Consider the following 144,179-nt stretch of genomic DNA (forward strand, 5'->3'; position numbering starts at 1 on the left):
TCCCTTGTGAAGGCAGGCCATGATTTTCATCTTCTTCATGCTTGTCATTAGTAGCTCTTTGCTGACCCTGCACATCTTTAACATGCAAGAATGCAGTTACTAGCAGTTTCTGGATCACTGTTGTAAGGATTTATGATGATCTCCATAGCCTGTTGAGTTAAAAAAAAAAAAAATTTTTCCCAGAGGACCAGAAGCACAATATGACACCAGTTTCCATATTTAGCATATGTCCCAGGGTAAATTTAATGTACTGATGACAACTTTAAAATAGACTTTTCTCTCACTTAAGAAATATATACTTCTTTTAATTAAGAGTATTCTGTCTCCTCTAATGAGAAAGATAAACAAATGGCAAACCAGGAAGGAAAAAAAATACCGAAAGAAAATAAAACTTCACATAAGTAGGAAATGGGTAATTGTCTCTACATATAGTTAATTCAACTATTAAGTTAACTTTATGTGCTAATGATGATGGTGCATTAGGGTGATGGTTATCTATGATTCAGGTTTGTTCTTGCAAGAGTTAAAAATCTGACGCATACAGACTAATCACTCATTATTTTTCCTCTCTCTCCTACTCACTTTATTATTGAGTTTTAAAGCTTAAGAATGTTATATCTGACCACATGCTATTAAAATATTTCAGCCATTTGATAACTGGTTCAATAGTTTACAAATACATTTCAGCAATTTTTATGGTCACATATAACCTTTGTTGACAAAAGTCATAACGGATATTGTAATGAAAAAAACCATCCTGTTAAATGGGAACTGATTTCTAGGGAAATCATATCTGGGATTTTGGGTTGGTTTTTATTCCCGTCATGCCTATAGACCTAAGTGACAAAATGTCCCAAATAAAAACAGAAATGACAAGGTTATGGTATGGATAAAAATGTTATTTTGAGGACAAAAGAGTCATAAGAATCTTATCATGAAAGATAAGAAGATATAAAAACAAGTACAGTAGTCTTTCTACTGTTATGCATGAACTCCTACCTGCTGTTCTCTATCCAGCAGGGTTTTAAAATATAAATTAGGTCATACTACTCCCTTGCCCCAAATCCTCTAGCAGATTCTCATGAGCAATAACTCTTAGAATAAATTCTGAAATCCTAGTCAAGGCCGAACTTCCCCACATGACATAGCTAGCCTCTTAGTACTTCAACTTTGTTTCTCCAGCTCCAACAAAGCTCATCATCTACATTAAGCACCCTGGCTTCATTGCTGTTGTTGAGCAAACCAAACATGTTCCCTTCTCAAGGACCTATGCTCCACTTTTTGCCTAGAACATTTTTCATCCGTGTCTTCATTTGGCTCTTCGACATTTCATTCAGAGAAGTTTGTCTGACACCTTAATTGAAGTATTCTTCTAATCATATATTTATCTTTCTTTCCTTTCCCATTTAACAGTTATCATGATCTATTTTATACTTACTTACTGCTTCTTTTTAAATATAATTTAAACTCAATGAGTGAATAGAATTCACTGCTTGACTTACCTGTCATTTTTCCATTATTAGTTTACCCTTTGTTTTGCTAAAGTCTATTTTTGAGTAAATTTCTAAAAAGTGGCTATAAGAGGTAATTATTTGAAGGCTTCAGTGTCAGGAAATTTCTTAAATCTATCACCCACCCATCCTTGGAGCAGTAACAAAGGTACTGTTTTATAAGATTAAGTGTATTTTAAGGAAATGATATCATTTTTCCCTTTTATGTTTGTGTGAATTTTTTTTTCATATCCTTATTTCTGGACACTCTTAAGATCTTTTTTCCTATTTTGGTGGTTTCTTTCATTCTAGACACTGGAATCCTTGCTTTTAGGGAAACTATTTTCTACTATTTTGTAGACAATTTCCTCTCTCAGTTATCCTTTTTTTTATTTGAAATGTTGATAATTTTGGATTGATAGTCCAAATTATTAATTATATCTATATTTTCCAACTGATTGTTTTTAATTTTTCCTACATTTGAAGAGATTTTATTTAATTTATCTCCTCAACATTCTGAGAGGATAGAAATATGGAGAAATTACTTTTATAATTTGTAAGGGTTTCCTTGTCCTCTGAATTTCTGATTTATAACATATCATTCTTTACGTTTATATGCAACATTTTGCTTATCTTCAAAATAAATTTTTGAAGTTTTCTTTTGGACTCTGTTTTTTAGGTGTTTCTTTGTTGTTTGTTTTGGTCTCTCATTTTTTGTAGTGCTTTTCCCTATGTTGTTGGAGATCCCTAACTGCCCCTCCCTAATCTCTGACTGCTTTGACAGAGCTGGCCACCTTGATGGTGTTTAAATGTCAATCTTTCATCTTCAGTGGGAGACTGACAACTATTAGTATTTGAAATCCCTTTCCTTAGAATTATTTATTTTGTCAAGATAGTTTTCTAAACCTTGGTGGAGGTATACAATTGAGGTAGATCATATGAACTTGACTCCTAATTTTGGGGGAATCAGGGAAAGATAAGGGCCCCACAGTTTTATATGTAGTGATTCATGTAATCCCTCTTCTTCCTATTTTCTACAGTTCTTGGTACTTCAAATCCAGTCTGTTCTCCTGCAGGGGACACGTACGTGAGGATGTGAGACATGAAAATCAAAATGTTTTTAAACATATTTTCAACCAATCTCATTTTTTTTTTTTAAAGCTCACTGTATATACCTTGTTTCTCAGCATGTCTCCATAAATACTGAAATGTTTAGGGATTCTGCAGGATTGATTGTCTTCCCTTTTACATTATCATTGATGATTGATCAACATCAATGTGTCTTTCAGCACAAACCTACATGGTGGCTTCATTGACTAGACTAAATCAGTTACCACTGTATTTGGGTTGGTTTTCCAAAGCAGATCCTGAAGTGAGGAATTTTTAGAAAGTGGTTTATTGGGCAGTGTTCCCAGGGAAAACCAATAGACAGTTGAGGCAGTGGAATGGGAAGGAATGGAAGTGAACCAAGGGTGTTGAGTCAAGCAAAATCCCAAGAGAATTTTTTAGTTTAATCCCACCTTGGAGCTCAGGAGACCCAGTGTTGATACAAGAAGGGGGCAGGGAAGTTGGTGTATCTAGATTCTCACACCTACCAATCATTGGATCAGGGCTACCTACTGCTCTCTGGTGTACACGGGATATGTAGTAAGTTCTCACAGCCTAGGAAACAGAACTCTGACAGAGATGCTAGTACTGGAAATGGGCACAAAGTGTCAGACAGAACCATTGTGCATGAAAAGCAGATCAGAGGGAATATGAGTGTAGTACTGATAGCAACTAGTAAGCTATTTTCTATCTATAATCTTACTTTCAAAAATCTGTTAAAATTTTGCTGCCTTTCTTTCCTTTCAGTAATTTTTGTCATTACATATTTTGCTTTATTTTAGCCATGATATCAATCTTATACATTTATTAGAATTTACTAGAAATCCTGTTTCTTTTATTAATATATTCTACATTTTTAAGAAAGAAAATATCATGCAATGGAAATAAACAGAAAATAATATGGATGATTTTAAGAAGAAAGAATAAAAATTATTTGTCAATTACTAAATATATGTATCAGGGCACCTGGGTGGCTCAGTCAGTTAAGCATTTGTCTCCTTTTTTTTTTTTTTTTTTTAAAGATTTTATTTATTTATTTGACAGAGATCACAAGTAGGCAGAGAGAGAGGAGAAAGCAGGCTCCCCACTGAGCAGGGAGCCAGATGTGGGGCTCAATCCCAGGACCCTGGGATCATGACCTGAGCCAAAACCAGAGGCTTTAACCCACTGAGCCACCCAGACGCCCCAAGCATCTGACTCTTGATTTTGGTTCAGATCATGATCTCAGAGTCACAAGATCACGTTGCAAGTGGGGCTCTGCTCTGTCCTTGAAGCCTGTTTAAGATTCTTTATCTCTCCCTCTGCCCCTCCCCTTGCCATTTGTGTAATCTCTCTCTCTAAAATATAAGAAAACAAATACATAAATACATGGTAAATAAATACGTGTATCATATTGGTCAAAATACAGTTGTAATTTTTTTATTTTATTTTATTTTATTTTATTTTTTTGTCTTAGATCAGTCAATCTGATCAAAAGTAACTGGGGAAAAAGACACAAAATAGGTGAAGGATAAAAGCTGGCAGAAAAATTGAATTAACAGAATTGGAAATAATGTTTTTTAAAGATCTATAAAACTAGATACAAAATAATTTTAATGAAAAGACAATTATAGTCGAATTACAGAAATTTGATCTATATATGTTATTGGAATTAGAAATGCCATCACTTACTGGCTAACCATTGATTTGAGAATTTTTGTATGTTTAAAAATACCTTTGGTATTTCTATTTTTTTTTTAAAGTATTTATTTATTTATTTATTTGACAAAGAGAGAGATCACAAGTAAGCAGAGAGGCAGGCTGAGAGAGAGGGGGAAGCAAATTCCCTGCTGAGCAGAGAGCCCAATGTGGGTTTCATCCCAGGAATCCTGAGATCATGACCTGAGCCAAAGGCAGAGGCTTAACACACTGAGATACCCAGGCGCCCCCCTTTGGTATTTCTTTCCATCTAGTTGTCTGAAAATGTGTTGAGGAAAGCAAAAAGTTAATTACAATTTATTTCAGAGGAACTCAAATGTATTCCCAGTGAATGTAATAAATTGCATAACTGATTTTTCAAAGGAGTGGCAAGTTCTGTGAAGATCTCCAATTTTATCTTCCCCTAACCCAAGTAAACTGCCCCAAGAAGTTTAAATGTCTGTGGTTTTAAGGTAAGCAAATGAGAATAGGCCCATTTCTTTCTATTACCAGTGGCTAACCATTCACAGAGAAAAATGTGTTTATATATATATATATACACACACACATATATTATATATACACACATATATATTATACACACACACACATATACACATACATATATATACACACACACATATGCGTGTATATATATATATATATATAAAATCTAATATATGTAATCTGAGGTTCTAAATATTTTGAAGAGACAAAAACAAAACTTGATAATGTAATAAACCTTGACTATTACATAGCTTCCTGACTGCTTAATTATATTCTGTTTATCTGATAGATCCACATACTACTACATGTTCTCCACAAATTTTTTTCTAGACAATCTATTGTGTTGTCTTAAAAATTGCCTACAGTATTTAGGAAGGTGCTGAACACATAATAGATAATCATTAAATTGGTATTGTCCGGCAATTAAAGAAACATGGCAATGTTTAAAATTTGAAAGTCAAATTGCTCAGGAGCAGAAAAATATCAAGCAATTTTATAATTTTATATCACAAAATATATGAAACAGGAAATACCTAAAAAGACACTATAGTAAATAATCATTCAATTTATTTCAAACTAATTTTTCTAGGTAATATAGTTCTGAAGAAAATGAAACTATATTCGGTTGATCTACAACTGCTGTGGTTTTCTAGCACTTTAGGGAAGTTGCTGACTAGTTAAAAATATGATGAAGAAAATTCAAAACCACAGAATGGGTATTGTTTTCTCATTTATACAACTTAAAAATGCTACCATAATATATTTCCAAAACACATATCTAAGGAAACTTCAAAATTGTGAAGTCCACAAAATTGAATTTAGTAATTTATGTATATTGGATTGGCTTTTTTTTTTTTAATTAACTTTCAACAAAAGATACATTACCAGGAGTCTTCCTAATCAATTAGATATTACCTGAGAACTGGAAATAATTCAGTGGCTATGTCTCTGATTAATGCCTAAATAATGCTTCTGTTTCTTTGCAAATTAAATACGAGCACTTCTATGAGCCAGCTATTGCTTAAGCACTATTCTTGTCCTAATTTTATAAACAGGGAAGCTGAGGCACATAACCAAATTGTGAAGATCATGAGATAACAACTGGTCAAACCAGGTGAATCACATGATCTGGCTCCAATATCTATGCTCTTACTTCTTCCTGAAGAGCATTTCTTATGGCAATGAAAGAGATGAGCGAACATTAATCACCAGGAATATTTTAGTGGGAATTCAGTCAGCAGTAATGTTTCTTTTTTAGAGTAACATAATTTTTCTCCAACTAAGAAGATAAACATGAGGATAGACAAGGAAATGGAGACAGTAGTTAGATGCCTCTTGAAGGCAATGGCCAGAGGTAACCAGCCAGTGTGGTCTATGGGTGTTTAAATTTGAAATGTAAAGAATAGAAAAGACTGAGAATATACAAGATAGGAACACTGATGGATAAATTTTTAAATATTCAGAATGTTTTTGAGAGAGCAACCCTTAAGAATAAGGAAGAAAGGGAGAAAATGTAGAGTTACTTGAATTAACAGAAATGGAAATACATCATTTTTTAATTTTCTTTTCAGAGATTCATGAGTCTATATGACTTCAAATAAAGCACTATATAGTTTTTTGAGGTTCTAGTTCATCCAGAACCATCTATGGGCTTTATGCCATAGGAGAGTCAAAATTTCTCATGGAATCCAATTTAGATTTTTAGATAGTTTCTGATATGAATATGATGGCAAGATCAAGAAGCTTCACTTTGCAAGGATCTTTTAGACTGAGAAATTTGGCAGCTCAACACCATGGTCCAACCAAATCGCTAACCAAGGCTATCTTTGCAGATATCAAAGTCATACGCATTTTCATCAAAGGGAAGAGTGAAACCATTCAAGTGCTATTTGATGAATTACTTGTGAAAATATTCTTTGGAATGCTAAGTGTTTTGGGTTTTGTTGTTGTTGTTGTTGTTTTTGTTTCTGATAAGACTTAGCAAAACCTTTAACCCAAGCTGAAAATACAAATATCTAAAAAAGACTTCCTGTATTTTCCCCCAAATCAAAATAAAATACTTAGGGAGTACTCATATCCTTATATTCAGATTTTTTCTGTTTTTGTGGTCATATTTCTTATTATTTACATTAGTTATTACCTAAGAGTATCACCATCAGAGTTAGTGATTCTTAAGTCAATCGCAGTGTATTTTGTAGCCCAAAGGCATATGCAAACATTCAATGTGAAAGATGAGTCGGGGATCAACATGGCCAAAGACTGGGAAAAAACATGTGTGTACTGTTAGCTTAAATGGAAGAGAGCATGCCTGTGCAGAATAAATAGTCATTCATCCCTTGACACAAAGAATCTGAATGGGTATGTTTCCTTTTTTCTAAAATGAAACACTGGTTTATGAATTACCTAATCCTTTAATCCAGATCTAAATCTTTTAATCCTGCTGAGTATAGCCCAAAATGGGAGTTAAGAAAGGTATTTCAAATGCATTCATAATTATGCCAATGGAAGTGTAGTCCTTGTCCAGGCTGATTCTGTTTTCCATTGCTTTTTAGACTTTCATCTGTTTCAGATAAACAAATAAACACAAACAGATTAGCAGAGAGGAACTGAAAGAATGGAGAAAGTAAATTTTTGTTTGCATCAATATTGAATGCATAACCTAAAATATTATTTTATTCTTTTTATTTAGAGATAAGTTTAGGATTGTAACAGTGTTTTGTTGGATAAAACTGTTTATTGTAATTACTGGCAATATTGATGTTAATAATATTAATAATAATAAATATTTAAAAATCGGAATATAGAGTTTGAATGATTTTAAAATATTGACTAGAAAATATCTTACTGGACAATAGAATTAACTCTAACTATAATAATTGGTCTGAAAAGTGCTTCGTAACTTTTGTGATTTTCATCATTCATAAATTTTTTAATGTTCTTCGGTTTCTCTTTGAAAAACAGGTATCAAGAAATGTACAGTCTTGTGTGACCAAGAAAGTAAAATACATGTTTTTGTATTTGAGTTGAAGAAAGCGTGTTATTAAATGATGGTTACCTAAAAGGAGATTCATAAATATCTGTTAAGTGATTAACTATTTCATCCTGATCACACTGAATCATTGGGCTAGTAGAGTTCTTCCTATGATTCAATATGATTTTTTATTTTGCAGCCAGCCTAGAGGTCACCTTCAGTCAGAATTTTCAATTCATTTCATAGAGGTATTTGCCATTTTGTAACATTTCTCCCCTCACCAACCATGAGGAGTCTAGGAAAGATATCTGAAATATGTAACATATGAAATTACCTTCATCGTTACCTTAGTTAAAATCGAGCCTTTTGATATCCAACACAGAGGACTTTCTTAGTCCTAATACTATTAGGGAATAAGAATTAAGGGTTAACAATTTGTTCAAAAGTACTTATTGTGGGGTTAGTAACTAGTGTCATTCATTGGTTCATCCCTTAAGAAGACATTCCAACTAATAAGTCACACACCCAGGAAATAATGAATACACCAGGAAGAACAAATAGCAGCAACCACAAAAACACACCTAGTGTACCATATTCAAAATTGCCAGAAACCAAGCACAAAGAGAAAAAAAATGGGAAAAAGCCAGGGATTGAGGGTATATCTTATCTATAAAGAAGCAAGGTAAGAGTTATAGAGGACTTTTCATCACAAACCATGCAAGCAAGAAGAAAATGAAGTGAAATATTTAAAGTGTTGAAAGAAAAAACAGCTACTAACCTAAAATTTGCACCAAGCAAAATTATCCTTCTAAAGGAAGGAGAAACAAAGACTGCTTCCACAATTAAAATGTGAAGAAATGTATTATTATTCCTGTAATAAATATCAAAAATATTATAAGCATAAAGAAATTCACATTAGCTAGACTTGGATCAACAGAAGGAAAGGAAGAAAGAGAAGGGATGAATGGAGATTTTTTTTTCTCTTTCTCTCTCTAAACTGCCCTAAAAGATCTCAAGTAATAATAGTACTGCCAGTTTGATATATAGATTCAACACAATTAAAATGCAATGAAAACCCAGCAAACTATTTTGTGGTTATAAAGAAAATGATTCTAAAATTTATATGGAAAGGCAGAAGACATAGAATAACCCATACAATACTAGGAACAAAGTTGGAGGCATCACACTACCCAATTTCAGTAAGTATAAAACTACAGTAATCAAATTAGTGTAGTATTGGTTAAAATAAAGACACTGCAATTATCATATGGTTTCACTTACTTGAGGAGCATAAGGAATAACGCAGAGGACATTGAGAGAGGAAGAGAAGTGAGATGGGGGAAATCGGAGGGGAAGACAAACCATGAGAGACTGTGGACTCTGAGAAACAAACTGAGGGTTTTGGAGGGGAAAGGGGTGGGGAGTTGGGTGAGCCTGGTGGTAGGTATTAAGGAAAACACATATTGCATGGAGCCCTGGGTATGGAGCATAAGCAATGAATTTTGGAACACTGAAAAAAATTAAAAAAGAAAAATAAAGACACTAGACTTATAAATAAAATATAAACAGAGAACAACAAATAAAATATAGAACACAGACTATAAAATATAGACATTGCCACTAAAATATAAGTCAATGAAACAAAATAGAAGTCCAGAAATGACCCATGGAAATACAGTCAACTGGTTTTTAACAGGGGTAAAGACAGTTCGAGGGAGAAAGGATTGTCTTTTCAGCAAATGTTGTTGGTACAACTGGATATCCATACACACATATACACACATGCACACATGTGAACCTAGACACATACCTTACATATTTTCTAACAATCACGTGAAGTCTATCATTAACTTAAGTGTAAAATTCAAAACCGTATATTTTCTAGAAAAAAAAGTAGGGGAATTTTTTTCTTTAATTCTATTTATTTGAGCAAAAGCATGTGCAAGAGAGAGAGCAAAAACATGGTGAGGGGCAGAGGGAGAAGCAGACTCTCTGCTGAACAGGGAGCCCAGCATGGGGCTTGATCCCAGGACTCCGGGATCATGACCTGAACTGGAAGCAGACACCTAACCAACTGAGCCACACAGGCACGCCAGGAGAAATTTTTATATGACCTCCAGTTTGGTGATTAATTTGTAAACTCAACAACACCAAAAGCAAAAACATGAAAGAAAAATAGGTAAGCTTTATCAAAATGAAAACGTTTTTCTGTGAGATATTGGTAAGAGAATCAAAATGTCTCTGCAGATGGGGAAAAATATATTCCATACATTTATCTGATAAAAACACATAGCTGATAAATAATTTATATTTGAAATATGCAAAGAAATCTTAAAATCAATAAAAGGAAAATAAACCACCCTACTAAAACTAGGCAAAAGACTTATTTCACTTAGTATAATAACCTCTTGGTCCAGCTGTGTTTTCACAAAGGGCAAGACCTTATTCTTTTTATGGCTAAGTAATATTCCATTGTGTGTGTATATGTCTACATATAAACATCTCATATCTTCTTTATCCATTCAGCTATTGATGTACACTTGGGTTGTTTCCATGTCTTGGCTATTGCAGACAATGCTGCAATAAATGCAAGGGCACATATATCTTTTCAACTTAGTGTTTTTATTATCTTTCTGTAAATAACTGATATTGGAATTATTGGATCATATGGTATGTCTATTTTCATTTTTCAAGGAACCCCCCATATTGTTTTCTACAGTGGCTGTACCAATATGCATTTCTATCAACAGTGCACAATGGTTCCCTTCTCTTCACATCCTCACCAACACTGATTTCTTGTCTTTTTGATTCTAGCCATTCTGACAGGTATAAGGTGATATTTCATTGTGGTTTGGTGTGCATTTCCCTGTTGATTAGTGAAGTTGAGCATCTTTTCATGTGTCTGTTTGGCAAATAAGATATCATTTATTATGTGTGGAATCTAAAAAATAAAATAAACAAAAAGCAGAAAGAGTTCCATAAATACAGGGAACAAACTGATGTTGTCCAGAGGGGAAGTGATGGGAGGATGGGCAAAATGGGTGAAGGGGAATGGGAAATACAGTCTTCCAGGTATGGAAGGAAATAAGTCATGGAGGTAAAAGGTACAACATAAGGAAGATAGTCAATGGTATTGTAATAACATTGTCTGGTGACAGATGGTCAGACAAGTGACAGACAACCACACTTGTGGTGATCTGTATATAAAATGTATAGACTTATTAAATAACTATGTTGTACACCTGAAGCTAATGTAACCTTATGTGTCAACTATATTTCAATACAAAAATAAAAGTAAAAATAAATTAAAAATAGGCGAAAGATCTGAACAGATACCTTACCAAAGAAAATACACAGATGACAAGCATATGAAGATATGTTCAGAGAACCTGGGTGACTCAGTCAGTTAAGCATCTGCCTTCAGCTCAGGTTATGCTCTCAGGGTGCTGGGACCGAGCCCCTCATTGGGTTCTCTGCTCAGCAGGGAGTTTGCTTCTTCCTCTCGATCTGTTTCCTCACTCTCTCTTGCTCTCCTTCAAATAAATAAATATTTTAAGAAAATATGTTCACTATCATTTCACACTAGGGAAATACAAATTAAAGCAATGAAATGCCACAGCATCTATAATAGAAGTGCACAAATCAAAACAAAACAAAATTTCAATAATACTATTTGCTGCTAAAGATGCTAAGGGGCATGTGGCTGGTTCAGTTAGTAGAGAGAATCCAACTGTTGATCTCAGAGTCATGAGTTCAAGCCCCACTTTGGGTGTAGAGATTACTTAAAATAAATACATTTCTCTAAAAAAAAAAAGTTGCTGAGCATTAAAATCCATCATGATGGGAGGGCATAATGTTGCAGCTATTTTTAAAGACACTTTGACAGTTTATCCAAAGTTAAACATAATCCTAGTATATGATCCAGAAATCATACTCCCAGGTGTTAACCCAACTGATTTGAAAACATTTCTACACAGGAGTGTGTACTTGAATGTTTATAGCAGGTTTATTCATCATTACTAAAATTAAAAACAATCAAGATGTCCATCAGAAATGACTGCATATGGGCGATTGGGTGGCTCATTTGGTTAAGCATCTGCCTTTGGCTCAGGTCATGATCCCAAAGTCCTGGGATGGAGTCCTGTGTCAGGTTCTCTGCTTGCTTCTCCCTCTCCTTCTGCCCCTCCCCCTGCCTGTGCTCTTTCTCTCTCTCTCAAATAAATAATAAATAAAATCTAACAAAAACAAAGAAATGACTAGATAAACAAATAGTGGTACATCCATACAATGGAATGTTATTGAGCAATAAAAAGGAATGAACTAGTGCAAAAGCATGGATGAATACTAAAGGTATATTGTCAAATGAAAATAATGAATCTGAAAAGGCTGTATGCCTTAAGCTTACAACTTTCTGGCATCCTAGAAAAGGAAAATTATAGATATGATAAGCAGTTCTGTGATTGCCAGGGTTTTGGGGTAAAGGCAATTAAACAGGTGAAGAACAAGGGATAAGTTAGGGTAATAAAATTATTCTGCATGAAACTATAAAGTTGTATAAATAACACTATACATTAGTCAAAGCCCATAGAACTTTACAATACAAAGAGTAAATCTTAATGTATGAAATTTCCAAAAATCGCTTAGGGATATGGGGAACACAGGAGGGAATGCAGACTGTGTGAAGAATTTATTACAGATATATGAAACATTCTTACTGAATAGGATGGGAAAAATCTATGCTGCCCCAAGAAATAGCAGAAGATAAGACTAAAGTAGGGGGGCTGTGTAAAAACTATAGAATTTCCCACTCAAGTATCACTTGTGGCAGAGTGATTTCCTTATGATAAAGTACTTAATGTGAAGTAGGGGGAAACAGTAACTTTACAGCTACTGACAGACACTACTTCAGCTGCAAGATCAGATTTAACATTCACAGTGATGACATTTTCATAGTATGTACATACACTTGATACCGTGTTATAAGAATATCACTTGACTTCTGGTCTTTCACCAAAAAACTCTAAGTTTAATCATAAGAAGAACAGCAGACACATTCCAATGTAGGGTCAGTTTAAAAAACTGACTATTAATTTTCTAAACTGCCAAGGTCATTAAACAAGGAGTATATGAGAAACTGTCACAACAAAGAGGAACTTAAGGAAACATGATAACTAAATGTAATATGATATCCTGGATAAGATCCTGTATAGAAAAAACATCAGGCAAAAACCAAGGAAATTTTAAAAAGGTATAGAATTATTTACTAATAATATATTGTTATTAATTAATTGTGACAAATGTACTACACTAATATATTAATATAGAGAATACTGGGTGTAGTGTATAGGGGAATTTCTATATTATCTTTGAGGTTTTCTGTAAATCTGAAGCTATTTCAAAATGACAAGGATATTAAAAAAAGGAGAGAATAAAAACTTCTTTTAGGCATACTGAAGCTAGAATGAGAAAATCAGAAAAAAGAAGTAAGAAATATTAAAGGACTCCTACAGAGAGAAAACAATATTCCCAGATGGAAAACTGGATCCAGCCAATTGAATAAAAATAAATTTAAATAAAGTAAATATGTAGGCAAATATAAAATCTATTTTTCTAATCTTTAAAATATAATTTGATGTCTTTATCAACAATAATAAAGTGTTTTGTGAGGCTTAAGAAAAGCTTAGAAGTAAAATGTATGACAGCAACAGGAAAAGATGAGGGTAAAATGGTATGCTGATGTAAGGTTCTTAGAATTTACATGGTGGTATAATATTTAAAGATCCATTGTGATCAGTTGAAGGTGTGCAATATAAACCCTAACTAACCACCAAACAAAACAAAAAGTGACAGCTAATAAGCCAAAATGAAATGATTTATAAAAAACAAAAACAAAAACCTCTTTCTTCAGAATGCAGAAAAATAGGAAGATGAAGAGGACAAAGGGACATTTGGAAAATAGAAAACAGTAAGATGGCTGATTTATATCCAACTATGTCAATAATCACATTAGATTAAATGGTAAATACCTTAATTAAAAGGTAGAAATTATCAAATTAGAAAAATCTATATCTATATATTAAATACAACAAAACCAATTAAATATAAAGGTATAAAGCAAAAAGATGAAAAAATATATCACACAAATAATTATCAAACAAAAAATTATCATATGGATAAGACTTTATGGCTAAGACTTTCATTTCGTAAGTACATCAAAAGGAAAACCAATCCTAAAGATTTATGAATGCAATAACAAGATTGAAAATACAGGAAGCAAAAACTGATAAAACTGCAAAAAGAAATAGACAAATTCACAATTACAGTTGGAGACATCAACAGTCCTCTCTTAATAATTTAGAGAAAATGATGACATAAAGTCAGTGAAAATATGAAAGATTTGAATATCTTATCAATATATTTGACTTAATTGATCTAGGAAACATTCTACACAATAGTATAGAATGCATATTATTTTTTGAATGCATATTATTTTTAAGGTAATGAACTCTTATCAGGATACACCAAATTCTGAGCAATAAAATTACCCTCAATACATATGAAAGGGCTCAATTTGAAAAGTATGTTCTCTAGTTATTATAGAATTAAGTTAAAAATGAATAGCAGAAGACTTTGAGGATTTCCAAATATATGGATATAAATAACACATTTATCAGCAACCCATCACAAAAGAAAAGGAAATTAGAAATTATTTTGACTAGAATGGAAATGAATGCACAACATGTCAAAATTTATGGGAGGCAGTTAAAATAGGGCTTAGAGGAAAATTTATAGCACTCAAGGCATATTTTTTAAAAAAGAAGAAATATCTCATATTAATGACCTAGTATTCTACTTAACAAAGCAAAAAATAAAAAAAGAAAAAGAAAAGAAAAAAAAGAAGAAGAAGTAATCAAGCCCAACATCAGAAGAGTTTTTTCTTAGAAGAAAGAAAATAACAATGATAAACCACAATTAATAATATAGGAAACAAAAACAATGGAGAAAATCAATAAAATAAAAATTGGTTACATATGGAGATTAATAAATTTAATCTACTTCTAGCCAAGTTGATGAGGCAAAGAATGAAGATGACAAAATTATCAATACCAAGATTGAGAGAGAGAATATCCCTACAAATCAGATAAAATAAGGGAGAAATTTAAATAACTTTATGGTAGTTTTGAAATATTTCCATAATTCCTTATTGATCCTCTCCATTTAAAAAATAGAGACTAATTGTCCTTTCCTACAATTGTTAGCTAGATTCAATAATTTGCTTCTAATGAATAGTGTAAACTGGAAATGATGGTGTGTAAATGCAGAGGCTAGATCATGAAAGGCACTGTGGCTTCCTCTTCTCTCACTCTCTTAGAGCATTTGTTCTGTGAGAAATTTCCATTGTGGGAGGACACTTAAGTACTTAGGCAGCTTATGAAGAAGCCCATGTGGTAAGGAAGTAAAGCATCCTGCCAACAGTTATGAGGGAACTGACGTCTTCTTCTGACAGCCATGAGAGTGATCCATCTTGGAATCGCATACTCTATCAAGTCTTCAGATGACTGCCACCAAAGGCAACACCTTGAACCCGAATCATCCGGATAAGTGCTTCTGAATTTCTGACCCAGGAGAACTGGGTATAATAAATATTTGGTGTTTTAGGTATTACATATTGAGGGAATTTGTTACATGCAATAGGTAATAATAACATTATACCAACCATTGGGAAACTTGGATTAAATGAACCAATTCCATGAAAAATGGAAAATACTGACACTCAAGGAGAAATAAATAACGTGAAGAGCTTCAAATCTATTAAAGAAATTGAATTTGTAGTTTAAGCTTTCCCACAAAGAAAATCTCAAGCACAGATGTCTTCACTGGTGGTTTCTATCAAACAATAAAGAAAAACTAAAGACAATTCTATAAAAACTCTTCTAGAAAATTGAAGAGGAGGAAACAAATATCCATTTTTATTCGATAAAGTCATCATTATAACCCTTTCACCAAAAACAGGCCATTGGGGGGGAAAAAATCTATCTCTTCGTAAATTTCTTTCATTTAGATTAAAAATTCTTATGCAATTTTAGTATGTTTAACCCAACAATATATAAAAAAATAGTATTTTATGACAGTGAGTTTATTCTGGGAATACAAGATTGTTTTACATCTGAAAATCAATGAAGATAATTTGCCGTATCAACAGAATAGAGAAACCACATGAGCATCCCAATACACAGAAAAAAATTCTGACAAAATTCAATATCCATTCATGATAGAAAATTTCAGTGAACAAGGAATAGAAAATTACTTCAATTTCTGAAAGGGCATCTACCATAAACCTACATCTAATGAAATATTGAATGGTGAAAGGCTGAACATTTTCTCCGTAACCTCTGGAAAATAGCAAGGGTGTCTAGCCTAACAACTGCTCTTCAAACATTTTCCTGTAGGTCCAATCTAGGACAACAGATCAAAGAAAAGAAAGCAATGGCATACAGATTAAGAAGGAAAATACAAAGCTGTTTCTCTTTGCATCAACATAATTACTCATGTATATTCCGCATATTTAAAAAAAAAAAAAAAAAAGGAACTCCTAATTTGTTCCTGTTCCCAAGCAACCTTGTGGGCTTGGTTTTCCTTTCTTTCTTAAGGGCAGCAGCTCCTACTGCCAGATTGCCTAAATCAGAAACTTCCTGTTCACACTGAATAACATTATCTTAATTACTTCCTTTATTCTATCACCAAGACCAGTCAAGTTCCCCTTCTAATATCTAACTTACCCATCTCCTGCTTTCTATTTCCCATTCTGCTGCTTTTGTTCTGACACTCAATTTTTGCTTAGGATAAAGCAATAGAAACTTTCTGATCTCTGTTTCCAATTAAGTTCTTTTTCAGTCTTCCTACACCTGCTGACCAAGAGACCCCTTTAAACACAACCCTAATTACAATGTACCCTTATTTTAAAAAGGATTTCAACACTTCCCAAAGATTTCAGATAATATCCAACTAATTTAACTTTGTCCACGTTGTATTCTACCTCATGAGCCCTCAACATTTCACCCAGTCATAAACAGTAACTGCAGCTTCTCCGTTTGCATGATACCACTTAACCCTAGCATGGCTATTAACATTATTTGGAATATAAGCTCTTTCTAAACCCAATATCCAATATGTGCCCAAATAGCTCCAACTCCTCCTTAGAGACTAAACTTTCATTTGCTCATAGAAATTTCCCTTGATCCTCAGCTCTTATCCTCAAGATTTCTAATGTAAGTGCTTCTACCTTGTGATCCAATAATCCTCCTCATATAGATCTGTCATAACTTGGATTATAATAAATTGTCATATTTAATATACTTGTTTTACTCCAGATACTAGCTGTAACATTGCTGAGGACTGAAACTGTGTTTAAGTAGTTCTTAGAATCCTAATGTCAAAGATGATTCTGCAATTTCAAAGTTTCCTAATAAATGCTTGTCTGATAATATAATAATCAAATTATTAAAGATATCTTAAAAGTAAAGCGTTAATATGACATAGATGGTATTACATTTCCTTTTTTCTTCGTAACTGAAATGCCAGTGCACACATAAGAAAACCCAACAATTTACTAGAGATAAAAAATAAATGATATGAAGTGTAGTAACATATTTTATTGTTCATGTATTTTTCTAAGTATATAGTCCTAATTTATCACTCTTTAAAGAACTAAACTACAACTTCAAAGATTTGTCAAGGACCAGGAAATAACATTAATCCCAGTGTTTGCAAATGTCTGATTCTCTAGTTTCCTCATCTTGCCTTTTTAAATTTAGAGTTTCTCTTGAAATTACATATAGTTATACAAAAACTCAGAAAGCTCCAGTTCATTAATTTCCCCTAGATTTTGATTCTTCCTCAGAGATTTAAAAACACTCCACTGGAAAGAGATTCATGACTGAAAGTAGTGCACTGCCAGTTTAAATGAGAAGTATAAACATTGGTTTCACACCAGTGAAAAGAAGCCCTTCAGGCAAGACGACTCTGAAGGAGGAGTAGGAGATATGGATAGAAGAAATAACAATATAGCCTGTAGGTTCTTGCAGCTACAAACACTGAGGCTTATGCATATGCATATATTCGCTAGAACAATGGATTCTCAGCTTGAAGGCAAAAGAGGCATCAACATGCAAGGCTAGACAAATTCAAGTGTCTTAGCTCTGAAAAAATGCAACAGTTCACACACCTTATACTCTTCTTTTTTGAAATTGACAATAGTAGAACATCCTGTCCCCCAAATAGTTTACCCCAGTTAAGTATATGAGTAGTTTACAACACCTAGATACCTCATTACTGCACTGCAAGACTTAAAGCAGTACATTTCAATTAAAAAAAAATAAGTCACCGTATTTTAGGTTTACATCTTATTGGCACTATAATACATTTTTATATAAGCATTTATTTTTTCTTTTACTACTTTTAAAATGAATTGTGTTTTACTACTGGTTGCTGGAAAACAGATACAGAGCAAAGACTTTTAGCTTCCAGAAGACTACTAGCTTAAAGTAGAGTGCAATTCCAAAGAGCAGGAGTTGAGGGCAAAGGGGATTGGGACAGGGAAGAAAAGTCAGTTCAAGGATCAATTCCTGGTATCAAGTGTGACCAGTTGTTCAGTCTTGCTTGATCATCTTCTAAAAGGCATGCACGCTACTTTTTCTTTGGACAGACTATGGAATTTGGGGAAGAACTCACATAATTGAGCACAATAGCCATATGTGGGATGTAGGAAGTGACAGGAGTCCCAGAGACAAAAGATAACATGACAGATATAGGGCATTGAGGTGATCTGATGTAACACTAAAGGTATCTGATATAAAATATCACTTGAAATATCTTAGATCCAGATTCTTGTTTCTAGAACTAAAGTCAATATTCTGCTCCTTTCTAATTACTGCTTTCAAGTTCATAACTACTTACACAGTACATGGCTGTTTGCAAAATTGTAAGATAAAGCATGGTTGATGTGATTGTTTTAGCCCTCTCTGTGGACAGTCCAATATGTTCTATTGGTGTCAGGATTGTTTTAGTCACTTAGTTCAAGGATTGGTTTTTCTCGTTTATAAAACTTCGAGAAAAGTAAGGAAATTGCCCATTGTTTTCCTTTGTCACTCATTGCATCAATTAAAGAAAAATGCAGATTGTAAAAGATCTCCAAACTACAGGTAAAATTTTATCGATATATAGCTATATATATATAGATATCGATATATAGCTATATATATCGATATATAGCTATATATATCGATATCTAGATATATAAAATATAGGTAAAATTTTATATATATAGCTATATATCGATATCTAGATATATAAAATTTTACCTATATCGATATCGATATAGCTATATATATATTCGAAAGAGGAATGGAACAGGCTCATTTCAACATTGAGAAGATTACATGGGAGCCTAAGAGTTGGTAGTTAATATAAAAGAATGCATTTGCTACCCTGTACTTGGCCAGATGTGTGACTATTACTGTTTTCTATACTTAAGAGTAAATGAATGTGGCACAGAATCTGACCTATTTATCATGTGCTTAGTATAAACTGAAAAGTAGGAGGTCATTAGAAGTATAAAGAAACTCCTTTTTGTACAATACATGAGAAGGAGAGATATTTAGCTCCTGGGGTCTTGTCTTTGGAGATATGTAGGTATACTCTTTCTTTGAAAATACCATCTCTGTTTTATCGTTTCTGGTGGCATATCCTCTACTCTACCTTCACACGCTTTACTTATCTCCAGCTGTCTGTGTCACAGACTACAAATTATTTTGTCAGTCTTTCTCTTGAGCTCAGCTGAATTTTAAGATCAATGAACTTACTTGCCAATTTGACAGGGCTATCAGTTGTTCTAGCAATTAATTAAGCCTTACAAATTATTTTAACCCACGACTAGCAGTCTCTACACTCCTTAATTGCCACTCAATCACACAGCTAAATTTGCCTGAAATCAACACCGTGTTCCACAAGGGAGACAATTTCAACCAGTCCGTCCAGTTGCTAATTTTCTGAATATTTCCTTAGGCATAGCTTTGAAAAAAAAATATTAAAGCTTCAACAGAGGAATCTTAATTTTCTGAAAGCATTTGAAAATGATCTTTTCTCCTTCAAAGACTAATCTGAGGTCAAGCAAAGTGATGATGTGAAAGCATTTTTCTGTCTTTGTTATATTTAGCACTAATTTAGGGGAAATAAAGTTACTGGAGAACAGATTATAGAAGGAAAGGGTAAAGAAGGCAAACACATGCAAACATGCGTATCCACAGTTTCACTTATCTGGCTCATTGATTTTGTCTTGTGAAATGATAGCCAAGAAAGAGAAACTGGTAATGTGAACAAATTCACAGCTGATCTTCGCACTTAAATATCATTCATCATGACAAGCTGACTTGGAAACTAACAATCTATCCACCTGTAAAAATATATATTTAGATCTGCTTAGTGCTAGCAAGCATTCTTCACTGGCATGGATCTAGCAGATACACTGTCTTTGTAACTGAATGGCAAAATGGCAGTATTAGGGTTTTTAAAATCACTCTTTGTGCCTGGATTTTTAGTTCAAGCTGTATAATGCATGCAATATTATGATCTGCCTTTGAGAGAGCTGTTTAAAAATGACATGATTTCCTTTTCTAAGCACATAAATATACATGTTAATCAGTGCCCAGCAGGAGAGCTACCTCTTCATTCTTTGCTCATGTGAAAGAGAGGGTTGTCATGAGATGGCAGGGGGTAGGAGTCAGGGGGTGGAGGTTTCTGGCCGGGGGGGGGGGGGGGGGGGGGGGGGGGGGATTATGTTATAGAGAAGAACCATCATCCTTATAGAATTGGAGACTAACTTTCCAGAGGTGAGGACCTGGTGAAGGGAATCTACCTAATAAGGGCCTAATAGATTTCTGTCACAAGATACTAGTTGCTTTAGGGCGCCTGGGTGGCTCAGTGGGTTAAGCCGCTGCCTTCGGCTCAGGTCATGATCTCAGGGTCCTGGGATCGAGTCCCACATCGGGCTCTCTGCTTAGCAGGAGCCTGCTTCCTCCTCTCTCTCTCTGCCTGCCTCTCTGCCTACTCGTGATCTCTCTTTGTCAAATAAATAAATAAAATCTAAAAAAAAAAAAAAAAAAAAAGATACTAGTTGCTTTATATACATATTCTCTAATCTTCATAACAAATTTGAAATGTAGTCACTATTATCCTTTTCAATTTTTAGATGAGTAAGATAGACTCAGAATAGTCATACAATTTAATAAGGCCTTATAATTGATACAGGGAGTAATCTCTTCAACACCTTTGCCTCTTCCAAACCATTTGTCACACTTCCAATGAAGTCATATGATCATACCACATCCCTGCCTAAAATCCTCCCATTATTCCCTGCTGCCTAAGTCACCGAGTTCAAAGCAAGATTCAATCTTTACCTCTCTCTCCAGCAGGTACATTGCACTAAATTACATCAATAGTTCATTGTGGTCTCAGAAAAAACTCTGACCCAGAATTGCTCTAAGCTTTGGCATATCCTTCACCTTTAAAAGACCTGGTGCCTGCGTCTTAGCCGTGTCTTTCTGACTCCGTGTAATTATATACTTCTCCTGACTAATTCCACATAGCCTTCAAAATTGATAGCAGCCTTTACTTTCTTTTTGATCCTGTTGAGAACCTGGCCTTTCTTCAGTTTCTTTCCCCAATGTTTCCTTAGCCACTTGTGTTTGCATCTTCCCTTGTGCTTGTCTTATTATATATCAGTGTATTTGCCGCACAGTAGACCTTGGATCTTTGAAAGAAAGCCGTGAAATTTGGCTCTAGAACTAGCACATTACCTGGCACTGCATTGATCCCCACTACAATTTGATGAAACAAATGAATTGAATCAGGCTAAAGTAGGTGTAAAGACAGCCAAGAATGCTGGGTTTGGGGAAAAAAAAAAAAATGTTTTCCATCAAGGAGAAATTATCCCAAAGAAATGAGCATGTGTGGATGGGGAGGGGACCTTTTAAACTTGATTTTAGGAAGAGTATTAAGGAAGTGAAGATTTCTCAGTTATACTAGTTTCAGTTTTCCTTATGCAACATTCACTACATTTTAGAGTGATAAGAACAGCAATTTTGCTCAAATCTATTATTTTTTTTATTGTTTTGTCCTCAGGATAAATATGTAGACCAAATCATACCAAGCAGGCAATCTGCTAGAAGGATTTGTGAGCTGATTGTAGGGTGGTGGTGGGTGAGAGGAAGGAAGAGCGATGGAGAAGGGAGAGAAGAATGACACGAGTTTCTTCAAACGAGTCTCCATTAATACGTTTATAACTTGAATCTCTTAGTAAATTCTCTCTAATAGTTTGGAATTTATTGCTTACAGTTTTATAGTATTTTGGTAATCAACCAGATTCTATTTTTAAAATAAAGGTTAAGACATTTTTCTTCTTTTTTGTTTTCAATAAACTCCTTTATGTCAGAAGAAACAAAGTTTTTACACATATTTTATTGAACATTGTATTTGCCCAATGCACTTTAGAATTTCAGCAGATAATATCTGTTCTTGAATATTTTCTTTATTTGCTAGTTTAGAAGTTTATAAAGAGTTATAATGGCTTCTGTGTGTACTCTTGGCTCCTAGAAAATTAGTTCTGATTTTTTTTTTTTTTTTATTTGTCAGAGAGAGAGCGAGCGAGAGCTAGCACAGGCAGACAGAGTGGAAGGCAGAGTCAGAGGGAGAAGCAGGCTCCCCGCGGAGCAAGGAGCCCGATGCGGGACTCGATCCCAGGACGCTGGGATCATGACCTGAGCCGAAGGCAGCTGCTTAACCAACTGAGCCACCCAGGCGTCCCATAGTTCTGATTTTTGAATGAATTGCTGATATTTCATTCCTGATTTCCCTTCTAAAAACTACGAAAAAAGAACTCATCCCATTTTCTTAGCTAAATCTCATTACATTGGGATTAAAGAACCCTATGTTTTCCTTCTAAAATCCAATTGATGTTTTCCAAACTTTTCATTATAATTTACTTAATAGATATTTATTTATACTCCTGTCCTAGTAAACTGATAATGATGTCATAAAGCATATAGCTAGAGAGGTTTTTGGTTGCTGGGAGTCCAAACACTTGAAGTTTAGTAAACTTGCAAGAAAATAAACTACCCTGAGTGGGGGAAATTTGATTTAAAGAGAATGGAAAGAACCTAGATGTCCATCAACAGATGAATGGATAAAGAAGATGTGGTATATGCACACAATAGAATATTATGCAGCCATCAAAAGAAATGAAATCTTGCCATTTGCGACGATGTGGATGGAACTAGAGGGTATCATGCTTAGTGAAATAAGTCAAGCGGAGAAAGACAACTATCATATGTTCTCCCTGATATGAGGAAGTGGTGATGCAACATGAGGGGTTAAGGCGGGTAGGAGAAGAATAAATGAAACAAGATGGGGTTGGGAGGGAGACAAACCATAAATGACTCTTAATCTCACAAAACAAACTGAGGGTTGCTGGTAGGAGGGTCAGGAGAGGGCGGTGGGGTTATGAACACTGGGGAGGGTATGTGCTATGGTGAGTACTGTGAAGTGTGTAAACCTGGCGATTCACAGACCTGTACCCCTGGGGGTACAAAAAATATATGTTTATAAAAAATAAAAAATTAAAAAAAAAAAGAGAGAGAATGGGCCACAGTGTTTCTGAGAACAGCACAGCATACGCTTTTTTTTTTTTTAAGATTTTATTTATTTATTTGACAGAGAGAGATCACAAGCAGGCAGAGCAGCAGGCAGAGAGAGAGAGGGAAGCTGGCTCCCTGCTGAGCAGAGAGCCTGATGCCCATGCCAGCTGGATCCCAGGACTCTGAGGTCATGACCTCAGCCGAAGGCAGAGGCTTAACCCACTGACCTACCCAGGCATCCCCAGCATATGCTTCTTAAATCCAGCATATGCTTCTTAAACTGTCAGCCAGTCCCATTGGAACAGTCTGTACACAGGGGGCACCTGGGTGGCTCAGCTGTTAAGCATCGATCGAGCCCCTCATCAGGCTTCCTAAGGACTGCTTCTCCCTCTCCCACCTCCCCTGCTTGTGTTCCCTCTCTCGTTCTGCATCTATCTGTCAAATAAATCTTTTTTTAAAAAAAAGTCTCTACGTGGAACCTGGAAGCTCAATGTTAAAGGAAAATCTGATACAGATACTTTGTTATTCCTCATTATTAATATTTTAACTCATGTTCAGCCCATCCTTGCCCTAAGTGTGGAATTGGGGAGAAAATGCATTTTTTAAAAACTCCACAAAAACAGAATGTTTTAATAAATAGGCATTATTTAGAAAAACATTGCTTTCATTTACATAACAGCAAAGTTGAACGTTAGCTCCAGATGTTTAAGTAAGTACACTTAAAATAATTTTGGAGCTAGTATTAAAATATTTTTAAACTGACAAATATTAAGTGGTCTTAATCAATGTTTATTGTGTTGTTACTTTTTTTCCCAAGGAACATAACCTGCATATCGGAAATTATATGATAAATACAATAAGGGTTGGCAGAATTTTGAGATGCATCTCCCAAAACTCACACTCTGCTTCTGTCTCTCTCACACACAGGAATTCACATTCTTCATTAGGCAAGAACTGTGGGTTAGCCAGCATTTGGCAATATCATGTAGATGTACTACAGTTGTCCCCTTTCTTCTCTTTTTGGAAACCTATTCAAATGTTTAACAACTATTGCCCACCAGGGAAATCTTACAGTGGTTAATTTAAATCACTCTTCTTGTAATCTAGAGCCATTTACAATTTTGCCCTCAGTCCTCCTTAGAAGGAGAACTGATAGAAGATAACCACTAAATTATCTCCCTTTCACCTTCTGGGTTTGTTGTTGTTGTTGTTTGTTTGTTTTTTCCTTTATACAAAGCTTACTAGTGTACAGTTTTTACAAATATTTGAATTCGGGCATTTGCTAAACAAAGTTAGAAATTACAGAAAAAAGAAAAAAAAAAAAGAAAAGAAATTGGGGCCTTGACAGAACTTCAGGGGAACAGAAAGAGATTCTTAAGTTAGACCTTGTCAATCAGGAACTAAAAATAAAAACTCAGTCTCCATTGGCTTGTAATATTTTTTTCTTTATGTTGAAAACTCCCTGCACCAAAGTTGCCCATTACTATTTCTATGGAAGCCTTAAATTGCTTCATACATTTCTAGCTTCTTTGGATTCTTTTAATTCCATTTTTAAATACCATGTTTCTTTTAATGAGCATAACATTAATTTGTACTGAACATTTGAGTCTGTCGTTTTAATTTACCAAAAATTAATAATCTTTTTAGCAAGCAAAGATACATGATATATTGGTTATTGTTTAATAAAGGTGATCAATTTTATTATGTATAAGTCATCTTCTACTATCTATTAATCAACAGGATTATTTTTTAAAAGCTATTTTTTTTTGTAGATTGTCTTCTAAGAGTTTAGTTTGACATGTGGATTTCAAACTTTTGAAAGTTACTATGGTTTTAAATATGAAAATAAATTCATTTTCAAAAATTCATTTAGAGCTCACATTAATATAGTTTTAATAAAAGTTTCATGAAATATAAAGCATTAAAAAATCCAATGGTATTACTGCCATCTGATGCTATTCATGCAAGAAAAATTTAAAACAAACTACACTTGTGCCACAGTTCGAGTTTCACTGGGAAGCAGAATCTGAGGCAAAGATTACTTATTATTCAACATGTTTAGAGAAGGAGGGCCATTTGAATCACTACTATAGGAAAGAAAAGAAAAAATGCAGGATTGGACCAACAGCCTCAGCTTACCACATGGGAAAGTTTGAGTTAACCTAGCCATCAGGGACCTTCAGTACTGAGCTGACTGAAACAGTTGGGTCTTTACACTTCCTCTTGATCAAGCATTTGATATACCCTGGAAGAGCACAGCTTTGGGTGAGGTGAATCTCTAAAACTTAAGTGATTCCCTGGAGGGTATAATGGCTGAAAGTTGGCCTTGAATAGCTCTCTCAGAAGGGGGGTCAACAACTTCTTCCTTGAAGGGGAAACTGAGCAGTATATATCCAAATACACCAACATTTATATTGTTGTGTGCCAAACATTATTCTAAGTTTTACATGTATATTAACTAATATAAAACAACAACCATAAGAAAATTACTCATATGATACTAATTTTGCAAATATAGAAGATGAAGTTCATAGAATTCAAGCGACTTTCTCAAGGTTGCAAAACTAGTAAATAGTAGAGTTGGGGAATTCAAGAAGTCTGATTCTAGAGTCTACCGATTACCATTATGTACTGCCTCTCAGAGCCACTAATTCGAAGGATACCAAAGATGTTTCAACTGACAAAGCTAAGTGTTCAAGTTTTCAATTCTTTCTTTGTGTTATTTATCTTTCTGAACTGGCTGGTATGGTTTAACTTGTTTTACTTCTTAAGATTCATTCCTAGGTTAATTCATGTCCCTTTGTTGATTTTCACACCCAGTTTTCTGAGATCTTTCTGGTAACTCCTCTTCATTTATCTACTTCTTATATGTTGATGTTCTTTAAGTATTCATTTATGTTCTCCACTCTCTACTCATTTCTGTTCTCCACACATTTTAAGTGTACTTCAAGCATATTTCATCCAGGCTACCACTAAGTCTTGCTATATTACAAAAGGCTGAGCCATGAGGTTGTATTAAGAATGAAAGGGGTAAGACTAGAGAAGATAGAGCTAGAATTCCTCCATGCAAAGGCAGATGAGAAAAAAGAAAATGAGCAACACTTTCAGTCTTTGGCCCCTGGGAAAGTTCCAGAGTTAATATCCGAAGGACACCTCTTATAAGGGATGAACGTAAAACATGATCTAGGAATTACAGAAACAATAGCAAAAGGAGTAGTAGCACTTAGGGAGGCAATTAGATGAAAACTGGGTGATGTCAGATTTTGAATTAAAGATCAGGAGGTGACAGTGCAGGAAACTAAAAATTAAATAATTCACCCTACAATTACTCAGTGGGGGCATGAAATTGATCTTCAGGAGTCCAACATCAGAAATAGAATTTGAATGTGGAAGAAAGAGTCTGATAGGAACAATTTGAATTTCAAGATAAAATAATAATAAGACTAGGCCATTTTCTTTTCTTTTTTTTTTTTAATTTAATGTTTTTCTTGAGAGAGATAGAGAGAGAGCACACAGAGGGAGAGGGAGTAGGAGAAGCAGACTCCTCGCTGAGCAGAAAGTCCAATGGTGGGCTTGATCCCAGGAAACTGAGATCATGATCTGAGCTGAAGGCAGATGCTTAAACAACTGAATTACCCAGAAGCACCAAGGCTAAGATAATTTTCAACCGTGTATTATTAGCCTGCTCATTTAATGGAAACATATGCAGGACTTCATTTGTATTTGAAATATGAGTTGAGAGATTCTTTTATTAACTTAAATTCTATAGTGTTGATTTGTTAAAGGAAATGTGGTTATATTCTTAAACTACATTAGTGATTTTCTAATATATCCAGAATTATATGTAAAAATATATTAAATATATAATTAAATTAATATATATATTAAATATATATAAATAAAAAATTCACATGCCAGGGTGCCTGGGTGGCTCAGTGGGTTAAAGCCTCTGCCTTCGGCTCAGGTCATGATCCCAGGGTCCTGGGATCAAGCCCCACATCGGGTTCTTTGCTCAGTGGGGAGCCTGCTTCCTCCTCTCTCTCTGCCTGCCTCTCTGCCTACTTATGATCTCTCTGTCTTTAAAATAAATAAATAAAAAATCTTAAAAAAATTCACATGCCATGAAGATTACTTAATTATTGATAGTAAAACAAAAAGAAAAACACATGAAGAGTTAGACCTCACTGCTTTAATACTATAGATTTGCTTGAACATATAAGAATTATATGTATTTCTAATTTAAAGTATTCTTAATTATCTCACTTAAATATGCCCTAAATCAATTCTTCCTTGAGCTTTGTAGTGTTTTGTTTATTGCATCATCTATACTAATATATTTTTTTTAAGATTATTTATTTGAGAGAGAAAGAGAGAGAAAGCATGAGTGGGAGAGGCAAAGGGAAAAAGAGAGAGAATCCCAAGCAGATGCACACCTGAGCACAAAGCTTGACATAGGATTTGATCCCAGGACCCTGAGATTAAGACCTAACCTGAAACCAAGAGTCGGATGCTTAACTGACTGTGGCACCCAGGCATCCCTCATCTATATTAATACGAGGAAAAGTTTTGGTGTGTACATTATTTTTCATTATCCTTTATAGTCTGACAAATTTGTTTCTCAAAAATTTAGATGACCCTTTTAAGTCAACAAATGCAGAGCAACAATTTTCAGATGATTAAAATATTAATGTGAACAAACATTCTGATTTTTTTTTCTTTATTTTTATTTTTTTATTTTTTTATTTTTTTTTTAATATTTAATTTATTTTTTTTTATTTTATTTTTTTTTATTTCCAGCATAACAGTATTCATTATTTTTACAAACATTCTGATTTTATGTAAAACATTTGGTGAGGTATCCCTTTTCTTTCTTTGCCATTGTATCTCTGACAAATGTGTTCATTAAAGTTAGGAATAAGTTCTATAAAGTATCACTAAGACATAGAATAGTAACTCTGTAAGATGGCAAAAATTCTTGAATTTACTCATTATACTGCATGAAGGAAAAAGACTAAACCTGAGTCATTCGTGTTACCAAGGAAATATAGTGCTCATTGCTTAAAAACTTGGACTTGTTCATGGAATTAGGGTGTGATGAATGAAGAAGGGATGTTTTGACAGACATGGAGGGGGAGTGGATGCTAGGTGACAAATAGTAGATCTCCATTGTAGTTAATCTGTATGTATTAGGACTATGACTTAGAAATATATGGCAATGGGGTGCCTGGGTGGCTCAGTCAGTTAAGCACGTGCCTTCAGGTCAGGTCATGATCTCAGGGTCCTATGATGAAGTGCCATGTCAGGCTCTCTGCTCACCAGGGAATCTGCTTCTCCCTGTCCCCCTGGCTCTTCCCCCATGTTTGTGCTCTCTCTCTCTCTCAAATAAATAAATATTTTTTAAAAAGAAGTATGTGACATTTACATAATAAAATAATTCAATATTATATTTAATGCTTTACACAGAAAAATAGTATTACATTTTGTACTTAAAATACATTAGAATTTACTTATTTGTTGTTTCAATTAAACAAGCCATAAATTGACTTCTTCCACTTACAACATGTCAGAAAAAAAATCAATGATAAAAAATATTATGCTTTTTAGTCTAAAATATGATTTAACTCTTGGAAAGTAAACCAAATGCTCCTGAATCACCTGGAAAACTTACAGGTGCTTCAAAAGAGAGAAGCATTTTTCAGTTCATGATTTATATGTGTTTCCCTCATTATTGTAGGGTTCTATGGTAAAATTGCCAGGGTTGTCAAAATTTCAATTCCATAGAAGTGGTGAGTTGTCAGTTTCAAAGCGGAAATATATTGCCATAGCTACTCACTGTTACCATGTATATAGTCTGAAACAAGTTAATATATTCAATCTTTCACTTATTTCTATTTTTTTAAGAAGCACTTATTTAGCATCCTTATTTTCTAAGCAACTTTCTAGATGGTCACAATGTAAAGATGAAGAAGACAAAATGAATGGCATGAACAAAAATATGAGTTTAGATAACATATGGTATATTGGGGAACTATATTAAGTGTGCTGAGAGTAAGGGGAGATTATATTGGGACCAAAGTTTGAAGGATCTCTCATGTCATGCTAAGGAGTTTAGAATGTATCTGTTATAGCGAAGGTTTAATGAAGCTTTTTAAGTTGTGAAATAACATGACCAGATCTATATCTTCCACCGGAATTGATTAGAGAAGGGGAAAACAGGAGAAAGGAATTGAAAACCCATGGCAGGAGCTGGGGATATAAATATTAATAAGGCATGATTTCAGCCCTTAAGTAATTTAGGATTGTGAAGAAAACACACTTATAAAAATGCAGATTTAACAATGTCTTCACTAAAGGAATAAACACTGAAGGGGAGTGCCTAACTGCTTATCTGTGGGTATGTCCTAGTAGGGGTCCTAGTAGGGAGGAAGGTTCATGAAGGTAGAGGATCGTCAGGGCAGATACCCAAAAGTGATACATGAATTGGGATTTGAAAGAAGACATAAAAGATTCATAAAGGAATAAGAATTAAGATTACAATCTTTTTTAGCAGAGGTAATCATATATGTAAAAACAACAAATTATGAGATGGGTAGTGCACTTGGAAATATCAAATAGGGAGGGATTACTCAATTAAAGCAAAGTTGTAGAGAAAACAGTGGCAAGCTATGCTAGAAAAGCCTACAGGGGCTAGACCAGAAAATGTTGCTATCCTAGAAGCATTATTCATTCCATCAGAATCATTATCTTTTCTTTTTTCATTATAAAAGGCTTTATCAAGCATATATACTTCTGAATAAAAATTATATATATTTGACGTATACTATACACACACCCTCCACACACATATAGCGAAATGATTACTATAGTCAAGCTAATTATTGTTTCCATCTCTTATATGAGTTTTTACACTAGGAAACAAGAAACCTTTGTAAGATTTTATGTGGAAAAATAAATATTGTAGGATTATATATATCTTGACAGAAGTAGACAAAGATTAGAGGCAGAATATAGTAAGAAAAATACTATGAGGGATGAGAACTAGCACTATATGGATGAGGAAGAAAGAATGGGAAAGGATATATAAATTTAAGGATATTTAAAGGATAGAAATTATTTGGCGATCGCTTGGACAGGAAGTTTTAAGAGAGAGAGGATTTCTGATGGAGCCAAAATGTGGAAGTTAGCAGACGCTTATTACAAAGGCAAGTGACAGAAGGAAAAGGGTGGGGAAGATTATTCATTACTTTAGACATAATGAAGTTTTGGTGCCAATGTGACATAGCCAGGATATGCCACAGAAAAGTAAAAACTATGAAGCATGGTAAGAAATAGGGGTTGGTTCAATTCTGGATTAAAATCTGAGTTCCTGACTTATCTAAGCCTATTAGCACGTCCCTCAGCCCTAGCTGACTTGAGTGATAATTAATACAGCCTGGGCTTAAGGACAAATTTTAGTCAATGAACAAAGGCCTAAAAATAGGAGTAGAATCGACTCCCCATTAACAGGTAGGATTTGGACATGTTTTAGATTCCAGCTGCCATAACCCCAAAGGTGTGAAGATGACTGAAACATTATTTTCCTTCCTGGATCTTCTTCCTTGATCATCATGGTCAGTATTATTGCCAACTTCCTGTCACAGCTAATGTGGTTGATAAATGTCTGTTGGAAATACTCGAGGGGAAGATAATACACACAACGTTATGATTTACAGGTAATCTAAATCTAGCTTTCTAGGCTTAAAAAATACAGCTACTTGAAATTCTCTAAAGTCACAATTGATGCCATTATACTCCATCTCAGGTATCCCTGGGTGCATGCCTGCATACATATTTACCTGCATAGGAAATTATGTTAAATTCTAGTAAAATCCTGCTGTAGGTCTTACCAAAAATGTAGACATAATACAAAATTAAAATATTAATATAGAATTCACTTAGATATATTTTTAAATTATTAATTTCAGAATAAAAATGCTTAATCTTTTTCATTAGTTCCCTTCAAAATCATCTTCTCTGTGTGAAATAAGTTTCTTTCAGAAATAGCTTTTTAATATGTTTTGTAAAGTTAGGTAATGTGTTTTTTAAATTAGACTAATATCAACTATCAGTCTGGTGCTCTGAATTTTAAGTACATATTATTAAGATACCAAAAATCTTAGGTAAAAAAATAAATGAAATGAAATCTGCTGTGGGACACTTCCTAAAGGCATCTAAATATAAGAGGAGACAAGAAGGCTGCAGATGCCCAAACTAAAAACCTACATCCATGAATTTCTATCTCTGGGTAGAAAAAGAAAAACAAAAAATGAAAAAAAAACCCAAAAACATAAACAAGCTAGTCCATTCATCTATTAGCATTCTCATGTAAAGCATAACTACCTTTTAATGCCTTAAAGACTGCTATATGGCATTTTTATATCATTCTAAAGTGTTACAACTATAATAGTGGGTCGGTTATACGGAGTTCCAGCAACATAAACTGGACAGTCAACCTTAGGAGATGTTAAATCCCAAAGGTGGACAGCCACATGATATAGATATTCTGGATAAGATTTTAATAAGTGGTTGAGTTTGAGTAACTTTTTTTATCTTCCTCTTAGACTAACTTATTAATAATATATAATGCTATGAATTATTGTCCTTATTGCTATATTTATTTGACAATATCTGAAACAAACTTTCTGAGTTTGTGGTAAGAAATAATGTTGTGGGTAGGAGAAAAGGAAGAGGAGTCTAATCTATAAAATATCAATAATATAGTATAATAGTATAAGTTGATCTTAACTAGTTAATAATAAGAGTCCAAAAAATGCCAGAAGCCATATTCTTTTTTTTTTAAGATTTTTATTTATTTATTTGACAGAGATGACAAGCAGGCAGAGAGGCAGGTAGAGAGGGGGGGGGAAGCAGGCTCCCTGCTGAGCAGAGAGCCCGATGTGGGGCTCGATCCCAGGACCCTGGGCTCATGATCTGAGCTGAAGGCAGAGGCTTTAACCCACTGAGCCACCCAGACGCCCCAACCATATTCTTTTTCACAAAGAGGTGAATTTCCTCCTCAGCAAGCAAGCGCAGGTGAAAACAAGTCATTATGCCTTATAAAAAGGTTAAAAAACAAAACTGAAACATAAACCCTTACCTAAGTCACATCTAAGACAGATGCCCACAGAGCCAATCATTTTTAATTATTTTAATTTATTTATAATTTCAGAGTAATTAACTTTTAACAGTTCTATACATTACTCAATTCTCACTGTAATGAGTGTGCTCTAAATCTTCACCTAATTCACCCATCCCCAACCCACCTTCCTTCTGGTAACCTTCTGTTCTCTATAGTTAAAAGTCTTGTTCGTTTTCTCTGTCTCTCTCTCTTTTAATTTGTTCATTTGTTTTATTTCTTAAGTTCCACATAAGAGTGAAATCATACGGTATTTGTCTTTCTCATACAGAGCTAGTCTTTAGAATCTATTCTCTTAGCCATTCAGCTATTTTTCCTTGGGGAAAATGAAATTTTTAGGATTTTTTCTTTGGAAAACATTTTGCTTATTTGAAAAAAAAAAAATCTTACCAAAAAAAAAAAAATCCCAAAACAAAATTCTCACCTGGAATCTTATATACAAAATGTAGTCCTCCATGTTCACTATAACAGCTTTGTGATGAATGGCAAACTCAATTCCACATGGCAATTTCATACAATAGAATTTAGCAAAAGCAAAAGATAGAACATTAGAGAGGATCTTGGAGAAGATATTGCATGGAACTATCCACTTTTTATCTAAGTACACAATATTCTGCTAATCTACTTCAATCTAAAGGAAGAATTTAGAGCTGAATTGCTGGTCTTTTAAACTATCCTAAGGAGCACAGTCTCAGACCCTCTTTTGATAGAGCATGACAGTTCATTCAAGAATATACCCTGTGAATTTTTCAAGTGTGTTCTGTGTTGCTGAAGGAAGACTAATCTATATTGTCTATAAAACAGAAATTGGAAATGAGGTCAAAGTTGTACTATATGACCACTAACATTTTTTGGCAAGTATATTTGCAAGTAAATATTGGCAAATAAATTAGCAAGAGGTTACTTTCTTGAAGTCATTTTATATATAACACATGTGTAAATAATCTATTCTCCAAAGAAAGGGTAGAGAAAGTGGTACATGATTTTAAAGGGAGATCATAACAAAAATATCTTGCCAGACACTTTAATTTACCATCATAACATTTAGCTCATTTATCTTAGAGATAGTTGTCAATAGTTACTCATCTTAGACTAGACCGATTTAATCTAGTTGCACTCATTCTTACTCTTACATCTGCAATCTTCTAGATGGTATATGCTCTAGCTTCTTTGGCTTCCTTCCTTCCTGAGAGTGCACCTGATCTTTGCCTCCTTAAGATATGGGAACCAAGCCATTAACTTAATTATTGTACTTCTTCTATCTCTATGTGAGTTTTTTCAAGTCTGGAAAGGTGTTGACTTCTGGTAAGGTCTGATCAAAACTGAAATTAATCTTAAAAGTAAGGTAATGACACTACTTACTTTCTGGTTTTAACCATCGTAGTGGCCATATATTTGCTCAACTTCACACAGAGCCTAATATTCATTAAACACATTACAGCCTTAGCTTTCTAGGGCTTAAAACAAAAATGAAACAACAGCAACAACAACAAAGAAGATAAAACTTACAAAATATTATGCCTGAATCACTGGGGGAGAATTCATTAGCGATGAAACATACAAGCTCCACTGTCCCCTGCCTACCTCCAGTTCTTTGGGCATTTGCCTATTTTCCCTCTCACTGAATTCTTCTCTGCCTCTTAAGTTTTCCAAGGTAGATATGAGAATCCTTATACAACAAAGACAATACTAAACAATTTACAATTCTATCCAAAATATTTGTAAGGAAATATTTTATGGAATGTCATTTTATAATACAGTTATAATGACAGAATTGACCCAAAAGAGTTGTTTTTGTTGTGTTGGTTGTTTATTTATTTAATTTTTTACACAATGTAATCGAGCATAGTAAGTTATAAGGAGTCATTTGTATTTATTTAATTTTTTTACTAGAACTTGGAAAAGTTTAACAGTAACCTCATACTATGACCATCTCCAGCTGATCTTTTTGTAAGAATTCACCATACATCATCATTTTGTAGGGAAAAGTTTCTGGAAAAAGGCACTTATGCTACCCCACAATTACCTTCTTCAATTTATCACAGAGAGATTGCCTTTATTCAGTAGGCACTGTTTGAAAAGCTAGTCTTTGCCCCATTTTTCTTCCACTGAACTCTTTATAATGATTACAGAATGTGAGCTAGTTCTATTTTTCTATCAACATTTTATCGTTTAGTTCCTGTGGAAACGATTCCCACTTTCCTAAGCACACTCACAGTCTGATATGTTTTGTACTAAAGTACTTCTAAGTATCAGGCACATAGGCACACAAGGGCACATAGTTATCAAATACTGCTGTTCACTGACTAACCCAGAATGCAAAGTAAAATCTAACATTTAAAGAAATGGGCATAAGAATAGATATTCAATAACCATTTCTAAAATGTATTGAATTTCTGTTGTTCCTTTCTAAAATTGTTTTCCCTTCTCATTCTAAATATACAACTTGGTAACTTGAACCACACAGGGATTATTCTGAATTTGAGATTGTCTTGAGTAGTGTTGGTGTACTGAGTTAGAAATAAAATTAGTATCTTTCATATATATTACCCTTTGTAGTTACAAAGCACTTTTAGTTATGACATCACATTTGATCCTGTTACAATTCAACCTAGAAAATTCTTTCAAAACAGATCTCCTATTGTAGGCTATATTTTAAGTAGCGAGGAGGATGCGGTAAGGGCAGTGTTTAGGAGGAAGTGGAAATAAAGGGGCCTGAATGTAGATATTTTGAGAAAGGTTCTCCAGTGTTTCTGCTGTAGATTTTTAAGCTAGTTGTAAATCAATGGCCCATAGTAGTAGTTCTTGAAATATGGCCCCCATGTCAGACTCACATCACCAGACAGGATTTATTAGAAATGCAAATCTCCAGGCTCCATCCAAATGTATTGACACGGAGAGCCTGGGACAGTGTGATAATCTGTGTTTTAACAAGCTCTGCAGGAGAACCTGACATATGCCAAAGTTTAAGAACCACTGGTCCATAGCTGTGGTTCACAACCTTTTGTGGTGATCAGAGTGCCTGCATGAATGCCTGGATTTCTTCCAGGCCTACCAAATCAGCCTCTCCCTAAAACAGGGAGAAATTTTTGCAAATTATTTTGGAAAAAAAAAAAAAGGTGAATCTAATGCATAGTAAAGTTTGAGAAATACTAACATGTTCCACTTTCTGAAGTTTGTTTGCAGTGAACTACAAATTCTTTATTTTATGGCATTCAGTATATTCTTCCTGACATTTCTACCACTCTTTCTCTCATTCCTACATTTTAAAGTCCAGTTAAAACATACGTAACTACACAACATTCCCTACTAGACATGAGATGTAAAGCCACATTACCTTTAAGCCCCTGGTCCTCTAACAATCCTCATTCATCCTTCCTGTCCTTGATGAAATGCTGTCTTCATCGTGAAGAATCATTTCAAAATTACTTAAAATACAGTCCCTTCACATGTCTTCATTGTCTTTATCTCTACCTTAATATCTTCTATATAATTGTATTAGACTTGATTGTTAAATGTTGTTCTCTGCAATTAGTCTGAGTCCCTTAAAAACATGGGCTTTTAAAAATCTTACTATGACCCATTTAACTCAAGACTCCATGATTAAGATTATAAGTAAAAATAGTATGAGCTGATACTTATGTATGTTCCAAGCACTGTCTTCAGTGCTTCACACACATTATCTATTTTTAAGTATGTTTAAATTAATTTTATGACAGAGGTGCTATGATAATCCATGTTTCATGAAGGCAAAAATGGAAGTTAAGAAATTTACCCAAAGTCATACATGAAAAAAACAGGATTCAACCCCGGGTAGTCTGGGTCCAAAGCCTAGCCTCTTTGCCATTACAGTAATGTACAAAATACAATAATATCTCCAAGTCTATTCATTTTTTTCTTTCTAACTTCATATTTTCTGCTTGCAGAGACAGTGCACCACTGCTTTGCCTGCTGTGGAGATCATATGTCCCCACCACTTTGCCCAGCTCCCAGAATCCTACTGCTCCTTATTCTTCCCATCATTTTGTAGGTTTCATTTCATCCAGAGCCTCAAATATCTTTCAGGAGAATAATCCACAATTTCTAGGGTTAAAATCTTTCTGTACAAGGGCTCAACATCTGTCAGCTATGCTGAGCATGGGCATGAATTCCACAATACATTCTCTATTTTTTTTTTAATTCTGGTAAAAAAAATACCCATAATATTAAATTTGCCATCTTAACCATGTAAAATATACAGCTAATAGTGTTATGCATATTCACATTGTTGTGCATAGATATCTAGAACTTTTTCATCTTGCAAAACTAAAGTTCTATGTCCATTAAACACTAGTTTAAAGTAAAACCCTCTCTTCCCCCAGGCCTTGGCAATCACTTTTCAGCTTTCTGTTTCTATGATTTTGCCTACTTTGGATACTTAATATGAGTAGAATCATAAAGTATTTGTCCCTTGTCTTTAAATTTCACTCAGCATGTGACAGGAGTTTCTTCTTTTTTAAAGCTGCATAATATTCCATTCATTTGTTGATAAACATTTGGATTCATTCTCCATTATATTTTTGCTGCTTTTTTAAATTTAATTTAATTTTTTTAAGTGTTCCAAAATTCATTGTTTATGTGAACCACCCAGTGCTTCATGCAATACGTGTCCTCCTTCATACCCACCACCAGGCTCACCCAACCCCCCACCACCCTCCCCTCCAAAACCATCAGTTTGTTTCTCAGAGTTAACAGTCTTTCATGGTTTATCTCCCCCTCTGATCCCCCAACTCATTTCTCCTCTCTGTCTCCCAATGTCCTTTGTGTTATTCCCCAAGCTCCACAAGTAAGTGAAACCATATGTTAATTGACTCTTTCTGCTTGCCATATTTCACTCAGCATAATCTCTTCCACTCCCGTCCATGGATACAAAAGTTGGGTATTCATCCTTTCGGATGGAAGCATAATACTCCATTGTATATATGGACCATATTTCTTTACACTATTTTCCAAAGTGGCAACACCAACTTGCATTCCCACCAACAGTATAAGAGGTTTCCCCTTTCTCCACATCCTCTCCAACACTTGTTGTTTATTGTCTTGTTGATTTTGCCATTCTAACTGGTGTAAGGTACTATCTCAGTGTGGTTTTGATTTGAATCTTGCTGATGACTAATAATGATGAACATTTTTTCATGTGTCTGTTAGTCATTTTTATGTCTTCTTTGGAGAAGTGTCTCTTCATGCCTTCTGCCCATTTTTTGATGTGATTATTTGTTTTGTGTGTGTTGAGTTTGAGGAGTTATTTATAGATCTTGGATATCAGCCCTTTGTCTGCAGTGTCATTTGCAAATATCTTCTCTCATTCCGTGGGTTGCCTCTTTGTTTTCCTTTGCTGTGCAGAAGCTTTCAATCTTGTGGAAGTCCCAAAAGTTCATTTTCGCTTTTGTTTCCTTTGTCTTTGGGGGCATGTCTTGAAAGAAGTTGTTGTGGCCAGTGTCGAAGAGGTTACTGCCTATGTTCTCCTCTAGGATTTTGACAGATTCCTGACTCACGTTGAGGTCTTTTACCCATTTCGAGTTTATCTTTGTGTATGGTGTAAGAGAATGGTTGAGTTTCATTATTATATACATAGCTGCCTAATTTTCCCAGCACCATTTATTGAAGAGAGTATCTTTTTCCCACTGTATATTTTTCCTGCTTTGTCAAAGATTATTTGACCATAGAGTTGTGACTCCATATCTGGGCTTTCTATTCTGTTCCACTGGGCTATATGTCTATTTTTGTGGCAGTACCATGATGTATTGGTGATCACAGCTTTGTAGCAAAACTTGAAATCAGACAACATGATGCCCCCAGTTTTGTTTTTCTTTTTCAACATTTCCTTAGCAATTTGGGGTATACTCTCATTCCATACAAATTTTAGGATTGTTTTTTCCAGCTTTTTGAAAAATACTGGTGGAATTTTGGTTGGGATGGCATTGAAAATATAGATTGCTTTGGACAGTAGAGACATTTTAACAATGTTTATTCTTCTAATCCATGAGCATGGTATGCTCTACCATCATTTTGTGTCTTCTTCAATTTCTTCATGAGTGTTCTGTAGTTCCTTGAGTACAGATCCTTCACCTCTTTGGTTAGGTTTATTCCCAGGTATCTTATGGTTCTTGGTGTTATAGTAAATGGAATCAATTCTCTCATTTCCCTTTCTACATTTTCACTGTTAGTGTAAAAGAAAGCAACTGATTTCTGTACATTGATTTTGTATCCTGCCACATTACTGAATTGCTGTATGAGTTCTAATAGTTTGGGGGTATAGTCTTTCAGGTTTTCCATGTAAAATATCATATCATCTGAGAAGGGAGAGAGTTTGACTTTTTCTTTGCCAATTTAAATACATTTTATTTCTTTTTGTTGTCTGGCGGCTGTTGCTAGGACTTTTAGTACTATGTTGAACAAGAGTGGCAAGAGTGGACATCCTTGTTGTGTTCCTGATCTCAAAGGGAAGGCTTTCAGCTTTTCCCTATTGAGGGTGATATTCACTGTGGGTTTTTCATAGATAGATTTTATGAAGTTGAGGAATGTTCCCTCTATCCCTATACTTTGAATCATTTCGATCAGGAACGGATGCTGTATCTTGTCAAATGCTTTTTCTACATCAATTAAGAGGACCATGTGGTTCTTCTCTCTTGTCTTATTGATTTGGTCTATCACATTGATTGATTTGCAAAGGTTGAAACACCTTTGCATCCTATGGATAAATCCCACCTGGTCATGGTGGATAATCTTTTTTAATGTACTGTTGGATCCTGTTAGTTAGGATCTTGTTGAGAATCTTGACACACATATTCATGAATATTGGGATATTGGTCTGAAATTCTCCATTTTAGTTGGGTCTTTTCCTGGTTTGGAGATCAAGGTAATGCTGGCTTCATAAAAAGAGTCTGGATGTTTTCCTTCTGTTTCTATTTTTTGAAACAGCTTCAGGAGAATAGATATAATTTCTTTCTTTGAATATTTGGTGGAATTCTCAAGGGAATCCATCAGGTCCTGGGCTCTTGTTTTTTGGGAGGTTTTTGATCACTGCTTCAATCTCATTACTGGACATTGGTCTATTTAGGTTGTCAATTTCTTTCTGATTCAGTTTTGGAAGTTTATAGGCTTCCAGGAATGCATCCGTTTTGTCTACCTTGCTTAACTTATTGACATATAACTGTTGATAATAATTTCTGATGATTGTTTCTATTTCCTTGGTGTTAGTCATGATATCTCCCTTTTCATTCATAATTTTATTAATTTGGGTCCTCTGTCTTTTCTTTTGGATAATTTGGCCAGTGTTTTATTGATCTTATTGATTCTTTAAAAAAAAAAAACTAGCTTCTAGTTTTATTAATGTGTTCTATTATATCTCTAGTTTCTATCTCATTGATCTCTGCTCTAATCTTGATTATTTCCCTTCTTGTATGTGGGGTTGGTTTAATTTGTTGTTGATTCTCTAGTTCTTTAAGGTGTAAAGAGAGGTGGTGTATTCTGGATTTTTTAAAAATTTTTTTGAGTGAGGATTAGATGGCTATGTATTTCCCTCTTAGGACTGTCTTTCCCATATCCCATAAGTTTTAGACTGATGTGTTTTCATTCTCATTGGTTTCCATGAATCGTTTAAGTTCTCCTTTTAAATCTTACCTTTAGGGCCCATTCTGGCTGGGTCTTCTCTTCCTCTCTCTCTCTTTCTTTTTTTTTTTTTTTTTTTCCTTTCTTTTTGGTGGTGTCTTCTGATTGCCCAGAAGCATTCAAGGGTGTACCTTGCCTGGATCACAGTTGATATATTCAGCTATACATACCCTCAACCACCTCTCACCAAACTGACTAGGAGGAGGAACAACCAACAGAGGAAAATTCAGAGACCATGCCATCTCCATCAGATCTATTGGATATGGAAATAAACAGCACGTCAGAAAGGGAATTCATGGTAACAGTTATCCAGGCAATGACTAGGTTGGAGAAAAACCATTAGTGACAACATAGAATCTCTAATGGCAGAAGTGAAAGCCACTTGGGTAGAAGTTAAAAGTGCTATCAATGAGATCCAATCTTATCTAAATAGTCTAATAGCTAGGGTAACCAGGCACAACATAAAATTAGTGCTCTGGAGGAAAAACTGATAGAGAAAAAGGGTCAGGAGGAGGCATGGAAACAAAACAGCTTAGAAACATGAAAACAGAACTGGGGAAATAAATGACACCATGAAACATTCCAATATCAGAATTATTGGGATCTCTGAGGGGGCAGAGAAAGAGAGAAGACAAGAAGATATAGTTAAACAAATTCTAATTGAAATTTTTCCCAGTCTGGGGAATGGAACCAGCATTCATGTTCTAGATGTAGAAAGAAAACCATTCATGATCAACAAATCTAGAAAGACCTCAAAACATTTGATTGTGAGCCTGATGAATCATAATTTTAGACAAGAAGTTTTAAGAGCAGCTGGGGTAGGAGATTCCTTATGTACAGAGAAAGGTCCATCAGAATGACATCAGACCTGTCCACAGAAACCTGGCATGCCAGAAAGGGCTGGCAAGACATATTCACAGCACTAAATGAGAATAAAATGCAGCCAAGAATACTTTATCCAGCAACGTTGACATTCAAAATGGATGGAGAGATAAAGAGCTTCCAAGACAGGCAAGGTTTAAAAGAGTATGTCACCACGAAGCTGGCACTACAGGAAATATCAAGGGGTGTTCTATAAAAGAAAAAAGAACCCAAGGGTTACATGAAACATAAATTTACAGAGACAACCTATAGAAACAAGAACTTCATAGGCAATGCGATGTCAATAAAAATATACCTTTCAATAATCACGCTCAACATGAATGGCCTAAACGCTCCCATAAAATGGCATAGGATTGCAGATTGAATAAAATGAGAGGACCCATCCACATGTTGTCTACAAGAGACCCATTTGTAATTTAAAGATTCATCCAGACTGAAAGTGAAAGGATGGAGAAGCATCTTCCATGCCAACTGGCCTCAAAAGAAAGCTGGGATAGTAATTCTTATATCAGATAAATTGGATTTTATCTCTGTAGTCAGAGATACAGAAGGACACTACATCATTCTTAAAGGGTCTATCCACCAAGAAGATCTAACAATTGTAAATATTTATGCCTCCAACATGGGAGCAGCTAACTACATAAGCCAACTGTTAATCAAGATAAAGAGTCATATTGATATGAACACATTAATAGTAGGGGATCTTAACAGACCACTCTCTGTAATAGACAGATCATCCAAGCAGAAAATTAATAAAGAAACAAGAGCTTTGAATGACACATTGGACCAGATGGACCTCATAGATATATACAGAATATTCCACCCTAAAACAACAGAATACTCATTCTTCTCTAGTGCACATGGAACTTCCTCCAGAATAGACCACATACTGGATCATAAATCAGGGCTCAATCAATATCAAAAGATTGAGATTAGGGCACCTGGGTGGCTCAGTGGGTTAAGCCTCTGCCTTCAGCTTGGGTCATGATCTCCGGGTCCTGGGATCGAGCCCCACACTGGGTTCTCTGCTCAGTGGGATCCTGCTTCCCACCACCACTGCCCCCCTCCGCCACATGTCTCTCTGCCTATTTGTGATTTTTCTCTCTGTCAAATAAATAAATAAAATCTTTTAAAAAAATGACTGAGATTATTCCCTGCATATTCTCAGACGCTTCGAAACTGAAACTCAACAACAAGAAAAAGTTTGGAAGGAATTCAAACACTTGGAAGCTAAAGACTATCCTGCTTAAGAATGTTGGATAAACCAAGAAATCAAAGAAGAACTTAAACAATTCATTCTCAGGTGCCTGGGTGGCTCATTGGGTTAAAGCCTCTGCCTTTGGCTCAGGTCATGATCCCAGGGTCCTGGGATTGAGTCCAGCATCGGACTCTCTGCTCAGCAGAGAGCCTGATTCTCTGTCTCTCTCTGCCTACTTGTGATCCCTGTCTGTCAAATAAATAAATAAAATCTTAAAAAAGGAATTAATTCTCCATTGTTTTTAACAACATACTCGAAACTTCTTCCTACTTCTGCAAGCAAAGCCATGTTCACTCAAAAATCCGTGTTATAACCTGACTATTTATGAAATAGTTAAAGCCTCACTTCATTTTGGCTTCAGTTGGGTCTCCTTACTTCCTTTATTCTGTGGCCTAGAGATCGTCATACAGTAGTCATTATATAATTTTATTTTTGAGTCACAGGTTCAAGGTTGAATAGTTTAAAAAGTAAAGATGGGTTCAAATTTTAGTATATGTGCTGCCGAAGCGAGCACTAAAGATGGGTTCAAAACAAAAATGCCCTAACACCTATTTTAGTATATTTTTTATAATGCCACTTATTTAAGCTTCTACTGGCAAGTGATATCCCACTTGATTGATTATATATGCATATTTTTGTAATATATATTTCCAGGTATTAGCGTCAGAAATATCAAAATTTGAACAAACATAATACTGATATATAGTACATTTCATCTTTCTCAAATCCATTCTTCACGCTGTAGAGGGTGTTACATCTAAATCCCTAATACAACCATGTCTCTTCCTTACTGAAAAATATTTTAAAACTCTCTGCCTAAACTCTAAAACCTACATATTTTTTCAAGGACATTTGAGATCTGGTCTTCCTTTAACTACTGCCAATACATGTCTTTGGCTTTACTATATTGTTATATACTCAATTCTATGGGAGATCCCTTACTCTGGTCATGATTTCCCATACACTCATCTCTTGCTGCCACTTGGCTCCTCATAGAATTCCTTACTCCACTCGTTAGCTTAGTTACACTCTACTCATTCTTCAAGGGATGCAAGCTTCCCTTGCCATCAGAAGCAGCCTTGTCTCCTTCTGTCTTAAACACATAATCACCAAGTATGAGTGAATTACTCTTCCAGTAACTATTGATCTTTCTTAAGGCCTACCCTTACCCCCTCTTATTGTTCCCAGATCCGTAACTGGAGTCAAGTAGCAGCAGAACACCAAAGAAAAATACCCACCACAAAAGAGTAAGTATACACCAAGAAGTAAATGGGCATGAGGTATTATGTACAATAAAAGAATTCCAAGATTCTTAATAATTATCATCCATTTAATATTTGTAGGAACCTGGAGGAATATGTTGTGAATGGACTGTAAGACTATTATGCCAGGGAGAAAGGAAAATCTTGGAGAATTCAGCCCAATTATTGATGTGGAGGGATGGCCCAGAGATTCTAAATTTAATACATATTAGTTTGAGCCGCTAAACTGAAGGTATTTCTATTGCTTGCTCTATTGTTTGACTGAAAACTGAAACCAATGGTAGCCTGCATTGAAGGAAGTTGAAATGCTAGAACTTCTTTGGCAAACTGTTAAGAAAGAAATCAATTGGCTCAAAAAGTGAAAAAATAGGGATGGATCTTTTGATGTCAACTTGTTCATTTACACGTACTTCACAAAGCCTTGTATACTAGCCTTTTCTTGATACTCTAGTACTTGGGTCACTGCCCAAACATTAAAATTAGATTTTACTCTTTGTTTTTTGTTTTTTTTTTATAGTGAACTATAAATTCTTCAAAAGGCCACAATTATTCAGCCAGTTTATATCAAATGCCTCCTACACCCAAATTACTTTTTTAATGGACATGAAAGACCACAGGTTTGTTTATTTAAGATTTGTTATTTAAGATTTTATTAGGTATATATTTGATGACCAATACATTATTTCAGAGATTTCTTAATTATATTAATGATATATGTTAACTATTATGCAGGAATTTTTAAATTCATTGTTAATTTTGATATTTATATATTGATATATTTATATCTGATTTATTACTTTTAACTTTTTTAACTTCTTTATATATCGTATGACATGAAAATGCTTCATTTACATCTTCACATTTAAGTCTTTTCTAGGTTTTCCCTGCAATCAAAAACATTTCCATAATCATCCTTTTGCATGTTTTCTGGTATATGTAAACAAAATTTTCTATATGGTTTCTCTCTTCCACCTATAATCAGAATTTAGAAATTTTAGTGTACATGAGTTTAAATTTTGCCAATCTCCGATCCAAAATAGTATAATGTCGTTTGTTTTTAATATTTTTTTCTTTTTTTTAATTTTTTTTTAAAGATTTTTATTTATTTATTTGACAAAGAGAGATTACAAGTAGGCAGAGAGTCAGGCAGAGAGAGAGAGGAGGAAGCAGGCTCCCTGCTGAGCAGAGAGCCCGATGCGGGACTCGATCCCAGGACCCTGAGATCATGACCTGAGCCGAAGGCAGCAGCTTAACCCACTGAGCCACCCAGGCGCCCAATATTTTTTTTCTTAATATTTAATAACTGGTCACTAAAAAACAGCACTGTTCACATGCTGTTTATTGTTTTCTTGCTTATGGTGTACCTTCATATCTGTTGTCCATATTTCTGTTGTTTCCCAGGTCAAGTTGCAGCAGATTTTATATATTCCCTCTGCTAACATTTTTGTGAATTATCTGTGTTGTAAACATCTTCTCCTAACTTCAGACAGGTCTTTAAATGTCATATATGCTATCCTGTACCCTATAAAAATACTGATTTGATTTGATAAAATTTATAATGTTTCTCTTTATTCTGAATTCAAAACAACTACCTCTTTCTTTTTTTTTTTAATTCTTTTATCAATCTAGATGTTACACTTCAGTGGAGTCTGGAGTAGAGATCTAATGACACTTTTTAAAATGAAAATTTGGCTATCCTATCCCTATTCCCTAACTAGTTTATTGTTACCCATGAATTAGTAATTAGTAATACAAATTCTTATATAAGTTTTGTTCTGATTTCTGAGCTTTTAACTCTGATTAATATATTATTATGATTTATCTGTTAACTATATTTATCTGTTAACTCTTATTTTTAATAGATGTAGTTGCTAGAATGTGTAATAAAATATAAATAAATAGGAGTTATAATAATTGCCTTTGTCTTTCATGAAATATTTCTAAAATATTAACTTAGACCATGTATTTTGTGGGATTTTGAGCTGTGTATTTACTTGGTTAAATAAGTCATCTTCTATTTTTAATTTGCTAAGTAGTTTTTTATCATGATTATTATATTTTATTGGATGATTTTTCTATATGTAATAAGATAATTACATGTGTTTTCCCTTATTTTGTTAATATGTTAAACTATACTGATAGTATTTTTTAAAGATTTTATTTATTTATTTGACAGAGAAAGACACAGTGAGAGAAGGAACACAAGTAGAAGGAGTGAGAGAGGAAGAAGCAGGCTTTCTGCCACCAAGCAGAGAGCCCAATACGGGGCTTTATCCCAAGACCTTGGGATCATAACCTGAGCAGAAGGTATACAATGACTGAACCACCCAGGCGCCCTATACTGATAGATTTTTTTAATGTGGAAATGTTCCTACAGTTCTGTAATATTGTATATTTGGCCATTGGGTAGCACCTTTCTTAACACATGACAAAATTCAATTTGTTTGGGATGTTTTCTTTAGAATTTTTTTATCCGTGTTCATGAGAAAAATTGGTGTATAATTTCTATTCTAGTTCTTTCTTAATTTTTGAAAGATTATACCAGCTTCAGAAATAAATTTAGTAACTCTTTTCTTTTTTTTTTCTTTGAAATACTTTGTGTAAAGTATTGACTATTATATGTTGAAAGTCCAGAAATCTTTCTATGTAAAATTTCTTTATCAGGTAGCAGATGTCTGAGATGCTACTAACAACATTCAGATCATGGGAGCTGCTGCTCAGTTTGACAATTTCTAGATCATTCTCTCTATTTTTCCCAGTCTCCATAACCACAGACATTGTCTTATTCCATACAGGGGTCCAGACAAAGAGTAGTGGAGGACTTATTCTCTAACCAATGCGATAGGGAGTTGAGAGTTAACTGCTGAAGTCTCTTTGTCCATAGAACTTAACAGAGGTATATTCTACAATGATATAGGGGATGCCCAGTTAGTTCTAGTTGTATATAGTACTAACTAGTTGAAAAGTCATCATTTATTTACTCTACGTACTTTTCTCTTTCATTCTCCTGTCTTATTTCTGTTTCAACGGATTTCCTCTCAAGTAAACTACCACATCTAAATCCTTGTCTGAGGCTTTGCTCTTAGGAACTGTAAGCGAGTACATGTAACTATGAAAGAGGACTTAGAAGGGAACCTACAGGATGGGATTTAGAACTAGGTCAGTCCGTGATCAGGTGGCCACAAGGATCCCATTACAGTATAAGTGTGTACTATTAACTTCTGGCATGCTGAAGAAAAACAATTACTAATCCATCTCCCTATTATGAACTAGGAGATAAAGAATAAGAGGTAAAATTGACTTGTGTAGAAGCTCTCTAGCATTTGAAGGGAATGAGAAAATGGTAATTATAAAGACTGTCAGTAGCCTGGATTTGTTAATGACTGTAAAAACCTTTAAAAAGGACTGACAGGTACACATTAGCCAATTCTCTGTTTTGTGCCTGCTATAAAAATGTGAAGGGCTCCAGGACAGTATGTATGTGTGTGTGTGTGTGTGTGTGTGTGTGTGTGTGTGTGTGTGTGTATACATATAGATATATATACACACACACATATATATGTATATAGATATGATTAAGACATGATTTTCTTTTTTTTTGCGTTGTATCAAGCCTATATATTCAATCTCCTTAGCTATTTTGTCACCTTTTTAATTAAAGTGGCCTGATTATCAGCAGAGTCTTTGCTATAGCTATATATATATATATATATATATATATACACACACACACACATACATATCTATATACATATATCTATATCTATATAGATATATGCATATATGCATATATATATATACATATACATATATATATATATATATATATCCTGCAGCTGTAGCAAAGACTCTGCTGATAATCAGGCCACTTTAATTAAAAAGGTGACAAAATAGCTAAGGAGATTGAATATACAGCCTTGATACAACACACAAAAAAAGAAAATCATGTCTTAATAAAGAAGGGTGAAAACACTGAGAACAAGGATGGAAACATTTAGCTGGATGTGCCTGAGACTAGATTCCATTAGCAGTACAAACCAACAGAAGTAATGTTCTCATCTCCAAGAAGGAACCTCTCTTTGCCTAGAGATTATACAAAGAACTCACATATGGCTATTTCTTTAGAAGATGATACATTTTCTCCAAAATATCCCTTTCTGATTTCTGTCATTGCCTCTAGAAAATAACTAATGTCTTATCACTGCTTATCCTGAATGGGGCATCCACAAAAAAAAAAAAAAAAAAGGATGTGGTGACTGGCTAATATGTAATAGCAGAAATCGCAGAACTTAGGAAGTTTGGGGTTTTAAGGTGCTGAAATGGAAGATGTGGGTAGAATATAAGACTAGGTTAGGAAGAATTGATTAACATAAAAGAAATACCATGTTGTGCCTCAGAATTAATATACTGACTAATAAATCTGAGGCCAGTACTAAAATTTTGCTCTTTAAAGTTTGGGCATGACGGCAGGCTACAGCAACTAAGTACAGATGTCTGTGCTAGCAGAGTATTGAGGAATAGGTCAGAAGACAAGGGTAGCTAAACAGAATATACCACCCAGTTCCATCCTAAGAAAAGACCAGAGAACCTCTCACCATGACAATATATGTTGGGAAACCAGCATCCTTGAGGAGCTCCATGGTAGCTCTTCTCAAAGATCAGTGTTGACAAAAGAGATTTTGCATGAAATTGAGATTCTTGGCATCGATGAAGATGATGAAATTCTGGATTCTTGGAGGCCAGGTGGCAACAACCATTAGGAACAAAGTGAATTGTAATTATCATAACAGAGAGCAAAAATAGATCGACAAGTGATACCATTTGACCTGACAAAATCTATGAAGGTAGACGTAGCTGATGATGCTCTTAGAACAAAATTATATGGGCGGTCAACAAGGCTGTTTATTGTCTTGTATAGACAGGAAAAAAAAATCAAGAACTGGTATACAAAAGGCTCATGTCTATTGCCACAGTGAAAATTCACTGATCTTTGTCCAGTTATCAAATTTGAGATAGTGAGTGAGATTCAGAAGTCATTGGTTCAAGAAGGTTAAGGTCCCTTAAATAGATCTTTCACTATCTCTGAAAATACGTAAGAGAAATACTCTTCTAATTTTTGCTTAAAGGGATCTGCTAGTCATTTACTACAATACCATCATTGAGGAAAAAAGGATACCTAGATATTTTTAAGACTACTAAGTTCAGGGTTTAAACTGTTACTTATATCATGGTATGTAAAATGCCATTGTAGCTAGTTGATTAGAGAGGGGGTTAATGGAATACAAGTTATAAAGAAAGTCCCGACACAAGCCCATCTTGCAATGAATCACAGCCTCTCTGGCCACAATTTATGGTAATTTTCCTGGTCCTTACATGCATAATTGGGAAGGCTGTACATAACTGCTGACTAAACCCTCAATTTGGTTTCTCTTAACTATGGAAGAAGATCCATTGTTATAAGTGTTAGAGGAAAGCGCCAGAACTGTCTCCATCACCACACACATATATATGCACACACATACTCCAGCTATAACCTAAACCTTTTTAAAGCAAACACCAAGTTATTGCACTGCACATTTTTCCTTTAAGAAAATGATGCAGTACTTGGAATTTAAAGAGAAAATTTACCACCAAAGATGTCCCTGGGGTTTGTGCAGCCTGGAACAAATATTTTTGAAAGATCAAATTAATATAACCAAATTTATAAAAAGCATTATAAAATCCATACTGCCATATTAAGTATAACAATTAATTATAGTTATTTATAATAACTGAGTAAAAGTGAAATGTTTGTTCTCTAATAATTGTACCTGAGAACACTTTGTGATGTCCAGGAGCATCTACTCCTGTTCAGATCCAGGAACAACGTCTTCAGGTGTTTTATTATCAAATATGCTGTTTCTGGATACGTTCGAATCTTCCACCTTTAGAAAATGGCAGTAATGCTGTTAGTACTCCCAGTGCTCTGGCTCTTCAGAATCTATGTCTATTAAAACAGTATTACTCCTGACTCTACATATCCATTCTAACATCTGTAGATACTGACTTCCAAAGACCCTTTTGAAAGGGGTTTCTCTGTTTCATTGATGATGATCAGATTATCATCAAATGCAAATCTTCCCAGACAATGAAGGAAAATATGAAAGATAACACATTTGTTGCTTATATTAACTTACTGTTTTGAATTTGATAGCAATATTTCGTGTTAATTTTGATGGAAAACCATCAGAGGATTTTTAAGTTGAGAACAGTATGACCTAGCTTATGTTTTTTAGTTTGATCAATCATTGTTTTGTGAAAAATAGAATCTTACATTAAACACAGAAACAAGTAGAGCAGTTAGGAGGTTATTGTAATAGCCTATATTATGAATTTGTTACATTTTATCATAATGAAACAGTTCAACTTCCTCAATGCCTTTCTCAAGTTGGGTAGTATATAATCATTTGCTGATTGCACTTTATATTTATATAATTATTATACCTATGTTTCTTAAAAGCTATTAAATATAAGTTTACCACAGCCATATATTAATATGTAAATCATCATACTTCATTCAGTTGACAAACTTATTATGGGGGAAAAAACTGAATTTCTAAAAGGAAAAATTGAAAGCAATCAAATAGTCTTCATAACATATCAGAAAGCAGATTTTGTAATTTAGAAATGATTGACTCTACTGACAGGAAGGTTATTTCCATGTCAGAGTAAATATATGATTTATTATAGATTTTAAATTTGTGATGCCAGCCATCAACCACATTTCAAAATTGAGCTATGGTGAAACTCCAAAGTGAAAATAAAATATAAAATTTTATGTGATATATATTTGTTCTTTAAATATTTCCAATGAAAATACCTAATGTGGAGGAAATCAACCGATCTAAAATACAGTATACAGATATTGAATAATCATGCTCTCCACTGCAGTTGATGTATCTCACTCTATCTTGCCAGCACTTAATCAGTTTTATGGAATTACAATTTGGTTTTCACTAACTGTGATTTACTTAATGTGGGTTGATTTATGCCATTGAGAATTTGTTTAGTTAATGGAACATTTTAATTTATGACAGAAGGCAGCATAAAATTGCTTTGAATATCTGGATTGCATTACTATTGACTGCCAGTCAAAATTTAAAATGAAATGAAATGTGACAGATAAAAGCATTTCTGTATCAGTTATACCTATCACTGGTAGAACTTAGATTTAAAACTAAAAGCACAAGAAACTAGTAGCTTTTACATTTGTTTCACCAAACTCTTGACTAGATGTTGCAGTTCTCACTGACATATGGTACTGTCTGTGAAGTCTTTTCAGTGAAGCCTCACAGGGAAAGAGTGAGATGTTTCATAATACAGTGTCATCAGTATGCTATTGGCAACCAGCACTAGGTCTCCTTTCATCTGGCCCAGATGGTACAGATCTCTGACTCTTAAAGTGTCTGCCTGAGATAAGGGAAGGATTGAAAGGAAACTGGGTGATTGTCTATCCTGATGATTTCAGAATAATGAGCATGGGTCAGAGAAGCCAGGAGCAAGTAAAGCTTAGACTTCTCCATTAATGGAGGTTTATTTAACCTTTGCCATCAAGTTATACCAGGCTGTAATGCCTCATGTATAAATATCCATTTCTATACAGCACTTGTTCATATATGCCTTTAAGTGTTTCCTTCAGGCTGTGAGAAGTTTCTTGAAAGAATATAATAAGATTAGCCTTTCACAGAATCAGAGACTTTCAGGCTTCAGTTAAGTTTGCTGGTACTTAGAAGTGTTTGAGCTAGATATTCACTGCCTTACCCACCAGATGCCTTCCCACAATAGGATCTGTGCACTGAGTGGGTGGGTGACCTCTGGGGATTCAGTCAACGGGTGTTTCTAGCCTTCTGGTCTCCTGTTGATTTTGACAAATGAAGTCATCAGCTAAAGTTGAGGTTGGGGGATGGAAGTCTCCAAGAGTTGTTAAGAGGTTTAGTTTCCCAGCGTTCTGTCTGCCAGGCTACAGGGGGTTGCAGTGGCTATATTCTTCACTAAGCCCTTAGTTCCTATTGTGTGGCCCTCTCCTACAGAGAAAGGGACAGGGATCTCTGTTCTGGCAACCACTCAGTCCCTTTAGCCTTTCCAACTTCAGGGTGGCAAAGGCTCACCAGGATGTGCCACCATCTCATGTTAGTTTTCCTTAACCTTAACTCTGCTTTTGCAATAAGTTTGTTCATTAAACTGCCTCCAATATCACTATCTGAGTATGCCATCTGCTTCTTGCCACTTGTGATAATACAGTAGATTTTTTGGATGCTTAAATTCTCATTATAACACCTCTATTAAATGGTCAATTTGACCATATGTTTGACTAAGTGTAGTAACAGAGAGCCCATTACTCCCTAAGACAACTCATTCTCTCTTTAATCAGCCTCTAACTGAATTTAATCTCTTATGTATGGCAAAATAACAGTAACTCTTTGTACAACTATAGAAAGTATTTTCATGCTTTTTGTTTGTTTGTTTGTTTGTTTTTGCAGTTAAAGCTTTCTGAGCATGGAAAACTGGAATCTGGGGTAACAGACAGGATTTGGAAGTGAAAGGGTGAGTAAAGAGATAAGCGCCCTCTACAAAAATGAAGAGATCCATCACTCCTTGGAGTCGTAAGTGTATATTTCAAAACATCGTAAAGCCAGGAGTCATTCATTTGTATTCAAAAGAGTTGTAAACTCAGAATTTATTTCTTTCTTCACAGAGAATATTTGTTTTTGTTAGGAAGATAAGGTTTCTTTCCCATTCACTAGTAGTTTCTGTATAATTTCACAGGTCCTCTCCTGTGGTACACACCTTTCTATAAACACATGCTTAGTCATCTGACTTTTATGGATATACCATAAGAAAAAAAAAAAAATGGAGACTGAGGAACCAATACAAATGTTGCTGTAAATACTAATACCGTGCTTTGGATCTCAAAGCCTCATATTTGTTTTCTGGGTTAAATAAATAAATACAGATCTTAAAATTTGTGTTTTGATTTTTCCAACTTTGGATTTACTCTATGAACATGCAGAAGAGAAACTTTCAGAAGAAGACAGGAGTTTTTGGTTCTGATCTTAGTGTCCCGTATCTTCTTTGCTCAGTATACAAATGTCTTAGATAAAATCTCTTCAACTTATTAGCTGTTTTCTTATAGAAACCCCAACTATACTCAGCTTTTAATTAAATGTTATAATAGGTCTCACCAATGCAGAACTCATTACCGTTACTCTTCTAGTTACTATATAAAAGCATCAGTTTGGGAAAAGTTGGAGAATGTCAAGGCCACAAGGACAGTTACAGTGTTTCTATAATGTATCTTCATCAGGAAGAATCAGCTCTAATTATTTTCAGTCTTTGGGCACCTAAGCTCAAGATTAATATACCAAGGAAAAGTATCTGTTTAGCCTTGATTGGATTATAGACTGATTCTTGGTGAAGAGAAGAGGAGTCATTCTAATTGTCATTCATCCAAGTCGTTTGGAAAAGGAGAAAAGAGTATTCCCCAAAACATAAGCTTGCTGTTACCAGAAGAAAGGGATACAGATATTAAGCAGTCAAAAAGAAATATTAATTGACGTTTCTGCAAGCATAGAAAGGATTTGATTAAAAGTACACAGGCAAGGATGAGAAAGATCTTTGGAAACTGAATAGTAATCTGATAAGAGGAGAATGAGGAGAAATGTGGATAGAAAGAGCTAAGTTAAAATGGGAGAGTTCTTTTTGTTTTGTTTTGTTTTGTTTTAAAAGATTTTATTTATTTATCAGAGAGAGAGGGGGGGAGAGAGTGAGCACAGGCAGACAGAATGGCAGGCAGAGGCAGAGGGAGAAGCAGGCTCCCCGCTGAGCAAGGAGCCCGATGTGGGACTCGATCCCAGGACACTGGGATAATGACCTGAGCCGAAGGCAGCTGCTTAACCAACTGAGCCACCCAGGCGTCCCTGGGATAGTTTTTGTTGTTGATATTTTTTTCTGTTCTCTTTTTTCATTTGTTTCACATTCTTTTCTAGAAGCAAACTAAATTGAATGGTAATTAAAAGTGCTGAAAGTTCCAATCAAGAGACCCACCCTAGTGATAAAATAATTTTAATAATGGTGACAAAATAAAGGGGTTTTCAAACAAAAACAAAAAACAAAACAAAACAAAAACAGAGAACATTTGCTTTCAGCATAGCTTTAGTAAAAGAAATACTAAGAGCAGACGGAAAATGCTCTCAGTAGAAAACGAAGGAGGAAATTCAGAAAGAAGATTAGTGGAAAAAATAAATGTGTGGATAAATTTAAATAAGAAATTGTAATACAAAACAATAACAGTTATATGCTGTGAAAACTTAAATATAGGTAAAAGTATATACTTAACAATAATAATGTAAAGACAGGGGGCACCAGGGTGGCTCAGCGGAATAAAGCCTCTGCCGTCGGGTCCAGTCGTGGTCTCAGGGTCCTGGGATCGAGCCCCACATTGGGCTCTCTGCTCAGCAGGGAGCCTGCTTCCTCCTCTCTCTCGGCCTACCTCTCTGGTTACTAGTGATCTTTGTCTGTCAAATAAAAATAAAATCTTAAAAAAAATAATATAAAGACAGGGGAAGGATAAGTAGATATAAAGGTTTTTAAGATTCTAGTATATGGGACAAGCAGAATATTATTTACTTGCATTAGAGGGTAATAAGTTGCGAATGTATACTGGCCCTTAAGGAAAACATATTAAAAATGTAATAAACAATCTTATTGAAGAATATGAAAGTGAAATGTATTTGTTAATGTCTAAGAAAGAGTGGAAGAAAACATGAAACAAACTGTGGGTCAAATAGAATTCAAATAGATGGTAGATAATAAACCAATACCATCATTAATTACCTTAAAAACTAAATAGTACAATTAAAAGAAAAGTATACTTATTTTATTTCTTAATAAAACTTCACTACTTTTTATTTACATATAACATAAAAGTTTCAAGGTATTTATTCATCACTAGAGATCCTAACAAAAAATAAAAATAAATCATGGCCTACAGTTCAAAAATTAAACAATATAGTTTAAAACAACCCATTGTTCAAAGAAGCAACCATAAAGGAAATAAGGAATATTTTGCACTAGAGAATCATAATGAAATATGTCAAAACATGAACAGTGAATTTAAAGCAGTGCTTAGAGGAAAAATTATTGTTTTAAATATATTTATTGGAAATGAAGTGTCTTAAGAAGCTAATTTTAAACATGGTGAATCAAACCTGGGAAACCGGAGGAAGGAATTAAAGATAACAGCAGAAATTAAAAACAAAGAAAGCAAAGGGCAATAATAGAAAGCAACAAAGCCAAGAGTTGTTTCTTTAAAACAATTGATAGAATTACAGCAATGCCAATCATGAACAAATAAAACACAAATTATAACAAGAAAGAAAAAGGTAGTATCATGTCAGTATACTGTAGTATCACTGTGGACACGATACATTAAAAACTCAGTAAAAAGATACCTTGAATAACTTCATTCCATTAAACCTGACAATTTAGAGAACAACCGTTTTGAAAAACATAACCTACAAAAACTGAAAATAGAATAGAAACTCTAGTTTTATTTATTTCTCTACCTATGTATTTATTTTTTAGAAATTGTATGTTCATGAAATAAATTTAAAACCTCCCCCATAGGGCAGCTGGGAGGCTCAGTTTGTTAAGCCCCAACTCTTGATTTCAACTCGGGTAATGATCTCCGCTTGTGAGATCCAGCCCCACAATGAGCCTGGCATCAGGCTCCAGGCTGAGCATATATCCTGCTTAAAATTCTCTCTTTTCCTCTCCCTCTTCCACTCCCCACGTCACACTCACACTTGCTTCTCTCTCTCTCAAAAAAAACAAAAACAAAACAAAACAAAACCACCAACAACAAAAAAACCAAAACCAAAAACCTTCCCCCAAAGAAAATTCCAGTCCTAGCTGACTGTCCCTCTGAATTGACCCTCCCACTCTTACTTAAACTTTTCCCAAGAATTGGAGAAAGGTGGAAACCTTGAAGATTCATTTTATGATGTTAGCATATCCTAAGTCCTAAAACCTACAAGGACATTATTTAAAAAAAAAAATGTACAGAGAATTTCCAAAGGTAGATGCAAATATCTAAAAAAAAATGATAAATTTTCCCAGAAATATAAAAGTAAAAGATAAGATAGCAAACCTAAGGGAACTTAGTCCAGGATTAGTTGAACATTCAATATTCTTTTTTAAATGATGTACTGATATATGAAGAGATGGATAGTTATGTGATACAGCAATTCTGACAAAATCTTAACAATTATAGAATGTAGGTGGTGGAAATATAGATGTTTCCTATAAGATTACCTAAACTTATCTGTATGTTTGAATTTTTATGATAAAATTTAAAAAATACAGAATTATAAACATCAACCATTGAAATATATTACCATAAATAGGAAAAGGAAAAAAAAAACCTTATATGAACATTTTAATAGATACAGAAAAGCATTTGACAACACTGAACATACAGGCATGATTAAAAATTCCTACAAAGGCAAGAATAAAAGCCAATGACTTTAATCAGATAAAGAATATTTATCAAGGAAAAAAAACCTCATGATTAAAAATTCCTACAAAGGCAAGAATAAAAGCCAATGTCTTTAATCAGATAAAGAATATTTATCAAGAAAAAAAACTCCCATATATTGATGAGTTGAAAGCATTCCCTCTGAGATTGAAAATGTAATAGAGATAAAAGGAAATTGATGTGTAATACAACTACCTCTAGTCCACATTGAACCAAGGTCCTGGCCAGCATCATAAAAAAAAATAAAGTGAACACTAATGTGAAAAGAAGAAATAAAATTCTCACTTTTTGCAGACAATATTATTATACACAAAAAACATCCAAAATTTCAATGTCTGGTTAGACAAATACACTCCAAAGGCTAAAATAAAACTCTAAATGTTTGTGACAATGTGGATCAACAGGAACTCACACAGTATTGGTAGGGGAGTAAAATGGTGTAACCAACTTTAGACAAGTGTTTTAAAATTTTCTACTGAAGTTCAACATATGCTAGCCTTATAACACAGCAAAAAGTACTCTTAAATATCTAATCAATAGAAATGCATACATATGATGCCAAAAGATATACATGAATGTCCTTAGAAGCATTATATTTAATAACCAAAAAATCAAAAAAAAATCCAAATGCCCACCACCATAGAATGGATAAAAACACTTGGCGTATTCCCTTAATAGAGTCAACAGAACAATAAAAATAAATCATAACTATTGCACACAACATCCTCAGGGAATAAACTCGGAAAAATATCTTATTTTGTTATATTTAATAAATAACATTTTTAAACAGGCAAAATTACACTGTGTTATTAAAGTCGGGATAAAGATTAGCTTTGGTGAGAGTTGTAAAAGAAGTGGGTGTATTTGAGCTTCTAGAGGGCTAAAAAATACGTATTTCTTCACCTGGGTGCTAGTTACATGATCTGTCCCTTTATAAATATTCATCAAGCTGAATATTTGTGATATGTGCACTTTTCTATACATGCTGTAATTTAATGAAAGGGTTATTACTTTAAAAATAGATGAAATAAGTGGAAGGCACAGTAAAGAGTATGCTTTGAGTAAGGTTGATAGTGAAATCAAGAAAAGAAATTCATGGTAATTTGACTATAACAACAGTATAGGAAAAGGTGATTTAGGAAAAGGGGACTGGAGCAGGTACAAAGGTATTTTTGAAAAAAAATATGGGGAGGGGTGCCTGGGGGGTTGGTTAAGAATCTGCCTTGGGATCAAGTCATGATCTCAGGGTCCTGGAATCAAGCCCAGCATTGGCACTGGTCTCCCTTCTCAGTGAGGAGTGAAATTCTCCCTCTTCCTCTGACCCTCTTCCTTGCTCATTCTCTATCTCTCTCTATAATAAATAATTTATTGTCGCTCTCGACCCGCAAGAACGACCCGCAGACGAGGTTGAGTGGCAAACTTCTTTATTGTCAGTCTTCTACATATCTTGGTCCGGGAACCCCGCTCCTCAAATTAAGCCCCTTATTATAGTATCAGTAGTTACAAATGCCCAATCACCATATCACGCGATTCACCTAAACACCAATCAGGAGGACTGCTAGTCACCTTATCCATGAGCATGTGAGATGCTCGTGAGCACCTACGTGACTCCATAGGTTTCTATTGTTCTACAGATCTTGTGCCTTTCCCAAAACTACAAGTTAATCATATACCCTCCTTGTGACTCCAGGCATTGAACGTGCGTCGTCCACGAGCGCACCCATTTTCCTTGGGTTAAACATTCACAGTCCCATTATCCTGGGCCTAGTCACCTACGTGACTGCCATCCACAAGTGCATGGCTCCCCACATCTCCCCCTTTTCTTTTATATATGGCAGGGATCGTGCCTGTCTTAGGTTGCCAATCCTCAACACACATGCTTACCCGTCATCGGGTACTCCCCCCGGATCGAGGAGCCCCTGTCTTAGGTTGCTATGGTGAGGGATCAGTCTTACCCGTCTTTGGCTACCGATCCAGCATACTAAGCCATATTTGGGGAGACACCGGCCACAAGGCCATGCCGTAGTGAGGTGTTCATATATGCATATATCCAGTAAAGAAAAGACCAGAGTCACTCAGGATGCAGGGTGCTTAACATTACTAATGTCATGGGCGACAAGACTTATGCAAATTTAGGTAATGGACTTAATTTGTTTTTTTTTACTTTTAGCTTGGAGAACATCTAACTGGGCACAAGTTTTCTTTTTAAACTGCAACCACATCACCAACGCTCCTCCTCCAAGGAGCATAAGGCAAAAAATAATTCCTAGAATACCTAGCAATATCCAAAATGTGTAATGTAAAATATTTCCCGGATTGAATCCTTGTAATGAATCTTTTAAGATGGCTAAGAAGCGACCTGCCATTTTTGCTGGATTTGAAATATCCAATCGTGCATGTCCAATAGTAGTAATTTCTCGCTGTAACTGTAAAAGATCCAGGCTAACATTAGTATCATGCCAAATTCCACGTAAATGGTTATACACACGATCCCATGAAACATTAGCGGCTGATAAAGGGGTTACACAAATATGTTGGTAGGCACCATGACACATAAAAGACATTTGTGCTTTTAGAGCAGAAAGTTGAGTACCTAAATATTCCACCGCTTCCTCTAAGCCATCAAGGCGTGCAAGCAGTTTTTGATCTACATCTTGCTGAATATGCAAAGCTAATGAAACATTTTGTGATAAGGCATTAACATGATCAGCAGTATGAATTGTCTGTGCCAAAGCAAAAGACGATACAGTAGCACTAGCTATTAAAGTAATTAAAGCACCTATTCCTGCAATTAACATTCCAATAAATCTACGTTTTCTAGACAGAGCATTCTCTAATTCTAAAGCAAACTGATATCCATAATTTGCATACCATGGTCCTTCCACTTCTACAGGCAACAGAAAAAACGGAGGCTGCATAACCAGAAATACATGGACAGGCATATGGGGAGCATATGAATCAACAGGTACACAATTAGAAAGTTTACAATTATTACAACTAAGCCGATATAAATTGTTTTCCTTAATCACTTGCCCTCTCCCTATCACTAACAAAAATGGTTTAGGCACACAAGCACGAAAAGTAAGAGTTCCTGGATCAGAAATAGTTTTATCGTTACTAATAGGTCCCATAGCGGCAACCAACTTCTAAGTCCGGGTGAAACATCTCTTGTTGTGTAGTTAAAATGCTTCCTGGGATATATTGATAGTGATAAGATTTCTGTGTGTTATTTTTTGACCAGTCCGTAATAGGAAAATCGATACCCGTTGGAGCAATGACCAAAGGCTTTGGCAAATAACATTCAGTCCATAATGGGTTATCGGGATTCCGGACGATGATCTCCGAACAGGGCACCCGTCCTGGCGGTCGCATGCCGATAGCAGAATTATTAATTGATGACGCTGGTGAGGGGAAAACTTCCAACAGCTGCCAAGGAAGAGCATTAGTTGCTGGGGGCCGAGATCCATCAGTGCCCGCATATGTTACAAGATAACGATAAAACCAACGAGTATAAACACAACCATATTGAGGAAAATCATAAGTAAAGAATTGAAAACAAACAGGAGGCATGGAAGATGTAGCTTCCCATGTAAATTCTCGAGAGAAAGTAGCCCCTATCCCTTTATCTGCTAATCCCCCTAAGAAATCAACTAAATTAGTAAACACTCTAGGCGAAGGATCATTCCAGGTAACTGGCTGAACTACTGGGGGATCAGGCAGATAGGCCCAATAGGGAACCGCTTCCCCGGGGGTTAACATCAAAGACACAAATGAGAAAAGGCAAAACATTCTAAACGGAAGGTGATGAATCTCCAGCCTCCAAGATATCCGATCTTGGTCTAGCTGCAGCAGACTCTTCCCCCTCCTCCGCTGGGGGGACCTCAGCACGGTCAGCAGCATCTTCATCATCAATAGCAGCATCCTCCACAGGTTCCACCGCAACCAGCCTGGTAAGGCGCTCTGGCACCCAGATTGGGGCAGGGGCATCCTGCGGGAAAACACAAAGAGAACCTCGGTGCCACCTAAGCACCGGGTCAGGGCCTTTCCACAACCCTGTAAGAATGTCTTTCCATTTCACCATCATCTGTTGTGTCCTCTGAGGGCCCCAATGGCGCTCCGCAGCCGAGACACCATGCTTGTCTACCGTGAGAAAATTTAAAATAAAAGTGACCAAATTGGTAAGGTCAGTGGGAGTACGATACTCCTCTCCAATTCCCCCTTTTTGTATTTTTTGTAGAGTGATTTTAAAGGTTAGATGAGCGCGTTCCACAACGCCTTGGCCTTGAGGATTATAAGGAATACCGGTAACATGTTGAATATTATAGCATGCTAAAAAGTTAGCAAAACTGACAGAAGTATAAGCAGGGGCATTATCCGTTTTCAATTGTTTAGGTACACCCCAACAAGCAAAACTGCGCAGGCAATGGGATATGACATTTTTAGCATTTTCCCCCCGCAAGGGGGTGGCACTAATAACCCCTGAGCAGGTGTCCACACTCAAGTGGACATATTTTTGCTGTCCAAAAGAAGGAATATGTGTTACATCCATTTGCCAAAGATGGTTAGGCAACAGGCCTTTGGGATTTACTCCATGAGATGAGGATGGTAAATATGTCACACAATTGTTACAAGATTTTACTATGTCTCGCGCATCAGCTCGGGAAATATTGAAGCGCATTTTTAATGTCTGAGCATTCACATGCCATTTTTTATGGTACTGTTTAGCATCCTCTAAAACAGAGTAAATATGGAACTGTGCAGCAGCATCAGCTATGCGATTCCCTTTCACCAAGGGTCCAGGGAGATCAGAATGTGCCCTCAGATGCCCAATATAAAAGGGAGCTCCGCGAGACAATATTATCTCTTGTAAGTCTAGGAGTAATGAGGAGATATCTGATTGACTAGTAGATATAATGGCAGTTTCAACAGTCCTAGTAGCTGCGACAGCATAAATGCTATCAGAAATAATATTGATAGGCTGATCTAAAAAGCGTTGCAACACGCACATAATAATTAAAAGTTCGGTACGCTGTGCAGACGTTGAAGGCACTACAACTGGCACTACATGATCATCTACCACATAGGCGCCAGTTCCTGTTTTACTGCCATCTGTAAAGATAAGTTTAGCATCAGGCAAAGGTTCTAGACGGCAAAATTTGGGCCAAATAAAGGCTGTTGTTTTAAAAAACCCAATTAAAGGATGAGAAGGATAATGATTATCAAAGGGTATGGGATAAGCAGTCAATACAACGGCCCATAGGTCGTTTTCATTAGTCAACAATTGAATTTGATTTTTATCATAAGGAACTATACAAGTGTCTGGTGTTCTACCAAGAATCTGTATTCCAGCCTTAAGAACTTTAGCAGCTACCATAGCTACAGCTACAGGATAAGGAGTGATTACTCGCGGCAAATTATGTGGTAAATATGCCCAAAATAAAGGACCCCCCTGCCATAATACTCCAGTGGGAGACCCAGGAGATGGAATGACTATAGCTTGAACAGGCTTTTGCGGATCACACCGATCTGCTACAGTCAAAGTCAATCTCTTTTCAACCAATTGCAAAGCCTTAAGAGCAGCAGGAGTAAGACTCCGTGGTGAATTTAAATCCATATCTCCTGGTAAAATATCAAATAAAGGTTTTAATTCAGCAGTTGTCACTTTAATGTAAGGACGAATCCAGTTGATATCTCCTAAAAGTTTCTGAAAATCATTTAAAGTATGCAAGCAATCTCGCCGAATCTGCGCTAACTGAGGTTTCACAGTAGTTTTAGAAAGCTGCATCCCTAAATAATTTTGTAAATCACCGGCCTGAATCTTTTCAGGGGACACACACAATCCCCAAGTTGCCAATTGTGCTTGTAAGGCTGATAAAGCCAATGGGAGAGCATCTTTATTTGGACCACATATTAAGATATCATCCATATAGTGGTAACAGAGAAGATCTGGAAATTTTTCTCGAAATGGTTCTAAGGCTTTGCTAACATACAATTGACATAAAGTGGGGCTATTTGCCATCCCTTGGGGCAATACTTTCCATTCAAATCTTTGATCAGGCTCACTATGATTTATAGCTGGCAGGGTAAATGCAAATCGTTTTGTATCTGCAGGATGTAATGGAATTGAGAAAAAACAATCTTGAATATCAATAACAATAGAAGACCAATGTTTGGGCAGAGCAGTAATTATTGGCAAACCAAGTTGGATAGGGCCCATTATCTGCATTTGCTCATTTATTTGGCGTAGATCATGCAGCAAACGCCACTTTCCAGATTTCTTTTTAATGACAAAAATAGGAGTATTCCATGGTGACGTAGATTCTTGAATATGCCCTGCTTTTAATTGTTCCATAACTAATTCTTTTGCCGCTTGCAATTTTTCTTTTGTCAGCGGCCACTGAGGTACCCAACGCGGCTCTTGTTGTTTCCATGGTATACGAATTGCCTCAGTGGCCGCTAGAAAAAACCCTGGCCCCCCATGGAGGGTAGTTCAGGGCTTCCCTGCTCTTTAGCCCCTAAGCCTTGTCCCGGTTTGTAACTCATTTTCTTCATAATAGCCTGAGAAGTCTCACTGTATAATTTGGCAGTAGTTAGATGCATATTCATTTGTTCTAATACATCACGCCCCCACAGAGAGACTGGAATTGCACAAACATAAGGTTGAAAAACACCCCTATGTCCTTCTTCTATAAACCAGGGGGCAATCTCTGCTACTTCTTTTAAAAAGGCTCGGGCTGTTTTTGCCTTTAAGGGGGTACCGTTCATCTTGAGAACGTCTTTTAGGGGATCTTCCATTCTACGTCTACTAAGCTCGTTCCCCATCCCGAGGAAACTTTCACTTGTATCGTCCCTGCCCAGGGAACTTTCACTTGTATCGTCCCTGCCGAGGGAACTTTCACTTGTATCGTCCCTGCCGAGGGAACTTTCACTTGTACCGGCAATTTCACCGGCCTCTTTCAAGAAGGCGCGAGCAGTTTTAGTCTTTAATGGAGTGCCATGGGCTTTCAAAAGGTCTCTCAATGGACCTTCCATTTTATAGCGGGCAAGTTCGTTTCCCATCTTTGGAAACCCTTACACCTCTGAGGAACCTTAAAAAGTTGCCCACTAACAATAGTCCCCAGAGACTTCACCCCCGTCTAAAGACAGGAAATAGGCGCGCACTTTAGCTCGTCACCCTAGGGCCCTTTAGGGTGAACTTTCTCGTTGCTCTTACCCCAATCCTCGGTCCACGTCCAGAGTCGGGTCTAAAGGTCCCTGGTTCGTTCCCGGGTTTCGGCACCAGATGTCGCTCTCGACCCGCAAGAACGACCCGCAGACGAGGTTGAGTGGCAAACTTCTTTATTGTCAGTCTTCTACATATCTTGGTCCGGGAACCCCGCTCCTCAAATTAAGCCCCTTATTATAGTATCAGTAGTTACAAATGCCCAATCACCATATCACGCGATTCACCTAAACACCAATCAGGAGGACTGCTAGTCACCTTATCCATGAGCATGTGAGATGCTCGTGAGCACCTACGTGACTCCATAGGTTTCTATTGTTCTACAGATCTTGTGCCTTTCCCAAAACTACAAGTTAATCATATACCCTCCTTGTGACTCCAGGCATTGAACGTGCGTCGTCCACGAGCGCACCCATTTTCCTTGGGTTAAACATTCACAGTCCCATTATCCTGGGCCTAGTCACCTACGTGACTGCCATCCACAAGTGCATGGCTCCCCACAATTTATTATGTATTACACATAAATAAAATCTTTAAAAAAAGAAGGGGGGGACTATGGAGAGAGAAAAGTCTGATGACCCATATAAGGATAAAGCCTAAAAATTAGGCTCTCCTGTAAGAGAGTAAGACAGAATATAGCAAGCATACATGAGTGAAAGATTTATACATTTAGGATGAAAGAAAACAAAGAAAATTTGAAATGGACATAAAATTTTTCAGGCATTTTTGCTATGATGAATCAATATTTTTGCAAGTACAATCATGTAGAGAATGAAGGAAAATAGAGGGTATTTTGGTTTTTGAGGAAAGAGATTGAAAAGAGCTTAGGGAGTTGTAATAGGAAATTAAATAAAACATTTAATGACGATCAGGTGCCAAAGAAGGTTGCAAACCATCAGATTTCCCATAATCTTAACATTACTTTCATCACAATGTACACATTACAAGTAGTATACAATAAAGTACATTATTTATAAAAGGAAGATAATTTACAAAAGCATACATCTCTTAACTCTAAATATTTCAGGTAGACTCATCTGTATTTAAAGACAAACTCCAAGAATTGATAATGTCTCCTCTCTGAATTAAATAGAGATCTTTATACTAATGTTTTCACTAACAATGATATTATGTACTTAAATCCTTTTAAGCCAACAAATAGTCACTTTTCTTTAAAATTTGTGCAGTGTTAGTTAAAAAGATAATCACTTCACTAATAATTTATGTCTGGTTATCACTGTAGTTCCAAATGCATTATTTACATATTTTTATTTAGCTTATCTTTTGGTGAATGGGTATTTACTTATGTGTAGGAATTAGGTGTGTTCTGTTTCAAAAATTATTAGTAAAATTATTGATTACCAATTAGAGGTCCCCCCATACTCTAGAATGGCATACTTCTATGCTTTGAAGAGTGATTATTTAGTACTTGGTTTTATATAGTTAGGAAGATAACTTTTAACTTGAATAAAATTCTTGATATTTATGTCTATAGTCATGCATTTTTACTTCTTTCAAGAAATCCAATATATGCTTATTTTCTTTAAGCTTCCATTTTAAGCTTCCACAGTGATTTTATTGGACATGTCATGATCTTATTTATATCTGTCCTAATGATATTCAACTACTTGAAAAATGAGGTAAAAATTTATAATAGGTTGTGAATTTACCTTGGAATATACACATGTAAGTATACCTCAGATTTATAAAAGACAACTTAAATCAACATTTATCAGCAAAATGTTTGAAGTTTTTAGGAAAATTTGCATAATTTACTTTTTTTTTTTTTTAAGTTTACTCTGTTGATCACAAACTAGAAGTAGATAGATCTTCAGAGGTTTGGTAGAAAATGAAATATTTTCTTTCATTATATTTATAGATAAATAAAATAATGTATCTCATATCACTTATGTAAATAAAAGACTCAATAATAAAATAAAAGAGAGACTTAAAAGGAAACAAAAGAAAGGAAAACCTTGATACGGAAATTTCTCTTAGTGCATAAAAGCAAAGTAAGAAACCATAAGAGAAAATCATGACTGATATGACTAATACCAAATAAACAAAAACTGGTGTAAAATCCCGTAAGACCAAACATAGAAAAATTGGAAAAAATCATTTTCAGCACATATTTCAGATAAAATGTTAAAGGACTGTAGAGAAATTTAAATTTGAGATCAAACTAAAGTCACATTAGCTTTAATACTAAATTTACAGAATTTAACAGGAACACTACCTCCCAAACCTTAGGAGATTCTCATCTCAAAATACACTGAAAAAATCCAATATTCACTTACTTGGTCATGACTCAGTTTACCACTATCTCATCTCTTGTCATCTGTCAGGAGAAGAGGTGCTTTGATGCTCTCTGCAGTCAGATACTGGACCTCCTAAATTAATGACTATCCCTCTACTAAATTCAGTGCCTACAGAACCTCTTCCTATTACTAACATCCACCTTTCTACCAGTTTAACGAGATCAGAATTGAAACTAAGCTAACTAGAGGTCAGAGATTTTATAATTACCTCTATCATTGGAAAATGTCGTCCTGGGAATTTCATGCTTTCTTGGGCAGGTCAAGCAACTTGGCCACCTACATCAAATATTAACCTCTCCTCCAAACCCTACCTCAACTATTCCATCTGGAAGACTGAATGTGAGTTGAAGTTGTGGAGTCTCTCTCATCTTGGGAATTAATATCACAGTAATTTTGCTTCAGTGTTAGTATTTCTCTACATTCTTGGTAGTAAATATATTTAGCTACCAGGATTCTAAGAGAGAATAGCATAACAAATCTGACTGAAATATTCCATCAGGTGTGAGGATTTTGGTTTTATCAATGAGCACTTTATTTACACACATATTTACACACACATTTATTTACACACATATGGGCATATGTGTATGCACTTGTGTGCGTGTGAAAATATTTTAAGTAACTTAAATATCAATAATTATTGTCGTGATGGTTACATAGGGATTATTTTAATTATATTCCTAACAGCTTCTCTATTTGCTAAAATTTATATGGTGAATATATGCTCCTATTTAATTCAGAAGAAAAACTTTTAATTTTCAAGGTAAAATTAAGCACCAGTCTCATTCTATTTCCTTGTTAATAACAGGAAAAATCTTTTAAATTCCTTTTGCTATATTTCATTAAAAGTAAGACTAATTCAACTTTTTCCTTAACATATGAAAGGTTTATATGAAAATTTCAAAGACTATTGGTGATGCTAATATTAGCATAGACCAAATAACTAGCCTGCTGTTCTTCATAACCAGGAAGGTACTACATAAACAATATTTGACATTCACTCACTCAGCAGCTATTGAAATTACTGTATGCTAGTTACTAGGACCAAAATAATTATAGTTTTTGCCACATAAGAGAACAAAAATTTATACTGGAAAAAATGTCTAAAACACTAAACACTCCTCAACAATGCTCTAATATGAGTTTAATAGTGTAACCAAAGTGCTGTTCAAGCACAGAGCTCTGTTGTTATATGAATTCTTGTCTTCCTTTCAGTGATCAGATATTACTATTTTGTGTCTAAGAGAGTTTTAAAAATCTGGGAGTATAAACTGTTACTTTTTGAATAATCAACTAAACCATTGTAGACTCTTCAATATACTCTAAATTTATACGCAAGTTTTAAAACAACAAATATCTTGAAAATATACATCATGACAACAAAATTTAGCTTTGTCTAAATTTTAACAAATAAGTAGGAGTAGTCTCAGTGATCCAAAAATCTATGCTATTGATTGAAGGTTTAAAAAGTTTTCTTGACTTTATCCATCCTTATTTTCTCCAATAAATTTCATCACAATTAAAACAGGCGAGGGCCTGAAAAATCGCTTGCCTATAATCTGAAGATATATTTTATATTGCCCATTTCTTTGAGCCTAATACTGCCCCAAATATCCTGAGTCTTCACTACTTTTTTTTAAGTTTTTAAAAGTTTAATTCCAGTATAATTAACATGCAGTGTTATATTAATTTCAGATGTACAATATAGTGATTGAACACTTCTGTACATTACTCAGTGCTCATGATGAGAAGTGAGCTTTTTATCCCCATCACTTGCCCTCTGGTAATCATCAGTTTGTTCTATATAGTTCAGAATCTGTTTCTTGGTTTTGTTTCTCTCTCTCTCTTTCTACTTTGTTTGTTTGTTTTGTTTCTTAAATTCTACATATAAGTGAAATCACATGGCATTTATCTTTCTCTGACTGACTTTTTTTGCTTAGCATTTTAATCTCTAGCTCCATCTGTCTCATCACAAATGGCAAGATTTCATTCATTTTTATGGTTGAATAATATTCCATCATGAATATATATATACCGCCTCTCCTTCATACATTCATCTGTCTAATGGCACTTGGGCTGCTTCCATAATTTGGCTATTGTAAATGATGTTGCACTAAACATGTATTGTTTCAAATTAGCGTTTTTGTATATTTGGGTAATACTGCAATTACTGGGTTATAGGGTAGTTATATTTTTACCTTTTTGAGGAAACCCCATACTCTTCTCTACAGTGGCTGCACCAGTTTGCATTCACACCAATAGCGCATGAGGCTTTTTTGTCTATATCCTCACCAACACTTGTCTGGGTTTTTGTTTTTGTTTTTGTTTTTGTTTTTGTTTTAAGTATGAGGTGATATGTCAATGTATTTTTTATTTCCATTTCCCTGATGATGAGTGATGTTGAGCATCTTTTCATGTGTCTGCTGGCCATCTGCATGTTTTGGAGAAATGTTTGTTCGTGTCTTCTGCCCATTTCTTAATTGGATTATTTGTTTTGGAGAATTTTTTTTTAAGATTTATTTATTTGAGAGAGAGTGCGAGCAGGAGGAGGGGCAGAGAGAAAGGGAAAAAATCCTCAAGCATACTCCCTACTGAGCTAGGAACCCAATGACCCTGAGATCATGACATGAGCAGAAGTCAGGAGTTGGATGCTTAACCGACTGAGCCTGCTTTGGGGATTATTTTAATTGGATTATTTGTTGTGTCAGTTTTTTATACATTTTGGATACTAACCCTTTATTGGATATGTCATTTGCAAATATTTCCCCCCATTTAGTAGGTTGTCTTTTAGTTTTGTTGACTGTTTCCTTCACTACGCAGGAGCTTTTCAGTTTGATGTAATCCCAAGAGGTTTATCTTGTTTGTTTGTATGCTTGCTTGCTTCCTTTTCTTTCCTTTAACTCAGGAGACATATCTAGAAAAATATTCCCACAGTGATGTTGGAGCAATTACTGTCTGTGTTTTCTAAGATTTTTTGTAGTTTCAGGTCTCACATTTAGGTCTTTAATCCATTTTGAGTTCATGTTTGTGTATGGTGTAAGAAAGTTCATTTCCTTCTTTCGTATGTAGCCCTCTAGTTTTCCCAGCCAGTTTGTCAAATAGACTTCCTTTTCTCATCTCATACTCTTGTTTCTTTTGCGAAAGAAAATTATTAATTTGCTATATAAACATGGATTTGTCTCTGGGCTTTCTATCCTTTCTATTGATCCATTGTTTATTTTTGTGACAGTACCACACTATTTTGATTACTACAGTTTTGTAGTATAACTTGAATTCTGGAATTGTGATACCTCCAGCTTTGTGTTTTTTTTTTTTTTTTTTCAAGATTGTTTGGGCTATTTGGGGTCTTTTGTGGTTTCACACAAATTTTAGGATTGTTTTTGTCTAGTTCTGTGAAAAATGTTGCTGGTATTTTGATAGGGACTGCATTAAATGTGTATAATGCTTTAAGTAATATAGACTCTTTTCTTTTTTAAAGATTTTATTTATTTGACAGGGAGAAAGCCGTCTAACGACTGAGCCACCCAGTCACCCCAAGTAATATAGACATTTTAACAGTATTTGTTATTCCAATCCCTAAACATGGAATATCCTTCCATTTCTTTGAGTCATCTTCAGTTTCTTTCATCAGTGTTTTATGGTTTTCAGAGTAAGGTCTTTCACATCTTTTGCTTAATTTATTCCTAGATATTTTATTATTTTTGTGCAATTTTAAATGAGATCCTTTTCTTAGTTTTGCTTTCTTCTCCTTCATTACTAATGTATAGGATACAATATATTTTTGTACATTCATTTTGTATCCTGTGAATTCACTGAGTTCATTTATCAGTTCTGTTTATTTATTTGGGTTTTTCTTTTCTTTTTTTCTTCATCTTTTTTTTTTTTTTTTTTGGTGGGGCCATTAGAATTTTCTATATATCATGTCATCTGCTGCAAATAGTGAGATTTTTACTAGTTCTGTACAAATTTGGATGCCTCTTATCTCTTTTTGTTGTCTAATTGCTGAGGTTAGGACTTCAGTACTATGTTGAATAAAAGTGGTGAGAGTGGACATCCTTATCTTGTTCCTGACCTTAGAGGAAAAGTTCTATTTTTCCCTATTGAGTATGATATTAGCTGTGGATCTCTCACATAAGGCCTTTATTATACTGAGTTGTGTTTCCCCAATACCTACTTTGCAGAAGGTTTCTATCAAGAATGGCTGTTATCAAATACTTGCGCATTTATTGAAATGATCATATGGTTCTTACCCATTCTTTTATTGATGTGATATTTCACATTGGTTTATTTGCAAATATTGAACCACCCTTACATCCCAGGAATAAGTCCCACTTGATTGTGCTGAAAGGTTTTTTTAAGGTATTGTCGTATTTAGTTTGTTAATATTTTATTGAGGATTTTTGCATCTATGTTCATCAGGGATATAGAGCTATAGTTCTCTTTTTTTGGGGGGGTGTCTTTATCTGGTTTTGGCATCAGAGTAATATTGACTTCATAGAATGAATTTAAAAGTTTTTCTTCCTCTTCTATTTTTTGGAATACTTTGAGAAGAATAGGTATTAACTCAACTTTAAATGTTTGGTAGAATTCAACTGTGAAGTCATCTGGTCCTGGACTTTTGTTTGGAGTTTTTTGATTATTGATTCAATTTCATTGCTGGTAATTGTTCTGTTCAAATATTTTCTTTCTTCCTGATTCAGCTTTGGGAGGTTATGTTTCTAGTAATTTATCAATTTCTTCTAGGTTGTCCAATTTGTTGGCATATAATTTATCGTCATATTCTCTTTTAATCCTTTTATTTATTTTATATTTTTTTTCTTCAATTTGAGAGAGAGAAAGAGAGAGAGAGAGAGTGTGTGTGTGCCCACAGAGAGAAGAGTGAGCAGCAGTGGGGGGCAGTGAAGGCAGTGGGAGAGGAAGAAGCAAGCTCCTGGCTGAGCAGACAGCCCAATGTGGGGCTCCATCCCAGGACCCTGGGAATGTGGCCTGAACCAAAGGCAGACGCTTAACCAACTGAGCCATCCAGGTATCCCTAATCATTTTATTTCTGTGTTCACTAATGTTGAACTAGGCAATACTCAAGCAGATGAGAAGCCCTACCTTAACTCTAGAAATTGGGATAAAATTGGAGACTATAATGAAATTTGATATTATACTCTAGATGTTAATTATAGAAGAAATTTAGAAGTCTAAAAATCAAAGGCATTATGTTTTAAATTTCAAAGAATACACAGGTATGTATATATACTACTACAAATATTTCCAAAGACTTTTGAATGTACGGGGACGCCTGGGTGGCTCAGTGGGTTAAAGCCTCTGCCTTCTGCTCAGGTCATGGTCTCAGGGTCCTGGGATCAAGCCCGACGTCGGGCTCTCTGCTCAGCAGGGAGCCTGCTTCCTCCTCTCTCTCTCTCTCTGCCTGCCTCTCTGCCTACTTGTGATCTCTGTCTGTCAAATAAATAAATAAATAAAATCTTAAAAAAAAAAAAAAAGACTTTTGAATGTACGATGTGTCACTTTTTTCCACATAGGAAACATGGATTGATTAGGTAGACAAGTTATCTATTTCTTGAAAGCAGGAGACATTTCCTAGTTTTTAAATAACTAGAATGTAGCAAAATTAAAGGCAAACTAAATACTTCTGATTTCCCATCTATTGCTTCTGCTCTATGCAATACCTAGTGTTTATCGAATCATTGTATTTCAGAAGCTAGAGTACACAATGAGGAAATTACCTTTGTCATATAAGTTAATGACTAAATAAATACTGTATCTTTGTATATAGAAAACTGATTAAAATCTAATATGGTTATGGTCACCTGGGTGGCTCAGTTGGTAAGCATCTGCCTTCTCAGGCCTTGATCCCAGGACTGGGATCTGGAGCCCTATATCTGGCTCCCTTCTCAGTGGGGAGCCTGCTTCTCTCTCTCACTCTGCCACTATCCCTGCTTATACTCTCTCTCTTTCTCTCAAGTAAGTAAAATATTTTTTAAAATAAAATAAAATATAATATGGCTTTACTATCTGAAATTTTTCTTTTATTTCAAATAATAAGATATGGGTTAGATAAAGAAGTCAAACATTGGCACAGGGGTTTTGGGGGTGCTTTATATGAATCAGGAGTCTTTTGGTCATAAGGTAGAGAGTATATAGACATAAGATAGTGTTTAAATCTGGGGCTCAAATGATGCCACTAGAACCCTGTTCTTTTCTTTCTTTTTTAGGCTTCCTTATTTTTTTAGGTTGACTCCATCTCCATATGAACCAGTTCTTCTTGATACCAAAAGAGTTTGTGTTGTTCTAGATTATAAACTTGGCAGGTCCAAATTCCAAAAGGAGAGTGAAAATCTCTGAAGGATTCCAAAAAAGTTTCCCTTCGTTCAGCGGGTCTCAACACGCCATATGCCCATTCCCATGCCAATCACACTTGCAGAAAATGTGATATTCTGGTTAACTTACATCAAAAGCTAAACTCTGGAGCCAGAAGTAGAAACAATATTACTGAGCCCATAGATTATAGGTTAAATAAGTTTATTTCCTCAGTGAATATAAAATAATCTTGTTCAAAAACAAAAGGGGATGGCAGATATCATTATATGCCTGTTAGAGTATGCAGCTTGTAGGTAACAAAAACCAGTTTGATCCAACTTAATTGAAATTGGCTAATTTTTGCAAGACAATTAAATTCTCACTGATTTCAAAAGCAGGGTCTCAAGAATGCTCCATGTTTCTCCACCTCTGGTTTCTTAATCTCACTTAAAATCTGCATTTTTTTTTTTTTGCTTTTGCAGTCCTGATTTCTCTTATCCTCTGCCCAGAGACAGTTGAATTCAGAGCTACAACTCCGCAGAGATTTTACATCATTATTCAAATCTCAATTAGAATCTCTTATTCTTTTTTTTTTTTTTTAAAGATTTTATTTATTTTTCAGAGACGGAGAGAGCGCGAGCGAGCACAGGCAGACAGAGAGGCAGGCAGAGGCAGAGGGAGAAGCAGGCTCCCCGCCAAGCAAGGAGCCCGATGTGGGACTCAATCCCAGGACCCTGGGATCACGACCTGAGCTGAAGGCAGCTGCCAGAATCTCTTATTCTTAAAGTGAACTTTTAAGGTAGGAAAATTTGATTGGGCTGCCAGCCTGTAACAAATGGCCATGCCTCATCCAATTAGCTGTAACCAGAGGCAAGGTTGGACAGAATAAATATGGCTGCCATCGATCTATTAGTAAGAAAGAAAGTTAAAAGTATTATTATGAGCTTGATGGATACTCCAAAGATTGACTACCTCACATAAAGAACCTTCAGTCCAAGGTAACAGTAAAGCTTCAGTTAAAGGGGCTGATCCTTGTCAATGTTTAGACATTAAGGTGGAAGTAACATTTAAAAAAAAGTAATAGTAGCTTGTGATTTATAACAATGTAAGTGAATAAAAAAATGTTAAGAACAGAAAACAGTCAAAGTGGTAGGTGCCTGAGGGAATGGGAGAGAAGTCTTAGAAGGTGAAAAAAAGAAGTCAGATAAGGAAGTTGAGATTTCTAAAAATACTTATGTCCTGAAGTTGCCCAGGGCTACCCTTTCTTATATTGTACTATCTACAAGCCAAATATCTCAAATTTTAAATCAAGGAGGGTTCAAATTATATAATTACCTTCACACTACCCTGAAGAAAAATGTGCAGGAAAAAGTACATAAAAGATTAATGAAAATATCTGCCTCTAGTCCCCTAACATTTAAATCAAAGAATCAGGTTTTTGAGTGGTACAACCCAGTCTCAGCTGTGGGATGATTTACAGGTGCAAAAGGTAATCTATAAGGCAACAGGGAAGGCCACCAAAAGGGGATTTATAAATTAAAATCAATATGTGAATTTCACTCTGAAGCGTATAGTAGTTAGTGCTGATGGCACAGCTTTGGTGAATGGCCTCTAAGCCTGCTTTTACTCATAGATCACTACATTTTCCACCAGCAGGAGTCGAGAGACACTGTGTCCTGGGAATTCTAGAGGGCAAAGTTAGTCTGTGAAAGACTAGCTAACCTTGGAATATTTTCTAAAATACACACACACACACTGACTTAGAGATGAACAGATGATACCTGAGAGAAGAAAATTATTTATTTTTGTCTTTTTAAAACTCTTATCTTTTTGTTTGTTTGCTTTAAAATGAAGCTTGAAAAAAACCAAGTGACAGGATGGATAAAAAGCAACAGTCACCAAATTGGCATTTTAATAGTTGACATTCGGGCTTGCTTTTATTTTCATGAAAAACAACATTGTGAAATGATTAAATGCATCTACAATGGAGCAAGGCTCCCTGAGTTTGAATATAGAATTCAAATAGTAGGTTTTGACCAACTTATTTAACCTCTCCCCACTTTAGTGTCTTCTTCTATAAAATGGGTACTATTTGGCATACTACCCCTCTTCACCCCTGTCATTTTTTAGCTGTAATCAATTTTAAAATTTCTTGTTTAAATTTTCGGAAATGTTTATGGATTTCAAACATTAAGAATATTTTTATGTAAATGGGATTGTGGTATACCTTGTGTTTTTCACTTAACGCTGTATTTTTTTCAATCCTTCCATGTTAGAAGATAGAATGCAATCATTTTTTTAAACAGGTCCATACTAATCCATTGTATGAATGAACCATCATTTTTTAAATGCAGGATAAAAATTTATTTGTTTACAATTTTTTGCTCCTTAAAAAATGGATGGGAAGAGAAGTGGGAAATAGCTTTATACTTATCCAATTGCAAAGAGGTAAAAGTACATCTGCATAATGAGTTCTTAGATATGATATTGCTGGGTCAAGGGGCTAGGAGGCTTGAAATGAAAATCTTCCCATCAAATTTAAATTTTGTTACCTCCTATTTTATAAAGTGAGGCACCAGATAATCATGTATATTTGAACTGTGTATAATGTAAAAGTCTAAGATTTTGGAAAGTTCTCTTCAGAATAAAATACTTAAAGGGCGTATGATTTATTTTGTTTTTGTATAGGCCATTTTCTCCTTCTCCTGGGTTTTAGCTGTCTTCTCAGAATCTCTGCATTACTTGTAAGTAAGGAATTGTTGCCTAGCACAGTATCAGATAAAAATTTCATAATTTTCAAATATTTATTAGGTAATTGACTAATTTATCCTGGAACTATTTGAAGGGACAGACAATACATTATAGCATTAAATATATTGTGTTATGTTATGGAAAGCTTTGCAAAATAGTTGACATTTGTTTATATTTGAATTTTGCATTTCTCATATAAAATGTTTCCAAAGACATACTACAAAAAAGTCAATTTGTTAAATAAAAAGGTTTATAATAATGAATATAAAAATGTTCTCCTGAAAAGGAAATCTTAAAACTTTGTGTAAATAAATAAAATTTAATCTCATCTTGCTTTTCTTTGTCACTAAATTTATTGAAACTTTGTACAGGATTTTATTCTATCAAAGTGTCCCTTTGCCATTGCACACAATTTTGACCATCTCTAAATATTTAAGTTTTTCTCCAGCAGCATCCTTTATTTACTAAGATAGCCAACTCCTTTTATCTCTAGGCCTCTCAGATGATGGGTTTAAGAAAAACTGGGGCAGGGGGTAAAAGGAACAGGACGGTCCATTCTTTACAGGACTTCTGTTTTTCTTTTACTCTGCTTTTTATGCATGTGAGAAAGAAATCTGAAACATCTTGCAGTGTTTCTCTTTTTTCTTTTCCATTTCCCCCATTTGCTAAGTATTTTTATGTATTTCCTGGGATACACAGAATAATAGTCTCTTTGTTTCATAAGTAAACTTCAGTTAAAGTGTTTGAGATTACCATAAAATAATGATCTGAATCATTTAAAAATTGCTGATTTCACTTGAGGTCTTAATGACCCAAGTGAATGATGGATTTGGTTTTGTCTTCCTCATAGTCTCACTTTCTCTTCAGGCTTCCAAAGTTTATCTTACTTAAAAATAAAAATTAAAGGATCACCAACTTTTACTTCATCACACTTACTAAATGTACTGATTATTATCTGCTTCATGGTAGAGAAATGCGGGCTTTCTCTATTTAAATCAGACCTACATAGTATAGTTCAGTGAAAGGATTGTTCTAAGGAATATAAAATCTGACTTGCTGGCAGTGTGGCATCTTGATAATTAATCTTTGAATTCTGTTGATTGCATCTGTATTCACAAGGAAATTTTCTAATTTCTCTAAATCTATAGATATACACCCTGAGTTATTTGTTGTTATGAAAGGATATCATGGGGTTGAATGACCAGTTATGGAATTGAGAAACCTAGCATTTGTCTGGGAAAAATTTATTTCTCCTCAAAAGTGTAGTACCATTCATTTTTTTTTTTCCCCAGCCAAATTAATGAAAAGATCAGGATAACAAAGGGAGGGACACATTTACTTTTTAATTCTTATCATTCCATATTCTTTCTCTGTGTTTCGTTTGAAGTACAGTCTATCAATACTGAAAGTAATAAGAAACTTCTTTTTTTTCTCTTAGTATTACTAACCCCATCTGGAGACTTCGAGCTTAGATTACGATTTTCTAAGGCTAGAGGTAGACACTATCAATTACCAGCTCTTTCTTAGCTAGATAGTTTGAGTAGCTTTTAATGTCTTTAAATGCCAAATGATTGAAGATTAGTACTAATTATATGTAACATATTAAGCTACGGTAGATCTTTAATGTTAATAGTGACTAGCAGCAGTTTTTGAATTAAGCCAATATTTAGCACCTCATTAAATAAGCTTTTCACATCTTACTAGTAAATTACAGATTTGACTTCAGTATCATGAAGCAGTTTTTTGGCCTGGGGGTGAAAAATAACCATAAACAATATCCCTTAAATCTCTTTCCAAAATTGGTAAATGAATAAAGAAGCTAAACATATCCATTCATTATTATGATGGAAATATTACAAATCTCCTATGGTGAAACAAAACTAATAATTAGAAAAACTATTACTTACTAAATGTTGGTGTTTAACATTTATAAGTTTTAGAGTTCATGCATGACTTTCCGATTTAATTGGAAAGTTAAAGATAAATTTTTAGATTTTTGAGGCTGCTAGGCTACAGAAAGGATTAATAAAAAACTTTGTGGCAACTCTGCATGCTTGAGCTGAAATGGATGGGTGCAAGGGAAAACCCCAACTAAGTTGGTTCCTGTAAGCTCCTGAGTATCTAACCAGGATGGGTATTGTTTTACATAGATAATCTCATTATTGCCAAACTAGACTTTCATATTATATTTGTTTCAGAAGAGTAAGAGAGGAGGGGTGACTGGGAGGCTCAGTCATTAAGTGTCTGCCTTCAGCTCAGGTCATGATCCCTGGGTCCTGTGATGGAGCCCCGCATCAGGTTCCCTGCTCAGTGGGAAACCTGCTTCTCCCTCTCCTGCTCCCCATGCTTGAGTTCCCTCTCTTGCTGTCTCTCTGTCAAATAAATAAAGAAAATCTTTAAAAAAAAAAAAAAAAAGGTAAAAGAGGATAAAAGCAACTTGTTTGGGGAATTTAGTCCACAGCCCATGGATGTCTAACTCCAAAGCTCATTTATTTTCATTAAACTATAGGACCTTCCAAAAGATGAAGAGGACCAAACTGGTTTTTGTTTGTTTGTTTGGAGCAAATTGTTTTAAAAGTTAAGACCAGTGAATCTAAAAGCCAGTCTGCAATATAGTATCAATTTGTTGACTCAAAATACTTTTACATACTGCATGCTGTGTGTCTGGCACTGTGTTAAGAATTATTGGGAGGATGAGACATTAATAGTACATCCTAGAACAGGTTCTTGATTTGACTCAATTTGTTCCCAGAGTCCTAGCTTTTTTTAAATTTTTTTAAAGATTTTATTTTTTTTTTATTGAGAGATAAGAGAACATGAACTGGAGGTAGGGAGAGAGAGAAACAGATAGTCAGCCGTGGGCTCCATCCCAGAACCCGGGAATCATTACTTGAGCTGAAGGCAGAAACCCTAGAAGACTTGAAACCCCTTTTGATTTTCATTAAGAAGATTGAGAGATCCTATGAGAGCTGGACATTCGAGTCTGGGCCACTATATCTTAATTTAAGGATGTGTTCTAGGCTTTCCTGGATGGTATGTGGTACCATATGAGCCTCAGTAAAGACAAGCTCAAGAATTTGTAAGGACGAGATGGGACTGGAGGAGATGACGCTGAGTGAAACATGTCAGGCAGAGACAGTCAACTACCATATGGTTTCACCTACTTGTGGAACATAAGGAATAATAGGGAGGGCATTAGGAGAAGGAAAGGTAAAGTGAATTGGGACAAATCGGAGGGGGAGATGAACCATGAGAGACTGTGGACTCTGAGAAACAATCTGAAGGTTTTTTGAGGGGAGGAGGGAGTGGGGTTGGGTGAGCCTGATAGTGGGTATTAAGGAGGGCAAGTATTGCATGGGGCAGTGGGTCTTGTACATAAACAATGAATCTTGGGACCCTCCATCAAAAACTAATGATGTATATTATGGTGACTAACATAACACAGTAAACAAATTTAAAAATTAAAAAAAAGAATTTTTAAGGACAGACACAATTGTGTTCCACTAATGTTTCCCAGTTAGAAAAACAAACAAACAAACAAAAACAGAAGAACACAGTGTATTAGGACAAGAAAAAATAATTTATAAAAATCCAGGAAATTATTTCTTGATTAGCCGGCTAGAATTATTAGAACACTAAATATCTATCTCTGTCAAAGTAGGTTAGACCTTTAGAGGCCAGTCTGAATAATAAGTTATTTTCTTCTTATAATTGTGTTATAAAACAATTTTGTTTAAAAAATAAATATAAATAAATATTTTCTTCTTATAATTGTCTTTTTATAAATCAATTTTGTTAAAAAACATATATTGTTTAAAAAAGAGAGATTTCCTTTTTAAAATTATACTTTGTTTTTTCAATTATCAATTTATAGCATATATATTAACTAATGAACATGCGTGAAATAAATTTTAAGTTTTACTTTAATCATATAAAAATGTTTATGTTTTCATAGAAAGCCTTTAGCTTAGGAAATATGATTAATATTTAAGACAGTTAATATTTAAAAGTCATTATATATCTACACTATATATTTACACTAGATGAACACTATAGAAACTTCAGGTCTAAAATTGTATTTTGCTAGGCCACCTGGGTGGCTCAGTTCGTTAAGTGACCAACTTTTGATTTCAGATCAGGTCATAATCTCAGGGTCATGACATTGAACCCCCTCCATGATCAGCAGAGGGTCTGTTCCTCTTCCTCTCCCTCTCTCTCTGCTCCACCCCGCTCTTATACACTCTCTGTCTCTCAAATAAATATTTTTTTAAAAAATATTAAAATTGTACTTACCTAAGAATTATAAAATTTGAAGATTAAATACATGTTTAACATAAAATCCATTTTTTTCTTGGACCTATGCAAAGGTTATAGGTAATCAGGAAATCACATTGTAATTTATTTATTTATTTATGAGAAAGAGAATGAGAGAGAATGAGCATGAGAGGGGGAAGGTTAGAAGGAGAAGCAGACAACTCGCTAAGCAGGAAGCCTGATGTGGGACTTGATCTTGGGTACTCCAGAATCATGACCTGAGCTGAAGGCAGTCTCTCAACCAACTGAGCCACCCAGGCACTCCTATATTTATTTATTTATTTATTTATTTATTTAAAGATTTTATTTATTTGTATGACAGACACAGCGAGAGAGGGAACACAAGCGCGGAGGGTGTGGGAGGGAGAAGGAGGCTTACAGTTGAGCAGGGAGCCGGGTGCGGTGCTGGATCCCAGGACCCTGGGATCATGACCTGAGCAGAAGGCAGGCGCTTAACCATCTGAGCCACCCAGGCGCCGCTCATATTGTAATTTAAAGGAATTAAATTTCTCATTCATATGAACATATTTCTAAACCAGAGAAAAACTATAGAGTAGCTGCCAGAATACAAACCCTGTCCCTTTCTATAAACATTTTAACTTCAATTTCTTACCTTTGGAAAGATGGGTTCCATTCTTACCCATTTACTCAATTACTCTGGGCATCTTCTGGTGAATGACCCAAGTCGACATCTTTGCCTTGCCTGTCAACAAACCAGCTGGAAGCAAAGGCTCAACACCAGTCCCTCCCCACCCATAGAGATTACATACAGGCAACTTATCCTTCCATGGAGACTGGGATCCTCAAAGTTTCTAGGTTTGGGGAAGTTGTTTTTCCCCAAAGTCTACTTGAATTAGCTGGCACATGACCCCAGACAGCTTGGTGCCGGGGTCCAAAATGCACATTTTCCTCTTGCAAGATGACTTTTCTTCTAGATCCATATGAAAAGAAAGAAGGAAGATGGGGTCCTTCTGATAGTAACTCTTTTGCCTATGAATTCCAATCTTTATCAAGTGATGTTCTTCATATTTTCCAAAGACATTGGCGATAGTTAATAATAAAAGTTTGGATTCTTTCAGGTCATTCAAACAAAATTCAAATGAAAATCCAGGATTGTATATACACACAATTTAAAAAAAAAATGCTCTGTCAAATCCTAACCATGAAAATATGACTGTTTTATGCTCTAGAAGTTCTCTGGTCATTACTAGACCATCTAAATGTTTTATTTGCACTTCAGGTTTCCCACTGTGCAATTGTTTGGCCTGCAGAAAGACACAAAAGTACTATACATATGAATATTTAAATTTTTGAAAATCTGGCGAAACTTTTAAATAAAATATGTTCTATTTTTCAACTTTGGCAGGTATACTTCTAAAATAACATGGGAGGAAGGCCATGTTTGAATTTAGAATTTTCTGATTCCTTAAATTACAGTTAGCTAACTGAAAAAATGATGAGGTCAGATCCCTGATCCTACCCAGAGCTACTCTCCTGAACTCAGGTTTAGTCTTATACTTCATGGGGCAGGTTGTCATAGGAAAGTGTAACCTAATTTGGGGTTACACTCTCTTCAGTTAAAAGAGACCCTGAAGGAGCTGATTGCTAGATGCTGTTTTTAGGTTGCACACCCTACAGCTGGGCTGTAAATTCTTCCTTGAAGGGAAATCTAGGCTGTGCATCTTCACATCTACCACAATGTCCAAACCGTAAATGTCCATCCTCCAATGACAAGACTACATGAATCTGGTTTTAATTTTAAAGGAAAACAATGAGGAGAGAATTTTTTCTGGAATCCTGTTGCATGGTGTGTACAGCAGTACTCTGGCCCAAGTCTACTGCTTTGAAGTATAATATGTACAGAGGTGGCTCATATGATCTTTCTTTATATGAGTTTTGACAAGAACTAGGGCATGATACTCATGTTCATTTCAAGATTTTGCTTATGAGTTACACCCAGCATGGGGCACACTTTGTTTCAGGACATTGAAGGGATTCAGTTATTACCCAGAGATGGGATGCCTTTACCCAAAGGACAAGGATACTTCACTAGAGGGCCTAAGATAGATGGATGCATTGCGTGTTAGCAAATCAGAAAAAAGAGGGGAGGGGAGCAAAGAAAGAAAAACAAAATCTACAGATTCTTAAAGCTAGAAGCTAATGCTTAGAGTAGTTTCTACTATAAGTTAGATGGAAAATTATTTCAAAAATCTAGAAAAAATAGATAGGAAGATAAAAAACATTATTAGAAAAGGGTAGGACTATATAGAAGACTCTGTAAGGAGAAAAGGGAGAGGTATCTGCATGACTGGCTAAAAAAGAAAAAAGATGTGGAGTATCCTGAGCACTGAGCATGGAGAGACTCCTGTGTTGGATTCCCTTCCAAAGATGATGTTTACCTGTTTTCCTTCCAGAAAGCCTTTACAGTCTCCAGATGGAGACAAATTCAGAAGTAAAAAAGAGGGAGACAATCTCTCATATTTTGTTAATACTTTCACCACTGAACAGAAAGTAGCATAAGAGATTAATTCTCCAATGTGATATTTTTAGATCAAAAGCAAGCTAAGATGGAGACTCAGTATCCTGCCCTTCCACTCTAAAAGGATGCCAAGATCAGGTCCTTATTCCCCAGTTCACAAGATCTGTTATTATGAAAAAAACTCTCTTGGGTGCTTACCCAAAAGAAGAGAAGTAAGAGGCAGAGTCTCTGTAGGACAGAGCTCTCAGTACAACACATGTATATGGGCATGAGCATCTCTCCTTGTATGATGCTTGAATGATCTAAGGATACCTGAACCTGTGGACTCTTCTGCTCATGAATTCCAACCTTCACCAAACACTGCTGCTGTTGCTTGCCCTAAGTATTTACTTTACAAATTTGTTATATAATTTTGAAAAATCTTAAATCTGAGCATTTATAAAATGACATTTATATCAGGTCCATTTCTCTTAAAATATGACTATAACTTATAGGAATTTCCTGGTTCTATATTAAATAGGCCTTTTCCTATTAACCTTGACTTCCTATCAATGCATTTTGGAAGCCTAGTGGTTTTATAGTGCCATTCTTGAGTCCAAGTCTGAAATAATGGCACTAACTTCAATACTTGGCAGAATAAATCTGTTCAACTGACAAAATTTATTTTGTATCAAAAGATATGAGAACAGAATAGACAAATACTGTAGTTGAAAGTCCCACTATTCATCTTTTGCTCCTCAGGGAAAAGTAAACAAAGTAACATCAACAAGTGATATTGAGCTATATCTTAGGCTTCCCAAACAAGACTCCCCTGGTTTTGATATCTTCCCCTGACATGAGGGTCTTAAAATACCTAAGAACAACTTTTATTACCAGCAAATTGAGACCTAACAAATGGATTCAGTTTCTAAATTCTTAGTACCCCATCTTCAGGCAGCTTTTCTTATATGCTTTTGAGTTATATGGCCCAACAAGTTTCTAATTTGTGCATTTATGTAGTCTCCTTGTACATTGTTCCTATCATGAATCAGTACCACGCACTAGCTTCAACCAGAGTCCCTCCTTTTTTGTATGTTTGGTACTTTTAACTCACATATCATTCAAATAAATACATGATGGTTAATACATGCTGAAAACCATTATTTAATTTCCGATTTTATCAATATACAAATCCAATGGCCAAACCATTTATTTAAAAGGGCTAAGTTGGTCTTTGGGACTTCTTGTCTATCTTCTATTGTTTTGCTACTATCTTGCAAATGTGTCTCCGTTTTGTACTGGCAACTGAATCGACTCACCAGTTGGAAAGAATTTCAAGCTGCTTAAATATTATGTCTCCTAAATATTTGGAATATCAATTGTCCTCCCCTTGTGTCTTCCTTAGAGACTTGCTTTGTAAAACCTATCAGATTATTGTATGACAATAATGCACTAATAGTTTCTAAATGAGCTAGTTAATATATTATTCTTGTAAAATAACAAGACACTAACTCTTAAGAACTGGGGATGACACTAAGCCAGGCAGTGAGGCAAGGTTGAAAGGCGTTAAGAAAGGAAGAGCAATAATTTTTTCTTAGTTGAAAATGGGCTCCAAAAGATAGATATCTACACATATTTCTACCTGCACCAGTATAGCTTGAGCATACCTGTTGCTCTATACGCTTGAAAACACAGGGTGTTTTGAATCTTAAGCTACAACATACACATTTTTGGTTGACCTAAATTCTTCTTTCTGTCTGTTCTTTGTTCTATAACCCAAGTTCACCTGAATGTCAATAGGATGATCTTAAAATAAAAGAAATTGGGTTATTTCAGTCCTTTATAGCCTATTAAGGTACATTAAAAATTATCAGAATTTTTGCTATTTAAACTTCTAAAGCTCAAAGTGTTGTTGCCAAAATGACAAATAATGCATGAGAAGAGTATTGAAGAAGAGGACACAGGCTGCTACTAACGAGTACACTCCAGCCAGAGTGGTGATCAGGTGCTGTCTGGCAAAGAGCAGAAATACAGTCAAATAGTAATTTCTGGAGTGAAAAGAAGAACTCTTGAGGTAAAGATTATTATGCATTGAAAATATCCCTTCTACAAGATGCTCTTCTCTTTTGCCCCTAGGAAGACAGAGAGAAGCCACTAAACAAGAAGGGCAGTGCCTGTAGACAGCAGGTTATTTATGAATGCCAATTATAGCCCCAGAGCAGTTAATTTAATTTCTCTCATGCTTCATAGAGATTATAAGGTAAAGGAAGTGTCCTTTATTTCAGTTTCTTAAAAAGAGATCTTAAGCAATCATAGCTCATCGTTATAAACACAGGAGTAAGCCTAAGTGTTGCTTTGATGTTACTAAAGAAAATTGACATTTTACATATCACTTTGTTAGACTGATGTTAATTAAATCATGATGGTAATTTTTCATGCCTTCTTATTTTCTTGATTCTTCCTTTAAAAGAAACAAAAAAAAAAAAAAAGAAAAGAAAAGAACATCATGAGTCAATTCATGTTTCTTCACTTACCCCAAAGGAAAAAAAAAAAAAAGATTTTTTAAAACTTCAGTATTTAAATTAAGGAAAATTCACTTTATAAACAGCTTTTGTTGTTTGCTGACAACTTCTAACTTCACTCCAGGGTGATATTTTGGAATTTTAAAAACTCTTTTATTCAAATGACTGATTTTCATGATCTCTAGTAAGTTGAAAATAATTCAAAGGAAATAAAATGTATAAAAAAGAATGAATTTAATGATGAAATTGATTTTTTTAATCCATCTCTGTCCTTGAAAGTACATCTGGGTCGTTATATGGTGATATAAATCAATGCCCAGTTAGACCCCAAACCAGTTAAAGCATGCTTTTATGCTTTCTTATGGAAAAAGCAGAGAAAGATTCCATTTTTCATATATGACCCTACAGCATTATGCTTTATAAGAAAGAGTCTTTCCCATTTTCAGCCTAAACAGCAATCTCTGCTTGCAGCTGTTCTATTTGAGTAACCTGATTAAAACTGAATGATAACTTTTTTCCAAGTCTTTACTGTATTTATGATTGCTACAATAAATGGCCACAATCTTCTATCTCCAGATAGGATATTTTCCCTGAAGAAGCTCAACATCTTTTAACTCTTAGTTCTGAAGACTTTTCTTTTCCAGGCAGTTAGTGGGGATGTTTTGATCAAAGCATCTTTTATAACTGACGGCTCGCCTCATCATTAACCTAGCTAAATAAATGGTAGATAGCTGTATCCATCGAAAAGGATAGCATTAATGGATTTGAGAGAAAGGACATAAATAAGCAGGACACTGTGATCAAAATTGATCCAGAAATACATTTTCAAGACTTGTTCTCAGATATCTATTTAAGACATAATGTCCCTGGAAAGAATTGTTGTCCTTGGATAATGTTTTGTTGCTTACAAGTAAATACTGAGGTAAAGTCAAGACATCTATTTTCTAAGGTGAAAAAACCAAACCAAACCAAAACAAAACAAAAACAACACAAACTGTTACATCTTTAACAATGGGTGAAACAGGATTTCACTTTCTGAAGTATAAAGACAAGTAATGGCAAGAGCTACACTTGAACATACATCTCAGAGCTGCCACCGAATTTAAGGTGATAATCTACCTAGATGTAACGAACTCTTTTATGTGTCCCTGACAGATGATTATCCAACCTTCCCTCAAAAATAAAATTTTATTTATTCGCGCACAAATAAAAGTCTTTAGAGTTCATTAAATAACCCACCCCATTATTATTTAGCATTGTATTTGTGACTTTTTCCATACATTGAGCAAAAACATGCTTTCTAATATCTCTTGTTATTGCCAATTCTGGCCAACCACACACTATAGTGAAGTCAGATCCTTAGGGAACTCTGCCAGTATTTAAAATACACCATTATCCCAGTCTTCCCAAGTTTGTCTTTCCAAAGCTAAGAATTTCTCAGTTTTTCAACTCTTGAACTAATATCTACCTTAATATTAGACAAAATTGAACACTGTATCCCTGAGGAGGTTCAAGAAAATTATTTCTCTGCTTGTTTTGACGAAGGCAGATTATGAGTACAGTTATGTTTTAGTTGCCTTGCTGTTTGTAGTTGTTCAGCTAAGAGTAACACTGAAGTGTTAGTAGTTGTTTTTGCTATTGGAGTATGTATGTGTATATTTAGTATATATACTTATGTGCACACACACATACACACACACACACACACACTTCCCAAGGTTTTTTCAAATTAACTGCTATTGAACTATGACCCTTATCTTGTGCTTATGTAATTAAAACAAACAAACAAAAATTGAATGTTCTTAACTGTTATGGTTATTGAAAATGGTAAGAAAATATCATTTCTTATTTTCAATTGTCTTCCACTTGAATAATATGTGTATGTTGTGTGTGTGTGTGTGTGTGTGTGTGTGTGTTTAACTTTCAAACTAACTTTGAGTCTCCTCCAAGATCCAAATTCTTACTTTAGTCTACAAAGCAGCTTTACCATGATTGTCTACTCTAATATTTCTTCCCGTCTAGGAGATTTCTCCTTCAGTCACTGACACTCTACTTTCTGATGCCCCTTCCTGATTTCTTCTATTATATATAGCAAATTCATTGCTGACATGTTTGTAATATGTCCTCAAATCTTTCCTTTTCAGCAAATTATAAATAGCCTTGAAAATCAGGTTACTATCATTGTGCAAACAAACAAACTGAACAATGCTGTGGGGGCGGAGAGAGTGTGATATAAGGAATTATAACTTTTTACTAAATTTTATGAAACTTGTTAACAAGACCCTTAGTCCAAAGGACACAGATTTAGTTAAGTGATTTGGTGTAAGATAATCAAAGACAAACAGAAATGGATTCTTTGTTTTCCACTTCAAATTAAAGTGGCATTAGGCAATAAGCAATGTGTTTGAAGCTCATTTTCTTCATCAATAAAAAAGGGGTTTTTGTTTTCAGACTGGTTGTAAACATTTAAAAAATTATTTTTATTTATTTTTTTCTTGTGTTTCAAACACTGTGCTAGTAATTTGCTTATTTTTTAAACTTTAATATTCATAACATCTATGTGTCTAAAATAGCATATGTGGGACCCCTGGATGGCTCGGTCAGTTAAGCATCCAACATTTGACCTCAGCTCAGGTCATGATCTCAGGGTTGTGGCATCAGGCCCCACACTGTGTTCTATACAGTGTGTGGAGCTTGTTTGGGATTCTCACTCTCTCTCCCTCTACCCCTCCCAGGCTTGTGCTCCCCCCCCCTCTCAAAAAAAAAAAAATTAAAATTAAAATTAAAATAAAAAAAATAAATAAATAAAATATCATATGTGAAAGTCATCACTTTGTCTGGCATACAAAATGTATTTAATGTACGTTTATAGCTTTTCACTTATCTTTATACTAAAAGTAGAGAAAAATCTACTTTCAAATCCAGACATTGTCAATGGATGCTGTGTTGCTCACTGAATTAAAATAGTAATAACAATAATAATAATACATTCACTGATTTGTATCACATTATGGGTCAGATACATTACTTAACACTAATTCTAACATGAAGAGTTTGAACCATTCAAAAATTCCTTTCTCATCTATTAATCTATTTTGTTTTTCAGCTTAAAATATTTCTACATGTAAAGACTTGGCAAATTTTATGCTTAGAATACTTTGCAAAAGGTATTATAAACAATTTATAAAATCCTGAAAAAATTGCCTTAAAGTAAAAATTCCACAAAAGCTTTAAAGAATGCTTCATAATAATTGTTGAAAATATAACTTGTACTGAATGTAAATATGTGAGTTTCAGGATCACATATGCCTAGAAACAGTTTTGCATTTTATCTTCATTGCTTATTTAACAAACAATGAGTTTGTCTGTCAACTTGAGGGCACTTAACACAACTTTGTGAAATTAGCGTCTTTTATAACAAAAGTCAAAGTAATTAGGGATAATTGGTAAAACAGGTAAAACAAAATCTTCAGGTACACAAAATGCAAATGTGTGAAACTTGTAAGTTATTTCTTACCAAATTCAGGAAAGTCTTTAATACATTAGGGAAAAACCTTGGTTTAACCAAAAATGATTTTTATTTTTTAAAAAAAGTATAAATTGATTCAATTAACAAAGGGCTAATAGTCCTCCGTTTTCTGAATTTTTAGCATTTTTCTCTTTCAATGTGAGCACATGCAAGACAGCAGGAAGAATAATGAAGACACCACGCTCTCTTACTGCAGAACCAGAGACATTACGAAATATACTGAGTGACAGAGAATATGCTGATATGCAGTAGCAAAACATCCAACTGCAGTCATGAGAGAATTGCTCCAAAGCTTTCAATGCCTATGTCTTTTTTCTGAAAACCCTTTTCCATTACCTAGAAGCTTGATTATCTTACTCTTTCCTACTGGTCTTCAACCTCGCCACATTCCCCTGTTTACCATGTCTGTCAAATTTAGATGATAAATCCAGAGCTAGGAACTTTTTTCTCTGACATTGTAATAGTCAGTGGAATGATCATATGCATGTTTTCATGCTCTAGACAAATATTTTTGTGGGGGAGATCGCGAGCCACGCACCCTGTTAGGCACTGGAATGTGATAACTAAGATAGATATTACCCCTTCTCAAGGGGTAATGATCTGTTGGAAGAGAATGGCAGGCTCAGCAATTACACTTCAGTGTGATACTTGTTACATGTCATAGAAATACTCCTGGAAAAGTAAAACCAGAGCTTTTGGGATAACAGAAAGCATCTGAGAAGAAAAAGAATGTCTAATGTGAGGTCCAAAATGCATGTACGGTTGCTCAGGTGAAAGCAGAGGATAAGATAGGAGTAGGTAAGAGAGAACTTCATTTCTTAACGGAATTTTAAATTTCTATATAGCTAGAGTATAGAGAGTAAATTAGGAATGACTAGAAATGATGCAAGAAATAAGCACTATAATATCATTATTATAAGCACTATAGTGAACACTATACATATAATGGATATGTATAAGCACTATACATATCATGAAATACTCTTTTGACTTTTTTTCTGAGTACAATTGGGAGTCTTCACTAACTTAATGAAACAGAGAGTTAAGACCCACTAGACTTAGATTGTAGTAAAATCAGCCTGCACACACTGTAGAAAATGGATTGAACACAGAGTCAAAGGCAGTAATTAGGAGCCTTTTGTAGTAATCCTAGTAAGAAATAATGGTGGTCTGACCTTAGAAAGAAGCAAGAGGATTTTTTTAGCCAGTGAATGGTAGGCTTATTCATTAGGAAAACCAAATAACCATTGTACAGTTTCCTACAAGAGGAAAAAGTAAGTTAATTATAGATTTTTATGAAGCATTTATAGATGCCCTGCTGTTGGTTTGATGCATAGACAAAAATTTAATTGATCCTTCATAATTATCTGTCAATGTAGTTTTTAGTTTTATCATTTAAAAAACTGGCTGCCTGAGGTTACACCTCTAGTAAGTGATAAAGCTAAGATTCTAATCTAGAAGTCTCTGATTCCAAAGTTTACACATTTCCTTATGCCTTGTAGCACCCTTTATTCTTAATTTCACATTCAACAATTGCATCATATTAAGAATATAAGGAATTTTTAACTGCCCCCAAATAAATTTGTTCCAACATTAATGACCAGACTAAAGAGATATCAAATAATGTATAGATCAATTATAAAGTTCCAGGTTGAGAAAATACTTGAGTTTATCTGATACATGGCTAACAAAATTCTTTCCAAATGATACCCCAGACTATTTCTACTCTAAGTGTGGTCCATGCAACACCAACATGTGAATCATACACATTGTTTATCAAAGCAGGTTCCTGAGCCCCATACTGAAAGGAGGGCATGGTCAGAATCTCTGGAGATGGAGGTGATTCTAACATTCTAACAAGGCCTCCAGGTGATGTTGTTATGCTCAATGGACATTGAGAAGCCCTATCATAATATCTAGAAATATAGATCTAACCAAGTTCATCTGTACAGAAGAAAGAGCATAGGAAAATAATTTTGTAAACAAACTTACGGTCACATATCACAATATGGGGAATTTTATTTTTCTGTTTAAAAGGTTTGGTAGGAAAAATATGAGACATTAAAGTAAGTTAAATGACAGTAAGTTAAAGTTTGGGAAGCAAACGTCTTCAGAACATGTTCCTACGTTGAAAAGAACTGAAAAGCTTTCTGTATTGAAGCTTAGAAATAATTTAGCTTCTTACTCTAGATAATCTATTTGATTTAGTTTCTTTTTTTTTCCCATTAAAAGAGCTGTTCTGAAGACGACTCAGAAATCCATACTTAGTATATGAATGGGCTAAATGGATGAGAAACATTGCAAAAATAAAAGTAATATAATAAGGATAAATGGATACTGAGAAATTCAAAATAATTCCTAAGCAATTTCCTCCCCTTCCACTATCCCATATGGGTATATAGTGACTATTGTGATATATTTCTAATTTTAATATTTTAAAATACTAAGATTTATATCAGTTTTAGCATGTTAGCTATCTGCTTTTTTTTTTTTTTTTTTAACATGATAAAGTTTCTAGGAAGGGAAAGTCATTTGATATAGGAAATGTCCAGGCCTATGTGATTATCTGAGTATATTTCTTTTGGACCTGTTCAAGTCTTGTCCTGTCACAGCCCAACTAAAAGAATGTACAAGATTGTTTTGCAGGGGCACCTAGGTGGCTTAGTCGTTAAGTGTCTGCCTTCTTCCCAGGTCATGATCCCAGAATCCCAAGATCTAGCCCCACAGCCCCACTAGCCAAGCAGGGAGCTTACTTCTCCCTCTCCCACCCCCTTGCTTGTGTTCCCTCTCTCCCTGTGTCTCTCTCTGTCAAATAAATAAGATTTAAAATATATATATTTTGCAAATTGTGGAGGTCTGTTTTTTCTTTCAATTGCAATTTTTTTTAACTTATTATTTTCTCTCTAAATTTTTTTGAAGAACCTACCTTTAGGATCTCCTTCAAAAGTTAATGAGTTTGGTAGACATTCAAGTAAAAAAATAAAAAAGTTATATGTAGGGAGAAGTACATTTTCTGCCTTTCTGCATGACCTTCTTGAAAAATGGGAAGGAAGTAGAATAGCAAAGAGAATATATTCCGATGTCAAAGCCTCAGATATCCTACCTTGTTTGAGCTCAAAGTATTTCAGGATACGAACAGATACTACATGCTCCATGAAACAATAACATTTGAATCCATTAAAAAAAAAAAAAAGAAAGAAAAGTTAGTTTTGAGGGACTCAGGTATTAATTGAAGTTGAGTCTTCTACGATATACCCTGGTGCTCTAAGGGCACATCAGATTTGCAGTCAGAGCTACAACTTCTTTAAGAATATATTTGACAGAAATTACAGGAGGATGAGTTGAACACAGGGAACTCAGTCAGTTATTTATTTTACATTTAGAAATCAACCTTCCAAGCAGATGAGCTTTTGAAAATATTTGTATCATAAATTATCTCAAGTGTCCTATAGTTCCTTCTTGTAGTGATGCTTTCTGAAGTCATTTGTTATTCAAAAATTTTGCTGGTGCATTCTATTAGCAATAATTTATGTTTGCCAATGAAACCTGAAGGGACAACTTGACACCTTGACATTTAATGCTGTGGTGAGGTAAAGTAAATTGGTGGTTTCATACTGCCTGTGCACTACAACAATTTATGCAGCTTTTGCACACATTGAACAATGACATTTGAATCCATAAACAAAACTAAGAAACAATAAAGGAACTCAGTCAATAACATGTATCTCACTGAGTTATTACCTCACAAATAAAATTACATATACATTGCCAGATCAATTTCCATAGGTAACATAGTCTTTTCAAATCTCTGGCTAAGCAGAGAGTAACTTCAAGGTGGATATGAAAAAGCGGGGTTGACCCATTAAATAGTATTTCCAATGCATTTAAATGTTGAGTTCTGCTTTACAAAGACTTTGCATCTAATTTGCATACAATGTTTAATTTGGGAATCTTTTGAGTGACTGGTTAAAATATTTGATCAGTTCCACTATTAAAGATAATAATGAGAAAAGAATCATATCTTCCACATTGGAAGGATATTTCTTATATAAGAATATAATACATAAAATATAATGTCAGACAAATATAAATGTCAATAATATAAATTAAAAATATATAGGAATTTTATCTCTAATTTTATTAAAGGCCATAACCAATGGATATTGTGATAAATTTATGTTAGCAGAGTTGTGGATCTTCAACTCCTATAACTGTAGCAAGTGTGTTTATTTCAACACATTTTCTGCTTCACAACAACTCATTTTATTTGAAGTTTAAAAGGAAAAAAAATTAACTTAAACTCATATTAATCTCTAAAGGATACAAATAGAATTTCTTCTTTTGTCTCCTTAAAAAAGCAAGAGGGACTTCTGTTGAATCAGGAAGAAAAGTAGGTTCAAACCATTTTTTTAAGGGTTCATCTAAAGTTGTCAATTTTTTGAACGATTTCTCATATTAACCAGTCTCTTCATAAGAAAACTGCATCAGAAAAGGTTAAGTTTTCCATCTAAGTCTTTTTGAATATCTGAAAGTACACAGGTTTATTAGTTGCTATTTCCTTGTGAGACAATAATTCACTTAGTTTCATAAAAGAAAATGAAACTACCAAAAAATAATTTTAATACATCGGCTCTACAAGCTTGGTTTTGTAGAGATAGAAAATAGCAGCATTCTTCATTTTAAACTTGGCTCCGGTCACTGCCAGAGCTCTAACTGCAGCACAATCTTTTCGCTAGTGAGCCTCAAGGACAAGCTGAGGTCACTGAATATCACTTACAATTCAGACAGTTTGAGAGGCTGCTGAACAATGCGATACTGCCACATTCTTCCAGCATCTTATCCTGTGAACCCTGATGTTGCAACTTTGTAGGCATATTAGTTGGAAAATTTCATTCTTCACATTTTCTTTCCAATTCATGCTACGTCTAAATACTTTACACTGATGAGGGAAACTTTCCCCCAAATTCAGAGGCTTCAGAAAACATTTCAAAGCTAACATCAGATAGGAGAGTGGAAGGCAGAAAGGGCTGCTATTACTAAATCATCACAGCTGCTATTTAATCCTCATAGGTTTGAAATCTAAGCACCAGATTCTGAACCTAACTATTTTGGAGATTTTGTATAACTAGAGAAGGGAACACAGCAAAAAAGAAAAAAACAAAAACAAAAACAAACAAAAAACAAACTTGGATTCCAAAAATAGTTTGATAACTCTTCCTTAATACAAAAATAGGTTACGGGTAGCCCAGAAACATCACATGTTGCATTAAGAACGGATGGAAGACAGACAGACAGACACACACACACACACACACACACACACACACACCCCAAAGGACAGAGAAAGAGAGAGAGAAATGAAAGCAGATCCTTTTATAAGGGCAGGAGGCCCTTTGGGGGAAAAACAATCAAACAAAACAAAACAAAACAAACCTATACAGACCTTTGGGATTTAAACCTATATACACTGATTTAAAAGTATGCTCTCCACAGCACTATAGTAGCTTTAAAATGCTTCCTAAGGAATGTATGTAATAAATTATTCTCAGAAGTTATCAGGAGCTAACTGAACCCATTCATATACATGTTTTACATAAAAGCCCATACTATTGCTTATTGCCACTATTATATGAGATTTTATATATGTACACAAAGAAGCAAAAAGTACTGTTCCCTCAAAAAATTAAGTGAGAGATATTAATGATATTCTTTCTACTAAGCACTAATATTCCAAAAACTTTCAGAATATCTATAAACGCAAAAAAAAAAAAAAAAAGAAGAAGAAGAAGAAGAAGAAGAAGAAGAGGGTTTGGAGGAAATGGTGAAAGAGTGGTGTGTGTGTGTGTGTGTGTGTGTGTCTAGTTCTTATTAAAGATGTTCAATCAAGGTACTTTCTATAGAAAATATTTTACTATCTGTTTTCTTCCATTTGCCTTCAACAAATGTAATAAAGTTTTTCTAGTCTAAAATGCAGGTGGGATATGTAAAGGGCTGGGTGCAAAGGAAACATCAGGACTCTCTAGTCCTTTTTCACCAGCAAATCTGAGAGTCAGCATTGGTAACAACTGCCATATTACAGCTACCCTTCCTTGAGCAGCCAGTAGGTACTGACTGAGCCCTCATCTGAATAGTTTGTGCAGCCACTGTAATGTTCCCAAAAGCTCTGCAAGAGAAGTGCTATCATTCCCTTATTAGAAATGAGGAGACTAATGCTCAAAAAGGAAGAGCAACTTCTCCAGAGCACATGACAAATAAGTAAGAGTCAGGCTTTGAATTAAGGTCTTACTGCCTCTGCCAGTCGATTTAATCCACACAGCAGTGGCAGGAGGAGAATTTGAATGTCCTGCATTACATTACCATGGAGTGACTTTTTCTATTTCAACATGCTGATCAATGGCACTGCCATTCAGAAAACATCAGGATGAGATTAGCAACCATGATGTAAATGAGATTATTGTGTTCTCTTCAGGTCTACTACAAGATGCCATCTCTGTAGAGGTGGTATTCTCCATTTACTTTCCCAGCACATGCAGTACTTATTTCCCTGCCTTTTGTTTTCCTTAAAATACTTAAGGTTTAGGCACAAGTCTGATATCTTAAAACTGATAGGTAGATGATGAAGAAGTGTCCATACAAAGCAATGAAACCTATGTTGAAAAAAGAAAAATTATCATCAGAATAATGCTAATGGTTATAGAAAACCTACTTATTGGGAGAAGGTGATAGGGCAAAGTAGAAACAGATAATATAATGGAAATTCTTTGGTGCATAAGAGAGTGTAGTTTATATTTACATGGTATAAATAGTAATTATTATTTATACAATTTATACCATTATCCTCCTAGAGTTAAATTCTCAGAGTGTGTTTATGATTGAAATACGAAAAGAAAAAAAAAAGCACTCTTAGAAGGTTTTCTTTTATGTATTACCAAATTAGAAGAGCCTGTTTGTATCTCTCCCAGATATATATAAAGGCATTGTTAATTAAGCTTTGGCGACTTTAAATGCTAAAGAATGGAAAACTCCATTGTTCCTATTACTTATTAATAAAGAAAGTGTATGATGCTAATATTGTGGGTTACTGATTGTCTGCAAGTACCTAAATCAATGGAGGGGACCATATAAACAATGATTATAAATTCAGAGTATGTAAAGATCTGCTCCAGTCAACAGGTAATAGTTAATTTTGCATAGACCTGCCAATTGTAATGCACTGTTGGTCTGTGTTTTCTCATTGCAAAAGCAAGATTATATATAGCTATATTGATGAAAATGGGGAGAAAAGACTTTGAGGGCGGTGGTTCGTGGTCATAAAAGTTGGGGGATTAATAGCGATAGCTGGAGCCAAAACTGTAGCAACTTCCTCTAGTGCATCAAGAAAATAAAACAATGCTTTTTCCAGTCAAGGGTTTCTACCGTGTGAAGATAAATGGTTATAATAATATTCAGCACTTTCAACCAAAGATCACAAGGTATTTTACAAACCAGTATGTCATGGTCTCAAAATGGAATAAAAATATGGGTTCACGATAAGGTGAAAAACTTAAATAGAACAGGATGTTCTATTTTATAAAGTTATAACCCAGCTTCCAGAAGCCTCTGGTCTCCAGAGCAGCTTCTTTATAACTTCATTTGAAATAACGGCACTTTCGTTAAGTCACCATATTGCACAAAATATTGTGTAGCATACTTTATTTAGAAAGTTAATAAAGATATTAATAAAATGGATGTGTAGCTGAATAAGAAGGATACAAAGGAGTATTTATTGCATGATTATATGATCCAATTTTTAAAAGAAATTACATCTATATGTGTGTACACATATACATGCATATGGTATAGAAATTTATTCACATATGGTAGCAATAGTTATCTCTGAGAAATAGAATAATAACTGAGTTATGAAAATATAGTATTACTCATCACATTTTTGTAATTACATATATTGTTTTATAATAGAGAAATTTAAAAAGCAGAGAATATTTATAAGATGTTGGTATTTAAAGCCATTTTTTTATTATTTTTAAGATTTTATTTATATATTTGACAGGGAGAGAGGGATCACAAGTAGGTAGAGAGACAGGCAGAGAAGGGAAAACAGGCTCCTCCTGAGCAGGGAGCCCGATGTGGGGCTCGATCCCAGGACCCTGGGATCATGACCTGAATCGAAGGCAGAGGCTTTAACCCACTGAGCCACCCAGGCACCCTTAAAACCATTTTAAAGAATTGTTTTACTTAGTGATCCATAACTAACATAGAGCAACAAGTCCATTTGATCTTTTGATGTCATTTGTATCAAAACTATAGCAGTGTCATAAAATATACTAGCTAAAGGCTTTTTAATGTTTTGAATGTGTCCCTGATATCTTTATATACCAAGTCCTGTTTTTTATTAATTTGATTGATCATTTTAGTGCTATTATTCTCTAATTCTCATTGCATTTTCCATTTCTAAATGGAACTTTCCTGGAAGTTCATAAATTAATATGAATTCATTCATAGAACATCTCTTATGTAGCAAATACATAGTAGATACAATACATGAATCCTCCTACTAATTTCCATAAAAACTCTGAATAAGACATTAGTGTTTCCATTTTGCAGATGAAGTAAGTTAATTTACAGTAGAAGTTAAGATTGCAGCTCAAGGTCAGACATCTAGAAAAGGTAATACGAGATTTGAAACCAGATCCATCTAAGTTCAAAATCAACACTTTCTACTGCAACACTAAGAATTACTCCAAGATGTTAGAGATAATCAATCCATATGAACTCTGCAAACTTATTTAGTAGCATTCATATATTAAAATGTACCACACAGTTAATTTCAAATCTTCTGAGATTTCTCCCTGACTCCATGGAACTTGAATTTTTAACCACCTTTCTGGCCACATCATTAACAATGCAAACATTTGGCAGAATTCCATGACTGAAAGTGTCTCATGCTAATGCTTTTTAATATAGTTCAGACAATAAAAGCAATTCATGATTTACACATAAAAGAATGTATTTTATGTATAATTCCATTATCTATCTATCTATCTATCTATCTATCTATCATCATTTATCTACCTGCCTACCTATCCTTGCTAGAGGGAGCATGTACATGGGCTTTATTATCACAGTTTTACAGAAGGCTTACAGAGACAGTGGGGCCTAATCAAAGGTTTACCTATCTGCATGTTAGACAATTCAAGATATTTCTTGGATTCAGTCTAGTCAGAATCCTTCACAGATTTCCAGCCATGGCTTTCCAGTTTATTTATTCATTTACCACCTGCTTTAACTCTGCACTTCTTCTCAGAGTCCTGGGAGTGTATTTGGATTTATGTCTCTTTTAGATACCATTTCCTTCCTCCCTCACCACCTTGCCCCCACGAACTTCCTATGTTGTTACCTTTCTATGTTTCTAAATCATCCTTAGCTGCTGATTTATAATAAGAGGACTAGTACAACTCAATCTGAGCCAGTATAGGGTCTTAAAACCACCACGAGTCTCAAGCTCCTGTCTGGCTAAACTTGAATTTAAACCTGGGAAATATAAGCTTTATAGCAGATCTGAAGGACTGTTGGTGTGGCTTTCCAGGTTGCCTGGGAAACTGTCTCCAGCACTAATGCCATAGCTCTAGGTTGAGGAAATTATCGTGACCAGACTGTTAGTTTGTGGATGATGGAAGTGTTAACTGAAGTCTTTGCTGAACCTCACTTTGGCTATACTTCATGTTGTATAACTATGAAATTGATTAAGAACAAGGGTCTTGATGTGGTGACTCCCAGATAATATCCATAGAAGCCAACATGAATTTCTGTATGACAAGCCTTCCAAGGGACAGTTGAGCTCCTAAATGTCTGAGATGATCCTTACTCATTCAGATATTAACATGCTCAACTGTGAATGCTATAATGAGGATTCCAGGGGTACACAAGCATGCATCTTTGTGCCTTCCTTGAAAAACATTGCTAGTCTCCCTTCTGGGTATTCTGACTGATATGAACATGATTTTATCCTTTTATTAAGCAAATGATCTTGTATTTGTAATTCTTATCTTAGTCTCTTCACTAAGTTAAACTTATTCTTAACATTTATCAAAATGATAACATAATAATAAAAAATGATACTCTAACAAGACTTGGGCCCATTATTGCAAAATTCTGTAGGGAAAGTGCTAGGATAATGAGGGGAAGTTGATGGTTCAGGGATGCCAAAATCCTTCCACTGACCTCAGAGTTGGAGGTGATGAGGGCCTTGACAGCAAGTAGAGTTTTTCAGTGGCCCACAAAGGCTATACCATGAACTCTTGGGAGCCTGACCCACTGAAAGATTCAAAACTTTTTTAATGGTCTGCTTTTAATAATGCTGTGGTAAAAACAATTTAAACCAACACGGAGGGCTGATGTAGCAAGGACGTGATTACAGGATGTGGCTGTTTATTGATAGTATTCTCTTAGTAACATGGAAAGAGTTTATAAGGGTTCATAGTATCTTGGAGGAACATAGAGATCCAGAGACAGTGAGATGAACAAACTAAGGCTCAGAAAAGGGAGATAACTTTCCCAGGATCAACAAGTTGGTAATGGTATAGCCAGATTTAGAATCCTTGTTTCCTGACTTCCAGAACAGTGGTCTCTCTAATCTCCTATTCTTGTCTTGGCACTGCTGTCCAAGGTGAAGGTATGATTCCTGAGGGAAAGCACATTCTAATGTTTTGCTTCCCACCTCTCTTAATTTTTTTTTTCCTTCTGCATCATTTTCCTTCAGATTCCCTATCATTTCATTATATCCAGTTCAGTTTCTCTGGACACAAAGCTTTAAATCTTAAAAGATTTATCGCCCTTCCCTGACATCTGTCCTCATGGGTTTCCATGATTTTGTTTGCTTTCCTTACCTTCTGGCCCAAAGAATTTGAAGAAAATTTAATTATTTATGGCCCAGTTGCTGTATCAAACAGTCAAATGTTGGCTATAGCCCAGTTCATTGGGGTATGTATGTATATGTGTGTCTATAGCCCAATTTACTTGTTTGTATGTATGTGTGTGTGTGTGTGTGTATAAATACTTATTACATTCAATAACATTAGAAATTAGTTGTATTTGGAAATGTACAGTGTGTTTACATGGAACTGGGGATTATTAAAAAGCTGTGGGTCTATTAATTTCAAGTATTGTTGACTGTGTTTATACACAGAAGACATGCTCTTATGCAATGTGTAACTCTGCTCATTACACACAATGGAAGTACTAAGTACATCCATCATCGTTGGCTTAGACGGTTGCAAATTTGGACAGCAGTGTAAGTAAATAGAAGATGTCATAGGCTGTTCATTAGTGGGTTCAGACAGAGCACCTTTGCTTGACTTCTTCTGAAGCTGTTTATCTTTCTACATTGCCAACATTATCACATGAACATATAACTTTTTTGGCTGTTTGATATATTCCTAGAAGGTAAGGGCCATGATATAGCTGGTAGATTGACTATAGTATACTTAAAGTCATAGAAGCAAGAGGTTTTAGTTTCTGATAATTTTTCTGGTGTAGAAAAATTATAATGGCTATATGGCTAGGCCTCATAGAGACTACAATAGCATGACTAAAATTTGGATTGCTCATTAATATAAACTTCAAACTGACATACCAGCAGATCAGAAAATGCATTTCATAGGGTATAAAGTATAGAATCAAGCCCCAAAATCTAAGGTTTAATTGTCTTTTCTTGTGTCATAAAATTTACACATTTACATGGCTAAATAAATAAATAAATAAATTTGTGCTCCACAGAGAAGTTCCTGCCTGGTGATATCAGTGAAAGCCAAAATCTAGTTAGTAAAACCATTTCCTAGACCTGGTATTACATCAGCCAGAGGAAGGAACACTATGTTACACAACCACAAGAAGAGTGTGTCATTTATCAATTCATTCCTATGGAATTGCTTCCGTAATTCACACAGAGGAACAATACCTGCTTGCAGTGTCTTTGATAAGCTGAGCTTTTAGGCATACTCAATGTATTTCTTCAACTATCACTTTAGTTATTCTTTCTTATATGCAATTGTCATAAGAGTTTAAATGCCCATTTTGTATCACTCTAATAACATGATCACAAGTTATTATTTTATACTATATCAAGTTTGACCTTAAGTCTCAACTTGTTTTGTCTTTAACATATCCCACCCTCCTTGACTTATTTTACGTAGCATAATACCCTCCAGTTCCATCCATATCAGTAAAAATGGGAAGTCTTCATCTTTTCTGATGGCTTAGTAATATTCCATTGTATATATGAACCACATCTCATATGTTGAACATAAGGAACAATACGGAGAACCATACGGAAAAGGAGGGAAAACTGAATGGGAAGAAATCAGATAGGAGACAAACCATGAGAGACTCTGGACTCTGGGAAACAAACTGAGGGTTACAGAGGGAGGGGAATGGGGAGATGGGTTAATTGGGTGATGGGTATTAAGGAGGGCAGGTGATGTGATGAATACTGGGTGTTACACGCAACTAATGAATCATTGAACACTACATCAGAAACTAAAGTTGTACTATATGTTGGCTAATTGAACTTAATTTTTTTTTTTTTGATTTTTTTTTTTTTAATTTTATTTATTTTTATTTCCAGCATAACAGTATTCATTATTTTTGCACCACACCCCGTGCTCCATGCAATCCGTGCCCTCTATAATACCCACCACCTGGTACCCCAACCTCCCACCCCCCGTCCCTTCAAAACCCTCAGATTGTTTTTCAGAGTCCATAGTCTCTCATGGTTCACCTCCCCTTCCAATTTCCCCCAACTCCCTTCTCCACTCTAAGTCCCCATGTCCTCCATGCTATTTGTTATGCTCCACAAATAAGTGAAACCATATGATAGTTGACTCTCTCTGCTTGACTTATTTCACTCAGCATAATCTCTTCCAGTCCCGTCCATGTTGCTACAAAAGTTGGGTATTCATCCTTTCTGATGGAGGCATAATACTCTATCCCCAGGGGTACAGGTCTGTGAATCACCAGGTTTACACACTTCACAGCACTCACCAAAGCACATACCCTCCCCAATGTCCATAATCCCACCCCCTTCTCCCAAACCCCCTCCCCCCAGCAACCCTCAGTTTGTTTTGTGAGATTAAAAGTCACTTATGGTTTGTCTCCCTCCCAATCCCATCTTGTTTCATTGATTCTTCTCCTACCCACTTAAGCCCCCATGTTGCATCACCACTTCCTCATATCAGGGAGATCATATGATAGTTGTCTTTCTCTGCTTGACTTATTTCGCTAAGCATGATACGCTCTAGTTCCATCCATGTTGTCGCAAATGGCAAGATTTCATTTCTTTTGATGGCTGCATAGTATTCCATTGTGTATATATACCACATCTTCTTGATCCATTCATCTGTTGATGGACATCTAGGTTCTTTCCATAGTTTGGCTATTGTGGACATTGCTGCTATAAACATTCGGGTGCATGTGCCCCTTTGGATCACTACGTTTGTATCCTTAGGGTAAATACCCAATAGTGCAATTGCTGGGTCATAGGGCAGTTCTATTTTCAACATTTTGAGGAACCTCCATGCTGTTTTCCAGAGTGGCTGCACCAGCTTGCATTCCCACCAACAGTGTAGGAGGGTTCCCCTTTCTCCGCATCCTCGCCAGCATCTGTCATTTCCTGACTTGTTTATTTTAGCCATTCTGACTGGTGTGAGGTGATATCTCATTGTGGTTTTGATTTGTATTTCCCTGATGCCGAGTGATATGGAGCACTTTTTCATGTGTCTGTTGGCCATCTGGATGTCTTCTTTGCAGAAATGTCTGTTCATGTCCTCTGCCCATTTCTTGATTGGATTATTTGTTCTTTGGGTGTTGAGTTTGCTAAGTTCTTTATAGATTCTGGACACTAGTCCTTTATCTGATATGTCGTTTGCAAATATCTTCTCCCATTCTGTCAGTTGTCTTTTGATTTTGTTAACTGTTTCCTTTGCTGTGCAAAAGCTTTTGATCTTGATGAAATCCCAATAGTTCATTTTTGCCCTTGCTTCTCTTGCCTTTTTCGTTGTTCCTAGGAAGATGTTGCTGCGGTTGAGGTCAAAGAGGTTGCTGCCCGTGTTCTCCTCAAGGATTTTGATGGATTCCTTTCGCACATTGAGGTCCTTCATCCATTTTGAGTCTATTTTTGTGTGTGGTGTAAGGAAATGGTCCAATTTCATTTTTCTGCATGTGGCTGTCCAATTTTCCCAGCACCATTTATTGAAGAGGCTGTCTTTTTTCCATTGGACATTCTTTCCTGCTTTGTCGAAGATTAGTTGACCATAGTGTTGAGGGTCTATTTCTGGGCTCTCTATTCTGTTCCATTGATCTATGTGTCTGTTTTTGTGCCAGTACCATGCTGTCTTGATGACGACAGCTTTGTAATAGAGCTTGAAGTCCGGAATTGTGATGCCACCAACGTTGGCTTTCTTTTTCAATATCCCTTTGGCTATTCGAGGTCTTTTCTGGTTCCATATAAATTTTAGCATTATTTGTTCCATTTCTTTGAAAAAGATGGATGGTACTTTGATAGGAATTGCATTAAATGTGTAGATTGCTTTAGGTAGCATAGACATTTTCACAATATTTATTCTTCCAATCCAGGAGCATGGAACATTTTTCCATTTCTTTGTGTCTTCCTCAATTTCTTTCATGAGTACTTTATAGTTTTCTGAGTATAGATTCTGTGTCTCTTTGGTTAGGTTTATTCCTAGGTATCTTATGGTTTTGGGTGCAATTGTAAACGGGATTGACTCCTTAATTTCTCTTTCTTCTGTCTTGCTGTTGGTGTAGAGAAATGCAACTGATTTCTGTGCATTGATTTTATATCCTGACACTTTACTGAATTCCTGTATAAGTTCTAGCAGTTTTGGAGTGGAGTCTTTTGGGTTTTCCACATATAGTATCATATCATCTGCGAAGAGTGATAATTTGACTTCTTCTTTGCCAATCTGGATGCCTTTAATTTCCTTTTGTTGTCTGATTGCTGAGGCTAGGACCTCTAGTACTATGTTGAATAGCAGTGGTGATAATGGACATCCCTGCCGTGTTCCTGACCTTAGCGGAAAAGCTTTCAGGTTTTCTCCATTGAGAATGATATTTGCGGTGGGTTTTTCATAGATGGCTTTGATGATATTGAGGTATGTGCCCTCTATCCCTACACTTTGAAGAGTTTTGATCAGGAAGGGATGCTGTACTTTATCAAATGCTTTTTCAGCATCTATTGAGAGTATCATATGGTTCTTGTTCTTTCTTTTATTGATGTGTTGTATCACATTGACTGATTTGCGGATGTTGAACCAACCTTGCAGCCCTGGAATAAATCCCACTTGGTCGTGGTGAATAATCTTTTTAATGTACTGTTGAATCCTATTGGCTAGTATTTTGTTGAGTATTTTCGCATCTGTGTTCATCAAGGATATCGGTCTATAGCTCTCTTTTTTGGTGGGATCCTTGTCTGGTTTTAGGATCAAGGTGATGCTGGCCTCATAAAATGAGTTTGGAAGTTTTCCTTCCATTTCTATTTTTTGGAACAGTTTCAGGAGAATAGGAATTAGTTCTTCTTTAAATGTTTGGTAGAATTCCCCCGGGAAGTCGTCTGGCCCTGGGCTTTTGTTTGTTTGGAGATTTTTAATGACTGTTTCAATCTCCTTACTGGTTATGGGTCTGTTCAGGCTTTCTATTTCTTCCTGGTTCAGTTGTGGTAGTTTATATGTTTCTAGGAATGCATCCATTTCTTCCAGATTGTCAAATTTATTGGCGTAGAGTTGCTCATAGTATGTTCTTATAATAGTTTGTATTTCTTTGGTGTTAGTTGTGATCTCTCCTCTTTCATTCATGATTTTATTTATTTGGGTCCTTTCTCTTTTCTTTTTGATAAGTCGGGCCAGGGGTTTATCAATTTTATTAATTCTTTCAAAGAACCAGCTCCTAGTTTCGTTGATTTGTTCTATTGTTTTTTTGGTTTCTATTTCATTGATTTCTGCTCTGATCTTTATGATTTCTCTTCTCCTGCTGGGCTTAGGGTTTCTTTCTTGTTCTTTCTCCAGCTCCTTTAAGTGTAGGGTTAGGTTGTGTACCTGAGACCTTTCTTGTTTCTTGAGAAAGGCTTGTACCGCTATATATTTTCCTCTTAGGACTGCCTTTGTTGTGTCCCACAGATTTTGAACCGTTGTATTTTCATTATCATTTGTTTCCATGATTTTTTTCAATTCTTCTTTAATTTCCCGGTTGACCCATTCATTCTTTAGAAGGATGCTGTTTAGTCTCCATGTGTTTGGGTTCTTTCCAAACTTCCTTTTGTGGTTGAGTTCTAGCTTTAGAGCATTGTGGTCTGAAAATATGCAGGGAATGATCCCAATCTTTTGATACCGGTTGAGTCCTGATTTAGGACCGAGGATGTGATCTATTCTGGAGAATGTTCCATGTGCACTAGAGAAGAATGTGTATTCTGTTGCTTTGGGATGAAATATTCTGAATATATCTGTGATGTCCATCTGGTCCAGTGTGTCGTTTAAGGCCTTTATTTCCTTGCTGATCTTTTGCTTGGATGATCTGTCCATTTCAGTGAGGGGAGTGTTAAAGTCCCCTACTATTATTGTATTATTGTTGATGTGTTTCTTTGATTTTGTTATTAATTGGTTTATATAGTTGGCTGCTCCCACGTTGGGGGCATAGATATTTAAAATTGTTAAATCTTCTTGTTGGACAGACCCTTTGAGTATGATATAGTGTCCTTCCTCATCTCTTATTATAGTCTTTGGCTTAAAATCTAATTGATCTGATATAAGGATTGCCACTCCTGCTTTCTTCTGATGTCCATTAGCATGGTAAATGCTTTTCCACCCCCTCACTTTAAATCTGGAGGTGTCTTCGGGCTTAAAATGAGTTTCTTGGAGGCAACATATAGATGGGTTTTGTTTTTTTATCCATTCTGATACCCTGTGTCTTTTGACAGGGGCATTTAGCCCATTAACATTCAGGGTAACTATTGAGAGATATGAATTTAGTGCCATTGTATTGCCTGTAAGTTGACTGTTACTGTATATGGTCTCTGTTACTTTCTGATCTACCACTTGTAGGCTCTCTCTTTGCTTAGAGGACCCCTTTCAATATTTCCTGTAGAGCTGGTTTGGTATTTGCAAATTCTTTCAGTTTTTGTTTGTCCTGGAAGCTTTTAATCTCTCCTTCTATTTTCAATGATAGCCTAGCTGGATATAGTATTCTTGGCTGCATGTTTTTCTCGTTTAGTGCTCTGAAAATATCATGCCAGCTCTTTCTGGCCTGCCAGGTCTCTGTGGATAAGTCAGCTGCCAATCTAATATTTTTACCATTGTATGTTACAGACTTCTTTTCCCGGGCTGCTTTCAGGATTTTCTCTTTGTCACTGAGACTTGTAAATTTTACTATTAGGTGACGGGGTGTGGGCCTATTCCTATTGATTTTGAGGGGCGTTCTCTGAACCTCCTGAATTTTGATGCTCGTTCCCTTTGCCATATTGGGGAAATTCTCCCCAATAATTCTCTCCAGTATACCTTCTGCTCCCCTCTCTCTTTCTTCTTCTTCTGGAATCCCAATTATTCTAATATTGTTTCGTCTTATGGTGTCACTTATCTCTCGAATTCTCCCCTCGTGGTCCAGTAGCTGTTTGTCCCTCTTTTGCTCAGCTTCTTTATTCTCTGTCATTTGGTCTTCTATATCACTAATTCTTTCTTCTGCCTCATTTATCCTAGCAGTGAGAGCCTCCATTTTTGATTGCACTTCATTAATAGCTTTTTTGATTTCAACTTGGTTAGATTTTAGTTCTTTTATTTCTCCAGAAAGGGCTTTTATATCTCTCGAGAGGGTTTCTCTAATATCTTCCATGCCTTTTTCAAGCCCGGCTAGAACCTTGAGAATTGTCATTCTGAACTCTAGATCTGACATATTACCAATGTCTGTATTGATTAGGTCCCTAGCCTTCGGTACTGCCTCTTGTTCTTTTTTTTGTGTTGAATTTTTCCGTCTTGTCATTTTGTCCAGATAAGAGTATATGAAGGGGCAAGTAAAATACTAAAAGGGTGGCAACAACCCCAGGAAAAAATGCTTTAACCAAATTAGAAGAGATCCAAAATCGTGAGGGGGGAGAAAGGGGATAAAAAGAGGTTCAAAAAGGAAGAAAGAAAAAAAAAGAAAAAAGAAAGAAAAAAAAAAAGAAAAAAGAAAAGAAAAGAATTTAAAAAAAAAAAGGAAAACACCTGAGAAAAATGTAAAAATGAAAAATATATATATTAGATAAACTAGTAAAAAATCGTTAAAAAAGAAAAAGGTAACAGTTTAAAAAAAAAAAAAATTTACCCGAAGGCGAGAAAAGAAAAAAACAAAAAAATGAAAAAGAAAAAAATTGAATTAACTGCAAGACTAAAAAAAAATCACAGGGAAAAAGCCATGAGTTCCGTGCTTGGCTTTCTCCTCCTCTGGAATTCTGCTGCTCTCCTTGGTATTGAAACCGCACTCCTTGGTAGGTGAACTTGGTCTTGGCTGGATTTCTTGTTGATCTTCTGGGGGAGGGGCCTGTTGTAGTGATTCTCAAGTGTCTTTGCCCCAGGCGGAATTACACCGCCCTTACCCGGGGCCGGGGTGAGTAATCCGCTCGGGTTTGCTTTCAGGAGCTTTTGTTCCCTGAGCGCTTTCCGTAGAGTTCCGGAGGATGGGAATACAAATGGCGGCCTCCTGGTCTCCGGCCCGGAGGAGCCGAGAGCCCAGGGCCGCACTCCTCAGTGCGCCCTCAGAGAACAGCGCCCAGTTACTCCCGTCTGCCTGACCTCCGGCCGCGCTCCGAGCTCTCCGAGCCTGCGACCAGTTCAAGGTAACCCCGAGCTGTGAGCTCACTGTCGGCTCTGTCTCTGTAGCCGGCTTTCCCGTTCCAATACCCGCAAGGTCTGCGACACTCAGACACCCCTGATCCTTCTGTGACCCTGCGGGACCTGAGGCCACGCTGAACCCGCGTGGGCTTCGCCCCGGTTTAGTCTCTGGAGCGATGTCCCTCAGCGGAACAGACTTTTAAAAGTCCTGATTTTGTGCGCGGTTGCTCCGCCGCTTGCCGGGAGCCGGCCCCTCCCCCCGGGGTCTATCTTCCCGTCGCTTTGGATTCACTTCTCCGCCGGTCCTACCTTTCAGAAAGTGGTTGTTTTTCTGTTTCCAGAATTGCTGTTCTTCTTCTCTTCGATCTGCCGATGGATTTTCAGGTGTTTGCAATCTTTAGATAAGCTATCTAGCTGATCTCCGGCTAGCTGAAGCAGTCTCAGCCTGCTAATTCTCCGCCATCTTGACTCCTCCTCCTAATTGAACTTAATATTAAAAAAAAAATACCCCACTCTCCAGATGAACTCAACCCAACCGTATTTTCAAAATGATTATTTTTTAAAAATACAAAGACTAATGTAACACACATCCGTGTACTCACCTCTTCAAGTAAATAAATTAAAAAGCTATTATTTTGATGTATTTATTTTCAACATTTTTTTGCAGAAATTGAAGTTGAAATCCCTATTTACCTATCAAATTCCATGCCTTTCTATCCCCCAGTTACAATGACCATGAATTGGGTCTGTAGCTCAACCCTGTTTATATACTCTTATTACTTGCATAGGAATGGCTTTATATTACAAAAGTCATATGCTTGCAGATTACACATATGCAATTTCCTGTAACTTCTTTATTCTCCGCTTTTTGAGGTTGATTAGTTCTAACCCATTTAAGAGGTTGTATCCCAAATATAAGTGATGCATCCCAAGTATAATATACAAATATGCTATAATATTTTTTCACCTTCCCCTTTATAATCCATCCTTCCACGTCTCACATGTTTCATAAAAATGATTCAGTGAATATCTCTGTACCTATCTCTACCTCACTTGAATTAAAATTTCCTTAGAAATTAGATTTCTTGGTTACATGCCATGTATACGGTCAATTTATATATATATATATATATATAGAGAGAGAGAGAGAGAGAGAGAGAGAGAGTTGCTCCTTAAAGAAATTGTTCTAATTTACACTTCCACCAGATTTATATGGAATGTCTGCTTCCCAGTCTCCTTTGTCAATGATATGGTCAGACTTTTGAACATTTCTGGACTGGTGAATGTGAAAAGATATCTGATTATAATTTGGAATAGATTTGTACTGGTTATTGGGGAGATTGAGAACATATATTTCTTGTCCATTTGGGTTTTTCTTTTGGGGGCGGGGAGAGGAATATTCCTTCTTTGAGTTGTTTATGCCCATTCATGTTTTTCTCTTTTCGATTTGCATTTTTCTATAGGAAGGATTTATTTATGTATTACGCTTCCTAAAACTCTACATAAGTTGCATGCATCTTTTCCCAGTTTGATTTTTATACCCCTTGTAATAAAGATTTTAATTTTCATAATTTCATTATTCTTTAATTATTTCTAAATATGTGTCTTTCATATTCTTCTCTCTGTATAGGCCCAAAAGATATTCGTCTATATTCTATCCTATCATTTTGTAATGTTCTGATTTTTTACATTTATATCTTTAATACATTTATATTTTTTGGAAAGGTGGTTTTCTTAGGATTTTCCTTCCTCATCAATATAGACTCTACTTCTTGCATCAATTCCATACATGAGTCAATTCCTGTTATCCAACTTATATGTATTTTCTTACATTAAAACTAGCAGTTCATTACAGTGAAATTAAATTTATAGCTACATTTAAGATTTGTCTTCGAGGTTTTCTCACTCAGGAAAACTTCTACACCATTACTGAGTATTTATGACCACCAATTTCACTCTATTACTTGGTCCTTTTTAATACATATCTTTTAAATTTTGTCTTTTGTATATAAAATATGCTTTAAAGGTAATGTGTATTGAATGACAGAGAGTCAAAGTGCATTAGAGAACAATTTATGAAGGGCAAAAAAAACAACAAAAAACTTCTATTTGGTATCTCTGTCTCTTTGAAAAAAATATAATATATCCATATATATATATATATCTCCATATATTCATGGGATACTATATGTCACTTAAAATGATTATATGTCATTTAAAATACTATATGTCACTTAAAATGAGTTAGATTTTTATCAACTTCAAACCTCTAGTACACCATAAGTTAAGAGCATATTACCAAAGTTTCCCAAGAACTACCACATCTTGGGCACATGGAGTATATCTTAAAATGCTTTTTAATACCATGTGAACATTTTCTCTTTTTATTTTTTATTTTTTTAATATTTTTGAATGTTTAATTTATTTATTAATGAGAGACAGAGAGAGAGAAAGGCAGAAGGCCAGGAAGAACCAGACTCTTTGCTGAGCAGGGAGCCCCATGCAGGACTCCATCCCAGGACCCTGGGATTATGACTTGAGCTGAAGGCAGCCACTTACCGACAGAGCCACCCAGGTGCCCCATTTCCTCCTTTAATAATTTTTTAATTTATATCAAAAGCTTACATTAATTTAATTTTCTTAGTTCATCATTGAAGGCTCTTAAAGATCTAGCTCCCTCTACTATTCACACTTATCCCTTAGAAATCCTCACTCCAACTTGCATCCAATAAATCAACTTTTCAAAGAAAATTTTAAGGTGGATTTTTCTTGTCTCTAGGCCTTTTCACATCCTGCCTCATCTCAGTAACAGACCCACTTCTCAAAGTTTCTTCACTGGGTGAAGTCTTAAGTCTTCATTACACTGAAGTTCTGATACTCTTTCCTCCAGAAAATCATGCATGGCCTTCTATCCCTAGTATAGTTTGCTTACTCTTACCACATTAATTGATTCTGTATCTGTTATTTTGTCTGTTAAAAAATATGTTTGAGGTGATTTTTAAAGGCAGAGAACGTTTATGTAGATTTGCTAATCTCTTATATTCATCACTAAGACAATGATTTTAAGGTAACAGTAATACAGCCAATATTTGTTAAATCAAAATTATAGGCACATTGGGAAATATAAAGATGTGTAAGACATTTTATAGTCTAATTAGGACCACAGATACCTTTACATAAAATTAGTTAGCAATCAAAACAAGCATGATTATAAACATTATTCACCAACATAATTATAATTACAATCATTCTATAGCATGTGTGTATATATATATATATAAAATGCATATATACACATATATATATGATAACATATTTTATGAGTAATCCATAGTGAAGAGGAAAAGAAGAGAAAAGGCAAGTAAAACAAAAACACATATTAATAGATACTGCTGCTAACACTTATTGGCCTCATTATATATATACTTTCAATTTGTGTGTGTGGGCATATGCATGTGTATGTATATGTATGTATATGTGCATATATACATATGTGCACATAATAAAAAGAAGCAAAGAAAGACACAGAGAAAGAATTTTGAATATCTCTTTCTACATAAATTATGTTCTTATTTTAATGACCACAAATCAATTTTGAATATTTTCTAACTTAATCAATCCTATATTAACAAATACTTTCAGTGTTTGCCAATCTTTACTATTATTATCATATAATAATAAAGACCTTTTTAAATGATATCAAATATTTAAAACTAAATTTTTAACTATGAGTTTGCTAAGTCACATATTCTGAATGTTTTTGAGATACTTGACACTTATTGCCAAATTGTTTTCCAGAAATTTTGTAAGAATTCACACTCACGGAGTACCTGGCTGACTCAGTAGAGCACACAACTTTTGATTTCAGGGAGGTAATTTCAAGCCCCATACTGGGTATAGAGATTACTTAAAAATAAAATCTTTAAAAAAATTTAAAAAACACCAGCACTCACACTCAACTGACAGTGTACTGAAGTGGCCTCACCAACACTGGATATAAGAAAATAATCCCTAAAGATTAAAAATTAAGGGGCACCGTGTGGCTCAGTGGGTTAAAGCCTCTGTCTTTGGCTCAGGTCATGATCCCAGGGTCCAGGGATCGAGCCCCTCATCGGGCTCTCTTCAGTGGGAAGCCTGCTTCCTCCTCTCTCTGCCTGCCTCTCTGTCTACTTGTGATCTCTGTATGTCAAATAAATAAAATAAAATCTTTAAAAAAAATTAAAAATTAAGTAAAATGAAAATAACCAAAGATCTTTAACCTGCTGGGGATTTATTTGGCTGTAAAATATGATATAGGGATGTGTGTGTGTATATTGTTAGCTAATTATTCTGCCATTTATTGATTAATCCCCTTGGTCATCCTACTGATTTAAAATGCAGATTTAAGATTCATTAACTAAGTAATTATATCTAATTCTCTTTGCTTCTGACCTTTCATGATTTTTGTGTTGACCTATCCATATTCTCTTTTACTGTTGTTAAACTGTTCTACTAATGGTATTTTTATTAACTTTTTAATGATTGTAAGAGAAATTTCCTCCCATGTTTGCTATTTCTATTCTAAGTGTGTATCGAAATGATATTTAGACTTACTTTATCAAGCTTTCCATGCTTTCCCAAAGTTAACCTTTAGGTAAAAATGATCTTATACGTGAATATTAATTTAGGAGATACTTTTCTTTAAGTGTTTCTGTTGAAAAACGAAGTATGTTTCTTCACTTTCATCTTTCTTTTAAATTCCATAGAATATGTATGTAGTTTATCTCACAAAGGTCTGGAAAATTTATTGTAGGTCATTGTTTAGAACTTTTTTCCTTGGGGTGCCTTGGTTTTGATTTCAGCTGAGGTCATGATCTCAGGAGATGGAGACCCTCCTTCCCTCTCCCTCTGCCCATTCCTCTCTGCTCTCTGTCTCTAAAATAAAAATAAATAAATAAAGCTTTAAAAAATTAAAAATAGAACTTTTTTCTTGTTACCATACGTGGATCTTTATTATCAATTTTATTTTAACATTTGATCATTAATACATAAGGAAGTTTTCTCTATTATTTTCAATCCAGGTTGCAGATGTACAGATTAGTTCTATATATCAGTTTTTATTTAATTCTTTCGGGTTTCCAAAGTAGAAAATCACATCATCAGCAACTAATACTTACTTTTCCTCTTTTAATTTTAAAGGTATGCTTTTTTTTTCAGTTTTTTTCCTGAATAATTCTATTAAAAGTTCCAGAAGAATGTTAAAAATAATTGTCATGATGACCAATTTGTCTTCCTCAAAGTTTAGTGGAAATATCTTTAGTGTCCAGCTATTTGATACAGGATTACTTTAGCCTAGAGAAGAACACATTGTGTTAAAAGAAAGTACACAAGTGATTTCATCATGTCATTGCTGTTTTTGCTATTTCCCTTAAATTATTTCAGCTTTGTTTCTGATTTAATTTGCTCCTAGTGTTTGATCACTAAGTATATTAGCAACTTCTCCTTTGTAATATATATTTATTTTTTACCCTTTTATTCCTAGTTAACTAAGATTTCTAAAGTTAGGAATACATGTTTACTATTGTTTTCTAGACATCTCTCAGTTTGATCATATAGTTTTTCTCCTTTAACCAACTGATATGATGCATTGTGTTAATAGGAATCCTAATATTAAACTATCTTTTTTATTTTTATTGATTAATTTTTTTTTAAAGATTTGTATTTATTTATTTGACAGAGATCACAAGTAGGCAGAGAGGCAGGCAGAGAGAGAGGAGGAAGCAGCTCTCTGCCGAGGAGAGAGCCTGAGGCGGGGCTCGATCCCAGGACCCTGAGATCATGACCTGAGCCAAAGGCAGAGGCTTTAACCCACTGAGCCACCCAGGCGCCCCTTATTGATTAATTTTATATGCTTTCAATTTTTTTTTTTTTTCTGGGCTGTGCCTGTGTGGACTGGTGCAGGCTGAGGGGAAAAGACTATATGTTTCTAATCAGTTAAGTGTTTAATACATGTTTATAAATGAAATTAGTTGGTAAAATAATTTTTTGTTAGGTGTATTTCAGTTTCTAATATCAATTTTTATAGGTGATATCAGAGAAGTGAAACTGTAAAATGAGAACAATTTTCAAAATAGATTGTTTTAATATGTTGTTTGAAATTTATCAGCAGAGAACAGATCATTGTTATATGGGGAAACAATTTTATAATATAGAGTGTTTATGAAATAGTCTCACCTGAAGTGTGAGATACCTCAGTTCATTTGAAAATATGTTTTCTGCGTTTACATCTGTTTATAAAAATGAAAAAAAAAATATTTCAACTACATTTAAGAAAAAGTAGAACTGAGTCTGTGGGTACAAGACAGAATTCATTAAGTAAAAATAAAAGAAGATAATAAAGCATGTGTCTTCCCCAATGTCACACTTAGCATAGAACTATACAGGGATCTTAGTAACACATTTAGAGAAACATATATTTCTGAGTATATGAGGTTTTAAAAGTCCATTCACTTATGTACATACAAATCATAAGGACTGTGTATTATCTGAGTTTGTGATAATGAGCTATACAAAATATTTCAGTTGAAGTTCTACATAACCACATATTTATTAATTCTTTCATTAAAACTATGAAATACCCCTTTTTCATGAAAGTATTGCACATTAAGCATATATTTTAGTACAGAATTGTGAAAATAACCATATAGAGATAGCAAATTTATTTGTTAATGTTTCTTTTTTCTCTAAGATATGGATTAGCTTTTATTTTTCATTGCCCAAAGACTCTGCATCTAATGTAAGAACATACAACAGTACAAAATGCTAAAGAACCTTCTGGCTATGTCAACTACAGATATTGTAAGTCAGATGGAGAGACAATGATTTTAATCTAGGAAACAAAGAAAAAGTTTGGTGCCTACAAAGGCAATAATAGGTCTGGAAGGATTAGGAGCAAGTGAGGGCTGATGTTGTGAATGGCAAAAGATGTAGCAAAATGCATTTAGATCCAATAGGAAAGTCAGGAATTATTTCCATGACTGTTGAATGTCTGCCTTCACCTCACACTCTTTCCCTGCAAGGCTTGGCAGGACAGGCTTTCAAAAGAATCTGCCAAACACATACAATCAATAGTTTTCATTAATAACACATTGAATTGATATAGTTCCTTTCTTCAAATGCAAGTTAAGAAGATCCAGTTTTCAGCAAACTACTGTGATCACATGTAGTTTCAGATCAGAACAAAATATTCCCCACATTTGTTTTCAATGTTGGAATGACAGTAGCAGCAAAGCAAAACTAGAAACCACAATTTTTTTAGGTGGGGATATATTTAGTGACAATAATCTGTCATAAAATAACAATAAGCAATTAATAAAGGCTGGACAAATATGAGGAGAAAGAAGTGGTCAGGGAAGATTTGTGGAACAGATAAGTAATACTTAGCAAAAAAAAAATGGATGGATAGATAGATAGATATGACAAGAGGAGGAAAAGACATAAAAGGAAGCTGATTACAATTTAGCTAAATCTTTCTTTGTGTCAAAAAATGTGCTAAGAATTTTCAACTGCATTACATCTTTTAATGTTCAAAACAACTGTGTAATATAGTATTGTTTCTATTTTTTATGTGAGAAAGTTGGATACTCGGATAACAAAAGTAATTCACATGGTCACTCTGTTAGCAAACTTCAGAGTTTATTTTATTTTATTTTTAAAGATTTTATTATTTATTTGACAGACAGAGATCACAAGTAGGCAGAGAGGCAGGCAGAGAGAGAGGAGGAAGCAGGCTACCTGCTGAGCAGGGAGCCTGATGCCGGGGCTCAATCCCTGGACCCTGAGATCATGACCTGAGCCAAAGGCAGAGGCTTTAACCCACTGAGCCACCCAGGCGCCCCCAAACTTCATAGTTTAGATCAATCAATCTCATTCCACTTTGTAGCTACAAATGAGAGGCTGTGCACATATTTGGCATAGATTTTTTTTTTATTTTTAATTTTAAATTAGTGATCGACATTTTAAAAATATGGAGTTCAAACATTTTTAAATCAGATATTGTTCAATATTGGGCTGACCTGCATAATCTAGATAGTGTAGTGTCTTTCTTGTTGGCCAAGTTCTCATTGCTGGACAAGCATAGGTACCTACAGCTCCCTGATAAAATGTATATCTTTATATTACCTTCTGATCCCTGAGATGTATACCTTTGCTAAAAAGAAAAGAGACTAGAAAACAAGCAAGAAAAAGAGAAAATGGGGGGGAATATGTCACATGATGTCACACAATCACAAACACAAACATGATATATAAAGAAGACTAAATGAAATCAAGGGAAGGCTAGGGGATATAAAAGACTGCAAAAGAATAAAAAGATTGAAAATGATTCTGAATATACTGGATTGGTACACAAGAGTAAAAGCAATGTATGTTGGTTAAGCCACTGCCTTGGGCTCATGTCATGATCCCAGGGTCCTGGGATTGAGCCCCAATATAGGCTCTCCACGGGGAACCTACTTCTGCTCATGCTCTCTGTCACTGTCTCCATCTCTCTCAAATAAATGAAATCTTAAATTTAAAAAAAAAAAATGTATGTTTAAATTTTATTTTCTGATTACTCTTCTTAATTGAAATGTCCTCCAATAGTTATAGTAAACATGTTTTATTTTAGATCAGCACATCAGAAAATAATTCTGGAATAATTAACACATAATTGTGTGACGGAGGAAGCACATACATGATTCTCTGAAGGCCGAAAATCTTGTGCACAATAGCAGGTTCATTGTTGAGCATCATTTTTTGTTAAGCATCCCCCATAATTATGCACATAGAAAACATACATTAAGTGACATGTTTTTAGGTATTTGGGAGGACATTTTTTTTTTCTTTAAAATATATGCAGAAGCTCAGAGCACCGATGAAGTTACACTGACTTTATAGGACAATTATTTGAAGAAACAAAATTAAGAACTTTTCTTGCCATGCTAATTATGAAACCATATTTATATCACCAATTTATATTCCTTATCTCTACATCGTTCAGAACTTATGTAGTCTGTTATATACTACTTTGAGACCCTTCATTCTTCTTTTTGAATAGGTCTTCTGTTGTTAAAACACAACAAAGAGTGATGTGGCGAATTTATAATTTTCTATTGAATTTGATTGTCGGAGATTGAAAATACAAATAATGCAGATTTCCAAGTACATTTTTATTTTGTTTGTTGGTTTGGTATAGTTTGATTTAGTTTGGTCTGAAAGAGTAGTGGTTAAATGGAAACTCAGGATTCAATCTGCCTGGATTCAAATCCAGGTTCTGCCGTTTACTAATTGTGGAACACAAGGCAAGTTACTTTCACTTTCTTCACCACTGCTTAGGAATCTTATAAATAAGAATAATCATAAGACCTATTTCTTAGAGTTTTGAGAGAATTAAATGAAAAAATGCATCTAAGATACAGAACAAAAATGTCTGGTACATGCTAAATGTATAGTAAATATTAGTTATTCTTGTATTCACTGTATTGTAATTATTGCATTAATTAAACTACCCTCACAACTGGAAAATTTCCATATTACCTCGGGGGCTATTTCTAATAGAAGGGAGAACTCCAGGGAATAGATTAATTTAATTAAACTTGAAAAAAAAAATTAGATTACTCAGAGGATGGATTCTTTCAATTCTAGGTCACCTGAACACATCAGGGCTAGAACTATAGCAAATAGATTAATTGCATTTTCTTCCATATTAACTACGTGGGTTTACTTTTCGCAATGTTTAAATGCTTGAAATGGGTCCCACCAACAACTTAATTCAGGAATCAATTTGCTCTCAAAAAGTGCCAGAATAGTATCAATGACTTATTTTTGATACTAAGCAAAATGTGAGGAATACTAGGCTTAAAAACCACTTGGGGAAGATTTGACATAATTTTTCAGAAGGCATTATTCAATAAATAACTCTGGTCCTGATTTTCAATTGACATGTAGTGTATAAATGTGTATAAATCAGTCAAAAAAAAAACAAGGGCCGGCAAAACAAAGGGAGTACGAAAGCATTCTGCTGGGAGAGAATCAGTGAGAAAGGCGTTCAAACAGAACGACACCATTTTCTCTCCAAAACAGCTTACCTTTTTCTTCCTCATCTTGTAACACCCCGCTGGTTCACTGTGCTCTAGTCAGGCCTTTTGTGTTAGCACCTTCCTTTCTTTCTTTCTTTCTTTCTTTCTTTCTTTCTTTCTCCCCCTTCCTTCCTTCCTTCCTTCCTTCCTTGCCTTTTTCTTTCCTTTCCTCTTCTTTCCTTCCTTCCTTCCTTCCTTCTTTCTTTCTTTCCTCTTTTCCTCTTTCATTCTCTTTCTTCTTTCTTTCTTTTTCTTTTTTCTGCCTGAAATGCTCCTTCTTATATTTGTCATATGACTAGATTTTTGCCATCTGAAGAAGAAATTGATATAATAAATATCAAATAATCTGCTACTCTGGTAAATCATTTTCAGGCTACTTTGAAGAAGCTACATCCTCTCAGGAGCTCTTAGTCATATTTTCCTTCCTTAACATATCATTTCCATTATTAGAAAATCTGTAACTACAGGTTTTATTAATTTATTATTTGTTTACAGTATATCTATTTTTATTATCTTTGAAGCTTCATGAAGACAAGCTTTTTTTTTTTTTTTTTTTTTTGCCATATTCACCACTATATCTGACAAAAGGTAGAAGTCCTGAAAGTAGTTGTTTCAAAGACTGGCTAAATCATCCATCAGGTCCACTTCTCTATGATGTGAATAGCAGGAATAAGGGTCTGTTTAATTGTGCTGCTTAGGATGAAGTAAGTCCTTCATGAATCAATAAGCTACTTTTAAAGGTGATAGTCTCATGCTGAATTAAATAATAGAGAGAAATTCCGAGAGAGGGATGCAAAGAGTTACGTGCAGAATGGATTTTGAGAGGACAAGAAACTGTGTGGACTTTGTGAAAAAAGGATGTGGATAAGCAGCCAGAGCTGTTGAAAGCCATTTTAGGCAGAAAAAATGAACAAAGATAAAGAGGTGAACAGGAGCTTTGTGTCTGGAGTTTGAATTAAAATACTTTTCACACAGGACCAGGGAATTTGTGTTTGGGCAGTGACTGGACAAATTTGGGTAGAGAGAGCATACCACATAGCCTCCACCTTGAAAGCCAAGTAGAAGAGTCTGGAACTGACATCATCATTACATGTCTCCCTTTCCATATGACTTCTCCCACTCTGTGCAGATCTGTACCTTAAACTCTGCCCAACTATATGATGTTCTCAAACACAAGGACTGTGTTTTGTTCACCATTGTATTCCAACACCTAGCACAGTTGCTGACATCTACTAATCGAACAAAAATATTTGAAAAAAAAATTATAAGGCATTAGAAACCTCTGAATACTTTTGAATATTAAAATCAGAAGGTAACAGTTGAGTTTTAGAAACACAAAATTCAAAGAGGTAATTCAAAGAGGAAATTTAAGAGGCTAGTGCCAAAAATTTGGGATTGATGCACTGTGGGTCCGGACATCAGTAGTGGCAAGTAGGGACTGAGTGAAAGGAAAATGATGAAAAATTCCTGTAAATAAAGATTCCTTATCAACTGATTGGATATACATAATGAAGAATAAAAATAAAGCGAGTGAAAGATAATCCTAATGTTTTATTTCTGGAAAATGTATATATCTTTATATATATGCATATATATAGTTAAAAGGATCTTTGTCATTTCATAAGCCTAGATGGGTACACAGTACAGTCCACAGATTTAAGATTTGAACCTTGGCTCTGCTAAGAGATCAGTATATTTCAGGGTCTTCTGTGGAAGGGTAAACATTATGGATGGATTATCTCAATAACAACTTGTGGTTCTTTTGCTCTTCAGTGTTTACCATAGATGTGGAAGTGAAGGTATTTACTTGACTTTGACCAAAATAAAACATTAATCTTTACTATTTTAATATGTCATGTATTTATTTTTATTTATGAGAGAGAGAGAGAGTGCATGAGTTGGGGGAGGGCAGGAGAGGGAGAGAATCTCAAGCAGACTCTATGCTGCACAGAGCACAATGTGGAGCTCTATCTCATGAACCTGAGATCATGATCTGAGCCAAAATCAAGACTTGCACCCTTATCCAACTGAGCCACCCAGGTGTCCCAGCACTGACCTTTATTTTGCACCAAACTTTATGAGGGTTTCGAAAGATGAAACAGATTTCGTGCTGTACCAGTTAAAAGGTCAAAAACTGAACATCAGGTATTCTTGGTTCTTTTTCTCCTATGTTCAGGGTTCTTAGACATGTCTACTGCCCCTCTTCCCTTTCTCTTTTCTCTTTCTTTCCAGTCATTTGCTAGTCACAAGAAACTAATTAAAAAGTTTCCAGTTTCACTACACAAACAGGTTATCTTTATTCCTGTCTGTCCACAAAATCAACTTGAACAACTAGTTGAGAGAGTCTAAAGTTTCACACTTGGAGGGTGTGGCAGATGCAAAAATGCACTACTTAGATTCTCCCTCAAGAAATCTCCAGCTTTCCAGTTATCATGAGTATCGATAGCTCACAGCCTTTAGCTTTTAGTGTCTTCAGGGTCCCCTAGCATCCTAGCTGAGATCTCGTCCTCTTGGGAAGCCAAAAACTTAGCAAGGTGAATAATGGTGTTACATAATACAAGCTAGCCATTTTCAAGTAAGGTAGGATACCTCTAATAGACAACATTTGCTCTGGAGTTTGCCATTTGGCTGGCAAAGATTTGTCAAAAGCATGGCATGGTCTAAGAGCTCACCCTGACCTTCCTGCTACCCACCACTTTTTTTTTTTTTTAACTGCTACTTTCCCCAAATCAGCTTTGCACTTCTAACTTCATCTTAATATCTCCTTCCCAAAAATCAATCTGAGTACACTGAGAAAGCTGGTGCTGTGATGGAGTTTTTCCAGAACTGCTTAATCACCATGTAGCTGGTAGTGAGGAGCCTGTGCCTAAGGATGAGTAATGTGTTGAGAGCCCCTGAAACGTGGTGGCCGTTCAATTTTTTAAATTATTATCCATGATGAAATGGGATGGTTTGTGAGCAAAGGTGAATATAATGTCATGATTAAGACATTTGAAAAATATCATTGGGGGGAGAAGTATAAATACAAGGATAACAAAACTGGATGGTTATTACCTTGATGAGATCAGTAATGAAAAGCTGAGGACTTTTTTTTTTTTTCTTGACAGACAGAGATCACAAGTAGGCAGAGAGGCAAGCAAAGAGAGAAGAGGAAGGAGGCTCTCTGCTGAGCAGAAAGCCAGACATGGGGCTCGATCTCCGGACCTTGGGATCATGACCTGAGCCAAAGGTAGAAGCTTAACCCACTGAGCCACCCAGGCACCCCAAAGCTGAGGACTATTAACAAACAATTTAAAACCATCTGAAAGCCAAAGAGTAACTTATAAAGAACTCACTTATCTTGCTCTGAGCAAACAGATGAAGCTACGATAAAGCACAGTTTTTGAAAAACAAGGTGCTGAATTTCAAAGATCTTTGAATGTTTGCTTAAAATATTTTATTTATTTATTTCCTGTGAGAAAGGGAGAGTAGGAGCAGGAGCAGAGAAGAGTGGGCCGGGCAAGCGGCAGGCAGAGCGACAAGCAGACTCTGAGCTGAGTGGAGATCTTGTTTCCGGGCTCTACACCAGAACCCTGCAATCAGGGCCTGAGCCATAGTCAGATGTTTAACCGACTGAGCCACCCAGTCACCCCTGAAAGTTCTACCATAACAGATCTTTAATACCAAACACAGGGTCCTAGTTAAGAAACTGTGAGAATCTGATTTAGGATAGGGACATCTGGGAAGAAGCCCTAGAAGATTTAGTCTCCCCAAAATTTTCTTAACTTTTTTTCTTAACTTTTTTTTTTCTTAACTTTCTGAACCTTCAGAAATGGTCAATCTTATCCCATTAAAAGATTTAGTCTCCCCAGAATTTTCTTAACTTTCTGAACCTTCAGAAATGGTCAATCTTATCCCATTAAAACATAGCACTCCTCTAATATCAGAAAATAATACAAAGAGATTTATCCCATAAGGCAGAAGTTTAGGAGAGCCACCTCCTCTCCTACCCTTTAGAGCTATAATCAGAGTTAAGTCACAGTCATATTACCACTCCTTCAGGTTTAATATGTTTGAATCACCAGGACAGACAATAGAGGATAGAACGCAAAGGCTTATGGAAGTAGATATTTTGTGAAGCTGTTTCAGATACAGAAACCATTAATTAATTTAAGAGGTGACTGGGTCCTGTATTGAAAGATGTTGCCATCTTTCAATATATTGTAATGTTTTCTCCAGGCCTTTCAAAAAGACCTATGGCCACTTGCTTGAGCCATTACTTATCCACCATTTACTATGCACTGGGGAAAAGTACCTACAAGACACTTTGTGGACAGTTGGACACAGAGGTTAAATTGAAACTAATACCTGCAGAACTGAAGTGACCTTATGGTTCCCCCTGGTCAAGTAGAGTCATGTTGGATCAGGTTATCAATTCCTGACTAAAATCCAACTTAAAATTGCCCACTGAGTCCACCCACCCACCCACCCAGTAGAAGTCCCCATCATAGCTGAATGTATATTTGGCATTGACATATTTGACCACTGAAATGACAGTTGAATTTGTGACTTTCACTTGTGGGATAAGAAAAATCCCAGTGGAAGGTCATGAAGTTTCTGAAACTACCACTGCTCTTCCAGCTAAGGCAATTAAAAAAACAAAACAAAACATTAACTATCATATACTAGAGGCAATAACCAAGGTAGGTGTCACACTGAAGGAACTAAAGGATGTATAATTAGTGGCCTCCATCATTATCTCTCTTTAATTTATCAGCCTGGCCCCGCAGACACTAGATGGAGCCTGAATCCCAGCAAGTGCCAGTAGACCAGGGTGGACTTATCCAACCAGCATCTCCGGCAGCAGCTTGTGCCAGTTATGGTATCTTCTGTAAGGCACTTTAATAGACCTCAGGTATGTGTCCTAGTATGTGTATAGATACCATGTATAGATATAGATCACATGGTGTGTGTCCACTGATTTAGTAAATATCTTCTTTGTTATTCAGTTAAGACATAGGATCAGAAACAGTTCTCGTTCCCTTAAACTAAATATATATATATATATTTTTTGTTTGTTTTGTTTTGTTTTGTTTTTCAGCTAAAACATAGGATCAGAAACAGTTCTCATTCCCGTGGAGTTCCACTGAGCACTGACAGAAAAAAGGTTTGACTATCTGTAACTGTCCATCATGAAGTTGGTACTTACTGTCAGATGCACCAAATCATGAAGTTCTCTGTACTCAGAAGAAATCATTGTTAAGATAGAAAGAATATATCCAGGAGCAATCAGGGAAAGGGTCAGACGGTAAAACAAACTTCATGAGAAAGTAACCCGTGTGCCTAATTCCCCAACTACAGTTGCACCTGTTCTCCTCCTTCAGCTCATTCCTACGACTGTATGTTGAAATCATGTACCAACAGCTCTAAACATGGATATTGAGGAGGGTATGTGCTATGGTGAGTGCTGTGAAATGCGTAAGCCTGATGATTCATAGACCTGAACCCCTGGGTCAAATAATACATTTTATGTTAATAAAAAAAATTTTTTGAATACAAGAAGCCAGGAAAAAAAAAAGAGTAAAATTCCAAAGCTTCTTTTACATATTGTCAGGATGTTATGTGGAAAGCTAAAAAGCAATGATAGCCCTATTAGAGTCTCAGTCGAGATTAGACTTAATCATAGTCATGATGCATGAACACTTGGATGTTTACTTTGCATAGAAAGGGAGTTAACCTGTGGTCATAATATATACAGATTAATAGGCAGCAACAAATTAGGTCAGCTGGTCAAAGACTTGGAAGGAAGAAGATTGGAAGATTAGTTACAAGGAGGTCTGGAGGAAAGGTATGTGGATAGAGATATGAGAATGAGCACAAAGTGTGAATGCTTACCAGAAAAGATGCACTAGAGAAAGGCACTAAACTTCCAAATGGAAGTGGTGCTCAACAAATTGATGTTAGTTGATGCAAAACTATCAGGAGCTATGTGTCACTATTATAAAAGATGAGGCTAGGATGACAAGGACAAAAGCAATGCATAGATTCCTACCTACTTAGACTAGTCCAAGTATTATTACCATATCTCTTAATCTCCTCAATGCCTATAACAAAGGCCGGTGCTTACATCCAATATGGCGTTATTCCTTGAGTAGACCAAATGGCACTTGGTTCCAAGTTGACTCTGTTAGGTCCTTCTCTTATATAAGGTATGTGATCTGCTTACACTGGAATAGACATCTAGTCTAAGTCAAGGATTGACTTTGTTTTCTACTGGGCCTCAGCCAGCTCCTCTGTCCAGGGGCTTACAGGATGCCTGATCTGCAGACATGTAATCCCCAGGCAGCTTCTGACCACAGGATTCACTGGCTGTTGTAATACATAATGTATCACACAGTTGATGCTGATCTGACAGACTGTTAGAATGGCACGCTGAAGGGAAAGCTAAAGTACCAGCTTTGCAGCAATATCCTGCAAGAATGAAGTACCATCTTCCTGCTTAATATGCATTAAATCAGAGACATTTATTTGCGGGGAGAGGCCACTCACACTGTTAAACATACTATAATGGACAAGACAACCTCTTGGACAAATAATTATTTAGTTCTAAATGTCAATAGTACCGAGATGGAGAAAACCTGTACTCATGATACAGAGGTAATACAAGGTCCCAGGCCATAAGAACTTTGTTGCATAGGTTAACAGGTATTGATAAAATCAGGTCAGGGTAAAAATTTAGGATCATGTTATCCTATTTCCTGTTCCTTCTTTATAGTTGAACTGCTTTGACACTGTTCATTTCAACTCGAACTTAAAATACAGTAATTTGGGAACAGTCTCCAATATTCTGGCAGATAACATCAGAGTTTTCTCTACCATTTCAGAATGAATAAAATCTGTCATGCTAACTCACCAGCACAAGTTGAAAGAAAAAGAAAAGGAGGCTTTTAAATGGGAAACTTGTAAAAATGTGGGAAGTTTTCCTTGCTGAATAAACTTGAAAACCATTGTCTGACATTCATTTTCACAACCATGAAAAGTGAAACTCCCTTCTGACTTTTAAGGTAAATTAAATATAGGGTTATGAAGACAAGATGGAAAGATTAAAGACATTTTTTTTTCTCATAAGACATATGTTCCCACTGAATAGTGTATGTGTTGTCAGAACCATTTCACACCTATATTTGCTAGAGAAAATCACCTAAATGGAAAAACACAGGAAAAAATAATCAAAAAACATTTATAAACATCAATATCCTACTATTTAATGTATACTCTTTGATAATATTTTCATATTTTCTTAATTATTATTAAAGGATTAGGAAATACATAGTAGGAAATAGATCTTATAAAAAATAATTGCATTAGTGGTTTCACAGATAGTTAGACTATCTAACACTTCCAGCACTAATGTCTTTTCTATACCAACACATCATCTATACTACAAGATACGCAGAATATGTAATTTAGAGTGTCTCCTAATCTTAGCCACAGTGTATGAAACAATAAAGTTTAAAACCACAGGGGTTGTGTCTAAATGTACAACCAGTATAGTTATTTTGCCTGCATTTGCCAGTAAGTTTAATTGAGTAGTAAATTCATTCTTCCTGCCAAGACTTTTTATTATTTTTTGACTGAATTGAAAGAACGAACGGTCACTTGAAGGAAGAGGTCTTAAATCTAACTCAGAGTAAAGGAGGAAATGAAATTTGTATGTTAAAAGATTGACTGTAAAATAAACAATAAAGCATACAAAAAAGAAGGGTTATTAAAGGGACAACAGCATAATAGTGATACTCAATGGAAAAATTATTAAAGTTTTTTTTCCCCCAATGTTTAACTTAATGAGGAAAGTGCTAAATATAAATTCAAGTAATTAGGGGTCTCCTTGGCCTTGCTATTAAATAGATTGTTACAGAATGAATGAAGCAAACCTTAAAAAATTAAACATAGATTAACATTCTTTCATGTGACACATTGAATATGGAACAATAAGTACTTTGCTAAAGTATAAATTCCAGTGAATGTTATTTCTTAAATGCCATAGAGGACCCGAGCTGCATTAACAAAATCCATTAGAGTTGCATATTTTCATAAGAAAAGAAAAATAGCATACTTGAAAATGACCATTTTGTAATTTTTTTCCTTCTTTTTTATCTTGTCAGTTTTTATAGTTGTGGAAACAAATTGCTTTTGAGTGAAGATGAAAAGTTAAAATTTCCTTTTTTAAATAATAAAGTTTAAGAGGAATATAAATATCAACAAAGAAAAATAAAATAGTTTAAAAACTAAAGACATATTCTAAATAAAAAATTTAGTAGAGACTAAATAAAAGAATTACTCTTATTTAAATTACTGTTTAAGTTCAAAATGAATCTTTCCTCCTGTGAAGTCGGAACACTGAATTCTGTTTCCAGCAATGGAACTTAGAGTAACATCAATTTTTGCTTTATAGAAAGCAAACTCAGAATCTCATTGTCCTACAACAGCAACTTGTCTCCTTCCTTCTTTCCTTCCTTTCCTTCTTTCTCTTTCCTTCTTTCTCTCTCCTTCCTTTTCTTTCTTTTTTCTTTCATAGCTCATATTTCTTTGAGTTTCTGAGATTTAACCAATCTTAGCTGGAGTAAAAGGATTCAACTGGTCTGGCCTCCAGACTGCCAATGATTTCATATCCTCCCATACATCTTCTGAGACAAGCAGCTCCCTTGGTGCACTATTTTCATGGCCTTAAAGAAGCCCTGAAGGCAAGTGGAAACCTGGATGCTTTGTAACTTCTCAGTTGGAAACTACAATGCTGTGATTTACACATGTATCCTAAAGCAAGTCACATGGCACACCCAATTATCAATAGGGTAGACAAATATATTTTGACCTCAAAGCGACACCTCACTAAAAATAACAGGTCAAAAGTTGTCCATGGGAAATATCCTGCTATATAGGGTAGTGAAGAATTAGGACCAATAATTCAAATTACCATGTACATATGTGATCTTTTTTTCTCTATAAAATAATTTCTGTGATATCTTGTTCACAAAATTGATGACCAGTCTCTTAAAACAAACAACTTTTGAACACAAATTGCTTATTGTTATGTGCCAAGAACTCTGCTAGGTGCTCAAGACACAAAATTGTGTGAAACACTGTCTAATCTTTTGGCTGAGGGAGACATATTCATTAGATTGGGCAGGCTATGCTAAGCTCAGGTAACAATGTTAGTAGATTCATGCAACAAATTTTACTTCTAGGATGCAGAGAGTGTATTTCAGGTTGGAGTTTGGTGTTTTTGTTTGTTTGTTTGTTTTGTTTTGTTTTGTTTTTGTTTTTGTTTTTTGTGACTGGCCTCTAAGCAGTAGTCAAGTGAACCAGGTTACCAGCAAGTATCTTATAATACCATCTCTTAAGTGGCCTTCCTGGTTGTCACAATAGCAGAAGACAATGTGAAAGTTTGTGCAAGGAGTTTCATATCCAGGCTTGGGATTGACACACATCACTGTCCCCACACTGACAAAACCAGTCACATGGCCATTATCTAATCATAAAATGTCAAACTAATTACAACAGTCTCAAATCATGGTATCCAGAAAAGATTTATTGGATATGTGTGCATTGAATGACATCATCCTCCTTCCTATTCACCAAATATAGGTCACTTTTCTTTCTACACTTAGAACACACTTTTCCTCCCTAAAAAGGGACAATCCAGAGTCCCATCCAATTATTGTATCCAGGTCAAAGTCCATGATCATTAGCCATGAATACCTCTATCCCTGGGATCCCAGTGACCTGTTTGATCTAGAAGTCTCAGTGGTCCTGCCTCTTGACCACAAAGTTATTTGATTGTAGACACATACACCCACACACAATGTGTGGAGTTGTGACTGGATAACCAGAATAAATACTTCCATTTGAGAAGAGACTTTCTAGTCATTGCTCTCTAGCAATTTTGAAACCCCACCTAACTAGCATTGTACAATCCTTCTATCTTAGAAATGCCAGGATTGGGGCACCTGGGTGGCTCAGTGGGTTAAGCCTCTGCCTTCGGCTCCAGTCATGATCTCAGAGTCCTGAGATCGAGCCCCACGTCAGGCTCTCTGCTAGGAAGGGAGCCTGCTTCCTCCTGTTTCTCTGCCTGCCTTGTTGCCTACTTGTGATCTCTCTCTGCCAAATAAATAAATAAAACCTTTGGAGGGAAAAAAAAGTGCCAGGATTACTTTTGAGTTTTGATAATCTCTGTATCTGCTCTATGGGAGGAACTGTCTTGTCCATGTTTTTGTTTTTGTTTTTTGTTGTTTTGTTTTTCAGATTTTATTTATTTATTTGAACTAGATAAAACCTCCCAACCCCTGCCCCTTCAAAACCCTCAGATTGTTTTTCAGAGTTCATAGTCTCTCATGGTTCAACTCCCCTTCCAATTTCCCTCAACTCCCTTCTCCTCTCTAACTCCCCATGTCCTCCATGCTATTAGTTATGCTCCACAAATAAGTGAAACCATATGATAATTGACTCTCTCTGCTTGACTTATTTCACTCAGCATAATCTCTTCCAGTCCCGTCCATGTTGCTACAAAAGATGGGTATTCATCCTTTCTGATGGAGGCATAATACTCCATAGTACATATGGACCACATCTTCCTTATCCATTTGTCCATCTTGGTTCTTTCCACAGTTTGGTGACTGTGGCCATTGCTGCTATAAACATTGGGGTACAGATGGCCCTTCTTTTCACTACATCTGTATCTTTGGGGTAAATACCCAGTAGTGCAATTGCAGGGTCTTAATTTCTTGAGGAATCTCCACACTGTTCTCCAAAGTGGCTGCACCAACTTGCATTCCCACCAGCAGTATAAGAGGGTTTCCCTTTCTCTACATCCCCTCCAACACATGTTGTTTCCTGTCTTGCTAATTTTGGCCATTCTAACTGGTATAAGGTGCTATCTCAATGTGGTTTTAATTTGAATCTCCCTGATGGCTAGTGATGGTGAACATTTTCTCATGTGTCTGATAGCCATTTGTATGTCTTCATTGGAGAAGTGTCTGTTCATATCTTCTGGCCACTTTTTGATGTGATTATCTTTTTTGTGTGTGTTGAGTTTGAGGAGTTCTTTATAGATCCTGTATATTAACCTTTTGTCTGTACTGTCATTTGCAAATATCTTCTTCCATTCTGTGGGTTGGCTCTTTGTTCTGTTGACTGTTTCGTTTGCTGTGCAGAAGCTTTTGATCTTGATGAAGTCCCAAAAGTTCATTTTTGCTTTTGTTTCCTTTGCCTTTGGAGACATATCTTGAAAGAAGTTGCTGTGGCTGATATCGAAGAGGTTACTGCCTATATTCTTCTCTAGAATTCTGATGGATTTCTGTCTCATGTTGAGGTCTTTTATCCATTTTGAGTTTATCTTTGTGTATGGTCTAAGAGAATGGTCAAGTTTCATTCTTCTACATATAGCTGTCCAGTTTTCCCAGCACCACTTATTGAAGAGACTGTCTTTTTTCCACTGTATATTTTTTCCTGTTTTGTCAAAGATTATTTGACCATAGAGTTGAGGGTCCATATCTGGGCTCTCTACCCTGTTCCACTGGTCCATGTGTCTGTTTTTATGCCAGTACCATGCTGTCTTGGTGATCACAGCTTTGTAGTAAAGCTTGAAATCAGGTAACATGATGCCCCCAGTTTTATTTTTGTTTTTCAACATTTCCTTAGTGAATCAGGGTCTCTTCTGATTCCATACAAATTTTAGGATTATTTGCTCCAGCTCTTTGAAAAATACTGGTGGAATTTTGATCGGAATGGCATTAAAAGTATAGATTGCTCTAGGCAGTATAGACATCTTATCAATGTTTATTCTTCCGATCCAAGAGCATGGATCGGATGTCTTCTTCAATTTCTTTCGTGAGTATTCTGTAGTTCCTTGAGTACAGATCCTTTACCTCTTTGGTTAGGTTAATTCCCAGGTATCTTGTGGTTCTTTTTCTTATCCATTTAAATCCTATGTGTGTCAGAGATTGTCTGACGATAGAAGCATGTAGGTTTCCTTCTAAAAATAACTTAAAAACTAAGCTGTTTCTCAGACTTTTAGCTATAGAGAACAAACTGATGGTTACCAGAGGGGCAATGATGAGGATTAAAGAGTGCACTTACCATGATGAACATGGTTCATCATGGTAGATTTTAGAGTAATCTATAGAATTGTTGAATCACTATATTGTACACCTGAAACTAGTATAATGCTCTATGTTAACTATATTGGAATTAAAATTTAGGGACTTAATTACAAACTAAGCTGTTGCATTATTAAATGTCACTACCTTCAATATAAGCGCTGTGATCATGATTAAAGTAGAAAAGATAGGAATTGGAAAGTTGTAGAACAACCCTTATACAAAGACAAAGACACCATTCTACCCACATTTCAGTAGAGTCACTTATATGGCCTTACTTAACAAAATCACTGCATGTACAGATGGGAATTATGGTCTTTCTATAGATGCAGAAATATGAAATGAGTTTGTTGAGCATCTTGCCAATTTTACCACACACACACACACACACACACACACACACACACCCCTACAAAACTCTTATACCAAGTTTTTAGAGGTTGGTATCAGGATAAAAAAAAAATCAATATGTGCTGCAAAATACTGCACACATTTTACCAATTTTATTAAGCTGTGCATGGTTTTTGATAATTGATTATGCATATTCATTTCAGAAATATTGGCACATACCAGACTAATCCAGTTTTTATACAAAATTAGATAAATGACTTATATAGCCCATATAATCCTATGTCATTTGATTTTAAGGTATCCTACTGGGTAGAAATAGTCATATTTAGTATAAAGTGTATGACTCATGGGTCAGTCTGATGGGCATTACTAGTGTCCAGATCAGAATTATAAGAACAATGGCTCAAATCCTCTTTTCATCTAAATCAAAATAAATATAATCTCTAATGGCTATTGTTTCTAAGATAGTAGAAGGAATTAAAATCAAGAAGAAAAATAAAATGTTCTAGCTATCAATATGATAAAGCCATATTATTTTCATTGAATATTCATTTTGCACTATTTAGTATAAACTGTAATGTGCAAGGTCAAATTATGATATAACCAATCACTGTAATACCTTACATGTAAACAAAACACTATAATTACCGTGACAGGGAAAGCAAAAATAAACTAGTTTCAAGTGTTCATGTGAATAACCTGGAATCAGAAATTCTTTAGGCACTATATTCAAGAGTGTGTATTCATTTATTCCTTATTTTTCTCTTTACTCAAGAACACTGAATGAGTTCTCATGAATACTAAGCATTCTTTCAGACACAAATTTATATTGGGACATTTTCCTACAGAATACCAGAGAAAAAAGAATGAAAACCGAGGTATAGGGTACATTTCTTGGATCATGGATTTTTTTTTTAACTTTTATATTTACCATGAACAGAAGATATCCTCAGTGGAATGTAAGGTAAAATCACTGAGTCAGGAGTCAGAACTGTCTTTCACACCTTGACTCCATCATTTACTAGCCCTACTACCCAGGATAAGTCACATAATCTCTCATAATTACTGGTCGGTGACTGGGTTTGAAGAGGAGGAAATAATAATTCCTCTTTTGATATCACATGGTGGTTCTAAGGACCAAATGAGACAATGTATGTAAAAGTAGTTTGAAACTAAGCTGCTATACAGTTTTAAGGTGTTATTATTGTTTCTGAAATCACTTTAATGGGTTCTATTTCAGGTATGGCTTTTTTCTCTTCTTATTATTATCATTTTGTTTTAATACTTGCACTTTAGGCCACAAGATAGCTATATTCCTTACCTTTTCTCTTTTCATTCTTTCTATATCTCCTGGTGCATTACTCCAATAAAGATATCTTTTTCCAAAATGTAAAATTCATTTGAAATCCTGATTGAAGGAAGACAGGCAATATAATAAAAATGTATAAAAAATGTATATCTAAAGATCAGGATGAAAGATATGAGTGATTTGTACTACATCTTGTCATCAAAAGTACTGAACACTGGGGAATGTATAAGACATGTGCAAGAATCAATATTAAAACCATACTTACTACAGTTTAAGAGGGCAATAGTGATATTCAGCATTGCATTTTACATTTTGCTAATGGATTAGAAAGGCAACTGTCATTTTGATCTCCTTAGCAACAAAATCCACTTTATTCTGCAAAGCTGTAAATAAAAGAATGTCATAGTATTCACATACTTCTTGGGGTAGATTGAAAAGCATGCAATATGACTGAAAAAGTCATTTTTCCCTATGTTTCCTATATTCTTGCTATTATTATTTTTTGGTAAGAAATTATAAGTTCAACTTAACTTTGTCTATAAAATTAATAATGATGATAATCATGGACTTTTTCTGAGTTTTTCTATAATTGGCTAGTAGATAATTACTGAATCATAATAAGAGATAACTTATGTTGGTGTGATTGATTTCAAAATTATTCAGTAGCTGAACTTTATCATGTTAACATAAATACAACATGAATGTATATGGAAGCAATAAAAATAAAGCACCTGATAAAAATAAATATCTCCTTATGGACCCTAAGTTTAAATGTCTTTTTAAAGTTTTTAAATTATTTTTATTTATGTGGGTTTAGTGGAAACTAAGTCCTAAAGAATATATCTGAAAATCACTACCCTACGTTATATCTAATAGAAGTGTTATAGCTGATTATTTTTATTTTTGCTCATCTTTTAAAATATTTTCCTGTTATAAAAGTGCATCAAAAGGGTGTGGCATACATAGATACCATTATAATTTATTCTACATCTATTGATTTTTATCTGTATGGCAAAGAAATTCCACTAGCAATATTTTATTGATAAAATGAAAATTATCACTCTTAATAAATATTTCTAATTTACATCTATCTCTCAAAGCTATGATGTTGTTTCCTGATTACCTTTAATGACTCTGATACCTGTGAAAGGTTATGAAAATTGGTATGGCTCAATATAACCATCATGAGTAGAAAGTTGACATTCAAAGTTCTTTTCTAGTTCATACTGGCCACCATTGTCATACTTGAAAGACAGTTCTTATATGAAGAGAGGTGAAAGGCCCAGCAGAAATGTTGTATGACTGCACTTTTGTTAACAGTTAAATGACAGGTACAGCAGTAGCAGCCACATTTAAATCAATCATACTAAATCTAACACACATTCTTCTGGGTGTGAGAGGAAAAAGTACTAAAAATCTGAGATAAAATGAAGTAAAAATATCAGATGCTTTGACTATAACACACACACACACATACACACACAGGAGATAGAATGAATTATCTACAAAGGGATGATGATTTTCCTTTCTTAAATTATTCTGCCTTATTCTTTTTAGATCCCACTGATTTCAAGTCTAACAGCATCCCTCTCCTTTTCTTGGTCTGCATAGAGAAATATAACTAGTTATTACGGACCATGCTCTGGTTCTTATAAGTAAAGTCTTTTGTTATGAACCTAAAAACTGCTGCTTCTATCTCCCTCACTTACTTTTCACTGTTCTTGTGTAAACCTCAAAGCAGTACAGTGAATTAACAACCAAAATCTGGAGATATCACCCCCATTTATCCTGCACCTTGATTGACAGGATAATTTTCAGGAAGGACTTTGCTAGTCAGCTGCAAAGGCTTAGAACCCCAGGTGGAAGCCTACTCTGCAGGCTGAGATCTACGTTGACTTCAAGCCAATTACTCAACATCCCGAAGCCTGAGGTGGAAATCAAAGACATGAATAAAAACCCTTTAGGATTACTAATAAGATTAGAGACAATGTTTATAAAGTCTTTCACCTAAAAAATATAATAATCTTCCACTTAATGCCTAGCACACATGGGGCATTCAGTGAAAAATGGCTACTATTCCTTAAAACAACATACATGTACTGAAGACCCAAGTTTTGATGATGATACTTAAAAACTTTAAATATTTTTAGGCTTAGGAAAAGTAAAAACATCATTTTATGTTTAAGTGCCTCTAGAGCACTAGACACTTTGTAGAGCCGAATTAGAGGCTGTCCTTGACTTTCTGCTTACTGAAGTACTTGCTTTTTGCTATTGATTTCACAAGTATGGCACAAGCCCGTGGAAAGAAGAGTGTAGGTAACAATGGTTTAAAAATAAAATATAAGGTAAAATTGCTTTTGAAATTTTTGTTGTTTGGGTGTTAGCTCACAAAATAGGTCAAAGATTTATTTGTAAAACATTTTCAAACTTCTCTAAGAGAGATGGGACAATTAGAAGAGTGTAGCGTGCCTGTCCATCCATAAATAGTAGGGTGAAGACCCACCTAGTTATCGAACTACTAAATGTAGTACCAGGCATTGTTCTAAAGCTTTCATATAAAATTATTTTATTTCATTTTTATGATTCCCTGGATTTTGTTTTCCTGCATTTTTAGCATTGGGTCCTGAAGATGGTAGAAAATAATTATGTAAGGATATAATCCTAATCCTCTACTTCTTCCTTGTCAAGTATCACAAGCTAGAATTTCTAAAATTATTTGACATTAATCCTTTTAGCCCTTTCACCTAATAAGTCATCAAATCCTGTAGAAATCTTCTCGAAATCATTCTTACTATAATTGCCATTCTTCTAGTTATTTTTTTTTCTTTTCTTTCAGTGTGGCCTACCTTAAAAGCTCTCAGTCTGACTCTCCATCACAAAATCTCTCTGCCTTCAATTCTTTCCACACAGTTATTACAATTACCTCCTTAGAGAGATATGCATATGTCACTCCTCTGCTTTGAAGCCTCTACTAACTCTTTAGCTAGCTTCTGTGACTCTTCACAGTAAGAGTCTTCCTGCACCTTGAACCTCAATGCTAGCCACCCCTCACATTACCTCACTCCCTCATGCCTTAATCCAACCATATAAATAGACTCTATATGTTTTCTGCTGCTATAGCAAACCTTTAACTACCTGTTATACGCAATGTCGTGTCACATCATTACTGTTTGTTTGGACTGTTCTCAAAGTGACTTACAGACTTTCCCTGATCTAACCCTATTGTAGGTTTGATTCTTTGTCACTCCATGACTGAGATTTCTTTGTAGGAGACTTACTGGGGATGCCTTCAGCAACAATCCATGTAAGAAATAAAGAAGCATTGGTCAGAGAGGTTGAACGTGATACAGCTGCAACAGAATCCTCCACCTATCCAACTGGGTGATCTACAGCCAGGAAAAACATTCAAAGATGTCTTTACAGGAGGAAAGGAAAAGAGATCGTAGAACAGTATTGAATAAGGGAAAGAAGCATAACCTTGGACAAAGTGGATCTCTTTAGTTGAGATCAATTCCTGAAGAAGGATTTCATAGAGATCTATTGCAGCCTGACAGCAAGGGAAATGAAGGCTTCAGATATAAAAGTTTTGGGTGGTATATCCCAGCACCCACTGTAGCCCCATAGCAGGATTAGTTCATTCCACTGCGTGTCCCAAAATATTTGTTAGAAGCCCCTCTCCTAGCACAAGCCACTGTGCTCCAGTCTTATCTGACTCCCTTATCATGCTTTGAGCTCTCCTGTGACTGTCTTTATATCTTCAGGAGCCATCCAGTTTGCAGTACAGTAAATGAATACATAGAACAAAACTTGGATTCACAACAGAATTAAATAAAATCCTACACCTGGAATAACAATACCTAATTCTCTATGCTGCCTTGTAAAATGTGTATAACTCGTGCTATTGCAAAACAGGAGTTTTAATTAGCATTGCTGTTTGGTTAAATTGGCTTTCAAGGAGGTAAAGAGAGCATGCTGAGAAGAGGTTTAGTTTGTAAAGAAATCTCTGCAATGGAAAAAGCCTTTTCAGAGGCACAATGAATTACCATCAATTAGAAGTCAAAAAGAGGAAGACCTGAAAAAAAAAAACAAAAAATAAAACAAAACAAAACCAAAAGCAACAAAAAACACATATTTAAGGAAACCAGGGATTCTTAAGTTGAAGACTGAAGGGGGAAAACTGGAATAAGCTCTGGACCAGAGGATAAATAATTGAAAAAATATTTGGAATCTACAGAGCTCATGGTTACAAATCAAACACTGTTGCAAAACCACTGCTGTGAAGGAAATAAATAGCTACTTGAGTGATTATTTTGGTAAAACGTAGTGATGTTTCAGGTAAAATATATTGATGTTTCAGTTGGTATACAGACTGTCATGCCTCCCTGGGATGGGGAGGGATGTTAGTGGCACACCCTTCACACACTTGACACATCCTAGGCTAACAATAAATGTTTGTTTGCCATCTCCTTCCTGTAAAGGTAAAGGTTTCAGGTCAGGCTTACCATTCATTTCAAACACTTCCCAAAACCCACAGAGTTATGACATTCAGGGAATCCTCTGTTGGCCAAATGGTGTCTCTCTCAAGAGGCCAATGTCACACACATGACTTAGCCTGGGACTTCAGGAAATGAAAAAACTATCTCTTGTCTTTTCCTATCTGGGTAGATGTCTTGTTCCTTTCTTTTTGCTTCTTTCTGTCTGCACAGGAAGTATAGAGCTAACGTGGTCATTTTATAGGAACTTAATATATGAAGCTTTTCTTACTATACGTGTTACCATTCAATTCCTCAAACAGTATTCAGTATCTACATCTTGTAAAGTGGTGCCCTAAAAATAGGCTAGAAAAAGATGAATAAAACATAGGAATGTTGAAAAAGAAGACGAACCACTAGCAGTAACTGGTGGAAGTATGAAGTATATGTATGGTGGAAGTGCAATTAATGTGTCTTGAGAACAAGTAGGTGGGAGTGATTGCTTTTGACCTAAGGGAGATCAGAAGGTATGGCACTTTTCAGACCTTTTAGCGTCCTAATCATTAGTTAATTGGCTCCTGCATTTAAATTTGTGTTGTTGGCTCTGGATGTGTTTCCTGGTAATTAATAAGCACTTTCCCAGTTAATTTTATATATCTTCCATCTGTGCCTCTTGGATGTAGGAAAGTTATTTTAGTATGTATATACACGAGTCTCAGGAATGCCAGTTTTGTAATGAGCAAAAGTTGATTGAAAGGAGATGGAAAAGTGTGATGTATCTCAGTATCAAGTGTGGTTTGGAGTCCAGCAATGAGAAATATGGTGGGAAATAATGGGGAAAAGCAAGAAAAGTTGCAAGAATGATTTTGACGAAGTTGTTGGAAAGAAACTTTATGAAAATATGATTTAACTCAATCATGATAGAACCAGTATGATATAGCAACTAGAATGACAGGTTCTAGGACAATGACTATCCGAGACTGTTTCAAGATGTCTGTAGCATAGCAACAGGAAAAAATGGTTAGATTTGGTGCCAAAATTCAATCTGAATTTGGTGATTGCCCTTAGAAACTGACTGCGAACTGAAGGTTAAGAGAAGCTTAGCTGACCTGAAGATAAAGTAGTTTGAAATTGAGAAGTCAAAAAACAGGTGTTTCTCAATGTTGCTGAATGACTGAGGTTACATTCAGCTGTGCAAAGAAATGTAGATTCCGTACTTTTTCTATAACTACCCCACATATCTCACCCCATCCAATGGCTAGGTATCAGGAAAGGAAAATGAAGCTTACTTTTATTTGCTAGTCTACAATTTTGCATCAGAAAATATCTTTCTAGGTGACTCAAGTGCATCAATCTTCTCGTATTCCCTAAGATATCATCTGGGGACATAAGAGTATAGTCATGCTTATGACATGATTTTGTGACACTGGGGAAAGTGTCAAATGTATCTGTATCTTCAGTATGTTGAAGTGTAGTTTACCTGAGCTGCTGTTTTGCTCAATTCTGTTGACAATAGCTGCTGATTTCTGCAACAAATGATTTCTTTTTTTTTTTTTTTTTTTTTCCTTAGTTTCTAGGGATCCTCCAGGTTGAATTGACCTTTCTAATTTTTATTGCTTTTCCCATCTGGGCCATGGTCTAATGGTAGCATCTACTATGAAATTACCTTGCCCTTAATGATATTGCCTTCTGATCCTCTGAGTGTCAGTGACACACAGAAACAGGGAAGTGTTTGGGAATATAATAAAGGCCTTCTTTTTGCCTGACACCACTATTCCACCTCCCATTTAAGTGAAGGTCTCCAATATTAGCTCAGGGGCACTCTGGACAAGAGTCTCTTCCCTGCATCCCAAATCATTGGCTGGGAAAATCCCACACAGAACTGGCCTCAAACTCAACCCAAACCTTTACTCTCCAACCTCTACATACCTTGCAATTCCAGGGCTGAAAAATAAGGGCATATAGATGTTCTGATCTATACCTTTTCAGTCTCCTTGTATCTCTACTTTTTTCTTCTAAAATCTTGTGAAAATAGAAGTGATGAGATTTTCATTTATTTCTGTTACTTATTTTCCTACAACTTCTATTACATCAAACTCTATCATTTAAGCACTCAAACCCAGAAAATAATATTTGCAATGGAAGCATGGAAAGGCAGTCCTTTCTTTAATGGCAATGCCTAGTTTTAAATCCATAAACTTCAACATTTTATTTTAAATATCAGTTTTTAGGGGCGCCTGGGTGGCTCAGTGAGTTAAAGCCTCTGCCTTCGGCTCAGGTCATGATCCCAGGGTCCTGGGATCAGGCTCTCTGCTCGGCAGGGAGCCTGCTTCCTCCTCTCTTTCTGCCTGCGTCTCAGCCTGCTTGTGATCTCTGTCTGTCAAATAAATAAATAAAATCTTTAAAATAAATAAATATCAGTTTATAAACATTACCTCTCTTTCTTTGTATTCCTTCTGAACCACATTGATATTGTTAAGAAAAATTTCATGGGAGGTGCTCTGAAGGCATGGAGAGAGTCTCACAAATTTTTGAGATACGCTTCCTACTCCAATATAAAATCAACCAGATCCATTTTATTTTAAAATGTATTTAAAAAGAGATCAAAGAAGTTAAAGTAAAAGCCACACTACACAAGATGTAAGATTAGGAGCTAGGATTTTTTAATTAAATGTATTCTGTTTAGTGACACTGGTTTTGTTTTGAAAATGGAAGTTTTTTAACACCTTCAGGTTATATCCTAATGGCATCCTAGCAAGTACATAACTGAATTAACAACAATTTAAAACAATGTTTACTGTCTGTTATTTAAGGATGAGGTATTATTTTGTGACTTAAATATACAATAGTTTGAAGAGACTACTCTGAGGGAAAAAGTATATAAATTTGCAATACAAATAAGAAAATGCCACATTGAAAATAGAGCTATGATTGATACAAGATTGACAGAGAAAACAAAATAAAGAGCCTACATCTAGTTATAGTGTTCTATAGCGTAAATAGAACAGGCATTAAAATGACTAGAAAAGCAAGATAGAATGCTAACCATTTTTTACTAGACCCTGTATCAGAATGACTGATTGAAATGCCATGTTTTTCCTTCTCTTTCATCTCTTCTTCATTGAAATTTATTTGCCCAAAACTGACCATATAGAATGTGTTTTGAAATTTTTCTCTCTATAGGTTCAGGGAGCACGGATTCCCCCAGTGTGAATATCACAGAAACGCATGTCCTTCGCCTTCTGGACTTAAGTGCAGATTTATTAGCAAGAGGATCCACTTACCTTTGGGTAGTTATGACATAACAAACCAGATTTGAATTATGCAGGATACATTTAAAAATAAACTTTCTGTTTTATAATAGTTTTAGATACGGAAAAGTTTAGAGATAGTGCAGAGAGTTCCTATATACCCACACCTAATGGCTCCTGAGTTAATATTCTCTATAACAACAGTTATATTTGTTACAACTAATGAACCAAAATATATAAGTAATGAACCAATATACATTTTATTATAGATCACAGAACACTAAATCAAAGTAGTATGAGTGTATTAATAGTAATGGAGGTGATAATTGAATGGTCTGAGGATAATGCAAGTGTTGGGAGTACTTGGAACTAGGCTTTAAACATTGTCATAAAAATCAACCCCTCATTTTTTTTTCCTTTTTGCCATAATTTCATTCTGCATTCACTTCATTAGCATCATTCAGACAAAAATTCCCAACATAGAGGAAGTATGAGCATAGGAACTTCAAGCTCACATTTACGTTCTCAGTAATCTTGATACTCATGTCTCCCACAAATATTGAGATGGTCTTCATTGGACTGCTTCAGGTCATGGGATCCTTTCTGAGTCAGTCACTATGAGACTACACTTGTTCTCAGCCAAGAGGCGGAGAAGTGATAGACAATCACCATGAGAAATTGAACATGTGGATTGGCCAGACCAGCATCACATCCACCCCTGGATCCAAGAATTAGGTTAGCTTTCCTAAATAACTTAACCCAGTGATGGGACAGATGTTTCTCAAGAGTAAATTAAGTTTCTGATAGGAGAAGGAATACATACTGCATATCAAGAAGGCAAAACCATCTGATCTCTACTACAATGTGCATATGAGTAGGTGTCTTAACCTTGAAAGAGTCTCCAGACATACTAGTCTACAATCATATTTACTATAAATTGAATCTAGGAAAAGTTATGGTTGGGTTTTTCTACTTCTATGGAAATGGTAAAAGAAAGGAAAAGATGTTCTTTTCCTTTATATCAGTTATCTTCAAGCTGATTATCTCTGTTTTTAAGTAAAAATGAGAAACCAATTCAGGCCCAGAATTTAATGACTATTTCCCTCACTGCTTAATGGCATAAAATAACCCAAATTCCTCTAGCAAATATTTTTCTGATACTCTATATGCACAGTGTTTTACAAAACGATTAAATAATAACTAGAGATAGTTCAAATTTTCATTTAGGTTGCCAGAATTTTCCTTCACCAAAATGGCAACAATGGTTAACAATGTATGGTTTAAGAACTGTAAAAAATATTTACAAATAAGATATCTTATAATTCAAAGAGCAACCAATTAAGATCCCGCAATTATCAGTTCCATGTTAAAGAGGAAACAATGGAGTCAAAGGGACAAAGTAAAAAATCACAAAGTTAGTTAAGTAGTCTTATCAGATGACATTTAAATGTCCCTTCCTATCTTCTTTGTTTTACCTGTTACAAGGACATTTGGGTAATTTTGCAGCCTCAGGCACAGCCATCGAAATCCCCTTTGTGTGGATTCTGGCCAAATTCAAAGAGCTACAACATTACTGTTCTTCTCCTTATAGAACCTATGTATAATTTTTGCCCTTTCCCCAGACTTCCTGTTAATGTTAAGGCATAAGACTCCATGGGTGCATCCAATGCCTACATCAAAGGAGGCTAGAAGTTGGAAGAAATTATAAAACACTGAAGGTAAAACTTTGACCAACAGGAGATTACAGCAAGAAGAGAATAAATTCTTCTCCATTCCTTTCCATGCATACCCTGTCCTGAGAAACAGTCATTAATTAGACCTCTAGGGAGATAGTCCCATGAGAATAAAGCAATCAATCAACCATACCGAATACTACACAGTGGTTAGTTAGGGATTGCACCCCTGTATCAGCTCTCCATTTTTGCCTGTCTCAATCTCCTTTGCTCTCATCCCTGTTCCCAAAACTTCTTGGAGAAGGCATTAATGCATAAGTCTTTGCTTCAGGCTCTGTTTCTAAGAAACAGTTTAAGACAGCTGATATCAGCAATGGCCCTAGAAAGTGGACCCTTAGGATAATTTTTTAAAGCTGCGTTACTGACCAGTTTTATTTGCCATAGGGATCCCTTTGCTAGTGTTATAGGGGCTGATGATTACCTCTGGCATAGCATGACATCACAATTACTAAGGCTTTCCCTTGTGGTTAATTGGGATAAGGTGCCGGTGGAAGATAAGACCTTAAGATATGCAGTGGTGGTATGCTTATATGGTGGGGACAATGATAATTATAGGGACTGCAGACTGGGCTGCCTTTTGTTAATGATACTGGAACCTTTGAAAGAGAAAATTATAGGCTTAGAGCAGTCAATTGCCAACTTGAGGCACTCTGAAAGCCACAGACCCTGTATGGCTTCATTTATGCAGAGCCTCAACATCCATGGGTACAGGGCACTTTGCAGAAAATCAGACCCAAGATTTAATTTTAAATGTGAAATAAATACAAAGGAAGCCAAATATGTTGCCTTGAGAGATCTCATCTATTTAGTTTAAGATTGTAGTTGGAAAGAGCAAGATTTTGAAAATGGAGATGGAGGCTTTTTTTGGACAGAACTGAGATCTTTAAACAGTTTGTCCCCCTTGAAAGAAGAGAGCAGTTTTTCTAGCATGGAGCACATATGAAGGCCTCAGAGACACAGATGCCTCCCAAAAAACTGCTTGTGCTTTTCATGAGCTACATGGTCAACACATATTTCTAGTCCCCTTACAAAGCAAGGGAATCTAGTACTCCCTCCAGGATAAAGTCATTTAAATACCAGTTGGAATTATAGGACCCTATTGACAGATACAGGATAGAAACTGTGGGATAATTGTGGTAGTGTATCCTAAAAGCATCAGACTATAGTTGTAAAATGTTAAGTTTGGTATGGGTAAATTTCCCTGGGAAATGGACTCTGAGATGGAGATTTGCATGCAAGCTTTTACTAAAGAGCACTCTTAGAAATATCACTTGGGTCACTGGGGAGGAGAACAGGATTGGGCAAAGGGAAAAACTGAACTTCTGGGTCTTAGTCAATCCCATAAAGAATTCTGGACCACCTAAGTTGTCTGAAGTTGTATCAAAGGAAAAGGGCTTTGAATAGCTTCATAGAGCAGTCATGGATGTATGCTGACCACTGGTGGGAGAAGAATTTGTTTGAGGCAACTCTCTGTGGCCAAAGACAATACTCAGAAACAGACTCAGTTGTGAAACATTGACCAGCACCTGGCAAGAGCCAGGGAAAACCATACCTCAGTCCTGAATACAGAATTGGGAAGCACACCACAACAAACACAATAATATGGGAGAATTTATTGAATTTAAGCCATTCATTCCTAAAATTAGAGTCAATGCATGAATTAGAGGCAATCTCTCAGAATCTGCTGAGGTGATTTTTTGAAGCCTGGACACAGTCTTAGCCTATAGGAAATGGGGTGGGAATGTCAGTACTTCCTTGCCAAAATATGAAGGTAAAAAGAAATACTTAAAGAAATAGAGATGTTAGGATGGATTGTGATATAAACTTGAGAATGTACCATCAAATTATTTTCCCATAGTATTCCAAGAGGCCATTTCCTTCACTGGGGTAATGCAATATGGAAACATTGCTAGGGCATGAAGGAGAAACCAACTTAATGTTTCCTGTTCTCTGTAGGATTGAATGGCAGTGGAAGATGATGCCATGAAAATGTGTTCTCCAGGGTAAGGAGGAGTAATTAGATTCTGAAATGGAAAAATATAGGTGGAAGCACTTAATGTTCAGAGGCAAGATAGATTTAATTACTCTAATAGCTAACATGGCTATAATGGAAATCAGGGTGTCTTGATATGCATATCTATGGTGATAGCAAATAGATCATAATGTCCTCGAGAAAAGATAGATAAGTGGAGTAGAGTGCTTCTTGACCTATATAACAAAAAATAAATAGATAAGTTGATAGCTTTTGAATTGATAACTGGGGTTATCCATCAAAATGGAAAGTTGTGCTTCCTCACAAAAATTCCAGACTTATGTTAGTTCATAGACCAAAAAGCCATTGGTTGAAGGGGAATCCAGGTCTCTCTGAGAGTGAACTCAGCCATATTACTGCAAGTAAATTAGATAAATACTTCCCTGATCTTTTTCAAAATGGACTTGTGGCGAAAACTGGTATAACTGTATAGTTGGAAACAGGAATTAAGGATTGATAAACAAAGATTCTGAACCGAGACTGATAATGTAGGAACTGATATAGAATAGAGGCCTTGGACGCCTGATGATAGGTAGAGTTTTACCCCAAGACTGTGTCACAATGCAATGTATCTAATGTGTCCATACAACTAACACACAGTTATTTCTCTGGTCCCCAGGTGGGTAATTGAATACTGATATACTCAACACCTGACAGAATCCTCACATATATCTATGATCTGTGGAGTAAGAACAATTTTGGTAGGAAAAAAAAAAAATCAACAAACAACCCACCCTGTACTTGCTTCTGCAGCACATATATTAATATTGGAATGATGCAGAGATTAGCACACACCCCACTCAAGAATGACACGCAAACTCATGAAGAGTTCCATATTAAAAACAAGCAAAAATCCCCATAAAACCCAACTAGAAGCTCTCCTCTATCCTGAAGAATATATAAAAGCAATACCACATTGCAGGAATTACAATGATAAGCATCACCATCAAATACTTAAGGAAAACAGGAGTAGTGTTTCCTATGATATTCCCATGTAATTCATCTGCTAAGCTGTTAGAAAAAAGTCAGTAAGAAAAGAAAAACTGATCCCACAGGCACCTGGGTGACATAAGTATCTGCCTTTGCTCAGGTCTCAATCCTGGGATCCTAGGTTGGAGCCCCCTAATGGGTTCCCTGCTCAGCGGGAAGCCTGACTCTCCTTCTGCGCCTCCTCTTTCTTGTGCTGACTCTTTCGTGCTCTCTCTCTCTCTCAAATACATAAGTAATAAAAATCTTTTTTTTAATTGATCCTAACTGATAGATGGCTATAGAATGACTACTTTAAAAAAAAAAAAAAGAATGACTACTTTACACTTACCTATGATATAGTCCCAAGTGCAACCGCATGCTTAATATGTTATATTTACTGATGCAATACTACATTCCCCTGGCACTTAACACATATGAATTTATTTGGAAATTATATTCCTCTTGATTCCAACAGAAAGGAGGACCAGAACTAGTTTGCCATCACATAATAGGAATAGCACAATGGGGACAGCATTCACTCGTTGTCAGAGGGCTATGTTAAATAATTCTCATGCTCATGATATGTTCTGCAAGAACACTGATCCTATTATTCTGCAAAACATCATGCCAGGTTTCTATAATTATGTATCACGCTAATGGGACACAATAATCAGAAACTACCAAGTGTTCTATAAGCTCTAGGAAGATATCAGGATGTCAGAGAGTGAAGAAAAATTCTGTTCAAGATGTAGAAGCCTTCCATATCAGGGAATACTTTAGGGGTTCAAGTCAACTAGAGCATATCAGAACATTTTTTTTTCTAAGATGAATACAAATTTAATGTATTTCTTACTTAGAGTACTTGATAAGGCTCTTTGGATTTTTTGAGGCAGCATATAACATTCTTTAAAATACTGTTATGATCCATTTATTGAATGACTCATAAAATGACACTTTTTAGCAGGACTTACAGCAAGAAAGTATTCTGCAAAGTCAAGACTGTGGTGCAAATATGTGACTCAGAAGATCTGATAGTGCTAGAGATATCTATGGTATATTTAAAATGCTATATTGAATCTCTGGCAAGCCTCCAGAAGAAAAAATGACGTGTAGAATCATAGACTGTAGAGGAAAGTCAAGCTTTCTATAGCCGACAATTTAATTTTCATTGAAAAAAGTAACGTCTAGTATTCCTCTAGGTCCAAGTATGGAAAGATCCTGACCACAGGATGCCAGATGTCCATGTAACCACACTTCCTCTTCCTAACTTATGTATTATTAGACTTGCTGAGTTAAAATT

The 144,179-nt window shown here is 35.3% G+C and overlaps 1 non-coding gene across 1 annotated transcript; it reads left to right on the forward strand.

Annotated features, from left to right (window-relative positions):
- Positions 1-142,647: 142,647 nt before the first annotated feature.
- Positions 142,648-142,751, forward strand: LOC116571238. Its single transcript, XR_004277802.1, has one exon. It is a non-coding gene; the product is annotated as a U6 spliceosomal RNA (small nuclear RNA).
- The last annotated feature ends 1,428 nt before the right edge of the window (positions 142,752-144,179 follow it).

Source organism: Mustela erminea, chromosome 12, assembly GCF_009829155.1.
Source record: "Mustela erminea isolate mMusErm1 chromosome 12, mMusErm1.Pri, whole genome shotgun sequence".
Lineage (NCBI taxonomy): Eukaryota > Metazoa > Chordata > Mammalia > Carnivora > Mustelidae > Mustela > Mustela erminea.